General features: G+C 37.8%; 1 protein-coding gene, 43 non-coding genes and 1 pseudogene across 44 annotated transcripts; all 45 read right to left on the bottom strand.

Annotated features, from left to right (window-relative positions):
* Positions 1 to 31406: 31406 nt before the first annotated feature.
* LOC126967950 (uncharacterized) lies at positions 31407 to 72876 on the bottom strand. The gene is made up of 7 exons (XM_050812666.1): positions 72857 to 72876; positions 72202 to 72408; positions 71078 to 71220; positions 65144 to 65228; positions 41364 to 41799; positions 33200 to 33349; positions 31407 to 32269 (listed from the first exon to the last, which is right to left on the bottom strand). Exons 2-7 carry the CDS (start codon positions 72357 to 72359, stop codon positions 31742 to 31744), a joined length of 1500 nt encoding a protein of 499 aa, XP_050668623.1. The 5' UTR covers positions 72360 to 72408; positions 72857 to 72876; the 3' UTR covers positions 31407 to 31741.
* Positions 33976 to 34094, bottom strand: LOC126971236 (5S ribosomal RNA). Its single transcript, XR_007730874.1, has one exon. It is a non-coding gene; the product is annotated as a 5S ribosomal RNA (ribosomal RNA).
* LOC126971233 (5S ribosomal RNA) lies at positions 34178 to 34296 on the bottom strand. The gene has a single exon (XR_007730873.1). It is a non-coding gene; the product is annotated as a 5S ribosomal RNA (ribosomal RNA).
* Positions 34380 to 34498, bottom strand: LOC126971231 (5S ribosomal RNA). Its single transcript, XR_007730872.1, has one exon. It is a non-coding gene; the product is annotated as a 5S ribosomal RNA (ribosomal RNA).
* Positions 34582 to 34700, bottom strand: LOC126971227 (5S ribosomal RNA). Its single transcript, XR_007730871.1, has one exon. It is a non-coding gene; the product is annotated as a 5S ribosomal RNA (ribosomal RNA).
* On the bottom strand, positions 34784 to 34902 carry LOC126971221 (5S ribosomal RNA). The gene has a single exon (XR_007730870.1). It is a non-coding gene; the product is annotated as a 5S ribosomal RNA (ribosomal RNA).
* LOC126971215 (5S ribosomal RNA) lies at positions 34986 to 35104 on the bottom strand. Its single transcript, XR_007730857.1, has one exon. It is a non-coding gene; the product is annotated as a 5S ribosomal RNA (ribosomal RNA).
* Positions 35188 to 35306, bottom strand: LOC126971211 (5S ribosomal RNA). Its single transcript, XR_007730856.1, has one exon. It is a non-coding gene; the product is annotated as a 5S ribosomal RNA (ribosomal RNA).
* On the bottom strand, positions 35390 to 35508 carry LOC126971202 (5S ribosomal RNA). Its single transcript, XR_007730854.1, has one exon. It is a non-coding gene; the product is annotated as a 5S ribosomal RNA (ribosomal RNA).
* LOC126971198 (5S ribosomal RNA) lies at positions 35592 to 35710 on the bottom strand. Its single transcript, XR_007730853.1, has one exon. It is a non-coding gene; the product is annotated as a 5S ribosomal RNA (ribosomal RNA).
* Positions 36926 to 37044, bottom strand: LOC126971193 (5S ribosomal RNA). The gene has a single exon (XR_007730852.1). It is a non-coding gene; the product is annotated as a 5S ribosomal RNA (ribosomal RNA).
* Positions 37128 to 37246, bottom strand: LOC126971185 (5S ribosomal RNA). Its single transcript, XR_007730848.1, has one exon. It is a non-coding gene; the product is annotated as a 5S ribosomal RNA (ribosomal RNA).
* LOC126971178 (5S ribosomal RNA) lies at positions 37334 to 37452 on the bottom strand. The gene has a single exon (XR_007730843.1). It is a non-coding gene; the product is annotated as a 5S ribosomal RNA (ribosomal RNA).
* Positions 37536 to 37654, bottom strand: LOC126971172 (5S ribosomal RNA). The gene has a single exon (XR_007730842.1). It is a non-coding gene; the product is annotated as a 5S ribosomal RNA (ribosomal RNA).
* On the bottom strand, positions 37738 to 37856 carry LOC126971166 (5S ribosomal RNA). Its single transcript, XR_007730841.1, has one exon. It is a non-coding gene; the product is annotated as a 5S ribosomal RNA (ribosomal RNA).
* On the bottom strand, positions 37940 to 38058 carry LOC126971162 (5S ribosomal RNA). The gene has a single exon (XR_007730840.1). It is a non-coding gene; the product is annotated as a 5S ribosomal RNA (ribosomal RNA).
* On the bottom strand, positions 38142 to 38260 carry LOC126971159 (5S ribosomal RNA). Its single transcript, XR_007730839.1, has one exon. It is a non-coding gene; the product is annotated as a 5S ribosomal RNA (ribosomal RNA).
* On the bottom strand, positions 39476 to 39594 carry LOC126971155 (5S ribosomal RNA). Its single transcript, XR_007730837.1, has one exon. It is a non-coding gene; the product is annotated as a 5S ribosomal RNA (ribosomal RNA).
* On the bottom strand, positions 39678 to 39796 carry LOC126971140 (5S ribosomal RNA). The gene has a single exon (XR_007730835.1). It is a non-coding gene; the product is annotated as a 5S ribosomal RNA (ribosomal RNA).
* LOC126971133 (5S ribosomal RNA) lies at positions 39884 to 40002 on the bottom strand. Its single transcript, XR_007730824.1, has one exon. It is a non-coding gene; the product is annotated as a 5S ribosomal RNA (ribosomal RNA).
* Positions 40086 to 40204, bottom strand: LOC126971127 (5S ribosomal RNA). Its single transcript, XR_007730822.1, has one exon. It is a non-coding gene; the product is annotated as a 5S ribosomal RNA (ribosomal RNA).
* Positions 40288 to 40406, bottom strand: LOC126971121 (5S ribosomal RNA). The gene has a single exon (XR_007730821.1). It is a non-coding gene; the product is annotated as a 5S ribosomal RNA (ribosomal RNA).
* LOC126971114 (5S ribosomal RNA) lies at positions 40494 to 40612 on the bottom strand. Its single transcript, XR_007730820.1, has one exon. It is a non-coding gene; the product is annotated as a 5S ribosomal RNA (ribosomal RNA).
* On the bottom strand, positions 40696 to 40814 carry LOC126971108 (5S ribosomal RNA). Its single transcript, XR_007730819.1, has one exon. It is a non-coding gene; the product is annotated as a 5S ribosomal RNA (ribosomal RNA).
* LOC126971105 (5S ribosomal RNA) lies at positions 40898 to 41016 on the bottom strand. Its single transcript, XR_007730817.1, has one exon. It is a non-coding gene; the product is annotated as a 5S ribosomal RNA (ribosomal RNA).
* LOC126971271 (5S ribosomal RNA) lies at positions 41100 to 41218 on the bottom strand. Its single transcript, XR_007730883.1, has one exon. It is a non-coding gene; the product is annotated as a 5S ribosomal RNA (ribosomal RNA).
* Positions 62953 to 63071, bottom strand: LOC126971100 (5S ribosomal RNA). Its single transcript, XR_007730816.1, has one exon. It is a non-coding gene; the product is annotated as a 5S ribosomal RNA (ribosomal RNA).
* LOC126971098 (5S ribosomal RNA) lies at positions 63155 to 63273 on the bottom strand. The gene has a single exon (XR_007730815.1). It is a non-coding gene; the product is annotated as a 5S ribosomal RNA (ribosomal RNA).
* On the bottom strand, positions 63357 to 63475 carry LOC126971095 (5S ribosomal RNA). Its single transcript, XR_007730814.1, has one exon. It is a non-coding gene; the product is annotated as a 5S ribosomal RNA (ribosomal RNA).
* LOC126971090 (5S ribosomal RNA) lies at positions 63559 to 63677 on the bottom strand. The gene has a single exon (XR_007730812.1). It is a non-coding gene; the product is annotated as a 5S ribosomal RNA (ribosomal RNA).
* LOC126971079 (5S ribosomal RNA) lies at positions 63761 to 63879 on the bottom strand. Its single transcript, XR_007730811.1, has one exon. It is a non-coding gene; the product is annotated as a 5S ribosomal RNA (ribosomal RNA).
* On the bottom strand, positions 63963 to 64081 carry LOC126970941 (5S ribosomal RNA). Its single transcript, XR_007730744.1, has one exon. It is a non-coding gene; the product is annotated as a 5S ribosomal RNA (ribosomal RNA).
* LOC126971068 (5S ribosomal RNA) lies at positions 64169 to 64287 on the bottom strand. The gene has a single exon (XR_007730810.1). It is a non-coding gene; the product is annotated as a 5S ribosomal RNA (ribosomal RNA).
* On the bottom strand, positions 64371 to 64489 carry LOC126971060 (5S ribosomal RNA). The gene has a single exon (XR_007730809.1). It is a non-coding gene; the product is annotated as a 5S ribosomal RNA (ribosomal RNA).
* On the bottom strand, positions 70499 to 70614 carry LOC126971003 (U5 spliceosomal RNA). The gene has a single exon (XR_007730756.1). It is a non-coding gene; the product is annotated as a U5 spliceosomal RNA (small nuclear RNA).
* Positions 72877 to 75065: 2189 nt separating the features above from the next.
* On the bottom strand, positions 75066 to 75184 carry LOC126970976 (5S ribosomal RNA; annotated as a pseudogene).
* Positions 75185 to 77258: 2074 nt separating this feature from the next.
* Positions 77259 to 77377, bottom strand: LOC126971277 (5S ribosomal RNA). The gene has a single exon (XR_007730887.1). It is a non-coding gene; the product is annotated as a 5S ribosomal RNA (ribosomal RNA).
* Positions 77378 to 77464: 87 nt separating this feature from the next.
* Positions 77465 to 77583, bottom strand: LOC126971274 (5S ribosomal RNA). The gene has a single exon (XR_007730886.1). It is a non-coding gene; the product is annotated as a 5S ribosomal RNA (ribosomal RNA).
* Positions 77584 to 77670: 87 nt separating this feature from the next.
* LOC126971054 (5S ribosomal RNA) lies at positions 77671 to 77789 on the bottom strand. The gene has a single exon (XR_007730806.1). It is a non-coding gene; the product is annotated as a 5S ribosomal RNA (ribosomal RNA).
* An 83-nt stretch (positions 77790 to 77872) lies between these two features.
* Positions 77873 to 77991, bottom strand: LOC126970925 (5S ribosomal RNA). The gene has a single exon (XR_007730739.1). It is a non-coding gene; the product is annotated as a 5S ribosomal RNA (ribosomal RNA).
* An 83-nt stretch (positions 77992 to 78074) lies between these two features.
* Positions 78075 to 78193, bottom strand: LOC126971045 (5S ribosomal RNA). Its single transcript, XR_007730802.1, has one exon. It is a non-coding gene; the product is annotated as a 5S ribosomal RNA (ribosomal RNA).
* Positions 78194 to 78276: 83 nt separating this feature from the next.
* Positions 78277 to 78395, bottom strand: LOC126971036 (5S ribosomal RNA). The gene has a single exon (XR_007730788.1). It is a non-coding gene; the product is annotated as a 5S ribosomal RNA (ribosomal RNA).
* Positions 78396 to 89613: 11218 nt separating this feature from the next.
* On the bottom strand, positions 89614 to 89732 carry LOC126970892 (5S ribosomal RNA). The gene has a single exon (XR_007730714.1). It is a non-coding gene; the product is annotated as a 5S ribosomal RNA (ribosomal RNA).
* A 2066-nt stretch (positions 89733 to 91798) lies between these two features.
* On the bottom strand, positions 91799 to 91960 carry LOC126970991 (U1 spliceosomal RNA). Its single transcript, XR_007730754.1, has one exon. It is a non-coding gene; the product is annotated as a U1 spliceosomal RNA (small nuclear RNA).
* Positions 91961 to 93874: 1914 nt separating this feature from the next.
* On the bottom strand, positions 93875 to 94036 carry LOC126970996 (U1 spliceosomal RNA). The gene has a single exon (XR_007730755.1). It is a non-coding gene; the product is annotated as a U1 spliceosomal RNA (small nuclear RNA).
* Between the last annotated feature and the right edge of the window lie 31863 nt (positions 94037 to 125899).

Below are 125899 nucleotides of genomic sequence, written 5' to 3'. Positions count from 1 at the left end.
TAGTACGAAACTCAGATGGGTTATTCTTATAGCTTGTACTTTTATTATGAAAGTCCATTTATTAGGATTAGTAATCAATAACAAGGATTATAAGCATATAACTGTTTGCGCCTTACTTTTTGGCATAAGTAAGAAAGTATTTGCTCGCAAAATATGATCAGGAGTTACATTTTTCATGCCAGTCATCGTTCACATACTTCAATCAGCGTGAACCTCTCACCTTGCTGTATCAGGCCGTGGTATACTATTGATTGTTTTGGTGTAAAAAATAATTCGACTGGGCGGAAACTTAGAAATTAGTGAAGTTGTCCAGAAAACGTAAATCAGTCCTTGCCAACGATGTAAAAAGATGACTCAAGAGATGCCTGATAGCATTGAGTAAGTACATAAGTACCTATTTTTATTAACATAATATAAATAGTAATTGGCATTATGATTTAAGTAAAATGATATTAAAACCAACAACATTAAATATTTTGGCTAGCCTGTTTGTAGCCATATTGATAAAATCATGCATTTTCGTTTGATAAGAACACCAAATACCTAACAAATATTCCCGAGTCTAATGTAGGTAACTCTTATACATTGCAGCGTAGTAAGGAAAGTTTAAAAAAATACTTGAGATCTGATATTGGCATAGTTATAGGTACGTATACCTCTACTTACGCAAGTAGTATGACCATGAGTTCTAATGTTTACTATAAATATGTTTTATTTCAATGAAATAATTTTGTATTTCTAGGGATTACCAAATAACATAATCTATATTATTATGAAGCTCATTTCACAGCTTCGTAGTACGTGGAAGAAAGCTCCTTGAAAATCGCACTGTGGAGGATCGCCACACATCCAGATGGTGGGGATGATATCCTAACTTGTGGCGTGTCGTGCGAAGGTGGAATTTGGCGGCAGGAATCAGGTGAAACAGCTCTTCGGAACACTCCCCGTGATGAATGCGGTAGAAGACACACAATGAAGCGATGTTTCTACGCATCGTCAAGTGATCCGGCCGTTCTCAGACCACTAGGTCCCCGACAGTTCGAGCTGCTCTGTGTTGCACGCGGTCAAATGGATTGAGCTGATACTGTGGAGGGCCAGGCCCGAGATGACAGCAATACTCCAAATGTAGCCGGATCTACGCTTTGTACAGCGCTAGAATGTGGGCCGGCCTGAAATATTGCCGTGCTCTATCTATGACGCCCAGTTTCTTCGGAACCAATTCGGGGGCGCGGAATTGGCAATTGCTCGAGATTTCAAGACCCAGAATTCCGATACTAGGCGAGGCTGTAAGGGAAGTGTTGTCGAAGAGCAGTGATACGACAAATAGGGTTTTTTTAGTGGTAAACGTGAAAACTTGAGTAGAAGACTCAAGTTTACACGTTTACACGGCGCGGGGGTTAAATTGGACAAGGTTCAATTTACCCCATTCCGCGACCTTCTAAAGAGAGGACTCGATAGAAGACACAAGTTTCTCCCGGCACTGGTCGACGATTAGAAGGATTCAAAAATAGCATCCATATGTACAATTTGATTTATGCACGATTAATATCAAATGGTGACGCTAATACCTTTGCAAAATTTTTACATGAAAGGCCATTTATAAAGACATAACGATCGAAAAAATTGAATGCCTGAATGACCTGCTAAGGAATTAATTTATAAGACGAATTTTGAAATACTTAAATGAAAATTTTTTTTTTTAAAACCATTTGGTCGAGATGAAATTAAGGGACGGAAATGCAAAATGGAAAAGCCAATAATATACAAGAAACACTTTGTGATAAAAACAATTAAGAAGCGTATCGATTGACAATAAACGATGCTGTGTGTGTAGAAGTACAAAGTTTTGAGGAATTCTAGAAGCAATAAATTACGTAAACTATTCACAATTTTTATTAATTAAATCATTCTATATTTTTTATTACGACGCTCTTATTTATAATTTATATCTATTTAATTTAGATCGACGCTCGCATCGCCGCGGCGATTGGCGCGCCGTAGCGGACGGACGTCTTTCGCGCTCTATGCGTTAAAAGTTAAAACAAGATATGTGGTGTGTGGTCTAAGTAAAAAGAACATGGCGGGTGTTATTATTAACGAGTTTTTGACGTCTGTACAAAACAAGATAGATGTTTTAGATGAGTTAAGCATCGTTCAGATCTGTGCTACGAATTTCACGGATTCTGAAGTAGACAGTGGTAAAAGTGCACTATATAACGCATGTGGTGACGGCGTCAGAAATATTCAACGGAAAGGCAAAGATAGAAAAACATAAAAGATGTTATAAAACTTTTAAAGGAAGTTGACCCCGATGCTCAACCAACTTTTGTCGCGAGGGATCTAAGTCGCCTGCCACCAGTATCGTTCGATCATGTAGACGTAACTCGATTCCTTAAGGACATGTCCTTAATGAAAGCTGAAATGACAGATTTTAAGACAAAGTTAAGCCATGAGCTTGCGAATTTACGGATTTCTTTAGACTCGCATAAAGAGCGAGGTGTCAATACACCTCCGATAATGACGACCCCAGAAAAGGCGAAATATTTAACATCTCCGAACCCGCTACCGCTTGTGACTGCACCGCAACCTACAGGTGTACACGAAGTAATCACGCGGAGCTCGTATGCACCGACCTACCGAGACATCGTGTACAACAAGGAAGGCTCGCGCCAAGCAAAAAGTGCCCGTACGCGTAATACTAGTTCGGGCGTAATCGGCGTAGCGGCGGACTGCACGCTTGTAAGCGACGCGGCGACGAAATCTAATGAGTCACCCGCAAACGATACTTCATTTAAAATTGTTGAATACAAGAAACTTAAATCTAAAGTTGCAAATATGAGGGGAACATCTGTGGTATCTCAGTGTAAAATTCAGGTCGTAGATCCAGTATGCTGCATATATATCTCCTGCGCATTAAAAACTGTTTCCGAAACTGACATCAAGGAACACATTAACGATATGGGGGAGGAGTGTATTAGTGTTGAACGTCTTACTCAAAATAGGGAAACCTCTTTCAACCCATTTAAAGTTAAGATACATGCAAGTAAGATTAATACATTTTTGGATGCCAAGTTTTGGCCTGCGGGGCTAGTATACCGACGTTATAAGGAACGACAGTTGTATACTGCTTTAATTAATAAAAAATAATGTGCACTTGACTATTGCTAGAATTGACCTCACTGGGTTGAAGACGAAGAGGGTAGGTAGTTCCCACCCGCCGGAGTAGGTTGTCGCAGGCTTTCGCGCTGCCGCACAGGTAGGTCGCCGCAGGGGCAGGGGTTCCTCTTAGTAATAAAACTTGAGAGTTTCCTTTATTCCTTGTTCCTTGTTGTTTCTTGTTCTAATGGTACTGCGGTACTGGATGAACCCCCTCTGTGCTGTTTAGCAGCCCTGGCTTTCACAGCGAAGTAGGACGTGGGCCGTGGAGGCCGCAAAGACTACGCAACAACAGTCGCGGGGCGTCTCCTAAGGAGACTCGAACCTCAGACCCGCTGTCTGCTTGTGGGAAGGAGAGATAATGAAAATGAAGATGAAAGATGCAAAGATGAGAAGAACACACTCGCCGGCGAGTGTGGTGATGTTTAGTGTAATGTATGTAAGTGTGAATGTATGTGTTTATGATTGTATGTATGTATGTTTGTATGTATGTAAGTAGTGTAAATGTTTGTGTGCATGTATGTTTGTGTTTGTGTCTGTTTGTGGAGTGTGTTTATGATTGTGTAAGTGGTGTATGTCAGTCCGTCAGTCAGTCCGTGTGTGAGTGAGTGTAGTGAAACGATTACAGGACGAGGACTAGGGTCTCGTCGGGTATCAAAACAATGTGTGGTGTATCTAGGGTGCGGGCCGCTGGCCATCGTCAGAGTGACGAGTGCCAGTGGTTTGCGGTGGTTGACCGCGCCTACGCCTGCGAAGGCGGTGTGTGCGTGTCTGTGTCGGTGTTTGTGTGGGTGTCGCGTTCGCGATGGTGATGTCATCATCCGGGTCTACCGTGACGTGTCTGGGACGTCTTATTGGGTTGAGACTATGGTGAAGGGGGGTGTACCCGCATGCCTTCCTATCGCGAGATCTCTTTAAAGTGTTGAGCTATCGTCGGAAACTCTAGGTCGCGGTGAAGGTCTACGTTTCGGATGAACCACGGGGCTCCGATTGCCATGCGCGTGAATTTATTTTGAATTTATTTGTAAGTAGCTCGGTCGGGTGTGCGCGAAAACGACGCTTGCGTATGACAGTATGGGCCGTACGATGGTTTTGTACAGCGTCACTTTGTGTTTGAGCGGAAGTTTGCTTCGCCCACACACAAGTGGATAAAGGCGACTGAGGACAAATCGGGCTCTATTATCGGGCATACCGTATCAATATGTTTCTTGAAGTTCATATTGCTGTTGAACGTGACTCCCAAGTATTTGTAATCCTTCACCCACGGTATGGGTGTTTCATACAGTTTAATAACGTCGGTCGGTTGTTTTTTAGCGCGGATGCTATTCGCGTTACCGAAGAGTACCGCTGCACTCTTGGTGGGGTTCACTTCAATCCGCCATTTTCTGAACCAGTTGCCTAGTTCATCGACGGCGGCTTGAAGCACTTTAATGTTCTTGCTCAAGGTTGAGCGGTTGGAGCCAAAGTAGAGGGCCGTGTCGTCAGCGTACTGAGCGAGCTGGACACTCGGAAACTTGGGAATGTCGCTCGTGAAGAGCGAGAAAAGAGTGGGAGAGAGGACTGAACCCTGTGGCACGCCAGACCTGATGGGTCTGGGTGAGGATAGGGTGCCCTCCACTCGATATCGGAAGGAGCGATCTGTAAGGTAGGCTCGTATGATGCGCACGAGCCTGTCTGGCACTCCCAGTTGATACAACTTGAATACTAAGCCGTTGTGCCATACCTTGTCGAAGGCCTTCGCGACATCGAAAAACACGGCTGCCGTGGTAGCGTGAAATTGACGCCGTATGAGAATGTACTCGGTGAGTCGGTGAGCCTGCTGGGGACACGAGTGAGCGGTTCTGAATCCGAACTGTATGTCGGGTATCAGGTTAAGCTCCGCGATGAATTATTAAGACGCGCGAGAATTAATCTTTCGTAAAGTTTCCCGATCGAGTTAATTAAGCTAATAGGCCTATAGCTACTCGGTTTAGCTTTAGGTTTATTGGGTTTTGGGATACCGATAACAATGGAATCCTTCCATTGTTCGGGGAACGCTCTGTTAGACAATAGAATATTAAAAATGGTAACCAATAAAGTAATAAGAGTCGAGGGTAGGATTTAAGAACCCTATTGTTTATAGTGTCGGGCCCCGGGGCCTTCTTGGAGTGAAGCTCCTTAATAATTAGCTTCACCTCTTCATAAGAGGTGGGTTTTATTACATCGCCTGAAGGGCTCAGAGCGGAGCGACGTTCAACTTCACAATTAACTTCGTCAACGTGTGTCGGGTCGGCTGCTGCATTTGGAGAGCACTGACTCTCGAGACTATCAGCGAGGCATTCAGCCTTCTCATCGTCACCGAGCGCCGGCTGCAGTCCCGGTCTATCCAAAGGAGGCATGACAGTGGGCGGCTCCTGTTTGAACGCGCGAGGCAGCTTCCAGAAAGCCACATGTGATGGCTTAAGGTTGCCGAGCAAGCGGTCCCAACGTTCGCCGCGGAGTTCCGCGATACGTTCCCGTACCACCCGCTGTAGGTAGGTAGCGGAGGTGGCGCCTATTCTCGACCGACGGATACCTATCGTAAAGTCTAGTGGCTCTGTGCTTCTGTGTAAGTAAGTTCCTGACCTCTGGTGGCAGGTTTAGGCGATGCGGTTGCATCGTCGGAACCTGCCTGGAGCAGGCCTTTGTCCTATTCTGTATATGTGACGACACATGAGAGATAGCACTGTGAGACGTGACGACCGAGTCGATGACGTCCGGTATAAGGTCAAGGTCGTCGGACTTGATAGACTCGAGATCCTTTTCCAGCCGTTGCTGTCAGCGTCGATCACTGTTTTCGTCGGTGGTTGAAAGTTAACCGCTGGGCCTAGATTTAGGACGACGGGTCGGTGGTCTGAATCTAGTTCGTGAAAAACTTCGATTGAATTTACATTGAGCGTTACGTTTTTAAGTAACGCAACGTCTAGTATGTCGGGTAGGTGCGCGACGTTATCCGGATCACGTGTTGATTCGTCGGGATAGCAATTACTGAAAAGTTCAGCGTGTCTGTAAGCGAATCTAATAAGATTCCGTTTCTATTTGTGGCTCTACTGTTCCAGCTGGAGTGTTTGGCGTAAAGATCGCCGCCCACCATGACTGCGGCCCCGTGGCCGAGTAATGCTTCTATATCTGTGTCTAATATTTGTTTGTTAGGCGGAAGATAAGCTGAAATAACAGTGATCGGCTGGTGATTCGCCATACTGACTCGAATGGCAGAGGCCTCGATGTTAGTGAAGACCGGAGGATCTATAGGTATACAGTGTAGAGACCTTTTAAAGTAAATGAGGGTACCGCCCATACGGGTGGTGCGATCATTCCTGACTAAGTTATAATTAGCGATACGCGGATCGTGTTTACGTGGTTTTAGAAATGTTTCTTGCACAAAGAATAGGTTCTAATTGATGTTCGTGAGCGAACTCCTTCACCAAGTCTAGTTGAGGCTTAAGGCCTTGGGCGTTAAAATACGCTATACGGAGCGTATGTGGTTTAACCCGTCCGCTTACGTAATTAGGCATCGCGAATGTTTTTAAATTTTCCCCCTATATCGGAGAGGGCTCGGAATATTTTGGCGTTGTCTGCCGTAACTTGTAGGCGCGACGGCGGGTCGTCCCGGACAGTCACGAGCCTGTTGGCCAGGGCTTGATTTCGTCTATGTCGAACAGCTCTGACAGCTCAAACATGAAGGCAATGGCGCTGCCGCCTTGGTTGCCTGTTGACGCGGACGCGGGCGCCGATGGCCTCGGTCCCGGGACCGACGCCGCCGGGCGGGACGCTAGCCGTGGCCGGAGGGGCGCGGGGGCCGTGAGAGTGGCCTCTGTGGCAGCGTTGGCAGCCGGAGGAGACCTCGCCCAGGCGTTTACCTTAGGAAGCGGCGCAGGTTTGAAGGTCGGAGTGAACTCCACCTTCTCTGCTCTGGCTTGCGGCTGGCGGCGCCCTGGGTGACGCTTGTGTTTGGGTGCCTTGGGACACCTCGATAGCTCGCGGGGTGCCCTTTCTCCCCGCACAAGACGCAGGCCGGGGGCTCCGCGCATTGCGCTGGTCGAGGGCACTCCGGCGTGCCGTGTTTGCCGAGGCACTTCACACACCTCGGGGTGTGTTCACAGTTGCGTGCCGAGTGCCCGTATAACTGGCATCTGTGACACTGACCGGGCCCCCCGCGGTTGCGAGGAGCTTCGGCCCGGATGCTCTGAAGGGAGCAAACCGATTTGATATTGAAAATTTCCTTTCCCTCTTGCGTGAGGTCGAGGACGACGAGAACCATGTTAAATGGTTGTTTGTTGATGGTGCCGCGCATACGGTGCACCTCGTGTGCAGGGTAACCCTGCTCTTTGAGGTCCGACAGAATGTCGGCCTCGTCTAACTCTCTGGGGACGTTCCTAATAACGACCCTCAGACGCTTCTCCTCAAGTTCAAGTTCAAGTTTTTATTCGTAAATACTATTACACGTCATACTATAATTATATCATACTTAACATAATAATTCAATTATTAATTTATAAATTCATTATATGAGTAAAACGAGCGCTCAATGAGCCACCTTTTGAGTTTATATTTAAAAGTGTTACAATTTGACACGCTTGTGATATAGTCCGGGAGTTTATTATAAACCCGAGGGCTCATAGCATGTATTGTGCGGGAAGCTTTTTCCAGGCTATGTGGGACTGTATTTAGGCGATTTGCGTGTCGCAGCTGGTACTGGCTGGTGTCGCCTCTTTTTTTATACTGGTGTAACTGAGCTGGGGCGTATAAGCCTACCTGTAGTATCAGGAGGCTTGGTATTGTTAATATTTTTAGAGAAACGAAGAAAGGTCTTACGCATTGGTCCGACGGTATACCAGCTAGTATGCGAACGGCTCGCCTTTGCAGGCGACAAACTCGTTCAAAGTCCGCGGCGCGTCCCCAAAATTCAACTCCATATTGTACCTGTGACTGAAAGGTTGCGAAGTAACAGGTACGTAGCGCTTTCTTTGACAATGTCGAGGAAAGTCTACTTAATGCGAAACAGCTACGGGCTAATCTACCAGATAGATTTTCGATGTGGTGATCCCACGACAAAGTTTGATCTAATTGAAAACCGAGGAAGGACGCTGCTTTAACCTGTTGTAAACGAACATCATTGATATTTACAACCAGCTGCCGCCGAGTCCGACCAGAGAGATCGAAACATATAAATTGGGTCTTTGTTAGATTTAACACCAGACCGTTTCCGCGGAACCATTCAGCCAATTGATTTATTACCGAGTTGAGCTTTTGTTCGAGAGCATCTAGTCCCGGCGCAGTTATCACAGTAGCCACATCATCAGCGTACATATATACTTCGGCGTTCTCTACGATTCTCGGTAAGTCGTTCAGCAGAATAGAGAAGGCGAGATTAGACAATGAGGAACCCTGAGGTACTCCTACAGTCGTATAGAGACCGTCTGACTTTAATTCACACCCGCTACCCGTAACGTATTGAACTCTATTGCTCATGAAATCTAACATAAGTTTTAACGTTCGGTGATCAATACCGTAGTGCTGAAACTTAGTAGCTAGTACGCAATGATCGGCTACGTCAAATGCCTTAGACAGGTCACAGAAAAGCAGTGCGACCTCTAGCCCTTTCTCGCGGGCATTTAAAATGCATTCGACTACTTTACGAGTCAACATGGTGGTTGAATGACCCGCGCGATACGCATATTGCCGATCTGAGATAGCTGCCACGCTGCTAAGATAATTTGTTATTCGAGAGGTGAGACCATTTTCGAATATTTTTGCAACAGCTGGTATTATTGAAATAGGTCTATAGCAGTTGGAATCCGTCTTTTTGCCTTTACCCTTATAAAGAGGAACGACTCTTACTTTTTTGAAGTATTCCGGATATATTCCGTCTCTTATGCACCTATTAAACAATATAGCTAACGGAGTGCATAGTGGGTCAGCAATTGATCGCAGCAACTCTACCGATATTTCGTAAATGTCTTTTGTGGGTTTATTAGCGACTTTTTTCATAATAATATTGTACACCTCGTTTGGTGTGAACCAGGGTAATTTTATTGAACGGTCAGCAGATGGTGTAGTATGCTTAAGATAAAGAGTATACAATTGTGAGTTTGCAATCGGAGCGCCGCATTGATCCGCCGCCGTCACGAATTGTTTGTTTAAGCAATTAACCAATTCTTTTTTTGATGCAAAACAAGTACCATCAGGTTTTTTTATAATGTCGGTAAAATCTATGTTGGACTTGTTGCTTTTACACATTTCTGTGTTCACGATGCCCCACATCGTTTTATTAGTGTTGGGGCTACTCTCAATAATCTGCGTATAGAATGAGGTCCTCTTGTTACGCAATAATTTATTATAATAATCGGAATATTCGTCAACTTTACTCTTAATATAGATGTCATTTGGGAATTTGTCTCGAATGTCAATAAGGTCATGAAGCAATAGTTTAAAGTTAAATATTTTATCATCTATCCAATTTTTATACTTTTTCGTTTGAATTTTTTTAAGCTGGAAGCATATGTCAATTTTTTGTATGATTAAATTAATAATAGCTTTCGCAAAGTCATTTGTGTCTGGCTGATTTTCACATAACTTATTCCAATCAATACTATTAATGGCATAAATGAAGTCATAACGAGCGGCCGTTGTGTAACATCTTTTAACAACTGATACCTGACGGCTAGGTGTAGGTGATTCCCACTCAAAGTAGCCAGTGACCGCATAATGGTCGCTTATTTTAGATTAGTCTCAGGCAGGGCGTACGTGTGGAAACCCACACTCAGCTCTCTAAGAAGAGATGTCAAGGCGCGGTGGTCCGCTACCTCTTTAGTCTCTAATTTTATCAGAGATCGATACGCTCTCGCCTGGAAGGAGAGCGTCTTCGGGATTTTATTTTTTATAACCAACCAGCGGCCTCGGTCTCCTATAAAAATCGGAGGCGGGCGCTTGGTCGGAGGCGGTACGCGGGCTTTAACGGGCGCGGGCGCGGACGCGGGAGTGGAGATAGTCGTGGCCGCGGCTTTCTTGGCGGGCGTGCCATCGAGAGAAGGTGATTCGCGACCGCGCTTCTTTTTACGGCTCACGGTGGTGAAGCCGTCCGTGTCCGACGCGACACTCTCCGCTCTCGACGGTAGAGCTGTTTCCGGGCCGGTGAAGCCTGGGCCGGTGAAGCACTGGAAGCCTGAGGGGCTTCCGTGCGGTCAGGAGTGACCCCGGGGACCTTAGGGGTCGCCTGCGCGTCAAAGTAAGCCTGAAGGACAGGCGGGCAGGCTGATCGGGTGATCACTTTTCTCGATTTGACCGAGGCCACGGAACTTGCGTCGGACGCATTACCTTTCTCCATTTCGGATTCCCCGTCGGAACTCGAAACGTCAGATGACGATTTATATTTTTTGGATTTCGGTGTCTTGATATCTATTGTTTCCTTAATTAACGGAGCGATCTTCTCCGTAAATAACTTATCTAGCAGGGCGCTGAGAGGGCCCTCGTCGGCAACCATTGGTGAAGCCATGGTTGCCTGATATTAAAATGGAGTAAATGAGTAAACAACCCCCGCTGCCCGAGTCAGGCAGAGGGGGAATATAATAATTAAGTGGACAACTATAGTTAAGTTGTACACTTGTATATTAATAAAATACTATTAATAATAATGAAATATACAAAAATTAAAGAAATTAATAATAATAACTAAGCCTAAGACTTAGCTTTACTGGATGTAGACTGGCTGGGCCGGAACCCCGATGCACGTTGTGCAGGTCCCCGCGGAGAAGACACACACGGCACGAACTGCAACTCACAAACACACACGATTAACGTGCATCTTCTTGAAGGTCCTTACGCATCTTGAAACACAAACACTGGTTCTAACAAACACGATTGTAAAACCGCGTAATTAACACTGATAATAACAGCTACGGAACGTAGCAGGTGCGAGACAGATAACGCGGCACGTATGCTCGCGTTGCCTGCCTGAATCGAACTGTGGATCGGATGACTTTTCTCGGTTCTATGGCGTTTTATAGCAATCTCGAGCGTCCGGCTCTCTGATTGGCTGCCTCGCCGCGCTTCGAACGATTAACCAATCAGAGAAAGCGTCATCCCCGCATACCTCACAATGTTTTCTTGTTTACGCTATTTATCTATTTACATTTATAAACTATAATTATAATATTTATCTAATTAAACATTATTTACAGTACTTATGGTCATAACATGATTATTAGGTGTATACAACGTGAAACAGAAAGGGTATAACATCCAATGGTACGTTATTTGGGTCATATGCAATAGTATGGTGATGTTTAAGTTTTAACAAATAATTAAAAAAAAGAAAAAAACTTCCCTACGAAATTAAAAATATTATTTTTCAATTTCTTTTCTTAGACAACCCTAACTTTGTTTATAAACAGATTGAGGTCACCTACCTATGGAGTTAAACATAAACAATAATCTATGATTAAGGAGTATGCACACTACATGAAATGTGGCTTGTGTCTATATATTTATTCATTCATTTTTTACTTCCTGTTATTGCGAAAAAAATAAGCAATATAAGAAATTACATAACATTACACAGTTTCACATCTGCATTCCTGAAGGGTTAGAGGTGTATTTTTTCCACCCACGTTTCACTATGTTTAATTCCCACGTAATAGGGGGCGAGCATCTACATTTCTGAACTATGGGCTGCTAGTGAGAAATTTCCTACGAAAAACTTGCCCCATTCCATACCCAGGCCGGGTAAAAAACCCGGTCCGGGAATGGAGTTTTTGATTCAAAGCACAATTCAAAGAGTATTAACGCAGACAGGCCGATCTTTTCAACCTAACATATTTAAATAAACACAAAATGTAAAAACACAGTTACAATAACACTAGTTTTTATCTTTTAAACGTGTTTTATTTAAATGTGTAACACTCGCGGAAATCAGAGTAAATACTAACATAACATAGTTTCATAATTAGATTAGAATTAATCTTTGTTGGGTAATACATAACTACAGTAAATACAAATTTAGAACTATTTTCAATGTCAGCTAAAGCAAATGCAAATACAAAATAACATTTGTCTTCATGGCAAAATGAGAACACAAATTGCTTCACAGCTGCAATAAATAGTAGGCATTTTACTATTATCTGATATTATGTCATATCTACGTTTTTCATCTGTTTTAGGTCAAAGAGAGTTCAAAAAACAGCTGATTAGGGTTGAGGGAATCAGGTTTTTACGAAAACTTAGAACTTTAAATATTGTATTAAAATATAATGCTAATTCATTTCTGACTTCACATAGTCATTACAGATGACCTAAGGAATGTCTGGTTCAAAGCATAGTATACCCATTAAGTTTCACGTTGTATACTAATTAGTAACTGTATCGTACACGGGTATTATTATTATTTCAAGTATTCTATCATTATATTCCTAGTTTTATTATCTAATAGTGGTTTGAACCTTTATTTAACAATTATATTTACTATATTAAACACTATAAAACCTTTAGAGAACGATAAAGTAATTTCTATCGCTGTATAAAGTAAATTTAACAATTATAATTCTAATGATTATTATGCAGCAACAAGTAAGAACTGTAATTTATACAATACAAACAGGAATCTATATAAAACAATTGAAATCATAAGATTATGTCAAAATTAACAACTAATAATAATAATAATAGCTTTTTTTTTTTTTTTTTTGCGCCCAAGCAAGGGAATGGGCTACCCTCCGGGATAACGACGGGAGGGAGGTGGTGAATGCTCATGCATACCAACGCAGCCTAAGTCTGCGTTGGTTATGTGGGACTCACGTGAAACCTAGGTGCCTACCCACTAAACACCACCTGCAGTTGGCTTTGGGCAGGTGCCCTCTAAGCCTACATCGGAGGCGACCTTCTCATGGGGAGAGAGAGGCGCAAGCGGCACTCCCTATGGAGTTTCCGCTGGGATATTGCACAGAGGGTGCTATCTAATTGGGACTAGTCACATCAGAAGGATGATCACAAAATAGAGGTGAGTGCGTCTGATTGTCCCCGGATGCCAAGAGGCGTTCCAGGTCAGACGAGAGTTTGTTAGGGGGATCGGAGAGGGCGTGTCTGGGCCTCCTGACTTGATGACGTGAAGGAGGGGAGGCGGTATAATCCGCTGCCTCCTTAATCAGGGGATTTGGGTGATTGTCTGAGGACTTAAAGAAAGTTTCAGACAAGCACTTAAGGTGTTGTTGGATGGTGGGGAGCTCTAAGTCCCGGTGAAGGTCTGCGTTTCTAACACACCAGTGGGCATTGACAGCCTTACGGCAGAAAATGGATTGAACTGTTTGTAATTTGTCTATAATATTGGGTTTCGCATGAGCGAAAACTGGAGCGGCGTAAGTCAAAACCGGTCGAATGCAAACCTTGAAGAGTGTTCGCTTGTTCCTAAAAGACATTTTACTGTGCCTACCTAACATACTGTTTAGGCGGTACAGATAGAAGCGGGCGGTTCCGGTCACCTTCTTGACGTGAGGCCTGAAGGTGAGTTGGGAGTCGAGGGTCACACCCAAGTACTTGGTTGTGGACCTGAAGGGGATAGGGGAGCCTAATAGATGAATGGGTCGATCCCGGCAGAAGCGTCTGCGCTTAAAATCAAAACGGACTGCGGAGCTTTTATCCGGGTTGACCTCAATACGCCATTTCCTAAACCATTCACCTAGCTCATTAACTGAGCGTTGGAGCCTGGAGAGGACTGAAGATATCTGTTGGGACTGGACGTAGAGAGCGGTATCATCAGCGAAAAGAGAGAGTTGGACTCCATTTCTAGGGATGGGAATATCGTTGGTATACGATATGTATAGAAGTGGTGAGAGCACTGAGCCCTGTGGAACCCCAGCCGTGAGCAGGCGAGGGGAGGAGAGGACACCTTCGTGTCTGAAACGAAAGGTACGTTTGTGGAGATAAGAAGTTACTATGCGGACTAATCGGGATGGGAGGCCTAGAGCGTGGAGTTTATATATTAGGCCTTCGTGCCAGACTTTGTCAAAAGCCTTGGCGACGTCGAAGAAGACAGCGATTGTCTTCTTACGTTTGGGATAGAACCCGCTGTAGATGTACTCTACAATGCGGTGGACTTGCTGAGGACAAGAGTGTTTAGCACGAAAGCCGAAGTGTTGATTTATTATTAAGGGAGGGCCGTCCGTTGGAAAGAGATGCTTTCTCATACGGAACAGAATAACCCGTTCAAAGACTTTCCCCATAGCCTTGAGGAGGCTGATGGGGCGATGGTTGGAGGGGATATTGAGGGGTTTTCCTGGTTTAGGGATCCCTATAACTATGGCCTCTTTCCAAGCGGTTGGAAAGAAGCAGTGGTCGAGGCAGGCGTTGAAGAGGAGGACAAGAAAGAAGATCACCTGCTCGGGGAAGTGTTTGAGCGCCAGGTTGGAAATACCATCGGCTCCTGGAGCTTTGCGAGGTTTTAATCCACGGATGATGGATTTAACCTCCTCTACAGAAGTTGAAATGGGATCGTCGGTGAGAGGCATTGAGTTCAGACGGCTGACCTCATTCTCCACCGACGCTACGTGGAGGGGTTCGAAAGAAGAAGTGCTGGGTGAGCATTGTGAAGCAATGCTTTCAGCAAAACACTCCGCTTTATCCCTGTCCTCGAAAGCTGTACTGCCGTCGGGGCGTATCAAAGGCGGAGTGTGGAGTATTGCGTCAGTACGAAGGGCTTTCGCCACTTTGTAATACGCCTGGTGTGAAGGGGATATGTTCTCCATGAGTGAATCCCAATTGGAATTCCTCAATTCGGAGAGACGTAACCTAACTTGGCTCTGGAGGAAGTTAGCGCGTGACCTATAGTTGGGCGTTGGGTACTTGGCGGCTCTTCTGAGAGCTGCATTCTTGGCTCTAATGAGGTTCATGACATCAAGCGGGAGCTTATGGCTGTTAACCTTAACCACCCGCTCGTTGTCATGGAGAGCGGACTGCACTGTTTGAGTAAGTGCTTTCACCGTGATGTCAATCTTATCCGTACTATCGAAATAGTTGGACGAGATTGCATACGGTGAATTGTGGGCATCAAAAGTTGATGCAAGAGACTCCCTATAACCCTCCCAGTTGGTGAGGGTTTTAGGGTGTATGGTGGTAGGAGTGGGGGCATGGGGCCCAAGCTTGAGGGAGACTGGACGATGGTCGGAGCCCAGGTCATCGAGTGGTTCAATCGCCCTTAAATTAAGAGCGACACCCTTGACCAAGGCGATGTCTAAAATATCGGGGGAGTGTGCTACGTTATCCGGGTAGTGCGTTGGAGAGGTGGGACTTAGGACGTCTAAGTCCATAGACCTAACTAGACGGCGGAGCTTGATGCCATTCCCGTTTGTGGATAGGCACTTCCAGTCAGTGTGTTTGGAGTTGAAGTCCCCAAACAAGATGACTGAGTCACCTAGAGAGAGGAGAGTCTCAAGGTCGCTCTAGAGAGGGATCTTGAGAGTAGGGAGGTAGATTGAGGCTATGATCAGAGACGGATGACCTGACATGCCCAACTGACAGACGGTTGCTTCCATGTTGGTAAGCACTGGAGTAGCGATTTGCGAGCAATGAAGGGATCTCTTATAGTAAATGGCTGTGCCTCCGCCACGACGGTCGTCGGCTCTGCCATTGTGTATAAGAGAATAGGAAGGGATCGATAATCCCTTTGAAGCGTCGGGTTTAAGGAATGTTTCTTGGATAAGCAATAGGTCGATGTCCTTATTGCGAACAAATTCCTTAATCTCTGGGAGGTTGGTGCGCAGACCGCGCGTATTGAATGAGACAAGTGTTAAGCCCTGAGGCTTCACTCGCCCCATGTTCGGTGTTGAAGCGTTACGCGATTGGGACATTAATACATAGAGTTCACCAGGTCTTGGTGCTCTATCATTGCAATAAGGCGCTCATGTGGAGACCTAGCTGTTTTAAATTTATTGGCGAGAATGTTGAATTCTTTAATATCGAATTCTCCATTCTTCAAGAAACTCAGGGGGTTTTGCACTCCTGAGTCTGGTTGCGTAGGTGTTGCCCATCTGCGGCCACTCGGGGTGACTTGCACAGGGCGGGAATTGACATTTGATGTCTGGGAGACCGGGGCTGCTTGTCTCCAAGAAGTGGAGAGTAAAGGCCCGGTTGTCCTCTTCCTCAGTTGAGGGAAGTTCGTGCCAGTGGCCGGAGGTGGCCCTGGTTTAGAAGCCTGCTTCTTAGCAGGCTTCGATGTTGAGGGACGAGGGGCGCGGGGACATCCGCGGTAGTTCGCGGGATGTCCTTCCTGCCCGCAAAGGACGCAAGCTGGAGGAGTCTCCGCATCGCGGGTGCGTTTGCACTCCTTGGTTGTGTGTGGCTCTAGGCACTTGACGCACCTAGGCGGGGCTGAGCAGTTTGCAGCTGCGTGGCCATAAAGCTGGCAGCGATGGCACTGCCCTGGGAAGCCCCGTCTGTGTGGAGCTTCAACACGGATGTTTGAGAGCCCACATACGATGAGCTCTCTCTTGAAGATTTCCCTCGACTCGGGGACATTGGTGAGGATGACCAGAGCCAGTGGGTATTTCCTGCCGGATCGGCTGTACATTTTGTGTACAGCCTCGGCCTTGAACCCTTGTTTGGTCAGGTCCTCTAGGATGATCTCACTGGGGAGTTCATATGGGACGCCACGTAGGATGGCTTTCACTTTGCGCTCTTCCGGGAGCGCATAGGTGTGATAAGCCACACTCTTATGAGTGAGGAGGCGAGTGAGGACTCGGAAGTCCTCCGTAGTCGGGACGACTACGCGGATGGCTTCACCCGTGTTTGTGGCTCGGGTGTATTGCACCTTTTTGTCGGCGCAGAGCTGAGCAACATAAGTCCACTTTGCCTTGTCTCGTATGAAGATAGGCGGTGGGGGCTTATTAGCAGGGAGGACAGGCGTGCAGCGCGTGGCTGGCTTCATAGAAGAGGTGACAGAGACCTCGGGCAAGCTAATGTCGAGAGACATTAGAGGAACAGGGGTTACCGCGGAGAGTACGTTATCCGACGTGGTTGCTGAGCGCTTGGACTGGCGCTTCTTCCTGGATTGAACCAGTTTGAAAGGTTCTCCAGGGGGACAACGGGAGGTGTTGACAACGGAGCCAGTGACGGTTCCGTTGTCAGAGTCCTCAGAGGAGGACTGGACTGGCCGCTTTCGGCCGCAGGAGGCGGAGTCGGAGAACTCCATGTCCTCGGACGCGGGTTTGTGAGCGGAGGGCTCATCGGGGGACGCGGGAGAGTCAGCAAGGGGCTGACTTGGGGTGTTGACCACGGAGGAGAGGCTATCGGCTAGCGATTGGTCGAATTTGATATTTGCGGCTTTAAGCAAAGCCGCAATCTGGATTATAATGGCGTTGCGATCGTCCGTTGGTGGAGCCATACTGATGAAGAAGCCTCCCCGCCGAGGGCAGGGAGCAACGGGGGTTGGAAGAGGTGGCGCGGCTATCCCTAATGGTTATAGCCGCGAACCGTCACCCTTGGGAAAGCCCAAGTGCAATGGGATCGGGTCGTCCGGTTTCTCTCTGGTCAGGAGGCCTGAGAAACGCACCGGGTCAACGTTAGCTGAGTTAGTTGTCACCGTTAGGTATCCTTCAGCTCAACCGCGATGGCACGCAACTCACTTACTACAACAAAAATTGCTGTAAGCAAGCTGCGGGCCGGAACGAATTCGACGTAACCAGTCGAACTTGGCGTAGTATACGTACTCGTACCACACGTAGCGGAGCTGCGTAGCGTAGCACTGGGCGTAGCGTGGCGGCGTAGCGGAGCGTGAGCACAGGCGCGTGAAGTAGTCTGCTCGGCGCGGGGGCCGAGACAAGAATGAATAATAGCTACAATACTGAAAACGTAAGCGGACATACTACTTGGGCTCAAATACGGGTGGGTATCGCTAGTTTCCAGCCAATACGGAGCTTACTTTTCAATTACGATATGTGACGTTGACTCACGCGCTCGAAAGTAAATATGATTATTATATTGACGAGACGTTGTTCTGCACAAATAATATGGATAGTAAGGCAACCAATATAACATTAGCTACGTTTAACTGTCGTTCTGTAAAAAAATCTGCAGAACAAATAAAGAAGCTATCAGAGAACGTTGACATACTGACTTGGCTCCTCCCACATGATTTAGGATTTGTGAACGGACTCAGTCAACACTTCAGTTGTTTTGCTAAATCAGCTGTGGATACCTCTACAGGAATTCTTAAGGGCCGACCGTATGGGGGACTTGCTCTGATGTGGCGTAAGTCACTGTTTCCGAGTGTATCTATCATAGACTGTACCAGTGACAGATTGGCGGCCGTGCAAATTGATTTGGGCGGACGCCATATCCTTGTAGTGACTGTCTATCTACCATTTGATGATGGTAATGAAGATTGTCTGGCAGACTTCATAGCTTGTTTGGGAAGGATTGAAGCCGTGATCAGTGACAGTGATATTGAAGCTATTTATGTGCTGGGTGACTTCAACGCACATTGTGGTACTAGATTCGGTAACGAGCTGCTTGCTTTCTGCACAGACTATTCACTCGTGTGCGTTGACACTGAGGTTCTGGCTCCGGACACGTTTACACATATTAATGATGGCAGCGGGTCTAAGCGTTGGCTAGATCACTGCGTGGTGACGGCTGCAGCGCGTAAAACAGTAATTTCCGTTTTTGTGGATCTTGGAGTGTACTGGTCTGACCATTTTCCCCTTCTAATTAAGTGTGAAATGGATATACGGCTGCAGCGCGTGAAACAGTAATTTCCATTTTTGTGGATCTTGGAGTGTACTGGTCTGACCATTTTCCCCTTCTAATTAAGTGTGAAATGGATATACTTCCTCAAAAAATAACATTATCTATAGAAAATAAGACACTATCTGGAGTTCACTGGGGTAACAGAGACATGAACGAAACCAATAGGTATAATATCCATTGTTGTGATAACCTGAGTGATATTAATTTATCTATTCATTTTTTAAGCTGTATAGATTGTAATTTTAGTAATTTTATTTTATGTAATGCCCATTTATTTTTATTAGACCGCTATTATGACAGTATTTTTAAGGTTTTACAAGACGCTGCCAAAAAGAGTGTGTGTCACGATGCACCCGTAAGACATAAGAAAGTTTTGGGATGGAACTACCACGTTCGTCATTATTTCAAATATTCGCTATGGAGTGGTAAACCGCAAATTGGTGCGATTAACGATAAAATGGCGGACAGTCGTAAGAATTTTAAAAATAAATTTAAGAGGTGCCAAAATAACGAGGACCAGATAAAGATAAATATTCTAGCCTCGCATCAGGCAGATAAAAACTTGGCCACGAAACGTCTGAACTATAGAGCAAATTTACCTGCGAGCGTTGATAAAGAACATGAACCAAAACTCATTGCCGACTTATTTTCGCACCACTTCAAAGTGGACCCATTGTCTACTCGTAAAGCAGAATATGCCACATCGCATGGTAATGATAGTAGTACTGAATGTAAACCTCTTCGTTATTCATCGGACCATATAGCCAGTGTTACCACTAAAATGAAAAGGGGAAAGGCTCCAGGTTTTGATGGATCAAGCCTGGAACATATTCTATACGCAGGTGATAAAATTTATAGTAAATTGGCGGAGCTCTTTACCATTTGCATAAATACAGGTTACTTGCCAAAAAACTGAGAACTGTGGTGGTTCCTATCCCTAAAAAAAAACTGGCGATCTCTCCAGTCTCAAAAACTATAGGCCAATTGGCCTTAACGAAATTTCGTTAGGTACAATTATAGGTAAAATACTGGAGAGATTAATTTACCCGGATGTAAACCGTAATTTAAAGATTGATGATGCGCAGTTTGGTTTTCGTCCCGGTCTCTCAACGGATTCTGCTATATTTGCTCTCAAATCGACACTTAGCTACTACACACATAGGGACACCGCTGTATACGCGTGCTTCTTAGATCTGAGCCGAGCTTTTGATCTGGTAAACTATCAATTACTATGGCAAAAACACACCTTGTCGAATGTACCGCAAAAAACTGTAGATCTGTTGAGATACTGGTACGAAAACCAAACAAATTATGTAGAATGGGGACGCCATCTCTAATGACTTTAGATTAGAGTGCGGCGTGCGTCAAGGAGGGCTAACCTCTCCGGACCTCTTTAGCCTTTATGTCAATGGTCTGATTGTGGAACTTAGAAATGCCGGAGTTGGTTGTCACATAGGGAAAACGTGCGTGAATAACTTCAGCTACGCTGACGATATGGTGCTTCTAAGTCCTTCAATCAGAGGCCTTATGAAACTGCTGGCTATCTGTGAAAAATATGCAGGGCAGCATGACCTCAAATATAATGTAAAAAAAACACAAATGATGGTGTTTCCGGCTAAGAAGCGCCGACTCCAAAACATATCCGCAATTAATTCCTTCTAACTATGATAGCAACATAGGTTACAGTTTTGTAGACTTCTTATCAAAAAATAATCTAATGCAAATTAATCACGTTAAAAACTTTAACGATCGAATTCTTGACCTAATTCTCTGTAATTTTAAGGGGGGTAAAGTTAGTTGTCCAGAAGAAACTTTATCAAAAATTGATATACATCACCCACCTCTACTTATAAATTTTGATATAGTCTGCCACTCGAACCTAAAAGCAGTTCCTTTCGCTACCTATAGCTTCCGGAAGGCAGACTATGATTACGTAATTACTGAATTACACAAAGTAGACTGGCAAACTGACCTGGAGAATTATGATAATACCAATACGATGGTGGATAAATTCTACAAATCTATTCAGAATATTATAGAAAAGACTGTACCTAAGTCGATCCATAAGAATTATAAATTTCCCATCTGGTTATCTAAGCCCCTTATTCGTATGTTAAACGAAAAGGAAAAATTAAGAAAACGATTTAAAAAATATAAAAATCCAAGAGATCTGTTTGAATACAAAATTCTTAAAGACCGAGTTGATAAGCTAATGCCTACTTGTTAGAAACAATACATTAGGGATATTGAGAGTGGTATTCATGGTAATCCTCGTAGATTTTGGTCATTTGTCAAAAATCGTAAGAGCTCTTCATCATCGCTTCCCAGCAAAATGAGTTACAATAATATGACGGCTGACACAGGTGAAGATATAGTAAACCTATTCGCTGGTTATTTCTCCTCCCTTTATCAAGGTACCCCTATTAATGTCTCTTATGATTGTGTAAATACAGCTCACGGGCACTCCACTTTGAGTAATATATATATCAATGAACACGTGATTATTAAAACCCTTTTGTCTCTCGATCCTTCAAAGGGGGCTGGCCCTGACGGTATCCCACCAATATTCATAAAAAAATGTGCAAAACAACTAGCCCTTCCACTAAAAATTATATTTTCACATTCCTTATTAACATCTTCTTTTCCCACTAGGTGGAAATTAGCTAATGTCGTACCAATATTTAAGAAAGGAGATAAATCTGATGTTTCTAATTATCGCCCCATTTCTCTACTATCTATATTTCCGAAAGTCTTTGAAAGAATTCTACATAAATTTATGATTTGGCATTTTAAAGAACTTAATTCTAACACTCAGCATGGTTTTGTTGGTGGCAAATCTACTGTGACAAATCTTATGAGTTTTGTTAATAGGTTATTGTGACAAATCTTATGAGTTTTGTTATAGCTGAAAGCGTCGACAGTGGTATTCAAACGGATGTCATTTACACGGATCTCAGTAGTGCGTTTGATAAAGTCGACCATAACCTACTCCTGACTAAGCTTTTCAACTACGGTATCTCTAACCCCCTATTATCTTGGGTTAAGTCATACCTAAGTGGTAGGTCTCAAAGAGTCATCACGAATGGTTATACCTCCACGTGTTACACCACATTTTCTGGCGTTCCCCAAGGTTCTCTCTTAGGGCCTTAGCTGTTTGTCGTTTTTATTAATGACGTAATATCGGTTGTGAAGCATAGCAAAGCGCTACTGTATGCTGATGATTTAAAGTTGTACAGATTAATTAAGTCGCATAATGATGGAGCGTTGTTACAAGAAGATCTTTACGCTGTTAGTGACTGGGCCAGAAGTAACAAAATGATCTTCAACGCTCATAAATGTGTTCATATTAAAATCACGCGGAAGAAAAATGTAATATCCACAACATATTTTGTTAATGACCTTGCCATCAATGAAGTAAATACTGCCAGAGATCTAGGAATTTTAATTGACACTAGACTTTCATTCAAACCACATATAGATGAACTTCATCTGGGAAAGGCGACGAAAATGATTGGGTTTTTTTAAGCGTACTTCAAAAGATTTTAAACAGATTAATTCTGTCATGTGTTTATACAATGCATTTGTTCGGTCGCATTTGGAATATGCTTGTGTGATTTGGGACCCCTTTTACAAAATTCATGTTGATAGGTTGGAAAAAATACAACGGTCTTTTACTCGATTTCTGGTTTACAAAGACACAAAACATAGCGGTTCATGTTTACCATACAGCCAGAGGCTAAATATTTTTAAATTTAAATCTCTCGAAAATCGTAGTCGTATTCAAGATTTGCTATTTTTATTTAAATTATGTAATGGTATTGTTAGTGCCCCAGAAATATTACGACAAATTGATTTCAATATACCCCGCCCCGGTGCAAGGCTTATTAATCGTGAATTCTTTCATCTTGCTATTCCGAGAACTAATATTGGTCTTCACTCTCCACTGCAGCGCTCTATGAGATCATTTAATGAGCTCCTTAATAGTAATTTTGACTACATGGATATGTTTGGGATGTCGGTGCTACAATTTAAAAGACTTTGCAACAGTGTTATTTACAATAGTTTTTAATTATATATATGGTTTATTCGTTTTACTCATATTCATCATAAGAAATAATTTGTATTTTTAACATTTATTAATCTTTATATTACTTTGCGTTTTTTGTACTAACACTATCTTTAATAATACAACAGAGTACATACCTGTAAGAAAGCTATTCTGTTCATAATGTTCGTTTTATATTTTTCTAATTTTTGTTTAGTTTAGAATAGCTTGTTGGTGTGTCTATTATAAATAAATAAGAAAGGTCTAGATGAATTCCGATGGTCTTTTTAGACGGTGTATCCATAGATAGAGTGGACCGATACTTGGGACATATCCTAACTGAGAATTTGGGTGATAGCGAAGATATAGAACGCGAGCGGAGGGCTCTGGCTGTTCAATGCAATATGCTGCTGGTTTGCACAGTGCAGTCCGGAGGCGAAGCTGACACTATTTAGAGCATATTGTCAATGCTTCTACACGAGTCAGCTTTGGGTCAACTGCTTGACCTGCACGAAGCAGCATCAGAGTGCAGTATAATAATGCATACCGTATTCTGATGAGACTGCACAAATATTGCAGTGCGTCGGACATGTTTGCCGCCGCAAGAGTCCCCGATTATTTCGCAGTGATAAGATCACGAGTTGCTGCTTTTTGGTCTCGCATTCGCGAATCCGAAAACGAAATTCTCAGTGTATGCTCTGAGCACCCAGATAATCCTATACTCCATTACTGGCTTTCAGTGCATTGTGACATTAACCGGAAATAATATTATCAGTACATTACTTTTTGTACGAACCCCCCTTTGGGGCAATTTTAGTTTTAAGTTATTTAATTAGTAAGTACTGTGATGTATACCATTTTATTTTTAAGTACATTTTATTCTATTTTATTCAATTTACTGTAATGGGTTTAAAATGCCTGAAATAAATGACATATTATTATTATTACATAGCTATGTAGCAATACTTTTTTTTTTTTTGAGAGGAGGAAATACTGTTACGTACTTACGCCCCGGAACGGGGCGTAATATGTCGGACTCGAGTGTCCGCGTAAGCGGACGCCCCATACCGACTAAAACCTCCTCTGTGCTGTTAGCAGCCCTGGCTTTCACAGCCAAGTAGGACGTGGGCCGTGGAGGCCGCAAAGACTACGCAACAACAGTCGCGGGGCGTCTCCTAAGGAGACTCGAACCTCAGACCGGCTGTGTGCTTGTGGGAAGGAGAGAGAATGAAAATGAAAATGAAGATGAAATGAAGATGAAAGGATGAGAAGAACACACTCGCCGGCGAGTGTGGTGATGTTTAGTGTAATGTATGTAAGTGTGTGTGTATGTGTTTATGATTGTATGTATGTATGTTTGTATGTGTGTAAGTAGTGTTAATGTTAGTGTGCATGTATGTTTGTGTTTGTGTCTGTTTGTGGAGTGTGTTTGTGGTTGTGTAAGTGGTGTCTGTCAGTCCGTCAGTCAGTCCGTGTGTGAGTGAGTGTAGTGAAACGATTACAGGACGAGGACTAACGTCTCGTCGGGTATCAAAACAATGTGTGGTGTATCTAGGGTGCGGGCCGCTGGCCATCGTCAGAGTGACGAGTGCCAGTGGTTTGCGGTGGTTGACCGCGCCTACGCCTGCGAAGGCGGTGTGTGCGTGTCTGTGTCGGTGTTTGTGTGGGTGTCGCGTTCGCGATGGTGATGTCGTCATCCGGGTCTAACGGTAACGTAACGGTTTACGTGTCTGGGACGTCTTATTGGGTTGAGACTATGGTGAAGGGGGGTGTACCCGCATGCCTTCCTAACCAAGATGTTGGGATGGTTAGGCGCCTTGTCAAAGAAGCGTCGCGAGATCTCTTTAAAGTGTTGAGCTATCGTCGGAAGCTCTAGGTCGCGGTGAAGGTCAACGTTTCGGATGAACCACGGGGCTCCGGTTGCCATGCGCGTGAATTTATTTTGAACTACTTGCAAACGACGTAAGTAGCTCGGTCGGGTGTGCGCGAAAACAACGCTTGCGTATGACAGTATGGGCCGTACGATGGTTTTGTACAGCGTCACTTTGTGTTTGAGCGGAAGTTTGCTTCGCCCACACACAAGTGGATAAAGGCGACTGAGGACAAATCGGGCTCTATTATCGGGCATACCGTATCAATATGTTTCTTGAAGTTCATATTGCTGTTGAACGTGACTCCCAAGTATTTGTAATCCTTCACCCACGGTATGGGTGTTTCATACAATTTAATGACGTCGGTCGGTCGTTTTTTAGCGCGGATGCTATTCGCGTTACCGAAGAGTACCGCTACACTCTTGGTGGGGTTCACTTCAATCCGCCATTTTCTGAACCAGTTGCCTAGTTCATCGACGGCGGCTTGAAGTACTTTAATATTCCTGCTCAAGGTTGAGCGGTTCAATAGAGCGGAGCCAAAGTAGAGTGCCGTATCGTCAGCGTACTGAGCGAGGTGGACACTCGGAAACTTGGGAATGTCGCTCGTGAAGAGCGAAAAAGAGTGGGAGAGAGGACTGAACCCTGTGGCACGCCAGACCTGATGGGTCTGGGTGAGGATAGGGTGCCCTCTACTCGATATCGGAAGGAGCGATCAGTAAGGTAGGCTCGTATGATGCGCACGAGCCTGTCTGGCACTCCCAGTTGATACAGCTTGAATACTAAGCCGTTGTGCCATACCTTGTCGAATGCCTTCGCGACATCGAAAAACACGGCTGCCGTGGTAGCGTGAAATTGACGCCGTACAAGAATGTACTCGGTGAGTCGGTGAGCCTGCTGGGGACACGAGTGAGCGGTTCTGAATCCGAACTGTATGTCGGGTATCAGGTTGAGCTCCGCGATGTAATGATTAAGACGCGCGAGAATTAATCTTTCGTAAAGTTTCCCGATCGAGTTAATTAAGCTAATAGGCCTATAGCTACTCGGATTAGCTTTAGGTTTATTGGGTTTTGGGATACCGATAACAATGGAATCCTTCCATTGTTCGGGGAACGCGCTATTAGACAATAGAATATTAAAAATGGTAACCAATAAAGTAATAAGAGTCGAGGGTAGGATTTTAAGAACCCTATTGTTTATAGTGTCGGGCCCCGGGGCCTTCTTGGAGTGAAGCTCCTTAATGATTGACTTCACCTCTTCGTAAGAGGTGGGTTTTATTACATCGCCTGAAGGGCTCAGAGCGGAGCGACGTTCAACTTCACGATCAACTTCGTCAACGTGTGTCAGGTCGGCTGCTGCATTTGGAGAGCACTGACTCTCGAGACTATCGGCGAGGCATTCAGCCTTCTCATCGTCATCGAGCGCCGGCTGCAGTCCCGGTCTATCCAAAGGAGGCATGACAGTGGGCGGCTCCTGTTTGAACGCGCGAGGCAGCTTCCAGAAAGCCACATGTGATGGCTGAAGGTTGCCGAGCAAGCGGTCCCAACGTTCGCCGCGGAGTTCCGCGATACGTTCCCGTACCACCCGCTGTAGGTAGCGTAGGTGGCGCCTATTCTCGACCGACGGATACCTGTCGTAAAGTCTAGTGGCTCTGTGCTTCTGTGTGAGTAAGTTCCTGACCTCTGGAGGCAGGTTTAGGCGATGCGGTTGCATCGTCGGAACCTGCCTGGAGCAGGCCTTGATCCTATTCTGTATATGTGACGTCACATAAGACATAGCACTGTGAGCCGTGTCGACCGAGTCGATGACGTCCGGTATAAGGTCAAGGTCGTCGGACTTGATAGACTCGAGATCCTTTTCCAGCCGTTGCCAGTCGATCACTGTTTTCGTCGGTGGTTGAAAGTTAACCGGTGGGCCTAGATTTAGGACGACGGGCCGGTGGTCTGACTCTAATTCGTGAAAAACCTCGATTGAATTTACATTGAGCGTTACGTTCTTAAGTAACGCAACGTCTAGTATGTCGGGTCGGTGCGCGACGTTATCCGGATCACGTGTTGGTTCGTCGAGTGCTATTACTGAAAAGTTCAGCGTGTCTGTAAGCGAATCTAATAAGATTCCGTTTCTATTTGTGGCTCTACTGTTCCAGCTGGAGTGTTTGGCGTAAAGATCGCCGCCCACCATGACTGCGGCCCCGTGGCCGAGTAATGCTTCTATATCTGTGTATAATACTTTTTTGTTGGGCGGAAGATAAGCTGAAATAACAGTGATCGGCTGGTGATTCGCCATACTGACTCGGATGGCAGAGGCCTCGATGTTAGTGAGGATCGGAGGATCTACAGGTATACAGTGTAGAGACCTTTTAAAATAAATGAGGGTGCCGCCCATACGGCTGGTGCGATCATTTCTGACTAAGTTGTAATTAGCGATACGCGGATCGCGTATACGTGGTTTTAGAAATGTCTCTTGCACTAAGAATAGGTCTAATTGATGTTCGTGAGCGAACTCCTTCACCAAGTCTAGTTGAGGCTTAAGGCCTTGGGCGTTAAAATACGCTATACGGAGCGTATGTGGTTTAACCCGTCCGCTTACGTAATTAGGCATCGCGAATGTTTTTATACTTTCGCCCTATATCGGTGAGGGCACGGAATATTTTGCCGTTGTCTGCCATAACTTGCAGGAGCGACGGCGGGTCGTCCCGGACAGGCTCGAGCCTGCTGGCCAGGGCTGTGATTTCATCTATGTCGAACAACTCTGACAGTTCGAACATGAAGGCAAAGGTGCTGCCGCCTTGGTTACCTGTTGCCGTGGACGCGGGCGCCGATGGCCTCGGTCGCGGGACCGACGCCGCCGGGCGGGACGCCAGCGGTGGCCGGAGGGGCGCGGGGGCCGCGAGAGTGGCCTCTGTGGCAGCGTTGGCAGCCGGAGGAGACCTCGCCCAGGCGTTTACCTTCGGAGGCGGCGCAGATTTGAAGGTCGGAGTGAACTCCACTTTCTCTGCTCTGCCTTGCGGCTGGCGGCGCCCTGGGTGACGCATGTGTTTGGGTGCCTTGGGACACCCGCGATAGCTCGCGGGGTGCCCTTTCTCCCCGCACAAGACGCAGGCCGGGGGCTCCGCGCATTACGCTGGTCGAGGGCACTCCGGCGTGCCGTGTTTGCCGAGGCACTTCACACACCTCGGGGTGTGTTCACAGTTGCGAGTGCCCGTATAACTGGCATCTGTGACACTGACCGGGCCCCCCGCGGTTGCGAGGAGCTTCGGCCCGGATGCTCTGAAGGGAGCAAACCGATTTGATATTGAAAATTTCCTTTCCCTCTTGCGTGAGGTCGAGGACGACGAGAACCATGTTAAATGGTTGTTTGTTGGTGGTTCCGCGCATACGGTGCACCTCGTGTGCAGGGTAACCCTGCTCTTTGAGGTCCGACAGAATGTCGGCCTCGCCTAACTCTCTGGGGACGTTCCTAATAACGACCCTCAGACGCTTCTCCTCAGGCAGGGCGTACGTGTGGAAACCCACACTCAGCTCTCTAAGAAGAGATGTCAGGGCTTGGTGGTCCGCTACCTCTCTGGTCTCTAATTTGATGAGAGATTGGTACGCACTCGCCTGGAAGGAGAGCGTCTTCGGGATCCTATTTTTGATAACTAACCAGCGGCCTCGGTCTCCTATAAAAATAGGAGGCGGGCGCTTGGTCGGAGGCAGTACGCGGGCTTTAGCGGGCGCGGGCGCGGACGCGGGAGTGGAGCCAGTCGTGGCCGCGGGTTTCTTGGCGGGTGTGCCATCAAGAGAAGGCGATTCGCGACCGCGCTTCTTCTTGCGACTGACGGTGATGAAGCCGTCAGCATCCGACGCGACACTCTCCGCTCTCCACGGTAGAGCGGTTTCCGGCTGGGCCGGTGAAGCACTGGAAGCCTGAGGAGCTTCCGTGCGGTCAGGACTGACCGCGGGGACCTTAAGGGTCGCCTGGGCGTCAAAGTACGCCTGAAGGACAGGCGGACGGGCTGATCGGGTGATCATTTTCCTTGGTTTGACCGAAGCTACGGAGCTTGCGTCGGAGTCATTACCTAGTTCCATTTCGGATTCCCCGTCGGAACCCGAAACGTCAGATGACGAGTTATATTTTTTGGATTTCAATCTAAAAGCGGGATCCACTGTCTGATCTATTGTTTTTTTAATAAGCGGAGCGATCTTCTCCGAAAATAACCTATCTAAGAGAGCGCTGAAGAAGCCCTCGTCGGGAACCATTGGTGAAGCCATGGTTGTCATATTTAATAACTAGGTTGGGCGGGCAACAACCCCCGCTGCCCGAGTCAGGCAGAGGGGTAATATAATAATTAAGTGGACAACTATAGTTAAGTTGTACACTTGCACATTAATAAATAATAATAAAATATGCAAAATTAAAAGAAATTAATAATAATAATTAAGTCTAAGACTTAGCTTTGCTGGATGTAGACTGGCCGGGCCGGAACCCCGATGCACGCTGTGCAGGCCCCCGCGGAGAAGACACACACGGCACGAACTGCAACTCACAAACACACACGATTAGCGTGCAGAATCGCGAAACACAGCACAGGTGCTAACTAACACGATCGTAAAACCGGGTAATTAACACAGATAATAACTAAGCTACGTTCCGCGAAGGAACGCAACAGGTGCGAGACTCAAAGAGTCCCGAACAATAGCGCGCGATAACAATAGCTAGCCCAGGTGGCCTGAGCAGATAGTGCGATAACGCAGGTAATAAAAATATTCGAAGGAGGACAGATAACGCGGCACGTGTGCTCGCGTTGCCTGCCTGAATCGAACTCCATGTAGCAATACCTACCTGTGACAAACACTCACAAATAATTTAATATGTATAATATATAATCTGACGTAATACTTTCGTAGAACTAGAAGTCATGAATGTTAGCCGTAATAGCTTTATTCAAATTATTGATTTGCTGTTAAAAGTGCGTTGAAAAGTATTTCATAATACTGTACTCCGAGTCATGGAATCGCGCAGATAATTATTATGTTTTTATTTACTTATCTAAACATACAGAGATGTTTTCAATAATCAGTCAATTATAAACATTACAACAGAAATATATTGGATAGTGATCACAATCACGTAGTAAAGAAACGTATGGTTACTCTACGAAATTACAAGCCGTCCGTTGCGTCTGAATGAAATGAATAACATAATCATTGTAATAGCTGTACAAGGTGGAGAAGGCACGTTGTGCCACGGGCCACGGCAATGTTTTTGTGCGGTCGGCACTCGTCGGTGCTCGGCAATGAAGCAAGCTCCTCCCACTTGCTCAATGTTGCTGGCATTTATTGTCGCCTTAACCCTGCCTACTGAGCTAGAGGTCCCGGGTTCGAATCACTGTAGGTGCGTGTTGATGTTTATTTCCGAGTCATGTATATTAAATTATGTAAGTAGGTCACGGACGAGTAAAAAATTAAGGGCTCCGTGTCACCTAACATAACAGTGAGGCACCAAAACAAGCCGGTAATCGTGTAAATACATAGCCCCACGCATACACTTACACTAATACAAGCCGATCGGCCGCCATTATCAGATTTGCCATCGTCTGTGACAGATCAGTTTGCGTCGCAATAAAATATTTTAAAAATGCCGTCATGGGTGGTGAAAAAGTGTAAATCAATAATATAATAGTATTTGTGGATATAATATGATTATAGTTAGAAAAAAAATTGTGTACCTAACTGGTATACCCCATAGCCGCATACACACTAGCATAAATGTGCTTCACTTGCTAATATCACGGTGCGGAGTCCTCCTTTTTTTACTAGTTGTGAAGTAGGTATATTGTATTCAATACATCGTTGCCTTGTACTCATAGGTCAGGCTATGGCGTCTACTTTGGGGCAAGATAATTTGTGTAAGACTGTCAATATTATTATTACCTGAACACCAGTGGAAGGCTCCTTCGCACATGCTAGCTGCCGGCTAGATTATGTGTACCACAATGGCGCTTTTTTCTGCCGTGAAGCAGTAATGTGTAAAAACGTATTGTGACTAGGTCTGAAGGGCGCCGTAGCTAGTGAAATGACTGGACAAAGGAGACATCTAACTTCTCAAGGTGACAAGCGCAATTGTAGTGCCGCTCAAAATTTTCGGGTTTTTCTAGAATTCTGAGCAATACTGCATTGTAATGGGCAGGGCGTATCAATTACCATCAGCTAAACGTTCTGGTCGTCTCGTACCTTATTGTCATAAAAAAACGTTATTGGCGTACTTGGTGGGTGAAGTATGGTACGTGATCATCGCCACCAAACTCTTGCAAAAAAGATAAGACTTATACCGGTGTATAAGGTGTACAATACAGTAGAACAGGTCGCCATTCGAGTACTTTACTGCCCCAACGGTGATCCGTGTGCTATGCTAGCTATGTGTCCTGCCCAATGCCACTTTAGATTCGCAACCGCTGGACATTTCGGTGACATTTTTTTCTAAAGTAACAAAAAAATCAAAGTTACACACGTTAAAATATTGATGAAAAGTATTTTACTTGAATGTGTGAGAAAAATACAAATAAAACAAATACCATTTATAATAATGATTTACTCAAACTGCTTCGTATTAATCAAGTACAAACTATATTTCTTCTAAATTAATTCAATTTACTACAACGTTAAAATAGCAGCAGATCTAAATATTAGATAGTTTTAAAAAACACTTCAAAACCGAGGTAAAAACGATAAAATTAATAATATTAAAAACAAGTGGAAATAATTAAAAAAATATATCAATTATTCTAAAATCACAACCAATCTGGAATGTTCGGCCTCTTAATCTAAATCACATAATTCTTGCACTGTTATTTAAAACTAAAAAATTCAAAACTTAATAAACTCTTTGGATTCTTAAATGCGATCGTACACTCAACCAAATAGATTAATCTTAAGCCAGCTTAAAAAATAATTGAATCAATTTCGTCATTTAATACGGAAAGGTTCTCTTCAGAGATCTTTTCCAGGCCGCCGGTTACACAATACTTGGCAGCGGCGAGTCCCTCCTCGATCTCTCGTTCGATGATCTCGAAGTCATCATCGTCACACTTGATATTCTCGTCCGACGAAGAGTCCTGGTAACTCATCACGTTCTCGATGTTCACCTCCACTTCTCTGTCATTGGTGAGGAGTGATGGGCTACTGTTGCTCATAGCTCGGGTTTCCTGAGTGATGTTTTTAAGGAATACTTCGGATTTTGGTCTAGATTTGAGTCTGTCGCTGAGCATCCTGAGGGCCGTGACAGGGTTGTTTCGTTTGGGGCAGACGCGCTGTATTTCCTCGACGAGAGAGATGCGCTTGTATACCACCGTGTCGGTGTGTTTGTGTTTGTGTGAGCACGGGTGGTTGTGACCGTCGGTCGCGTCACGTGACTCCGTGTCGGAATCGCACCGGAAGTACAATGAGTCGCATCCGTTTTCACGCTTCACCTGTTACAAAAGTTACAAATAAATAAATCAAAAATATTTAATGTTATAAAATTAACTTGCGACTAAATGCTGGAAATTCTAAGGTTAAATTTAGATTGCAATAATTGACGAACATAATATGTTTACATTTAATTTCATACATTGAACCACTTGTGTACAAAATAATGCAAAATTGCATAAAGAAGACTAAAATCGAATACCATTGCATCAGATACCATTTTAGTATTGAGATTGAAAATTATAGAAGACCCAGATATTTTATAGTAAGTTTAATGTACTATTAGATCTAGCCGAGCAAACACATTACTTTATGAAGACGAAATTTGTTTCATTTAACGCTACAATCTCTAATTCTATTTTATTTTTTATATGTAAGCCAAATGTAGGAATAGAAATAGGCAACAGGAGCCTCTCAGGATAGCCTTAAATACTATTTTTTATAATAAACAGTTTACGCGCTGGTGTGGTTGGAACACAATATTCTACAAAGATCCTCAGTACATCAGCCACAATAGTTTGTGATACCGCTGGGTTCCCGCTATATAACCATGTTGTTCTAGCCAGTGACGTCATTAGATTTAGGACAAAATATTACATACCTAAAATATATCCCAACTGACTACAAATTCGCCTCAATGCTCCAACTATTCAACGTCGTTCATCATAAGAATTTGCATACACTTTGTTAGTGGGCGGTATAACCAAATATCCAAGAAATTAGTGGCCAGAAGCTTTTTTTTTTTTATGGAATAGGAGGACAAACGAGCGTACGGGTCACCTGGTGTTAAGTGATCACCGCCGCCCACACTCTCCTGCAACACCAGAGGAATCACAAGAGCGTTGCCGGCCTTAAAGCTAGTTAATATTTGGCTCTGTTGTCAAAGTTATTCCATATGTTTGATACGGGCGCGGTCGTATTACAGCACGCACCTTTATCAAGCAGCAATCATCTTCTTTCTCGCACAGTATTTCATGTAGAGACCCGTGCAGCGGCAGGATCTTCACTCTCCCTCCGAAGTTCTCTTGTATTTGTGTTGACAGCTCATCGTCTATGTATATGTCCTCAGTGCTTCTAGCCTCCTAAATAAATAAACTATTTTATATTTTATTGACACCAGAACTGGCCTTAAAACTTGTGCCCCCTTTTTAACCGAATGTATAAATGGGAAAGGACGGATTAGCAAAATAAAGCTGTGCAAATATATTATAGTAACATATGCTTCAGTTATGAAAGAGAATACAGATTTCACGATGAAATCTATCGGATATGACGTATAATGTTTAAAGAACTAATTTTTAAAGCGCAAGTAACATTTTGAATTTGCTTTTTGGAACAAGAGACAAACTAGCCCACGTACAGGTCACGTGGTGGTTCATTGCGGCCCACACTCTCGTGTACCATGACAGGAATCACAGGTACGTCACCGACATTATGAAACGTGCAATAAACATACGAATGAATTCGAAGACCGCATATTGGCACGTGACGGGCGAGCATCGAACCGGGCGCACCCATGTGATTCATACTAATTGCGTTACAGACGCTACTTTACCTAAATAATTCGGGGACACTGATGAATTAGAGCAATATGGTCACAAAGGTGGCTATAAAGTATGGGAGCAATAAGTCAACAAGCGTGGGAGAGATTTTTTATGTTGTTGTCACCAATAATAACAAAATTTAACTTGACCAAGGTAAAACAAAAAGCCAACATCACGCGGTGTTCCCAAGCGGTCACCCATCTAAGTACTGACCGCGCCCGACGTTGCTTAACTTCGGTGATCGGACGAGAACCGGTGTATTCAACGTGGTATGGACGTTGGCGATAGATCGTTCGAACATTATCAACCAATAATATTAACACCAATTAACTAAACCAAAATAAAATAAGAGTTAACTGAACAAAAAGCCAACATCACGCGGTGTTCCCAAGCGGTCACCCATCTAAGTACTGACCGCGCCCGACGTTGCTTAACTTCGGTGATCGGACGAGAACCGGTGTATTCAACGTGGTATGGACGTTGGCGATAGATCGTTCGAACATTATCAACCAATAATATTAACACCAATTAACTAAACCAAAATAAAATAAGAGTTAAATGAACAAAAAGCCAACATCACGCGGTGTTCCCAAGCGGTCACCCATCTAAGTACTGACCGCGCCCGACGTTGCTTAACTTCGGTGATCGGACGAGAACCGGTGTATTCAACGTGGTATGGACGTTGGCGATAGACCGTTCGAACATTATCAACCAATAATATTAACACCAATTAACTAAACCAAAATAAAATAAGAGTTAAATGAACAAAAAGCCAACATCACGCGGTGTTCCCAAGCGGTCACCCATCTAAGTACTGACCGCGCCCGACGTTGCTTAACTTCGGTGATCGGACGAGAACCGGTGTATTCAACGTGGTATGGACGTTGGCGATAGACCGTTCGAACATTATCAACCAATAATATTAACACCAATTAACTAAACCAAAATAAAATAAGAGTTAAATGAACAAAAAGCCAACATCACGCGGTGTTCCCAAGCGGTCACCCATCTAAGTACTGACCGCGCCCGACGTTGCTTAACTTCGGTGATCGGACGAGAACCGGTGTATTCAACGTGGTATGGACGTTGGCGATAGATCGTTCGAACATTATCAACCAATAATATTAACACCAATTAACTAAACCAAAATAAAATAAGAGTTAACTGAACAAAAAGCCAACATCACGCGGTGTTCCCAAGCGGTCACCCATCTAAGTACTGACCGCGCCCGACGTTGCTTAACTTCGGTGATCGGACGAGAACCGGTGTATTCAACGTGGTATGGACGTTGGCGATAGATCGTTCGAACATTATCAACCAATAATATTAACACCAATTAACTAAACCAAAATAAAATAAGAGTTAACTGAACAAAAAGCCAACATCACGCGGTGTTCCCAAGCGGTCACCCATCTAAGTACTGACCGCGCCCGACGTTGCTTAACTTCGGTGATCGGACGAGAACCGGTGTATTCAACGTGGTATGGACGTTGGCGATAGATCGTTCGAACATTATCAACCAATAATATTAACACCAATTAACTAAACCAAAATAAAATAAGAGTTAACTGAACAAAAAGCCAACATCACGCGGTGTTCCCAAGCGGTCACCCATCTAAGTACTGACCGCGCCCGACGTTGCTTAACTTCGGTGATCGGACGAGAACCGGTGTATTCAACGTGGTATGGACGTTGGCGATAGATCGTTCGAACATTATCAACCAATAATATTAACACCAATTAACTAAACCAAAATAAAATAAGAGTTAACTGAACAAAAAGCCAACATCACGCGGTGTTCCCAAGCGGTCACCCATCTAAGTACTGACCGCGCCCGACGTTGCTTAACTTCGGTGATCGGACGAGAACCGGTGTATTCAACGTGGTATGGACGTTGGCGATAGATCGTTCGAACATTATCAACCAATAATATTAACACCAATTAACTAAACCAAAATAAAATAAGAGTTAACTGAACAAAAAGCCAACATCACGCGGTGTTCCCAAGTAGAGGTGACGTTAATCGTTAATATTGCTTAACTTGTTAAAATGCTTATACGAAAAAAAATAACATGTTACGCAAAACGCTAATTATTATAACACTGTTAAAAATTACAATTCACAAGTAACTATACAGCGTTATGTTTTTCTGCTTAGTTAAATTTCACCATTTGTTAATTTAACATTAGTACAACATTTTATTTATGTTAGCAGTTAGTTACTATTAATTAGAATATTAAACAATCTGCATTTTTTTTGGTATTTATGAATCAGTTAGTTACTGGGTGTTAGACAGGTCACTAAACTAGGTACGACGTGTTAAATTTAAAAAGGTCACATCAATCAATGAATTTTCCTCCATACTTAAAACAGGCTTAGGACTGATAGATTGAATGACAAACTCTTGCTGCACAAGTTGCAAACAGCACTTTTGTTCTAACTCCTCAAAAAATAGTCCCATATAGCAGCAGTACGTCGTCGTTCCACCATAATAATAAATAAGTTTTTCTTACACTAAACCTAGACCTAAATATTATATTTAGAGTTATTTTAATATTTTAAATTTTTTGTACACTGAACACTAATAACTAATACTAATCAACTACTTTGGTATAAGAAAAATAGAGAATTAATTTAATTACCGAAATGAAACTAAAAACCAAAAATATTGTTCGACACAATAATGTTCGACACGGCCCCGCTATACAAAATTATGACTAATTGAGTAACACTGAAGTTGAACAGAGAAAAAAACATTCGTTATAATTTCAAATTATTAATGTACTTATATGTTTTACCTAATTCATTGAAGACTTGGAAAATTAAATGCTAATTTATCGTGCAAGTGAATAGCTACTGCTTAAGTCATAAATAGCAAATTTGATCAATATTTCTCAGGTTTAATAATATAAATGCTAATTTTTCTCATTTAAATAAACATAGACTTTATGATATTATAAATAAGGCAACAATTTGCATCGTATTTTTCTGTCGGCCACCTAGCGTCACTTATGAAAATTAGTTTATTTTGCAATAATAAAAGTTGCGATAATAACCAATAATATTAACACCAATTAACTAAACCAAAATAAAATAAGAGTTAAATGAACAAAAAGCCAACATCACGCGGTGTTCCCAAGCGGTCACCCATCTAAGTACTGACCGCGCCCGACGTTGCTTAACTTCGGTGATCGGACGAGAACCGGTGTATTCAACGTGGTATGGACGTTGGCGATAGACCGTTCGAACATTATCAACCAATAATATTAACACCAATTAACTAAACCAAAATAAAATAAGAGTTAAATGAACAAAAAGCCAACATCACGCGGTGTTCCCAAGCGGTCACCCATCTAAGTACTGACCGCGCCCGACGTTGCTTAACTTCGGTGATCGGACGAGAACCGGTGTATTCAACGTGGTATGGACGTTGGCGATAGACCGTTCGAACATTATCAACCAATAATATTAACACCAATTAATTAACTAAACCAAAATAAAATAAGAGTTAAATGAACAAAAAGCCAACATCACGCGGTGTTCCCAAGCGGTCACCCATCTAAGTACTGACCGCGCCCGACGTTGCTTAACTTCGGTGATCGGACGAGAACCGGTGTATTCAACGTGGTATGGACGTTGGCGATAGACCGTTCGAACATTATCAACCAATACTATTAACACCAATTAACTAAACCAAAATAAAATAAGAGTTAAATGAACAAAAAGCCAACATCACGCGGTGTTCCCAAGCGGTCACCCATCTAAGTACTGACCGCGCCCGACGTTGCTTAACTTCGGTGATCGGACGAGAACCGGTGTATTCAACGTGGTATGGACGTTGGCGATAGACCGTTCGAACATTATCAACCAATAATATTAACACCAATTAACTAAACCAAAATAAAATAAGAGTTAAATGAACAAAAAGCCAACATCACGCGGTGTTCCCAAGCGGTCACCCATCTAAGTACTGACCGCGCCCGACGTTGCTTAACTTCGGTGATCGGACGAGAACCGGTGTATTCAACGTGGTATGGACGTTGGCGATAGATCGTTCGAACATTATCAACCAATAATATTAACACCAATTAACTAAACCAAAATAAAATAAGAGTTAACTGAACAAAAAGCCAACATCACGCGGTGTTCCCAAGCGGTCACCCATCTAAGTACTGACCGCGCCCGACGTTGCTTAACTTCGGTGATCGGACGAGAACCGGTGTATTCAACGTGGTATGGACGTTGGCGATAGATCGTTCGAACATTATCAACCAATAATATTAACACCAATTAACTAAACCAAAATAAAATAAGAGTTAACTGAACAAAAAGCCAACATCACGCGGTGTTCCCAAGCGGTCACCCATCTAAGTACTGACCGCGCCCGACGTTGCTTAACTTCGGTGATCGGACGAGAACCGGTGTATTCAACGTGGTATGGACGTTGGCGATAGATCGTTCGAACATTATCAACCAATAATATTAACACCAATTAACTAAACCAAAATAAAATAAGAGTTAACTGAACAAAAAGCCAACATCACGCGGTGTTCCCAAGTAGAGGTGACGTTAATCGTTAATATTGCTTAACTTGTTAAAATGCTTATACGAAAAAAAATAACATGTTACGCAAAACGCTAATTATTATAACACTGTTAAAAATTACAATTCACAAGTAACTATACAGCGTTATGTTTTTCTGCTTAGTTAAATTTCACCATTTGTTAATTTAACATTAGTACAACATTTTATTTATGTTAGCAGTTAGTTACTATTAATTAGAATATTAAACAATCTGCATTTTTTTTGGTATTTATGAATCAGTTAGTTACTGGGTGTTAGACAGGTCACTAAACTAGGTACGACGTGTTAAATTTAAAAAGGTCACATCAATCAATGAATTTTCCTCCATACTTAAAACAGGCTTAGGACTGATAGATTGAATGACAAACTCTTGCTGCACAAGTTGCAAACAGCACTTTTGTTCTAACTCCTCAAAAAATAGTCCCATATAGCAGCAGTACGTCGTCGTTCCACCATAATAATAAATAAGTTTTTCTTACACTAAACCTAGACCTAAATATTATATTTAGAGTTATTTTAATATTTTAAATTTTTTGTACACTGAACACTAATAACTAATACTAATCAACTACTTTGGTATAAGAAAAATAGAGAATTAATTTAATTACCGAAATGAAACTAAAAACCAAAAATATTGTTCGACACAATAATGTTCGACACGGCCCCGCTATACAAAATTATGACTAATTGAGTAACACTGAAGTTGAACAGAGAAAAAAACATTCGTTATAATTTCAAATTATTAATGTACTTATATGTTTTACCTAATTCATTGAAGACTTGGAAAATTAAATGCTAATTTATCGTGCAAGTGAATAGCTACTGCTTAAGTCATAAATAGCAAATTTGATCAATATTTCTCAGGTTTAATAATATAAATGCTAATTTTTCTCATTTAAATAAACATAGACTTTATGATATTATAAATAAGGCAACAATTTGCATCGTATTTTTCTGTCGGCCACCTAGCGTCACTTATGAAAATTAGTTTATTTTGCAATAATAAAAGTTGCGATAATAACCAATAATATTAACACCAATTAACTAAACCAAAATAAAATAAGAGTTAAATGAACAAAAAGCCAACATCACGCGGTGTTCCCAAGCGGTCACCCATCTAAGTACTGACCGCGCCCGACGTTGCTTAACTTCGGTGATCGGACGAGAACCGGTGTATTCAACGTGGTATGGACGTTGGCGATAGACCGTTCGAACATTATCAACCAATAATATTAACACCAATTAACTAAACCAAAATAAAATAAGAGTTAAATGAACAAAAAGCCAACATCACGCGGTGTTCCCAAGCGGTCACCCATCTAAGTACTGACCGCGCCCGACGTTGCTTAACTTCGGTGATCGGACGAGAACCGGTGTATTCAACGTGGTATGGACGTTGGCGATAGACCGTTCGAACATTATCAACCAATAATATTAACACCAATTAATTAACTAAACCAAAATAAAATAAGAGTTAAATGAACAAAAAGCCAACATCACGCGGTGTTCCCAAGCGGTCACCCATCTAAGTACTGACCGCGCCCGACGTTGCTTAACTTCGGTGATCGGACGAGAACCGGTGTATTCAACGTGGTATGGACGTTGGCGATAGACCGTTCGAACATTATCAACCAATACTATTAACACCAATTAACTAAACCAAAATAAAATAAGAGTTAAATGAACAAAAAGCCAACATCACGCGGTGTTCCCAAGCGGTCACCCATCTAAGTACTGACCGCGCCCGACGTTGCTTAACTTCGGTGATCGGACGAGAACCGGTGTATTCAACGTGGTATGGACGTTGGCGATAGACCGTTCGAACATTATCAACCAATAATATTAACACCAATTAACTAAACCAAAATAAAATAAGAGTTAAATGAACAAAAAGCCAACATCACGCGGTGTTCCCAAGCGGTCACCCATCTAAGTACTGACCGCGCCCGACGTTGCTTAACTTCGGTGATCGGACGAGAACCGGTGTATTCAACGTGGTATGGACGTTGGCGATAGACCGTTCGAACATTATCAACCAATAATATTAACACCAATTAATTAACTAAACCAAAATAAAATAAGAGTTAAATGAACAAAAAGCCAACATCACGCGGTGTTCCCAAGCGGTCACCCATCTAAGTACTGACCGCGCCCGACGTTGCTTAACTTCGGTGATCGGACGAGAACCGGTGTATTCAACGTGGTATGGACGTTGGCGATAGACCGTTCGAACATTATCAACCAATAATATTAACACCAATTAACTAAACCAAAATAAAATAAGAGTTAAATGAACAAAAAGCCAACATCACGCGGTGTTCCCAAGCGGTCACCCATCTAAGTACTGACCGCGCCCGACGTTGCTTAACTTCGGTGATCGGACGAGAACCGGTGTATTCAACGTGGTATGGACGTTGGCGATAGACCGTTCGAACATTATCAACCAATAATATTAACACCAATTAACTAAACCAAAATAAAATAAGAGTTAATTGAACAAAAAGCCAACATCACGCGGTGTTCCCAAGCGGTCACCCATCTAAGTACTGACCGCGCCCGACGTTGCTTAACTTCGGTGATCGGACGAGAACCGGTGTATTCAACGTGGTATGGACGTTGGCGATAGACCGTTCGAACATTATCAACCAATAATATTAACACCAATTAACTAAACCAAAATAAAATAAGAGTTGATTGAACAAAAAGCCAACATCACGCGGTGTTCCCAAGCGGTCACCCATCTAAGTACTGACCGCGCCCGACGTTGCTTAACTTCGGTGATCGGACGAGAACCGGTGTATGCAACGTGGTATGGACGTTGGCGATAGAGCATACTGAAAAAACTCTACAATTAGTTTTGTAAGGAGTCGTTATGTTTCTATGCAGAGTTTAAAAAAAAGGAGTTGTTTTTTTTTTTTCAAATTTCATCTCAAATGTACATTGTCCAGTAAATATATACTGTGATTACCTGAATAGCATTGAAAGCTTGGCATCTCTTCAGAGCATGAACATGACCCTCCTCGGAGACCGTATCGTCCAAAGACACACTTATCTTGTCCTTGCCGCTATCACATACCGTCACGTTGACACAGTTATCCAGAACTTGTAAAGTATTTTCACCGGAGCGACTGAACGTAATCTGCACCAACGGCTTATTGTTACCGTTGATCTTCACTTTCGAGAAACATTTTACTGGCGTTTTTTCTCCATTACTTTCTAGAACGTTCACGACTTTGTGTGTCAGTTCATCGGTTCTTCTCGAAGCTTCTGACGCCGTCTCAGAGAAGTCCTGGGCTATGGACTGTAGTTCTTTCTGAATCAAGTGTCGGATGAACTCCTCAATGCTGCGCGTGTCTGTAGCCTGATTTACTGTTTGTTTGTGGATCATGTCATCCGTTATTGTTCTGAAAATTAAATTAAATAATTAACTCAGTATATGTACCTACTAATATTGTAGATCGATAACAAACCAATAGTAATGCACCCATGTGACATAGTAAAACCATAAAGATATTATTTATAATTTCACATTGATTAAATTATGGAGAAACATGTTTATACTTATAACTACCACTTTTCAATTGCCACTACATTATCCGGGTTTTAATCCAACCAACATAATTGTTCTCAAATTAACTATCTATCTCTACTCTGTGCTTAAGTTAAAAAACACGTAACTATTTAAAATTTTCCAATGATGGTGACAACAGTCAAATAAATTATATTGGGGAAAATTTAAATGGAAGAATAGTAAAGAAAGTAAGAAAGTATAGTAACTATGTTATTACGAATACTAGTAACGCCAGTTGTCCAAATAAGACACAACCTTTTCCTTAACCCCTTACACCTTTATCCTAGCATCTTAGCCGGTACAAGTTAAGAATAAACGGCAAGCCGCGACATCTATGGTCGTATGGCGTAACAGATATTCCATCAAGTAGCACGCGAAAGTTGAGCAGCCGCAACATTTTAATTACACATCCAGGATCCTCCTATCCTAGTATTCCTGTAGATTTGCCGCCGTGAGATCATAGTGATTTCTTCGTTAAGTGTCCCGCGAAATTTAAATTGAGGTTTGCCAGTACGCTGAGGCGAATCTCGAAGTACCCAGGATCTTGCAGAAGATGTGAGTACCGGCTATTACCTTTACTCCAATGATTCCTGTTCCAACGGATTGTCATGCACTATTATAAAACAAAGGAATGTCGCAAATATCACCTGAGAAGGTTGGTAATTCTATAGGCGCTAACTTAGGTCTAGACTTATGTATAACGTTCACATTATCATAAGAACCCGACACGACGCTCGATTGCACTGCGTATTGATGGATTGTATCGTTTGCGTATCTTTTTACGCGACTATACATATAAAGATTCTAATGCTACTAGACTATTATAGTCAGGCTTTGCGGAAGGCGTTAATATAATAAGCGGGTGTTATATTTCTTTTTCTACATCCATGCTTTAAATCCTCTATTAAAGATTCAGAAACAGTTAGCTTATTGCCAACATTAAAACACCAAATGTCCTAATAACCATTACATCATCCAAATGAGTGTTGTAATATTATCCTATATATAATATTAGGTAGGGAGGGGGAATAGCGCTTACTGGGTAATGGCGCTCACCTCTGTAACTCTGTTAAATTGCAACGTAGCAACATGGCACGTCCCGTGAAGCACGAGGGAAGAGGGTCTCTAACAGACAGCGGTGCAAACGGACAACCAACTCGCGTCATGCTACCGTGAAGTGCGTTTCTGCATTTGCGGCCTTGCTGATCTAAATTTTGGTTCGGTGTTTTTTGTAAGTCAAAAAGTTTAATGCTTTATTAATTATTAATTTTACCTTTCTGACATAAAACTATTCTATTTTGTGATAATGCAATCAATTTTAAACTATTGGGTGCCTATTTTTTTTAATTTTAAATTAATTACAAAACGACCATTTAGGGTTATACCGGTCACCTGAGCGCAATTATTAACTTATTTTTTTTATCGTTGTAGATATGATATGATGTTACAGGTCTTTTCTATAAAGTATACGTACTAGTTGCGAATATAAGTAAAGTAGAATCTGGATTTAGAGCCTCGGGAATTTACTCATTGAATTTTATGGCAGCGTCGCTGATAGCCCAAGAAACGGATCAAATCGCTGAAGACCAAGAGTCAAATGTTCAAAAGGCGCATCTTTTCTGATGGTATGGCCATAATTTATGGACCATCAAAGAAGGATCAATGCTCTGAATCTGTTTCGGCTATAGCTTGTGCCCAAGAACTTGATGATGAGTAAAGAACTCCGGTATCGTTTTCTACTATAGCAGCAATACCAACTGTTACACCATCTTCTTAGCCAGGTCAAATAAGTCTTTCCTTGCACCAACCAATGCTACCATATTAACTGCGACTCCTATGAAATTATTTTAGAGGATAACACAAAGAAAAAAAAACAAAACTCAATAAGACCAGAAAGGATGATAAATTAATACCAAAAATAGTTGTCAAAGCAAAGAAGAACAAACATATTAAACAAAAGTCTTAAAAGAGAAAATTTTCACAAGATAGTTCTTCAAAAAGTAAAGTTGAAGAGCACCTTTGAGACGATGACAGTAATGACGAAATTATGGTCAATGATGAAAATTATAACAAATTTATTATTAGCTAAGAATTTGGAAAACAAATAACGTATAAAATAAAACGTATCTCTGTACCACCATTTACGGGCTTTGGTGTCATGCTATATATTATTCAGAGTGGGATTCGCCAGAGGGATATCTCTGTCATTGATGTGTCCAAAAATAAAATTTTTCTATTTCTAATTTGAACTACCTCTAACAATAATTATTATTATATTATATTATAATAATTGAAGTTAATTTGATATCGAAGACTTTGGTGATACAGATTTCTTTATTGTAAAAGCTTGATCTCATAAATATTTCTTAAATTAAAATCTTTCTTATAAAAGTCGATAAAACATGTTTGAGCGTTATTACCCCGTACCCTGAGCGGCATTACCCACAGTCAGGGGGAATGCCGCTCAAACATTTTTTTTTAAATGTTTTTCTACTGCTAATAGGTTAAAGATATATGCTTTTGTTGTTAGATTGGTGATAACTCGATAGCTAAAGATTTTGTTACTTTGCTTAATTTTGATTTATAACAATTAATTTGAAAAATAAACCATGTTTTCCTTAAGTGAACGCCATTCCCTACCGTACTGAATTTCATAACAACAAATTCCTTTGTTTTTTCGATCCCTTCATGCGCTAAGTTTCAACAGACAGCCACATTCTAATTGCTCGATGCGTGGTATCTGTATGAATTAAAAAAAAAAAACATTTTCAATTACGCGCGTTCCACATTACCGAAACGTCGCGAGCCGAAAAAAAAATGTAGGTTATTCGAATTCCCGCCATTTTTATTGTTTTGTTTACAAAAATGAGGGTTTCACGTTTTGTACACCGCCGGGTATTTTAAACGCTCCAATGTAAATTACTACTAAAATAAATAATTATTTCATTAACACTTAGTTTATTTGTATATAATCAGTAATGAATGATATTAGGTTAATACTAGGATTGGCTGTTTTATTGTTAGCAGTAAGCTAACTGTTTCAGAATCTTTTAGAGGATTCATATTATGGGTGTAGATAAAGTCGTCAAGTTAATAATTAGGTATTAAAACACTCATGTGATACTATTATAACACTCGGCTTCGTCTCGTGTGATAAACCCACATTCGTGTTTGAATACCCCTTATTACACAACAGTTGCATATATAACTATTAATGTTTCTCTAAACTCATTACGAAGTTCGTCAATATTCGCGGATTCATCTAGGAACCTTTTCTTAGCGACGATATCAATATTAATACTTTTCTGTGATAAATCGAATATATTTTGTACTATTTGAAAGCTAACTTCGCGTTCAGCTTGTAGTATGACCAATTCCGAATCTATCTCGCCTTTAGAATCCAAAGATTTACTTTCTTAGGTAGCATTGTTTATAATCGTAAGAAAATAATACAAACAAACTTGAAGGTAACTAATAAAGAGAATGCGACGAAATTAAGTATGTTCCTTTTAATCTTTATTACTTACTAGCTGACCCGGCAAACGTTGTTTTGCCATATAAAGTATAATTCACGCGATAGTTTTATAAGTAATAAAATATTGCCTATATTATAGCCTGTACATCATTTTGTTCTATTGTCAATAGTTTTTGCAGCGCACGCAAAAATAGGTTTTCGATTTTACACCTTGTGTTACAAAATAGCAATTTTATTACGGATCCCTAATTTTGAAAAAAAAAAACATAGCCTTCCTCGATAAATGGACTACCCAACACTGAAAGAATCATTCAAATCGAACCAGTAGTACCAGAGATTAGCGCGTTCAAACAAACAAACACTGCAGCTTTATAATATTAGTATAGATTATACATGAAACTTCAAATGCAAATTGCAATAAGTTATTATTTAATATCAATTTATGTAATTACTATTTTATTAGATTAACTATAAACTATATAAGTAATATTTTGCTGGGATACGTGCTACAATTAACACGGCGGGAAGTGTAATATATAGTATTGCAAATACTTATGCACGCAGTTGTAACTTTAACAGAAAACTATAATAAATCAAATAAACTTATTTAATTCACAAATTGAGACCTAATCAAGGTACCCTATTATAGGGCGGTTATAATGTTTTATACGGAATAATTGCTGCTAACTGGCTGTAACGCGGTATGATTTAATGCGGTAGGTACATAACCTAAACTATAAAATTCTAAAAGCCTCAAATCGGGCTCGATGAACCACAAATATGGTTGCACCAGGTAATTTAAAGTGGGCTGAACAGAACAGGAATCATTGGAGTAAAGGGAATAGCTGGTACTCCCCGAGTGGGTCCTTTTATAAATACAGTCCACTTTAAACTCAATGGGCACCCAAATATAATTATTATAAAACGTATGTAAAAATGTCGACATTGAATAATAACCGTAAGACCATAATATAATTACAGTGTAATAACAATAATAGTGGTTAACGTTTAAGTATGAAATTTCCGTTTTATTGTAATAGGTACTTCGAACACGGCAGAAACAGCTCGCAATATCAATGTCAATACTAGAAATAGAGATAGGGTTGCTGTTCATGTAAGTCGACTTCAAAAAGTCACAAATTCATTCAGAGGTCTGTGTATACGTTTTTATAATAAGGTCCCTATTGACATTCAGAACTTACCATAAATGAATATAAATCAGTGCTAAAGAAAAAGTTGTATACTATAAAATATCTGGATCTAAAGAACCCTTGACTTGGACTGAGCTGCTGGTCTGTTACATGTCTGTCTTAGTTTGATAAATGTCATTATAGTTATATAATTTAAATATTAATATTGTTTCTGTTTTTTAATCAATTTTAATAAGAATAATAATTATAATTATGAGTTATGTAAATTGAAACAAAATTGTAAGTAAAGGCATTTAGTAAGTATTGCATAATATGTAGATGAACATTGTTTTGTTATTCGGTAGATTTCTCGTGACAGGCATCGTCATGCTCGCTTTAATGCCTCTGCTTGTGGTGGCGACGTAGGGCGGTTGTTCCCTTCCCTAAAATATGGTCGAGGGAGGCGATGGCTGGTCCATGCGTCATGCTCGTGAACGGGTGCTACTCGTGGTGGCCGGATGATCTTGTTACCGGGAGGTCTGCTTGATGTGTTTTTTTTAAATATTATTTCCTTTAAAGTTACAGTTATTATTTATTTTATGAAATGCTCACATAATGCCTCTATTTATTTACGATATAGATGGATTGATGCATCTTCTATAGTCAATAACTCTTGTGTTTATAAGTATTAATTTACTTTTTTTTTCCTTTTTTTACTTACTCGTGTAAGCCTTTCTGTTTTTGACATTTGAGTATTTTTGTTGCGTCACTTTGCATATACAGTAGAGCCTTGATAATCCGAACTAGCAAAAACTAACCCCTGTTCGGACTCACGAAGCGTTCGGATTATAGTATGTAAGGAGAAAAAAAAACATTTTTATTCTTAAAATAGTGTTTAATTATATACATAGTTTAAGAGGTACAGTAAGCAACGAGCTGGGCTTTACATATTGACCTTGGGAACGCTCTTATTACAAGCAGCGTAAGGACTACAGTCGTAATGCAAATAAAAAGCCCGGCTCGTTGCTTACCGTACATTTACATAATAATTAGGTACCATAAAATACGTAAGGTGTAAATTGTCTATTTAGTCATAAATTGATCTATTTTAGTTTGGCGAGTCCTGTTGATGGACCAGAAAAAAGCTTTGTCCCTCAAGTTACGTAGCATCATCTTTTCCGATAAGGATAGGTCATTTTCTTCAGCCCACTCCAAGCAAGTGTTCAAAGATGATATGGCTTGTAAATGAGTAATTTTCTTGACATTTGAAGCAAAATAATCTTCAGCTAAAGACTCGTCATTCTCTTGCGTTATTTGGGTTATGATCTCATCATCAGTTATAGGATCTGTGCAATTCTCCTCTTCACTCATGGACAAGAAAGTGGAAATGGTTTCTTCTGTATAACCACGATTACGTAAAAGACTGAGCGGGAGATCGTCTTCTACGTCGAAGTCATCATTTTCTTCTGATCTATCTTCTGTTGAATTTATTTTTTCAGGCCAAAGAGGCTTCCAAGATTTTTCGATAAGAGACGATGATACATGATCCCAACATTGCGCTAGCGAAAAAATGGCGTCTTTAATTGTGACGCTTTTTATAACATCATGCAAGGTTAAAGCCTCATCGGCTTCTTGCTGCACGAACATTTGAATCAGGAGTTTCTTTTTGTAATTTATCTTGACATTTTGGATTACGTTTTGATCCATAGGTTGGATCAAAGGCGTACAATTTGGAGGCATGTACAGTACAGAGAAGTTGCCGTCTTCTGTTGTCAAATCTTCAGCATTTGGATGTCCAGGGGCATTGTCTAAGAGTAGCAATGCTTTTTGTGGCAGTCCCATTTTTTTTAAATGGCGTTTGACTTCAGGAACAAAATGGCCTCTAAACCACTCGAGAAAAATATCTCTGGTTACCCAAGCACGCCTCTGCCCTTCATAATGCACTGGTAATTTTACAGATCCAAAAGATCTTGGCTTTTTTGCCTTCCCCACAACTAGCAATGGTAATTTGTGATTCCCTGTAGAGTTTGCGCAAGGCATAAAAGTTATTCGCTCTTTAGACACTTTCGACCCAGGAGCGCTAGTTTCAGCAGAAGAGGCTAAAGTTTTGTCCGGCAGAACCTTCCAAAACAATCCTGATTCGTCGGCATTGTAAATTTGTTCAGGGCAAAGGTTCTTTTCTTTTATCTCGTTTAGGAATTTTTCTTGGAATGGTTGAACAGCTTCCGTATTGCTAGAGACTTTCTCACCTGACACTTTCAGCTGACGTATGCCATGACGTTTTTTAAAATTATCAAGCCATCCTCTACTTGCAGAAAAATCCGAACCTGTTAGTTTTTTATGGAAGAATCTCGCTTTTTCCATTACGACCTCACCAGACAATGGAATGTGGCGTCGTCTTTGTTCTAAAAACACAGTGCTTCTTCTAGCACTGGATTCTCTGGTAATTTTAGAGTTTTTCTGAACCCTGGTCCTTTCTCAGTTTTAGCTATAAAAGATCTCAATTTTTGCTCATTTTTCTTGAGGTCTGTAATTGTTGATTTTCCAACGCCATACTTACAAGCAAGAGAAGTTGCCGACACTCCGTCCTTTAAACTGTCTAGTATGGTGCACTTTTCGGCTATAGTCAAAGTTTTATGTTTGCGTTTTGGTGTTGGAACCATCTTTATAACCTCAAAAAACACGCCGCGCACGAGTACAGAGCAGAAAAACGTGGAATGGACGCGCAACGTGGCAGTCGTAACTGCAGACTAATTAATAAACAACATAGCAGCGAGGCGAAGGCGAGGAAGTGGGGTGGGGTATGCAGTTCGGATTATAGCGACATTCGGATTAGCCTGAGTACGGATTATCGAGGCTCTACTGTATTGTAATTGAAATGATTTGTAAAACAATTAAAATGTAAATCTTGACTTAAAAGAGTGGCAATGAGTTTCTTGCTACTTCTTCTCATTAGCTTCAACCCTTTACGAAGTAGCGGTAAATTCAATAAGAATTTTTTTTTTATAATTTTTTACATAAGTGAGTAGTAGGGATTCGCCGGTTCTGGCTCACAGTAGTAGGGATTCGCCGGTTCTGGCTCCTCGATTCTGGCTCACTTGCTCGTGATGCCTACTAAAAAAAAAAAAAAGAAGTTTGGTGTCAAACTAGTGGTTTTGATGTATTTCCGAGCGATTGCGCTGATCCGTTTTTCGATATCTCTTATAGTTTCAAAGTTAGCATTTTAAATTAAACAGATCCATAATCATTAATAATCACTGGTCATTTAGCTAATGATTGGTGAGCGACTCAATGTCTAAATTTCCATGAACATGATACAGGTAATTTACTAATTACCTCTATCACATTCGTTACTACGATTAAAAAGACAGTTTCTGTATTTATTATTTATTTTTAAAACATGATTTAAATAAAGTATATAATAAAACATCATTGCAGATTGTATCATTTTCAAAATATTTGATGAAATCATTCAAACTCTTCTTATTAAACTTAAAGTATAGATACATTATGCAGTACTCGCCACACACTGCGGTATATTCATTCTGTACTCTTGCAGTATTGTAGTTATACATTCTGCAATTCCTTTGTAAAAACATCAGCTGGAATCCCTGAGGTGGACGACCATATGAATCGAAGTATTGTCCAATACCCTGCTCATCAATGTGTATTGCAACCCAGTGAGTGCCTGGCTTATTATCACTATCTAAATTGCTGACAATATAACAGGGCGTTACAACATATATCGGCAATCGGTTTGCCGCGTAAACATTATTTTTAATACTGGGATCGATTTTGTTCAAATAATTCTGTATCTCGATTGTATTCATATTAGTTGAGAACAGGGTCTTGTCAGTTGCGAGGATTGAATAGTTATGTGGATCATAATAACATAAGCACTCAATAAATAAGGCTTTAATGTATCTTATTCATGTATTTAAAACTTATATGGTTACAATAAAACAAAATATCATTACAAGCGATTCAAATATAAATCTATGAACATTTGATGAAATTATATTTTCATCAATTTTATTATAATATAAAAGCTGATTGAAAACGAACTTTGTACCTACATACTTACGTAGTCATTAGTACAATCTGGAAATGGTGACTCCATTAAACTATCAATAATTGAACTTATCATTTAAGTGCCATTATGTTTCACCACAATATTTAAAAACCAGTACTAATCATAAACAAATTTACTTTTACGATATTTTAGTATAAAATGCTAGAACTGTTCAGAAAAATAATCATTGAAGTGGCGTATTCAGTCAAATTATTATATATTTTGTGTGTTGTGTAATTGTTGAGTGATTTGCTGCAATGGAGGTAAGTTTTATCTATTATTCACTTTGAAATTAAAAAGTAATATCATTTGTTATATTAAGATATGTATGTATAATACTATTCTAAAGCAGTCTTATTGTTGTTGTAGAATGCATTCAACCCAACAATGGAAGAAACTACATATAAAACATTTTACTATCCATTATCTGAAGATAGTCAGGATTCATTAAAAGTTCCTCAACTTAAATCCTTGAAGAGGGCCAGCTCAAATGAAAATATAGATGCATTATTCGAAGTGAAAAAAACAAAACAAAAGAAAATATCATCATCAATATCCAGAGCACATGAGAATGGAAGTATTTACATTACAACTAATGCAGATGACGGAAGAAATGCATCACATTTGGTTAAAATAGAAATCTATGATCTCAATAAAATAAAAAACACGCCTGCACAAGAACAATGGAAATACGCTGATTATAGATTAAAATATTATACAATCGACAATAATGAAAGTTATAAGGACATAAAAAAGATTTTATACAATGTTACGAAGAAAATTTTAGAAACAGAAAATTATAAGAAATATAATTTTAACAATAAGTAGGTAGCTATGAAGAAATACATAAATATTAGTTCAGTTTAGTTATTAGTTTATTTATTCTCTTATACAAATAATATTATTATATTTTCATCATTTGGAAAATTAAACATAACGATATGGAACTCTGCTTTGTATGTAATGAGGTTGAAAAAATGATCAAGTGAGTTATTTTCTTTGTAAATTATTTAGTATTATATTATTGATGAAATGTGGCTAATATCATTCACTTATGTTGTAGTCAACCTGTTCTACAAAGTGGAGGAGGTTTTAAGAGAAGAAGTGTAGTATTACAAGGCAGTGAAGACAATGATACAAGTACAAAGAGAGGAAGACAAGGGGAACCATCCACATCATCGGGGCTCACCAGTGTGAACGATGAAATGGTGAACTGTTCTTTATGTCAAATCTTAATACGGAAAAGATATTATGCAAATCATCTTAGAAGTAACCTCCATAAGAATAACGTAATGCAATTACATAGTACTTTAAAAAATGTCACAGTACACGAATCGGCTTTTGGTAATAGAATTATCTCATATAAAATAAAGAGTAAATCCAACCAATTACAAACATTCGAAACACCAGAAATGTTTTTGAATTCTATTAAAAATGAAATTATTTCACTATTTGAGGAATCTGTTCGATTGCTTACAATTTTTAAAGTTAATTTTATTCTGCACGCTAATTTTGTTCAAGAAACAAAAAATATTTCTAATGAATTTGAATTTCAAACATGTAGTTATACTATAATGCAGGGTGAGGATTTAAATTTTTTCTTTTCGTCCTTATGTGATATGTTGATGACTAAAATTAGCACATTTGAGAAAAAAGATAGTGGTTGGAGTCTTAAGAAAATAAATGCATTAGACATGAATATAAACAAATTCAATCCATTACGTGGAAAATCATATATTGAATTACCTAAAGAAATCAAATTAAAAAAAAGTGTTATAAATGTACAAAACTCGGATGATTTATGCTTTAAATGGGCTTTGCTTTCTGCATTATATCCAGTTACTAAGAACTCTCAGAGAGTTTCATCTTACAGTAAATATTCAAATAAATTAAATTTTGACGGAGTTACGTTTCCTGTTAAAATGACAGATATACAGAAAGTAGAAAGGTTAAATAATTTAAGTGTAAATGTTTTTGGTCTTGAATACAATTGTAAAAAGAAAGTACATGAATTAGTTGGTCCATTGTATTTAACAAAATCACGGAAAATTGTTCATATCAATTTATTATTTATTTCGCACGGAACAATTAATCATTTTTGCTACATTAAAAACCTATCGCGTTTAGTAAGTGGTCAAATTTCAAACCATGAACATGCAATCTACATCTGTGACGGTTGTCTTTTACACTTCTCAACAAATGATAAGTTATCAGCTCATCAATTGAATGATTGTTGTCATATTAAAGTGGAATTGCCTAATACAGAAAAAACTTTTAAAGATTGGTTTGAACAACCAATTTCAAACAATGTCTTAAAATTTGATAAATTTAATAAGATGTTACAAATACCCTTTGTTATATACGCGGATTTTGAAGCTTTCCTTAATCCAATTCAGACATGCTTTAACGATCCATCAAAACCTTATACAACTAATGTTCACAAACACGAAGTTTATAGTTTTGGGTACTATATTAAATGTTCATATGATGATAGTTTATCAAAATATGAAACATATAGTGGTCCTCATTGTACTCATGTCTTTATGAATCAGTTGTATAAAGATTTAGAAGTGATTTGCACAAAAAATTATTTTGTCATAAGTCCAAAACCTTTGACTTCCAATGATAATGAAATTATTTCACAATGTAAAGACTGCTTTATATGTCAATCTAATTTAAATGGTGAATGTGCATTATACTTTGACTCGCATACAGGAAATTTTAGAGGAGTTGCACACGAAGTATGTAAGACAAAGTTTAGAATCCCCTATCACATTCCAGTTTTTTTACACAATCTTAGTCAATATGACTCTCATTTTATTGTTCATGCATTAAATTCTATAGAAGGGGAAATTGATATTATTCCACAAACGAAAGAAAAGTACATTTCTTTCACAAAAACGATAAAATTAAATAATCATAAAATTCAATTGAGATTCGTTGATTCGTTTAAATTTTTACCTTGTAGTTTAGACAAACTTGTTCAAAATTTGAAGGAAGAACAATTTCAAACATTAAAATATAATTTTCCAAATAATAATGATTTTTTACGTCTTAGAAAAAAAGGAATTTATCCATATGAATTTATGTCGTCACATGATTCCTTAAAACTTTCAGCACTCCCTAGTCGCGATAAATTTTACAATACATTAACCGACACACATATTTCCGATGAAGATTATGAACATGCCAAGGATGTTTGGCAACACTTTCATTGTCAAAATATGTCAGATTATTCTGATTTATATCTTAAAACCGATGTTTTACTTTTAACAGATGTGTTTGAAAATTTCCGAGCCTTATGTTTGCAAACATATGGTCTAGATCCAGCTCATTATTATACAGCACCTGGGTTAAGTTGGGATGCTATGTTAAAATGCACAAAAATTAAATTAGAATTACTTCAAGACTTTGAACAAATAGCTTTTATTAGATCGGGCATTCGAGGAGGTGTATCTCAATGTAGCAATCGTTATGCCAAAGCTAATAACAAATATATGCGAGAATATGATAAAGACACACCAAACTCATTTTTAACTTATCTTGATGCTAATAACCTTTACGGATGGGCCATGTCTCAATTCCTTCCTACAGGAGGTTTTGAGTGGGTAGATGTCACAACTAATTTTGATGTCCCTGATGATTATGAATATGGTTTTATTTTGGAAGTAGATCTAGAATATCCTATTGAACTGCATGATTTACATTCTGACCTACCCTTATGTCCCGAGAATATATGTATTGGTAATACAAAAGACATAAAATTAGTTCCAAACCTTCGTAATAAAATTAAATATGTGATTCACTACAGAAATTTAAAGCAATGTCTGACAATGGGTTTAAAATTACAAAAAATTCATAGAATTTTAAAATTCAAACAATGCGCATGGTTACAATATTATATAGATTTAAATACAAGCATGCGTAAACTAGCCACATCTGATTTCGAAAAAGATTTTTATAAATTAATGAATAACTCAGTGTTTGGAAAAACAATGGAAAATATCGAAAAAAGAGTAAATGTAAAATTATTGAGTCATTGGGAAAATCAGGGTAAAATTCTAGGCGCACAAGATTTAATTGCTAAGCCAGAATTCCATAGTTTATCTATTTTTAATGAAAATTTGGTTGCAGTTCAATTACGAAAGACGAAATTGTTCCATAATAAACCTATTTATTTGGGATTTTGTATATTGGATATTTCTAAAACTCTAATGTACGACTTTCACTATAACTATATGTTTAAAAAGTTTCAAAACAAATTAAAATTATTGTACACAGATACTGATAGTTTAATATATCAAATTTTTACAGATGATTTTTACAGAGATATAAAACCTGATTTACATTTGCGTTTCGATACCTCTGACTATACAGAAAAAAATATATTTGGCTATCCAAAACTCAATAAAAAGAAGTTAGGCTACTTTAAAGATGAAAACAATGGTAACATATTTAATGAATTTGTAGGACTTAGATCTAAAATGTATGCATTAGATGTTGAGGGAAAATTCACAGCTAAAGCTAAGGGGGTTAATAAAAGTGTTACTAAGAATATGAAAATGGAAAATTATAAGACTTGCTTATTTGAAAATAAGAACGAATATTGTTCAATGCTTAGATTTAAGTCAATAAAGCATAATATTTTTACTCAAAGAATAAATAAATCTAGTCTGTCATTTAATGATACCAAACGGTACATTTTACCAAATAATATTGATACCTTAGCATGGGGTCATCATAAAATAGAATAAATATTATATTAAATTTTAAGAATAAATTATTATAGTTTTAAAAAACCAAATGAGAGATTATTGTATTTAGATGTATAAGTTGCGGAGTAAAACATGATGTACTGTATATTGTTTCAATTATAGATTTTTCTGTTTAAATAAATGGTGGTTTAATAACAGATTGTTTCATTACTATACTAAACCTTAACACACATAGACGTAGTAGATAATGCATCATTTCAATCATCCATTCACTGCAATAGTTGCTGGTCCAAGTGGATGTGGAAAATCAGTTTTCGTAAATAATTTTATAAAATTTTTGAATGATATCTGTGATGCAAATTTTACTCAAATCACCTGGTGCTTTGATGAAATGCAGCCTTTATATAATCTCAACCACATTAATTATCTTCAAGGTTTACCTGATTTATCTATGTTTGACGGAAAAAATCCTCAACTTGTAATAATTGATGACCTGATGAGGGAATCAGATGGTCGTATTGTTGATATATTCACGAAAGGAAGTCATCATAGAAACTTAAGTGTGTTTTATTTATCTCAAAATTTGTTTCATCAAGGTAAAGGACAAAGAGATATATCACTCAACTCAAGTTATATAATATATTTCAAAAATCCTCGAGATAAAACCCAAATTCGATACTTATCTCGTCAAGTATTCCCTGAAAATCCGAAATATTTGGAAGATTCTTACAGAGATGCTACCAATGAAGCTCATGGTTATTTAATGATTGATTTGAAACAAGAAACAAATGAATTGTGTCGCGTTAAGACAAAGATATTTCCATCCGATGGATATTGCACTGTTTATGTACCCACAAAAGGGTTTAAATATGGTAAGAATCAAGAAATTTCGATCATTTATAAATGATGCATAGACGTTTAAAGACGCATAAAGATTTGTTAATTGCTCTACATAAACTGAAGCCAAAATATCAAAAAGCTTTATTAAAATCATGTAACAAAACAGAAATAAATTACATTTGTGAATGTATTCATAACGTACTGCGGGGTAACGTTGAATTGGCCGAGAAAGAAAAATCTAAATTAAAGAAATATAAAAATATTCTTCGAAAATTGGTAAGAAAAGGTACGAATAAAATTAGAAAAAATATAATTGTACAAAAAGGAGGTTCATTTCTACCGATAATATTGGGTTCTATTCTAAGTGGGTTGATTAATTCATTTATTTAAGAAAATGGACAATGCTAAAAAAATGTTACTTATTGAACCATCATTATTGGAGAAGTTAAAACAACACAAAGAAAATGATACGCCAAGATCTCGATTAGATACTGATATGCAAAATATCTTAAGCAGTGACATAGAAGATCGAAAGAAATGTATTTTATATTTGCAAACCCTTCAAAGATATCTAAACTTCGTCAAAGAGGATCGACAACCATACCACATACCACTTATAAATGATAATGATTCATATATTGGTTTTAATCAAGGTCATAATGAAATCGATACTGATTATATAAATCATGATGTGAATAAAATAAATGTAGTTCCTTCTCAAACATCAGTGGAGGTTAACAAAAATATTGGGGAAATATACACGAGCTCTGAAATACTGAAACTAATACCGAAAACATATGCTAAAAAAGGTGAACTTTTACTAAATTTGATTTCCTTGAATAAAAATAAAATAAGCTGGGATGAATCTGGTACCGTGATTATAGATAATGAAAAAATACCTGGGAGTAATATTGTGGACTTGGTGAGTGATACCTTGAGAGCTCTTCAGAAAAGTGAACCTATAGGTTGGGAAAAATTCGCAACAACTTTAAAGGAAATAAAAGTACCACTCACTTATATCGGGAACCCAAAGCGAGTGGATTTTATAAACCATTTGCAATTAAAAGAGGTTGAATCTAAATCAGTACCTGACGAAGAATTTTCTACACCAACAAGTAATAAGTACACAGGGAAACTAAAAAAAAGATTGGACTGGGAAAAATGGACCCCATATTAGAAATAAATAAAATTTATTATGATGCATCACATCCTGCTGGCTACAGCACTATTGATAAATTGTCAAAAGCAATGAAGGGTAAAATGGACAGAAATAGTGTCTTAAAGTGGTTACAATCACAAGAAACATATACATTACATAAACCTGTTCAAAGAAAATTTTCTCGTAACAGATATATTTTGTCTAATATTAATGAGTTATGGCAGGCCGATTTAAGTGATATGAGATCTTATTCTGAATATAATGATGGTTTCAAATACATACTTTGTGTTATTGATGTCTTTAGTAAATATGCGTATGTTCGAGCAATGAAAAAGAAAAACTCTGAAACAGTTAAGGAATGCTTTGAAAGTATTTTTGCTGAAGCTAATACTACACCTACACATATACAGTCTGACAAAGGAACTGAATTTGTTTCCAAATATGTACAAAAATATTTTAAATTAAAAAACATAAATTATTATACAACCAATAATCCAGATATTAAAGCAAGTATTGTCGAAAGATTTCAGAGAACTCTTAAAACGAAAATGTGGCGCTATTTTACACACAAAAATACTCATAAATACATTGATGTTTTACAAGATCTAGTGCATTCATATAATCATAGTTTTCATTCTAGTATAAAAATGTGTCCATGTGATGTTAATAATACAAATATAATGAGTGTATGGCAAAATTTATATGATAGAGAAAGTAAGATAAAAACATCAATTAGTATGGTGAATCCAAGAATTCACGTTGGAGATTATGTTAGAATAACAAAACATAAACATATTTTCCAAAAAGGATATGAATCAAATTGGAGTGACGAAATATTCATCGTATCTACCATAATACACCGATCTCCGTTTGTAGTATTTACTTTAAAGGATTTAGAAGGCGAAGAGATAGTTGGTACTTTTTATGAAAAAGAGTTACAAAAAATCATATTCGACCCCACTACTAAATACAAAATAGATAAAATAATACGCTCTCGATATACCGGTAACAGAAAAGAATTGTTGGTGAAGTGGAGAGGTTATCCAAATAAATTTAATAGCTGGATATTAGCTTCTACTTTGAAAAAAATATGAATAAAGATAGTTTTTATTTAACTTTACTAAGCAATAGTTCTATGGATTATTTTCCTGATAATACAACAACATTATTTTCTACGAAACTGCCAAAACCAACAATACTAGAAGGTGAATGGAGGGTTGGAGTAGTAGAATTTCAGTACCCATGCACTATGTTCACCGTTCAAGAACATGAAAACATTATTTATATAACAAAGTTGATGCAAGTACCCAATGAAAGTAAACCGTCATATGTTTATTACAAGACACATATTCCAGCCACAAATTACGATAACATAAATCATATTTTGATAGCACTGAATAACACTCGAGAAAAAATTAAATTTAAGTGCGATGAGGTTTCAAGGATTGTAGTTGCTACGATAACGGATGAATCCATAAAATCTGTAACTCTATCACCTAAATTATGTCTTCAACTAGGGTTCGAACCAAACAGAAATCTCGTTGAAAAAAATTTTGGAAAGTGTCCAGCTAATTTGCATTTGGGTTTACCCTCTCAATTATTTGTTTATTGTGACATAGTGGAGCCTCAAATCGTTGGAGATGTTATGACACCCCTTTTACGAATAATACCATTGGATCCCTCAAAATACATATATGGAGCGTACAAAATGCACGTTTTCTCTCCTCCCCATTACCTACCTGTGATGCGTAGAGAATTTGATACAATTGAAATAGATATAAGAACAAGCACCGGTCAAAAGATACCATTCCAATTTGGAACAGTGTGCATTAAACTCCACTTTCAAAAATTATAATGTACGACAAACGTGATAACATTTCATGTCCATATGAACACTATTATACTCACCAGGCCGGATCGGGTATCGGAGTTATTTATAAAGGAGCACCGTATCAAAGAGGTCATGGAATCGGAAGTTTTCTTGGTGGGCTGTTTAGATCTATTTTACCACTACTGTCTAGTGGTGTTCGAACTATTGGTAAAGAAGCATTAAGTACCGGTGTAGGTATATTATCAGATATGGTTAATGCACGCCCCATGGAAGATTCAATAAAAACTCGTCTAAAAGAAGTCAGCTCAAATTTGAAACGAAAAGCTGATGCTAAAATAGATAATATCAACATGTTTGGATCTGGGTATATAACAAAACGAAAACGTCGTTCTGCGATCATTCCATCATTGACCGCGAAAGCGAAAGCTATTAAGAAATTAAAATTGAATCAAAAACAAATCAAAGATATATTTACTGATTAAATATGTCATTTTTACATAGTCAGTCTTGTGAATGCATTAAGTCCGAATTGGATTTATTTGCATTACCATCAACTCAAACTAGCATTGAAAGTGGACTATGGATTCATTATAAGCCCATTTCATCACTTGCTGATGATGGGCCAATAGAATTTCAAGTACCTGGGGCAGGTGATGACTATGTGGATTTATCCCATACTTTACTCCATATAAAAGCTAAAGTTTTGAATCAAGATTATACAAAACTGACAGTACCGACAGTTGTGGCCCCAGTTAATAATTGGTTACATACACTTTTCAGTCAACTTGATGTATATTTAAATCAAAAACTTGTATCGCCACCGAATAATACATATGCATATCGAGCTTATATTGAAACTCTATTGAATTATGCACCTGCTGCAAAAGAATCTCATCTCACTTGTGGTCTATGGTATGAAGATACAGCTGGAAAAATGGATGCAACTGATGAACAAAATAAAGGATTTATTAAAAGACAAGAATTGGCTAGTGAAAGCAAAGAAATAGAAATGATAGGACATTTACATGGAGATTTATTCAACCAAGAAAAATTTTTGATTAATGGCGTTGACATGTGCGTAAAGTTAGTTCGTTCTAGAGAAAATTTCAATCTCATGGCTTCATCAACTGACCATAAATTTAAAGTGTCTATTACAGATGCAACTCTTATTATTCGAAGAGCACGAATCAACCCAACTGTGCTACTTGCACATCAAAAAGTTTTATCATCTACCACAGCAAAATATCCAATCACGCGAGCAGAAGTCAAAGTTTTAACTATACCATCAGGCATTCAGGGGAAAACCCTTGATAACATATTCCTTGGTCAAATACCCAAAAGGTGTATAGTCGGTTTTGTGAATAATGCATCCTTTAATGGTAGTCTCACAAAAAACCCATTCAATTTCGAAAATTATGATATTAATACATTTTGTTTATACATAGATGGACAACAGATACCTTCAAAAGCATTACAGCCATCGTTTGACAGTAATATTTTTACTACGGTCTATCATACGTTATTCTCAGGAACAGGTATACATTTCCTAAATGAAGGCAATGGAGTATCAAGAGAGCAATATGCCAAAGGGTTTTGCTTGCTAGCCTTCGACTTAACACCCGATTTATCAGCAAATTCTTCAAGTCATTGGAATCTTATAAAACATGGTAGTGTAAGATTAGAAGTTCGTTTTGAATCAGCTCTTACACAAACAATTAACTGTATTGTTTATGCGGAATTCGATAATGTTATTGAAATTGATAAAAATCGTAATATTTCTGTAGATTACAGCAGTTAGAATATAATAATTAATGTTTGAATCGTTTGTATCCTTGTGTATTTTTTATGTTGATTAAATACTAGATTACCTTATAAATTTATATAATAAAAATATGTATATAAACTGATATTTTGTTTTATTATGGTGAAACATAATGGCACTTAAATGATAAGTTCAATTATTGATAGTTTAATGGAGTCACCATTTCCAGATTGTACTAATGACTACGTAAGTATGTAGGTACAAAGTTCGTTTTCAATCAGCTTTTATATTATAATAAAATTGATGAAAATATAATTTCATCAAATGTTCATAGATTTATATTTGAATCGCTTGTAATGATATTTTGTTTTATTGTAACCATATAAGTTTTAAATACATGAATAAGATACATTAAAGCCTTATTTATTGAGTGCTTATGTTATTATGATCCACATAACTATTCAATCCTCGCAACTGACAAGACCCTGTTCTCAACTAATATGAATACAATCGAGATACAGAATTATTTGAACAAAATCGATCCCAGTATTAAAAATAATGTTTACGCGGCAAACCGATTGCCGATATATGTTGTAACGCCCTGTTATATTGTCAGCAATTTAGATAGTGATAATAAGCCAGGCACTCACTGGGTTGCAATACACATTGATGAGCAGGGTATTGGACAATACTTCGATTCATATGGTCGTCCACCTCAGGGATTCCAGCTGATGTTTTTACAAAGGAATTGCAGAATGTATAACTACAATACTGCAAGAGTACAGAATGAATATACCGCAGTGTGTGGCGAGTACTGCATAATGTATCTATACTTTAAGTTTAATAAGAAGAGTTTGAATGATTTCATCAAATATTTTGAAAATGATACAATCTGCAATGATGTTTTATTATATACTTTATTTAAATCATGTTTTAAAAATAAATAATAAATACAGAAACTGTCTTTTTAATCGTAGTAACGAATGTGATAGAGGTAATTAGTAAATTACCTGTATCATGTTCATGGAAATTTAGACATTGAGTCGCTCACCAATCATTAGCTAAATGACCAGTGATTATTAATGATTATGGATCTGTTTAATTTAAAATGCTAACTTTGAAACTATAAGAGATATCGAAAAACGGATCAGCGCAATCGCTCGGAAATACATCAAAACCACCAGTTTGACACCAAACTTCTTTTTTTTTTTTTTAGTAGGCATCACGAGCAAGTGAGCCAGAATCGAGGAGCCAGAACCGGCGAATCCCTACTACTGTGAGCCAGAACCGGCGAATCCCTACTACTTAAGTGTCATTTCCGTGACCTACATGAATAAAGTGTTTTTGAATTTGAATTGAATTTGAATGTTGCGCTTTGAGAGGGCACTGCTAATGAATGCACCGTGCGATTTTTTACTACTCATGAATTAGCGGCATGGTTTAACGTTGCCTTACCAAAAATATTGACTCAATTGCGTCAAATCAATAAAATAAAAAAAATATGAAAAATGGGTGCCTCTAGATTTAACTGATCTGCAGAAAGAAGCGCGTGTTGAAACTTATATTGCCTTGTTGAATCGATGCGTTGAAAAGTGGATTCCGAACCGTAAGCGAAAAATGCAATGGCTGACCCCAGGTCAAACGCCGCAACAATGTTGCGGCGTTTTCTTTCTTTCTATCTTTTCTATTAGACTGCAGCAACGTATAGAAAATAATGATAATTATTTGGTTATATAAATATTATGTTAAATAAAAAAAAGAATTCCTTCTTTTCAGTACAAATCGGCAATTTCATACTTTAAGCCGTAATACATGCACATTGTATTCTTGTTACAAATTAAATGTACGTAGTATTTATAAGCTAAAAACAACAAAAAATATCACGCGCTCTTCCAAATACCTGTCACCCATCTAAGTACGATAGACCGTTCGAACATTATCAACCAATAATATTAACACCAATTAATTAAACCAAAATAAAATAAGAGTTAAATGAACAAAAAGCCAACATCACGCGGTGTTCCCAAGCGGTCACCCATCTAAGTACTGACCGCGCCCGACGTTGCTTAACTTCGGTGATCGGACGAGAACCGGTGTATTCAACGTGGTATGGACGTTGGCGATAGACCGTTCGAACATTATCAACCAATAATATTAACACCAATTAACTAAACCAAAATAAAATAAGAGTTAAATGAACAAAAAGCCAACATCACGCGGTGTTCCCAAGCGGTCACCCATCTAAGTACTGACCGCGCCCGACGTTGCTTAACTTCGGTGATCGGACGAGAACCGGTGTATTCAACGTGGTATGGACGTTGGCGATAGACCGTTCGGACATTATCAACCAATAATATTAACACCAATTAACTAAACCAAAATAAAATAAGAGTTAAATGAACAAAAAGCCAACATCACGCGGTGTTCCCAAGCGGTCACCCATCTAAGTACTGACCGCGCCCGACGTTGCTTAACTTCGGTGATCGGACGAGAACCGGTGTATTCAACGTGGTATGGACGTTGGCGATAGACCGTTCGGACATTATCAACCAATAATATTAACACCAATTAACTAAACCAAAATAAAATAAGAGTTAAATGACCAAAAAGCCAACATCACGCGGTGTTCCCAAGCGGTCACCCATCTAAGTACTGACCGCGCCCGACGTTGCTTAACTTCGGTGATCGGACGAGAACCGGTGTATTCAACGTGGTATGGACGTTGGCGATAGACCGTTCGAACATTATCAACCAATAATATTAACACCAATTAACTAAACCAAAATAAAATAAGAGTTAAATGAACAAAAAGCCAACATCACGCGGTGTTCCCAAGCGGTCACCCATCTAAGTACTGACCGCGCCCGACGTTGCTTAACTTCGGTGATCGGACGAGAACCGGTGTATTCAACGTGGTATGGACGTTGGCGATAGACCGTTCGAACATTATCAACCAATAATATTAACACCAATTAACTAAACCAAAATAAAATAAGAGTTAAATGAACAAAAAGCCAACATCACGCGGTGTTCCCAAGCGGTCACCCATCTAAGTACTGACAGCGCCCGACGTTGCTTAACTTCGGTGATCGGACGAGAACCGGTGTATTCAACGTGGTATGGACGTTGGCGATAGACCGTTCGAACATTATCAACCAATAATATTAACACCAATTAATTAACTAAACCAAAATAAAATAAGAGTTAAATGAACAAAAAGCCAACATCACGCGGTGTTCCCAAGCGGTCACCCATCTAAGTACTGACCGCGCCCGACGTTGCTTAACTTCGGTGATCGGACGAGAACCGGTGTATTCAACGTGGTATGGACGTTGGCGATAGACCGTTCGAACATTATCAACCAATAATATTAACACCAATTAACTAAACCAAAATAAAATAAGAGTTAAATGAACAAAAAGCCAACATCACGCGGTGTTCCCAAGCGGTCACCCATCTAAGTACTGACCGCGCCCGACGTTGCTTAACTTCGGTGATCGGACGAGAACCGGTGTATTCAACGTGGTATGGACGTTGGCGATAGACCGTTCGAACATTATCAACCAATAATATTAACACCAATTAACTAAACCAAAATAAAATAAGAGTTAAATGAACAAAAAGCCAACATCACGCGGTGTCCCCAAGCGGTCACCCATCTAAGTAATTTAAAAATAAACTTAAAATATATTTAGTGCATAAATTATATTATAAGATCAGTGAATAATTAATAGAAAATGACTTTGAAGTAACATTGACAAATATGTATTTAGTATCTACGTATTTTAAACATGTATTTTTAATTTAACTGTGACATTTATAATAATTTTTCTTAATAATGATATGTTCACTCTTATTTTTAACTTCACGATGCGATTAATTTAATTTTATTTTATTTAATGATGAAATCAATTTTGTTTTATGATAATTATTATGATTTGATTATAATTTCTATATGTCAGACATGGAGAGCTAAAATGTATTTAAATCATCTATAACTTCCCTTGTCAACAAATAAACTCTTACTTACTAACCGCGTCCGACGCGGTTGCTTTAATTCGGTGATCGGACGAGAGCATGTGATTCAAAATTGTTGAATCATAAATATGACAGCAAGGCCACACTGAATCAGTGTTTTGAGAGGTTCCCAAGAGCTGGCTGGAGCTTTAAAGTTAATCCTAAAATGAACTTACGATTTGTCTGTTTCGCCCCTTTGTGATCCTCGCTCGAGATCATGTAGAGTCAACGTCTTTGAGAATATCTCATCCCATGGACTTCCTGTAAAATTACATAAAATATTTGGGCATTTTCACTTTAGCTGTAATAATAATAGTCTATATTAAAAGGTATAAACAGAATACAACGTATACATTTAAATAAAAAAAAAATAATAATAATTTAAAATTGCCGATGTCAATAATGTTATCATAATTCATATATTGTCGTCACTCATCATGCTCAGTCAAATTGGTCGTACTTCTTGTAACGGGGCTATTTTTTGTTGGCTCCCGGTGCAGTGAGTGCCAGTGTTTGAACATGGAACCGTTCTGAACTGCGTCCCGCCAATGTACTGAGAATCTCGTTACTAGAGGTACGGAGACGATTCCATAAAGAATGATCGCGAACAAGTCCGGTATTCCGGTCTTAGCGAACATTGCAGTACCGTGGCAACTTCATCATGATACGATACGCGTCATTGTATTGCACCCTGATGATGTTGATGGCACGGCTGGTCTGGTGAACTTGACCCAAAGTTGACATTATATTAAACATAAACATAATATGCTCTGAACAATGTTACCTTTACTTCATCACTGCACTTATTATTATCAGTATAGATAAACACGAACAATGCTATGGTTCTTATATATTATTTACGTTGGTTAGCGATATACTAAATTATTAATTGTTTTTTCAGCTGACCCGGCAGACTTCGTACTGCCTCAATCGATAAATAAAATACCTTAACTTTTGTATAAAATAAACTTAAAACAAACAAAAGGAATCCTTTTTTATAAAAACAAATAAAAAAAATGCTCGGTACGAATGAAATTTTATTATTATTTTCGATTAATTAGGTACACACGATATTCCTTACTTACGAAACAGAGTTTTCCTGAAATATAAGGTTTCAATTTGATATTGATAGACCACATACAGTTTTGATATAGTCTGGTAACCAATTCAAAGCTTTCTGATAAACTTTTTGTTTTGTTGGTTCGGTTAGTTCATATATTTTATTTTTGGACAAAACATAAGATTTATCAATATGCATAAAAATAATCTGATATATTGTTAATCTACCTACCTCACTTCAAAGTTGGTACTTTGTATAATATACCAAAAAAATATAAGCAACTTGTTGGAAATACTGTATCTCTTCTCATTGTTTTTCATTTTGTTTATGGAAGAGAGGACAAACGAGCGTCCGGGTCACCTGATGTTAAGTGATCACCGCCGCCCACATTCTCCTGTAACACCAGAGAGACCACAAGAGCGTTGCCGGCCCGTTCAAAAAGTGTACGCGCTTTTTTTAAGATACCCATGTCGGGTCGTCCATGTCGTATCTCACATCACAAGAAAGCTTATTCCACAGCTCGTCGTACGTAGAAGAAAGTTCCTTGAAAACCGCACTGTGGACGAACGTTCTGGATAAATGATGGGGATGATATCCTTATTAGTAGCATGTTGTGTGAAGGTGGAATTCAGCAGCAGTAATCAAATCAAACAGCTCTTCGGACTACTACCCGTGATAATACGGTAGAAGACACACCATGAAGAAGAATGAACACACGTCCCTATGCAACGTCAAGTTATCTAGCCGTTTACAGAGCACTTGGTCTCCGACAATTCCCTGCGGTGCACACGGTCCAATGGTTACTGTTTACACAACTTTGCTCGGATAGTAGTCTCTTGGAACTATAAAAAATAAACTACGTTTAAAAAAACCGACTTCAAAAACTGAAAAGTATCTAATAACTAAAAATTCAATTTAATACACGTCTCTTATGCAAACGTTTACCTTTAATATATATAAAATACTATTATTAATATGTGCTACCTATTGATAGGTTTTAAGTCAATGCCAAGCCCTAAACAAAATAAAACTTAATATATAAACAGCTTACTTGCTGTACTGTCTGTTTGCTTAGGTTGTTTTGTTCTAGACGAAGCTATCCCGTTCAAATTCACGAGTGGCGAGTGTTTTATTACATTTGGCTTGGCACCGACTTTAAACCTATCAATATGTAGCACATACAAATAATAGTATTTCTTTAATATTAAAGGTAAAGGTTTTTATAAGAGGTGTATTAAATTAAATTATTAGTTATCTGATACTTTTCAGTTTTTGAAGTGGGTTTTTTACACGTAGTTTATTTTTTAATTTTTACGTTTTAATGTCAGTTAATAATTATATAAATATTCATAAAATGAAAACTACTGGGCCAAATTTTTATGGGACCAAATGGCATCTATTTCGCATCAAACAAAAGAAGAATTATGTAAATCGGATCATAAATCTCAGAGAAATCGGTGTACATACATAAAAAAAAATACCGATCGAATTGATAACCTCCTCCTTATTGAAGTCGGTTAAAAACACTTTACTCTAGTAAAATTATCGAAGTATTTTTGCACACAGGCACCAGAAAATACTTATATATAAATAAAGTTTTCGCTTTGGTCAATTATTATAGAAATCAGAAAATGTATATAAATATAATACGTTTCATCAGAATTATTAAAAATTAGTTTATACAAGATAATTGCTGACCCGGTGAATACCCCGCGCCAGCTCATTATATGAATATTGTAATGAAATGTCATTGACTGAATTATTTATATTGCCTATTTATACGTAGGTATTTCGAAGACAAAACAATATATGTTTCGGATAAGTAATGATCAACATATATACTAATACATTCTCCGAAACACGCTGCATTTAATGTAAAAGTAGATATTATTGTGCACTACTTTTCGCAGTATAACCGAAGGGAAAATCCGCCATACATTTATTAGTACAATATAGATGCTTGATATAGACTCTGACGTTACAGAAACACCGCGTAAAATGGCGCGTTTGAATAGCCGAAAAATATTTTGGGAATACAATATTTATTTTTTAATTCAATAAGATTGGTTTTTTACGATATTAATAATCAAATTTAAGTATTTTTAAAAACCATGCATATTATTAAATGGAAGCGCAACTAGACTAATACTAACTGTATATCATTCATCGGTTCAAAACATGTACGGTTATTCAATGGCTGTTTAGTAATTATGTATAAAATATGATACTTACACAATCAAACTTCACGAAAGACCTATTAAATTAATTGTTCATTAGTTTGAGAATGATATTATGAAAGAAAGTGACGAGGCATCACTCTCACCACGACATTACAACTCTAAGCCCAGCTAGCCACCAACTAGCTACGGCCCTGACAAACCGCTTACACATTAGGTACTTCTTGATAGCAGAAAACGGCACTCCTCTTGTATCACTTATCTGGTATCCTGTTCTAAGAAACTTCCCACTGGTAAAAAAACTCGGACACAAAATATGTAGTTGCAGTATTTATATACGTAACATGTCATGCAAGTTAAAAGCTGATTGTCCCGGGCTCTCTGATGTTAAGCCTTGGCACTTGACCTGAGTGGTAGTTATATGAGCCGGAGCATACAGCAGGGTGGCCGTCACCTGACAGTTAGAGATGGAGCCTATTATGTGCCTGTTACTCCAGAATACCGTGATTGTTGTTGATGTAACAACGTGTTATAATACGAAGCACGCCGGCGACAGGCATCAACAAGTAGGACCCATAGTCACGTGCGTACGGGAGGGCCGACGACCGGCCTAACATGTGGGTTAATGTAAGTACCTAAAAATATTTCAATTAACGAGAGCATATAAATTTTAATTAATCAAAAAAAAATATATATTTTCATTTTTTTAAGTGAAAACTTCATTAACAGCGTTGAGCACTTTCCTTGGGATATATATAAAATATTAAACTCGCGTCAGAATTACACGTGTCCTGATCGAAAATACGTAAGACAAGTCGTTGAAATTATGGATGAAAGTTGATTTTTCTGAAGAGATAAACATTTAAATGTATAATAACTATAATAGTTTTAAAGTGTTAATTTTTTTATGTAATTAATATAAATTGTCATTTTTGTGTACGATAAATGAATATCGTATTTAACTATAAAAACAGGGGTACGCGTACAGGGGTGACCCGATGATAGTGATAGCCGTGGCAACTGAAACAATATTAGTAACATGGCGAGCGAGGATCGAGCCGGCCATCGTAACAGTTCCACGTTCACCACTACTACCACCACCACTAATCACTGATACATATATATAAAAAATAGCGTACTGCCCCTGAATAAATCACACACCCACTGAGACATACCTTTACCTAACTATACACACGAAAATAGGCATGAAATTTGATATTGAAATTTTCATAGATCCATGCATGCGAAGACAAACCGTAACTTTGATATATTAATATTAGTATTCAAGCGAAATAGAAATATAAAAAATATATTCTCTTAGATCATTTATTCGTCTAGATAGACTATGATAGTTGTTAAAACGTCGAAAAAAATTGAGTTGACAGTTAATCTCTATTTGGAGCAATTCACACACACGAAAGTTCTTAACCTGACATGTTTTTATCGTTTGTCTAATTCGTCTAGATTCTAGACGAATAAATGATTATCAATAATCTAGTTAAAATAAAACCAATTAATGAATCAATACATTATTTATTTTCAATTTTTTATTAGTTAGACCCTCCACCTTGTACATTGATACATGCAAAACAAACCAATAAATACAATATTAGTTATTTACAAAATGACTGCACACTATAATGGGTGGGATATTTAATTGCGACTAAAATATACTGACAGATTCCAAGATAATTGATGACTTTAATGACATATGCTTCATCACAAGGTTAGGTACACCAAAACCTATGTTTAAATGATTAAGTTATCAAATACCAATATCTTAAATTATTAGTCATTTATTTTTGCATCATGACAACTTATATTTGGCAGGCTGTTAACTGTTTCTCATTTTTAATAGTTAGTTGTACTACTGATAACCCAGAAGAAAAGTCGAATACATTATTGAAGACAACGTTTATTTATAGAGTTCTAAATTGTTGAAATACCATTTCTTGAGATTGAGACTATATTTACTAATTGATAATTTAATGATTCCAACATCACGCAGCTGTATGAATAAACATGGTAGTAGCCTAGTCGAGTAGTAAGTTTAGTAACACAAAATAATATTATATAGTTACTCTTACTACATATCACAAAAAAGAATGGCCGATGATGGCAAGTTATTAAAGTATTATCTAATGAAAATACTATTTAAGTAAAGCGATCTTCGTGACGCTATTGGCACTTGGCAGAGCGGTCAGCGGGCCGCGTGGCAGCTGTGACTTGTATAAGTATAACAGTACAATCTACTATTAACTCACAAGTACTCCATAACTTTTATACTTTAATAAATCTCACCGAAGTGAGACTGTAAAAAATATATGAAGACTCATTTGAGTGTTCCCCTCCACGGAAATCTTTAGTAAAAGGCGAAAGATTTATTCGTTTTGAAGGGAAACCAGAGTGATGATTGGGTCTTGTTTTGAAATCATAGACTCTCAGCCAATAAATACTGTTAGCGCGTTTAGTAAGAATGCGATATCGAAAGAGCGACATCTAGTTATGCGGTTCGATATCACTTGTAAAACCTGGGCATGCTAGCGTTTATTACTATGAAAACAAATAAAGTTTTGTGCTATCTGACAATTGAGTAAGTTTTGCTTACTTAAAAAATTAAATATAAGAGAAGAACACCAGGCCCCTATTTTAACCAAATAATTATTACTTCCGTAGTATAGGTATCAGGTTTGATGCAATTGAGTAAAAAAAATATAAGCTATATGTAACTCTTTAAAATATCGTCTGCAGTGCAAATGGAAAATATTAATAACAAAGTACCGATTTACTGGCGAATTGTGCTGCGCAATTACCAATTTTAAGTACTGTTAGTAACAACAATTCATGTAAATGAATAAAATGTTATAATTTACCATTTTTCGTGGAGCCGCTGGCTGGTGAGACAGACGGGCCCCGGTACGGGTCGGCGGCGCCAGCCTGGAAGTATAGCTGCGGCAGAGACCTTTGGAAGTCCACACAGTGTGACGCCGGCTTTACTGCAATGCCTACCTTACGCCTGTTTAACAATGATGAATATATAAGATTCAATGAAATATAATAATTAAACGACTCAAAAAAAGCCAACATAACGCGGTGTTCACAAGCGGTTACCCATCTAAGTACTGACTGATTGCCCTCGTACAATAAAAAAAATCCAAATTACAACTGGAACCAACTTGGGAAGAAACCTATTTTAAACTAACACTTCTATTTCTTCCGATGTCTACAGGCCGAGGCCGTATTCGAGTAAACAACAGACATAGATTAAAAATATAATACGCAACGACTAAAAAATAACTCTAGTTTAATAAAATGAAAGTCAATTAAACTTTATTCAATTAGGCTTAAACTAAGCGCTTTCGAATCGTCACTATAAATATTTGTTGTAAATTATTGAACTTACCATATGCTCGTAAAAAGTTGAGCTCGTGAGAAGAACATACAGGAAACTCAACGGCCACTCTTATTGGTTCAATTCATTTAAAAGTGTTATTGTGTTTTATTAGACTTTTGAGCTCCAAGAGCTCAAAACAACATATATTATATTTTTGAGCTCAAAATCGTCACTGGAATTAGTGAGAAGTTACAGGGATGGCCTTGAGGGTCAACCGTTTTCCTATTTTTATTATAGTATGTATTATTATTAGTTACTCTACAGTCTACACCTGAGCCTTTAAAATATTGATCAATATTGAGCCCCTATAAGACGTAGAAAGTAAACCACCGTTGTTTTACAAATTAGAGTGAATTTTGTTCCGAGAAAAATAAAAGTAGCTGCAGACTGGGAGGGTCTTGCAATTGACTCCCTTTATGGTGTTGTAGTTTATGAAATAGTTTATATTTAAATTCAAAATCCCTTTATTCATGTAGGTCACGAAAATGACACTTATGAATGGCAAAAAATTTTTCTACTGCCATGAGCGACGCATAATATTTGTGCGACATTAAAATAGATTAGGTTGTTTAAGCGAGAATTGCCAAGTAGAAGGGAACTCACGATTTGCTCTCGGGCAATGACTTGGACCTCTCAGTCTTCATGTTGGCCTCCTGGATCCAGCGCTCGTGGATGGCCACCAGGGGCTTCACATTGACCCCGGCCAGCAGCTCGTCATCCACCTTGCACTTGGTGATGCCCGAGCGCATCGACCACGTCATCTGGCGACTCTCTGTCTCCGGGGAGAAGTCGGGCGGAGGGTCGCTTATTCTGCAACAAATATGTAAACCATTATTTTACACAATTAATTTAGCGTTTGAAGAAGGATGTTTTGCCAGAGTAACTTAAAAAGTTGGAAGATAAACTTTTATTTAAGATGATAAATACGATGTAAATAATTACAGGCACTATCACACTCATCCCAATATTTTCAAAAACAATAGAGAAAGCGATAAATAGTCGAATCATATCTTTCTTCAAATAAAACTATATATTACGACAAGAACAATGTCGCTTTCATAAAAATAGTTTCACAATGTTAACTTCATTTGACCTTATTAAAGGAGGTATCTCCGAAATCTTAAATAATGGAATACCCGTAACAACGATCTTTCTAGATATCTCGAAGGCCTATGATTTGGTATTACATGAAAATGTATTGTATAAGCTCGAAAAATACAATATAAGAGGCAATGCGAATAACTTGATATAAAATTACCTGCAAAATAGTTTTGTGCCAAATTAGGTTCACACAAATAGTTTACACTTTAGAATTTAGACAAAATATGAGATGCGCCATTCCACAAGGGAGCATTGTGGGTCCTTTGTTATTTATATTATATATCAATGACCGCTCAGACTCTCTACAATTAATCAATGTGTACTATTTGCCGATGATACCACATTAATTATTAAATAAAAAGACACAACTACATTAAAAAATACATTTATAAATTTACTTAATGACATTTCCATATGGTTTAATAACTTAAACTAAGATAATCAATTTTAATACTAACAGAAACTTAAATAATAATTTTAACATAAAATATAATTGTACAATAATTGACAACATAAGTAGGTTATATAACATTTCTTGGATTAATAATTGATAAAAATCTTAAATGGAAAGAACATACTGAAGACATTTGTAATAAATTGGATCGGTTTATTTTTGCCATAAGGAGAATAAGACAGACAGTATCAGAACAAGCCGCATGGTGTGCATACCACGGATATGTGTCATCCGTACTGTGCATTACTAATCATTTGGAGAAATTCTTCGGACGCAATTCGTGCTTTTATGGTTAAAAACAAAAATGTATCCGAGTAACATGCAATGCACACTGGATGGATAGCCGCAAGCCACATTTTATCTAAAAGAAAATATTTTTATATTCGGGATATGTGTGTGTGTACATAAACACCTGGAATATTTCACTAAAATGAAAGATCACTCTTCTATGAACACTCGATACCCAAACAAATTACTTGTACCCAAATGTCAATAGACACTCTGCCAGAAAATGTTCATTACATGGCGATAAAAATATATAATAAGTTACCCGACTATTTAAAAGACATGACAAGTAATGAACATAAAACTAAATGAACGACATAGTTAATAAATAATTGTTTTTATTCACTATATGACTATTTAAATTTAAGGAAAATTTACATATGAATTTGACATGAATTATTATTACTGTTTTATTAGAATTTTTTATAAAGTTTGTATTGCTTAGAAGTTTTTGTATAAAATAAAATGGTATACTAGATATATATTTGCCTGCTTTGTAGATAGAATAAGAGACTAAGATTAATAAAAATAAGACGGATTGTAAAACTGACCTTATTTAAATGCAAATAAAGATTATTTTTATTAAAACATTTACTTCTGCATAGTCAGTCTATGACATTCTCTTACAAAATTAATAGAATTATATCAGTGGCGTAGCGTGCTTGGCGGGCGGCCCCGCATAAAAATTTGCTTGGCCTTTAAGAAGGGTAAAGATTTCTCAAAATTAAAGAAAATATTTATTGATCATAAATATTTATCTGTCAATTTTTCCAGAATTATTACAAACACTTCAAATTAAATATAAATTCTCCTTTCCCTTTTTTTTTTTGGAAATTTTTATAAATTTTTGCATACGCGCGTCTGGGCTTCCCGTGGCCCTGGGGCTCCGTAGCGGAAGGCAGGCATATCGATAAGCAAAATATATAACCGTACCCTAGGCTTTATATTGAGGCAATCAAACGGTTTTACTAACCACAATGCTCTGCGTGCCCTGTTATTAAATACATATTAACTTTTCAAATTGAAGAACCTACTTCAAGTCATTGTCAGCCTTTAACATATTTCAAAGATCTGGCATAATGTGCCCACATATTTGTATGTATATCGACATGAGCCGGCTGTCATATCTATTGGAGGGCACTTTCCGAGGTGTAGCGAGAGAGGTACGGCATAAATCTAACATATTTAATTACCGGCTGCTGTTTTCCCGAACCGATACGACTTAGGGACCTTCAAGAAAAGAGTATACAGGCCGGCAACGCATCTTGACACCTGTTTTTGGCCATGTCCATGGGCGGCTGCCATAGTTTTTTTGGTGAGGAGGATGCATTGAAGAACCCGGGGCCCATATGTGTTAGCCAGACCTCACCTCTCCCCGCTACGTGAGCCTATTGCCCGTTTGCCCCTATATAAAATAGATTACCTTCTTAAGCCTGTATAGCTGTCACGGTCTGTATCACCGCTATCGGATGTGCCACGTGCTTTCTCATCAATAAACTCATTTGTAGAACATTCATTGTCAGTCTCGCTGCTCACGACGTCCTTCTCAGTCCAAGTCTTCTTAACAGCTGGAGGATTATCTGGATGATAGATGGAATAGTTTAAGAATACAAATACATCAAAATGAAGCAGACATCACGCGGTGTTCCCGAGCGGTCAACCATCTAGGTACTGACCTCGCCCGACGTTGATTACCTTCGGTGATCGGATGAGGCCCGGTGTATTCAACGTGGTATGGACTCGCGATTTGTATGTCTCTATGTATTAGTGTGCGTGCATTGCTCAAAATGTAGGTTAACTGTCAACCTCAATTTCTTTTACGTTTTACCTACAAATAAATTGAAGCTATTGAAATTCTTTACTTTCCCTAATCGGGATTTCTAATTTCAGGGATTTAAGCCATTTGATAATTTAAATACAGATTGAAGTTAGAATTATTAGAGACTGAAACGAGTGAGTTGAAGTCATGATGTCAGATCTGGCTGAATTGTAAGTGGGCCAAGCTGTCACTGTGTTTGAAGAGGGTTGAGATAATATGTGTTATGTACAAAGTGATCTAGATAATGAGAGAATGATCATGAAGGTGTGCTCATGATCAAGGAATAGAATGAGAGATAATACACGTTTGTAAGATAACCAATTGTTTTGAGAAAAAGGTACAATTTCAAAAATAAAAAAAAATGTTTACTTATAATTTTATTTTAAATGAAGGTAATGAAAAAATAATAATCTCTACTACATTTTTAAGCTTATGTCAAGTTATACATTTGAATAATGTCATTCAATACTTAAGTACATAATGTACCTGCCAAATGTAATGTCAATACAAAATATACATATTGTTATCATATACTATTAGCACCATTGTAAAATATATTACTTAAATTAATATTATTTTTACCTTTTTAAAAGCTATTTTTATGTATATACATATTTGAAGTCAGTAGTTAGTTAGTCAATTCTGTATAGCGTGTGCTCTAGTAACTCGTTTGATGTGCGTTACAAATATAATTAATAATATTATAATATGTGAACAATACAATAAAAGTTACGCCCACATTATTATATTAACAAGTATTCACATTACCTTTCTCTGTATTTTCTGACGCAAACATGCTTCTTATATCTATTTTCTTAACTGTTTTCTCACTCACGGTTAACTCTCCCGACAGCCATGCATTTTTCCTTAACTTGTTACTTCGAGCTATCGGAGTGTTCGGCAAACTATAGTTCTTAATATCGAAGCTATATGACGGACGTTCACTTTGACTTTGATCCTTAATAACATCTCGAATAGAGTCAAAATTGCATTGCGGCACTGCTATATGCAGTGGTTTGTATGACTGAGGCGTGAAGCTTCTGCTCAGTTTGGCCACAGGCCTCTCGCTACTTTGGTCCTTATCGCTCGTGCCATTAGAATCAAAATTGCGTCGATCAGGGCTCAGAAAGCTACAGTACTCCGTGGAGTCGCTTCTATGTAAAACGCCTGGTGTTGTATTTTTAATTCTTTCGCGGAACTTTGCTATCGGAGTTGAACAGGCGCTATTATCTAGGTATATTTTGCTGGAGTTTTCAATAACCTCTTCGTCAGAACCGAAATGTATTTGGTTTGCCTGATCACTCTGTGAGGGTTTTCTTTTACGTATAGTTTCGTAGATCGGACTGCTAGATTTAGATCCTGAACTTCGATTATGAAAGACAGCCTTATGGTTGATAATTGGGCTGGTGGAATCAGAATCTGTGAGTGAAGTCTCCCAGGCTTGAGAGCCGATGTCAAACCATTGCTTCGTAATACGAGACGGCAGTATTATATCTTCCATCTTGTCGAGGATGTTCTGTAATACAAAATACGAAATATGGACAACAAATCACTACACACAATAAAAGCTTAAACACAGTATCGGATGTGGTACAGCCGAACCATCGGACGCGGTCCTGTAGCAAACCTTATCCATGGTTGGTGTCATTGTCCATCGCACAAAATAATTACGACAACGGACCAATTGGTACGAGGCTCCCACCGCACCGTCCGATGGTAAATTTTAAATTTCAATAAATACTTGAAGGCATAATAGTACAAATAATTAACTACTATATTATTTCGCAATTCATCTGCAAGTTTATTTAAAAGATAGAAAAACTTAATGATATGTATTTTGTAAATGAACACAAAGGAATAAATGATTTGAGTGTCAAGTGTCAATGTGTCAAGAGTTTTTCGCCGCCTCCGCAGTTCCACCGCGACCACGATTCATGTAATTGGATCGTTATGTCGGCGTCAGAAGTTATTGTAAAATCTTCAATAAAAAAGGAAACAAAAAGCCAACATCACGCGGTGTTCCCAAGCGGTCACCCATCTAAGTACTGACCGCGCCCGACGTTGCTTAACTTTGGTGATCGGACGAGAACCGGTGTATTCAACGTGGTATGGACGTTGGCGATAGACTGTTCGGACATTATCAACCAATAATATTAACACCAATTAATTAACTAAACCAAAATAAAATAAGAGTTAAATGAACAAAAAGCCAACATCACGCGGTGTTCCCAAGCGGTCACCCATCTAAGTACTGACCGCGCCCGACGTTGCTTAACTTTGGTGATCGGACGAGAACCGGTGTATTCAACGTGGTATGGACGTTGGCGATAGACTGTTCGGACATTATCAACCAATAATATTAACACCAATTAATTAACTAAACCAAAATAAAATAAGAGTTAAATGAACAAAAAGCCAACATCACGCGGTGTTCCCAAGCGGTCACCCATCTAAGTACTGACCGCGCCCGACGTTGCTTAACTTCGGTGATCGGACGAGAACCGGTGTATTCAACGTGGTATGGACGTTGGCGATAGACCGTTCGGACATTATCAACCAATAATATTAACACCAATTAACTAAACCAAAATAAAATAAGAGTTAAATGAACAAAAAGCCAACATCACGCGGTGTTCCCAAGCGGTCACCCATCTAAGTACTGACCGCGACCGACGTTGCTTAACTTCGGTGATCGGACGAGAACCGGTGTATTCAACGTGGTATGGACGTTGGCGATAGACCGTTCGAACATTATCAACCAATAATATTAACACCAATTAACTAAACCAAAATAAAATAAGAGTTAAATGAACAAAAAGCCAACATCACGCGGTGTTCCCAAGCGGTCACCCATCTAAGTACTGACCGCGCCCGACGTTGCTTAACTTCGGTGATCGGACGAGAACCGGTGTATTCAACGTGGTATGGACGTTGGCGATAGACCGTTCGAACATTATCAACCAATAATATTAACACCAATTAACTAAACCAAAATAAAATAAGAGTTAAATGAACAAAAAGCCAACATCACGCGGTGTTCCCAAGCGGTCACCCATCTAAGTACTGACCGCGCCCGACGTTGCTTAACTTCGGTGATCGGACGAGAACCGGTGTATTCAACGTGGTATGGACGTTGGCGATTGACAATATAAATTTTAAAGACATATCACATAAGTAACATATATGTTATAGTTATAATAGTTTCCAATTAATAGCATCATTACAATAATCATACGTGCTCTAATCACAGTTTGAACCAGAGTATGGGCATGTAAAGAGTAACATATATTTAACTGATAAATGAATAATTAATTGAATACTACAATATGCTACAGACATTAAACAGATGTCAGATGGTGCTTCCAGATATCAATTAAGAATAATGAAACAAATATTTACTGAATTTATTAATTTTTTACATATTCCGTATCGTCTTTAAGATATTTATTTATTCTTTCTTTATTTTATTTATTATTATAATAATATAATTTTTTTATTATTATATGATTAGAGTCTTTCTGACAAATTGTTTTTTGGCTAGAACTACAACTCTAGTAGGTAAATGTATGGCAAGAAGTCCAGGGCGTCGCAAAAATATGGCAACGTCCCAAGGGCGCCACAGTTAAATAAGTTTGGGCAGCCCTGATATAGAGGCTCTGATAATGATGCATTGTTCTGGTCTGGATGGGCTGGAGTTAACAACTGATGTAGCTTCACGACGCGGACAGTTACCAAGTGTTGTTGTAATATGTTATGTTATTGTCACCTCCTATAGCAAATAAACATATTTCTATATTAGTCTAGTCCATAGTTTTTAAGGTAATATATAGCTCAAGTGACAAATATATCACCCACTTGAAGACGCTAAGCGTCACCTAATTGTGATACTGTAATCTGGGTCACACACTACTCTATATCATTCACTGTCCGAGGTGACTTTCACACTTGTTTTATGGAAAGAGAGGACAAACGAGCGTACGAGTCACCTGATGTTAAGTGATCACCGCCTCCCAAGTAGTCTTGTAAATAGAGGAATCACAGGGTCGTTGCCGGCCTTTAAGGAAGGTGTATATGGGCGCAAATCGCCACCTACCGGCAATAGTTAGCAACTATTGATATTTATATTTTAGCTTATCATTAAAATGAATATAATTGTTATAGATATATGTGAAATATATATGATTTAATTACAAATAGCTATTTGAAAACATAAAACCGTTATTTATTAAGGTCTGATATTTAATAGACACTGTTTTGACTGTTTTGTTTGATCGTTTTGAAGATGTTTGATGTTTCATTTATTGTTAATATACTTAATTTACTGTGTAAATGTTTCAATTAATTTGTATTACAATTAATTTCATTATTCTGTGTCAAACTTTATTATTTTATGCAATTAGTCTTTCTTAATTACATTTCGAAACTTGCTGCATCGCCATCTTGTTACTTAGTAATGTTTATTCAAATTTATGAAATAATTTAATGAACAAAACATATAATATAAATAATAAGCTGTATTTAGTAATTATTTTACAGTACCTAATTTTAGTTGTTTGTTTTAATATAAGTTGTATCTACTTTTATCTATTGTAAGGTAAGCAATAAAAGCGGTTGTTTAATGTAAAGACTGTTCAGGTCACGTTCAGTTCTATACAAGCAATTTTGAGTGAATAAACTTACTGTGTGTATATTTCAGCGTAATGGACCCTGATCGAGAAAACCCTTGCTGAACACCGACATGTACGTGCTCTTTTTCCAATGTCGTATCGTCCCGGAAACACCGCACAAGGAAGCTCATTCCACAACTTTGTTGTACGTGTGAACGCCACACCTCCACATATGGTGGGGATGATTTACTAATTTGTGGCGTGTCGAGCGAATCTGGAATTCGGCGGTAAGAATCAGGTGAATTAGCTCTTCAGAATACTCCCCGTGATAAATGCGAAGACACACAATGAAGCGACGTCTTTACGCAACGCCAAGTGAACTATCCATTTACAGAGCACTGGGTCCCCGACAATTCGAACTTAATTATGTAATAGTTGCAGCCCGGCAGATAAGGTTTGGTGGATAAATAATAAATTAATAATATAATAATGAATAAATGAATTCTGCTGCATCTCCATATAAAGTAAGTACCTTAACATTAAGCAAAGTGTTCTGCAGAGTTGATATATCAGGGCGCCGCTCTCTGGCCACAGACAACCCGTCCTCCAGCAAGGCTAGTAGACATCCGGGGTAGGTCCCATCGCGGACCAATGGCAGCCCCTGGTTCCGCACTATGTATGTTTCTTTGAGCTCTTCATACGATACTCCATTCCATGGAATTGAAGCTGTAATATATATTATTGTAAGTATAAATTATTTTAAATAATAATTCACATAATGTGACCATTATTTAGGCATCACTAGTTCTAGAAAAATGATGTACCTCTTGCGATAAATACTGAAGCAAAGAAAAAAAAATCTATTGCAAATAACATTTATAACTTTTACAGTTACTTTAAAACATAAATATAAAACAATTTAAAATGTACAAAGCTTATTCGAAATGGTCTCCATTGGCTGCAATACAGTCCTTTAAACGTTGAGGCCAGTTATCAATAGAAGCAATGCACTCTTTCCATGGGAAAATTCTTCACTGCCAATCGTACGGATTGTTAAAGAGACTCCAAACTATCATGGCGTTTAGAGCAAGCCGTACTCTCTAAAACTGACCATAAATCATAATCCAGCGGATTAAGATCGGGACTACGATGACGGCCAGCCTTCAGATCTGATGAAGTCCGAAGAGTTCGTTTCCAACAAAGGCTGCGGAGACAGAGCTTTATGAGCCGGCGCCGAGTCTTGCTGGAAGGACCATTCTTAGTTATTGAACATGGTGTTGTTAAGGGGCTTCACTACCTTCTCAAGAATGGTATCTTGATACACTTGTGCCGATGTTTTGATACATTTTTCACAAAAGTATGGCTCAGTCACTCCTTCATAGCTAATATCCCACCAAACCATCACTGAAGTCGTATAGTGCCCACTTCGCACTCTGTCAACTAATTGGGAAGCATCCTTAGAGCATAAATACGGACATTTTGTTTGTTATATTTTGTAACACCAGAGGAATCACAGGGCCGTTGCCGGCCTCGGTGTACGTGCTTTTTTTCCAATTTCGTACCGATCCCGTAACACGCACAAGTTAAAATTTTGTTAAAATGTCGCTCAATTGTAAAAATATTCTCTTATAGGCTGCAAATCCTAAGTCATGTTTTAAATTTAAAAGAGATAAAATATTTTAGTTTCGGACAGGATTTCTTCGAATTCCTTCCCTTACTGCTTTGACCACATTATAGAGGTCTTATTGTACCTATTAATAGCCCGGCACACAAACATTATACTGATACCAAGCCTATGTAGAGTTTTAAAAATTGCATTTGGCTCAAAACTGACTTGTCCTCATATCAACAATCTAGTTGGAAGTTTTTATCCGCTCTTGAAAAACTATTGATGAAGTATTACTTATATACTTCATACTGTGTCATATTTACTATACGCTTCGCACTCTTGTAAATATGACACAGAGAATTCGGGGAAATGTTAGTAATTAATTTAATTTTAATTAAATTATATGCAACTAGAAGTCCTATAAGGCCAGCTACTGCAGCGATGATTGGTGGTTGAATAAAGCGGCTTCAGGCGGATGTTGTTATTCATACGTCAGCTGGAAGTTGTAGGTCAGCAGTCTAATAAATAATAATAATAGGTAATAATAAAACTTTTATTTGGAACAATTTAACAAAGCTAATACAAACAAGTAAAAACGATGATAGCTGCAAAAGTATCAACTGCAGCGCAGCTAACAACGACCTTCTCCGAATACAATAAGGAATGATGTTTCATGCACAAAGATCTAAATAGTAAAGACATTAAAAAATAGTACAGGACATGTGATTTGAAATGTATACATTATTATTATAATATGTGTTTAGTTTTGGCTGAAGTGTGTGGGTGAATGTTAGAGATATGTATATAGTGATTGTGAAGTAAGTTATATGTGTGCTGTGTGTGGTTTTCTTAGGTGTGTGAGGAAGTGATGAATATTTTACACATCCACAAGTTTCTCTGTATCTTCATAATCTAGTGTTTTGAACCAGGAGTCAAGTTTCGCTTTACATTTCCTCTTGGTCAGTGGGTAGATGTTTAAGCTTTTGTTGATTTGCTACGTGAATCAATGTTACATACCCTATTTGAGCGGCGTGTGGTACAGCATTTAGGGTCAAAGGTAATTTCGGAGTGTTTGCGAAGAGCAGTTTGAAATATAAGTCTATCTCTAAATTGGGTAGAAAATTATCATATAAACGATATCCTAGCTAAAGCAAATTGGCAACTTGAAAGGTACCTTCAGAAAGTTTTACTTGAACAAATCAATAATTCTAATAGGGTTATTAATAACGACAGAAAAATCTCTGTTTCAATATTTTCAGACTGTTCAATAGCATTTCTCCACAGTCCACACCTCAGTCAAGGTATATTTAAGTTTACATTATACTTATTACTATGTTCAATCGCATTGTTGCGTTTTATTTAATAAATATATACTAAATTACCAAAAATACAAGCCACCAAGAGATAACAAACAATCTCTCATAATGGACTTCGGACGTCAAACGGAACTCATAATATATTAATTTTACCTTCAAATAAAATTTGTATTATGCTTCCATAGACGTTCGAAGTACCAGAAATTGCTTCCTGATGCTGAGCCATTATGAGCCGAACAGTGAGGAACATAGCGGCTTGTATTGAGTAGGACGTTTAGTTGAGGGCGCTGTAGGCGCGAATATGGCGACATCTACCCACAAGGCGAGGAAACGGATGCGATGTACGCTCATAATGGACTTCGGACGTATAGGTATGGAAACACAATACAAATTTTATTTGAAGGTAAAATTTATATATTATTTATTCAATTTTAAATGGTCGTATAGGTCGTCGGCTGACCTGTCCCAAGCTCTTCCGCCTGTGTGTCAACCGACTGATCGATGAGCTCCGCAGCCCCGGCGTCGGGTGTCATATTGTTGGAGTGTGCGTGAACAATATCAGCTACGCAGACGATATATGGCTGCTCAGCCCATCGATTGGTGCTTTACGAAGGTTACTGACAATTTGAAACGCGAAAAAGAGTGAAATAATGATTTTCTGGCCGGATAAAAAGCGATACACATTCGTTTTCTGACATTCAGCTTATGTGGTACAGCTCTAAATAAAGTAAAGCAAGTGAAGTATTTGGATAACTGGGTTACCGAGGACCTCAATGACCATATGGATATTGAAAGAGAGTGCAGAGCGCTGTCCGTCCGATGCAACATGTTGGCCCGCAGGATTTCACGATGCACGGAGACTGTTAAAGTTGCGCTTTTTAAATCGTACTGTCAGTCATTTTACACCTGCAGCCTATGGGTTAACTATAAACTGCGGAGATACAGCGATCTGCGTGTTCAATACAATAACGTGTTCCGGGTGCTGATGGGACTGCCGCGCCATGTCCGCTGCGGCCATCATGCGCAAGCGGTGCGCTTCTACCACACGCCGCATGCGCGACAACTGTCGGTCCCAGCAGCATACTGCGCACGGTGTCTCCCGATGCTGCTCGTTGGACACGGCTGCACGCAGTCGTACAGTAATTGACCGTCATCATCGGGAGGACCAGCCTGATATTTTATTTTATTTATTTTCTAAATAGTTGATTCAATAAGTTATTACTAACACTATTTTGTATGTTTGCAAATTGTACTAACAAATATGGATGTAATCTCGTGAATGAATCCGAAATAAATGATTATTATTATTATATTCATTACATAATATTTGAATATTTACATTTTGTGTAAATGATGTAAATTGGTGTAAAATACAGAGTCTGGCATGTGTTTTGACTTTTGATACTTAACAGTGACATAGTACAGATAATATTTAGTTTTTCAAGGTTTGCACATAATTCATTTACTCTAACATCGTAAAAAAATTAAAACATTAGTTTTTGGTTACGATAAACGATAAGGTATTCAAACATTTGTTAGAATAGAGTTGTGATATATTCGGTGTATTCTCGTGTCGTTCCGAATGTATCATTGTCGATTTTGCGAGTAGACCTCCTGTCTTATAACGATTTCATGCGGCCGGAGAGAGATGTCAAACATGACCGCTTACTGGCGCGACCGACCGGAATCTTGCACGATACTGGCAAAACAAAGATTTCAGGGCACCCAAAAACTCTTACACAAAATATTTTGCCCCACAATAGCCAAAGCCATATATGGATGCAAGACAACGATATTTATTGCAATATAAATACTTAAACATACATAATATTTTAACCATTCATGACTTGTTTGAGCATACCGGGATTCGAACCCTCTGGCTCGGTACGGTCACTAACCACTGAGCTATATGGGTCCTATATATATATATATCCTTGTCGGATCAGTCGGCCAAAAGGCCAAAACAAAAATGTAACAAAAAAACTGGCAGTTGTAGAGACAATAGGAGTCATTAATTCCAAAACTCTTTATTAATAAATGATAATACAACAGAAATTTACAGCGATTTTCGTTTGAACATTAAACATGAAAATGGCTACACAACTTTGAGGCTACGAAAAAAGGAACGCCTATTAAAGTTTTAACAAACATAACAACATAAATCTAGGAGTGAAAACTTAGAACTCTTAGTATAATGTTTAAAAACAATTAAATTATTAATTTCAATATATTTTAAAACTTATATTTAATAATAATATTAATCAAACAAAGACACTATTTCAACAATGCACAATATAACTATTTAATCTGGCCATAAATACTGTTACAATTAAAAATAAACAAAATATTACATTTGAATTTGGAATCTGTCATTTTTATGTGATTGTTCATTGTGTTTCTCATTTTTGAATTAATTTAATATTTTGCGATATTAAAATGGAGGGGGGTGATAAAGAGACCAAAACGCTGTGATTGCATTACACAAAGTAGGTATGGAGCCAAATGCAATTTTTAAAACTCTCCATACGCTTGGTATTGGTACAATATTTGTATACCGAGCTATTAATAGGTACGATGAGACCTCCTCTGTTTGTGACAGAAAAAGATCTGGCCGTCCACGTAGTTTTCGTACGAAAAAGGTGGTCAAAGCTGTAAGTAGTTATTTTTTTCATTGTTTCAGTATTTATGGCAAGAGTAGGTATTCATTGAACTTTTCACTAAATCCATTCAATTTCACTTATAAGATATACACAACACTAATGTTTCACAATACGTCAGCTGTATAGCTACAGATATACTGCTTTAAGCATTTCAGTGACGCAAACTCACGAGATTTAACCCTTTCAAAAAGTCTCTTACTATTTAAATTTATATTCATTTTTTAATTAATTATTTATCGCATGCGCCGGTCATGAGCATGTCGTTGACGCGAACCCATAAGATTTTACCCTACCAAAACTTGCCCAAGGCGGCTAAAGAAGTTTTCACTTCAATAGTTTAATGTAGGATCTACAAAATTGATATAGCACAGAATTACTTACCATTGCACAACTCCCACAGAATGAGACAGAGCGAGTACACATCGGTCCGCGAGCACGCGTGCACCAGGCCCTTATCATCTGGCTCAAACAGTTCCGGGGCCTGCCACATGTACTGCTGTGACTCTCTGTACACAGCGTACTCCTTATGGACACACTGTTTTAAGTATTCCTCTGATCTTGATGACAGTAATGGTTCCAGGTCTGGAGCCTTTGGTATAAAAGCTTCTGAAATTTTTTTTAGCGAATATTATTAAAACAATATAAACCCGACCATGATTACATGTGGTAAATTTAAAAATATTTATTGAGCTGTGAGCGATCTTGCGGCAATTTATTAAAAATATGTTAGATACAACTAAAATTTTAATCCTATCCTATTAGTAATATTATAAATGCGAAAGTTTGTGAGTGTGTGTGTGTATGTTGATTACTTCTTCACGCAAAAACTGTGGAATGAATTTTCACCAAATCTTATAATAATACTGCTTACACATCAGAATAACACATAGGCGATATTAAATTCAAGTTCACGTAATTTGGTAATACTTGATTTTCCGATTGTTGGATGTTATTTTTGAAGTTAGTTTTAAGATCTAAAAGAGTTTCATAACTAGTGTGTACAAAGCCGTGTGATGGCAAAAACTATTTTTCGCCATCCTCATTACGTGCAAATTAAATTAAGTTTGAATTTATACGAAATTAATTTTTGTGAAAATAAGTTCACGCTACCGAACTTGAAAAATTAAACTTTAATATTGAATTTACGACTTAACTTTTATGTTAGTAAATAATAAGATACCGTGTCCAATGAATGTTGAGCACTTATTTGTAGCAGCACCTCTGAGAATTAAATTATTATTATATATATTATTGAGCGATGGAAATAGAGATGTTCAGTTGTCATACGAAGAAGAATTACGACAAACTATGTTTTCTTCAATAGACAGAGTAGGGCTGAGGTTTTAGAAAGATTCCAGCAGTTGCAGAATCTAGCACGAAAATATGATGTACATACATACTCTATATCTAAGGTTTGCGAATATAGTTGGAGTCGACGAACTTAAGCTCGAGCGAGCTCCTCAATATGTAAATATAGAAGAATTCAATTAAGCGTGCACGTTTACGTAAGTCGGTGCAGCAGACCACGATTGTAAAAGATCATTAGTCTGGATCACTAGACTTTTATGATAGGAATATTATTGAGTATTAAGTTGAAGTAGGGTTATCTAACATTACAGCTACTATTAGTTATGACAGTTGTGAAAGGACCTTCTTTGGGTTAAAGCTTAGAAAAAAAGTTAGGAAAACGGTTGACAATAATGACCATCCCTGTCACTTCCCGCTAAATTTTTTGTTTTTGATATCTCTTTAATAAATTTATCGATTTTACCAAGCTGGCAACGATCGACGCAGGTTTTTATATTATACAAAAGAAAAGAGAACGTTCATTTGATCAGATATTACATTTCGGAGTATTTTGAAACAGTTCATTCTGAACATCATGTCTGATATAAAGTTTAATAAAACACTACTTTTTGAATTTTCAAACGGCAATACATTTTGAATGAATGACCCTCGAATGATCATCACGCGGTTCGGTGGACGCAGTTTTTTAAGCCTCATAAAGAATTTTTGAGTTTCAATTGATCGAATGCGGAATTTCGAAGTAATTCTAAAAAAACACTTTTTTCGGATTTCTTTCGTCAACGATAACTCACGAACTAATCAAGCGATTATGACGGGCTTGGTGGCGATCGTCGTGTTTGTTTGATATTAAGAGCTGATTAGTTTTTGGAATCGATCGGTAAAGCCTTTTTTTATTTTATGAAGGGACGATATAATATTGAAAAACCCAAAAGTTCTGAGCGGCACTACAATTGCGCTCGTCACCTTGGGACATAAGATGTTACGTTTCATTTGCCCAGTAATTTAATTAGCTACGGCGCCCTTCAGACCGAAACACAATAATGTTTTTACTCATTACTGCTTGTGGTACCCATAATCAAGCCGGCATCTCGGAGCCTCCCACTGGTTGTATTATAAGTAATATAAGTAAATATATATTAAGTTAATTGAGAATTACACCAACAAAATATTTGGTTTATATTTTTAATATTTCCTTTAAGAATACTTATATTTTAATTTTAAAAGTTATTCCAAAAAAACATGAAAAAAAAAGCCGGGGTACCTCAGGGCAGTGTACTTGGACCATTATTATTTCTACCATATATCAACGACCTACCAAATATAACAGAAAATAAGTGTGTGTGATGATATTACAATAATTATCCCTGACACAAACTCAAAAAGACCATACGACTCGGTCATAAATGATGAAATCATTAAAATCGGCAAAAGTAACAATTTAAATATTAATATAATATAAAAACAAAACTTATATTTGATAATACATAATATAACAATTTAAAAATTATAATACCAATAATCAACCCCTTAGAAACATAACATACAATGAAATTGAAATTGATGAGGTTGAAAATACTAAATTCTTAGGCATAATAATGGATAATAATTGTAATTGGAAAGCTCACGTTGAATCATTATGCAAACTTCTTAATAAGTTTGTTTTTGCAATAAGGAGAATAAAAAAAACTATATCGGAAAAAGCGGCTTTAACGGCTTACCACGCTTACATGGAGTCTATAATTAGGTATGGTATCATAATATGGAGTAACTCAACAGTAATAAATACAGTCTTAATAGCGCTTAAAAAGATTTTTGAGGGCTGCAGCGGGAAAAGGACCCCTTGAAAGCTGCAGACCCGTATTTAAAAAATATAACCTATTAACAATTGTTGAATTATACATATTTGAGTGCTGTATGTTTTTCGAAAAAAATTTAGCGAATTCAGTAAACATGAAAACACTTCTCTTTTCCGATCCAGGGACCCCACCAAACCACACGTACCTTGCTGTAGAACTACATTATTTCAGAGAAACTGTTTTTGTATGTGCATAAAAATAAATAAATCATTTATAAATCATTCATTTCGCACCATTCATGTACAAATTAACATTTTATACTGACCCCCACACACTAGGCGTTGCCTGTCTCGTGGGGGAAATATTAGAATTAACAGAAAATAACGATATACAAGCGGCTAGTGACAACAAGCTGATTACTAAAATTTAACTAATCATATAAAGAAATAAACTAAAGGTAATAACTATACAAGTATTAATTGTGTGTATATGTAGGTGAAAGTGTGTGTATTGTGTATATGTGTATGCATGTATTTTTTAGGATTGTACCTTAAGAAGATTTTCAGTTTCCATATAGGATAGTTGTATTAAACATTTTGATAGAAGCTCTTTAGCCTTGAAGATGGAGTGTTCTTTAAATTTACATAGCTGGACCAGTTTATTATAAATCCGGGGGTACAAAAAGGTTGGAAAGCGACATGCAAATGCAGTTTTGACAGTAGTAACAGGCAATTTGTAAACTCGGTTTTTAAGCAATGTATTGTACTCTTTTGAGTTCCGAGCTGTTTTGTGGACATGCATCGCCACTCTTATCAGGTAAAGCTTTCTATCAAATCTATAATCACATCCCAAAGATAATAAGAGAGGTATCGTCAAATAGGAATTTCTCATCTAAATTGAAAGAATACCTTATTAAAAACTGATTATATTCATTAGACGAATATTTTCAAATAAAAACTTTGATTTTAAGTTTGACTTTGAAGGAGGTAGGAAGTAGAACGAATCTTAAAAAGAATGACAAAACAACCAAAGCAAAAAAAAAGTGTTAAAAGAAACAAAAAGCCAACATCACGCGGTGTTCCCAAGCGGTCACCCATCTAAGTACTGACCGCGCCCAACGTTGCTTAACTTCGGTGATCGGACGAGAACCGGTGTATTCAACGTGGTATGGACGTTGGCGATGGACCGTTCGAACATTATCAACCAATAATATTTACACCAATTAACTAAACCAAAATAAAATAAGAGTTAAATGAACAAAAAAGCCAACATCAAGCGGTCACCCATCTAAATACTGACTGCGCCCGCACTGCTGAACTTTGGTAATCGAACAGGCTTCGGTAATCGCTGAATTAGAATGGTAACAGTTGCTGTGGATATTGGTATCAATATCAGTTAAATTTTTATTTTATAAAGTTATTGAAGCTATATTTCTTTTGGCGCGATGGAGAAAAATGATGAGAGTGAATTTTTACGATGCGCGCGCACACCGACATCTGAATTCTACATTGTAAAGTTAGTTGTAGGTGGCATGAAAGAAAAACGTAACAGGGTGAAGTTGGTTCTTAAAATTTTTTGACATTTGCGTCATTCGTTATCATGTAAAAGTTCAGTTATGCGGCAAAAGCAGAATGAAAGTTCAATCATGTTTAGACAGTAAAGTATGAAACATTATTTCAGGAACATATCATACTAGCCGATACCCCGCGACGTCGTTCGCGGACGTTTTTTTACACCTCGGGTTACATTACTTGACTTTTAGTAAGGATTCCTAATTTTTTGAAAATGTAATATAGCCTATAACACTCGGGGATAATGTGGCTTCCCAACAGTGAAAGAATGATTCAAATCGGTTCAGTAGTTGCGGAGCCTATTCAGTGCAAACAAACAAACAATCAAAGGAAGGAAGAGGAAAGCTCTTTATACACTACACTTTTGCTACACTACAATTTTGCTATCTGCGATTTTGTGATCAACAGTTTGGATTGTTGGGAACATACTTAAGAAAGTAGGGCAGGAAGCTAACCAGCTGTTCGCCGGATGTGACCCGATACGAGTCATGAACAATAAACTCACCGTCAATATTTTCGTAGTGCGGCTCGGCGCCGGACACGTCGTAGTTGTGTCTCGTGCGGGGCCAGTCCCGCGGCAGCCGGGCGCACGGGCTCAGGTCGGCCAACTTGGCGGTGCGGGGTGACGTCATCACCAGGCCGGCGCTGCTCAGGCCGGAGTGCACGCAGCCCAGCATGCGGAGGTGGACCAGGGCCGAGGCCACGTCCAGAGCCACCTGCAGCGCCCCCTGCACGCTGACCACGCGCCGCTGGGGGGGCTCACTAAGATATAGTGTTTGCTCCGCAAAAGAGAGCTGTTCGTGCTATATATCAGCTTGGTCATAGACAGTCTCTCAAAGAAAAATTTAAACAAATAAATATTATGACTGTTCATTGTTAGTATAACATTTATGAAAATTTAATATACGTTAACAAAAATCGTCACCTTTTTGCTCTTAATAGTGATTCTCGTTATTATAACACTAGAAATAAGGGATTGCTTGGAACTATTCTAGTAGGTTTCATAAGATACATAATAGCTTTAAGAGTAGATGTATACTTTTAAATTAAGGTATTACAAAATAGCTCTGTCGTAAATCCTCCTACTCCACAGCTGAATATCTAAGTGATCCGACAGCCCGGGACTAGATTATGATTCTTTTTATCACTCACAGCGCCATTTGTTTCCGAAGAGGCAGTAGTGTCTAGTATATTAGAAATGACATCAAAAAGAATTCTAAGGGAATCAATTTGGAGAAAATAAATGCCTTGTATGCCTTTTTATATGTTTTGAGTATATATATTACATTTGAAGACAAAACAATAATTTATATTACATATTTTGAGTTATTATGACCATAAATATTTTAATATATATATATATATATATCAATTATAATTATGAATTCAAATTAAGCTATTATGAAGGTCATCATTTGTGGTTCGCGTTACTTTTTTTTTAAAGCGATGAGAAAAGCGTTCATCTCATGGTAAGTATGATTATGAATTTGTATAAACTCATAACTTACAAAACAGCTTCAATCTACAGGTACGACAATGCCGTTTTCTTTAAGATTATCATGGTATAAATAAAAAGAACAAACACAATAAATGATTAGCCTGAATATTATCGGTACACGCCACACGATGATTAAATAGATTACCATTTAGAATTTATATTTTTTTATGATCATGGGGGGACGGCGCGTACGCAGTCCCCACTAACAAAAATTACGCGTCCGAGTTATCCGCATTAGGGATAATCGCAGAGGTCAACCCGACCGCAGTGCAATGGAAGAGCCTCGCTCTGGGGGAACCGCCTTCTTGATCACGGTGTCCCCTACGCCAGGTAAGTATGCTTACACACAGTTCAAGCGGAGTAGTCGACAATACTGAATAAATTTTGATAGCGCGTCGTGGAAAAGATTGTTACAGAGTATACCGCCATCTATCGGACATGCAGTGATATATTGTAACAATGATGCAATATTCGTGATGGGCACCATCTGTACAAACTTGCAAGTACCTATTTATGTTATGAAATCTTGGTAAAGCTTTCAATGGATACTTACGTATTCTTAAAGATGTATTATTGGATGGTAAAATAAACTTATAAATATTTTTAATATATTATTAATTATGCTGCCCATGTTTAACCACGTTACTGACATTAGTATTTGAATTCATTAGAATATTTTGATAATAACAAGAGAAAATTTTAAAGGTAATGAAAAACACTGATCTTTAATAAATATTAACATGGAACTGTAATTGTAAGTAAGTAAACCCTGATTTTTACTTACTTACAATTACAAACAGTTATTGGAGAAAATGTAAGGTATTTTGAAATGTAGAGAGTTCACATATTTACACAGCTAACATGGGTGGTAATGTTAGGATAGGTTATAACAGAGACAAACACGCCACATTATCTCTGCATCTCGTTGGAACGTGAATCATCTCCCGTTCCCCTTTCACCCCCTCGCGCTCGTCCTGTTGAGTCACCGAGAACCCAGATACTTTCATTGATTTTTCATCATTATAATAATAATAATCGACAACACAACATTTTTACATCAATTTATATTACTGAAAAAATAAAACATTGTTTATTTATTAATAATAATATCCTAGTGATTCTTGTTTTGCATACCTTAAAGCGCCGATGTGACATCATCGACGTCAGTTCCATAGAAAATGTAACCGATTAGTACAAATATAATTTTATACGGTACCACACGCCACGCTTTATACATCTCGTTTTATACAATTAATAAGCGCCATCTGCACAATACTCGAACATGTATCATTATTAATTAGTCACTGTTTTTTCTTCTTTATAAGAGCGCAGGTGGTTCAAACTTCAAAGGCTAGTTGTGTCGAGGCCCTGGTTTGATCCCCACCCATTTCTTCTTTTGAACAGTGTCGTATTGTTTTTAATTATAAATATAGTCAGGAATTTGATACTTAGTTTTCAATATACGATAAGTGTTTAGTTCTGTGGCAGGTGTGGACCTTGGACAACGGCAATCCGATCATTAAATCTCATTTTATTAAAAACTGGAATGGAGAAGGACGGGCTGCATTGCATCATATTAGCTGTTATAGTTAAGGTTTTATTCAAATTTAACGTTATAGTTAATTGATGCCTATATATACGATATCCAATGCATGTATAAAACAGCATTCATAAGTGGATATATACTTGGAAGCAGAAAATAAATTTTGTTTAATTACAAAAAGATATCGGGAAAAAGTGGTCATTTCAAAATTTCATCGTTAGTAATTATAATTTTTATTTCTAATATAAATATGAAATCACATTTCTCTGTGGAGCCAATGCATAATTCCACGCAGGCTAGTTGCTATGGGCAAAATTTGTAGTTCTACAAATTAGAATGCCAATTTATTTTTTACTCTTTCACGTCCGTTTCACTCGTATCGTACTCGGATCGTAAACAATAACTAATATTATGGTAATATAGCTCCTGACAATTTCAAACCCTCGCCATTGGTTCGGGCTTAAATGGCACCTCGTTAGCAATACCCTACCCTCCACCATTGTATCAGAATGTACCTACTTTTTATTTATTAAATTTTGAATACAGTTGTCAAACATGGCGTACTTTCAAAGGCTATAATTATGATTCGAAATTTAATCTTTTTCAGAGGCATCTTTCTTTTACACGGCCGTGACTTTCTTTTTCAGTTATAATTTCCTTTCAGTTATAAAGCTCCGATTTTTTTTCTTAACAAAATTTTATGATTATGGGGGGACGGCGCGTACGCAGTCCCCACTACCAAAAATTACGCGTCCGAGTTATCCGCATTAGGGATAATCGCAGAGGTCAACCCGACCGCAGTGCAATGGAAGGGCCTCGCTCTGGGGGAACCGCCTTCTTGATCACGGTGTCCCCTACGCCATCAACGATTATAATATTAAGCCTTAGAAACTATTTGCTTATATTGCTACCAACAGAGTAATCAGACTCGACATTTAAAATGTACCTTTATTTATTTACATTCGTTACAGTTTGTGCAAGTTTATTCCATTTTGAGGACCTTCAATTTGTTTTTTGTCCTACACCTGAATAAATAACTTTGAGTTTAAGAGCCCTGAAGGTACCTGCACATGTAGTATTCCATAGATAGTGTCGATGCATCTCTCGCAGACGATGTGCACGTTGCCCTGGACGTCGGGGTACACCCCCATCAGCAGGATTACGTTTGGGTGGCGGCATTTCCTGGAGCAGATAAGTGGGCTTAAATTAAAGACTATCGCTAAAATGGAAGAAGACTACAAAATATCATTTATCTCTTTTAAAAACTTCATCACTACAAGGGTAATAATATAAAATACAACTATATTTTATAAGTACCGTAACAAGGAGTTCATATCTGTACATAAAAACTAAATGTTATGTGGTTGACCGTAGCCATTAAAAATATAATTTAAAAGAGATCCAAGTGAAGCGAAGAAGAATATAATCGAATAGGATAGAGAATGAAGTAAAGTAAGAACGGTCGCCCAATATTTAATAGAAAGGGAAGGAATGTATAAATAAGAATATATTATATATATTCAAAAGAAGAAGATTGTTTTATTCTGCAACGATCCCGCGTGTGAGGGAAGACTCACGCGATACAGTACTAACTCACATTTACAATATATTATTTAAAATTAAAGTGGGTGTAAAGGACTCTGGTAAATTTGCTCTGACTGATCAAGTTTACCCAATCGAGCGTTACATGGCCAAGCGTGGCAGCTCAGTACAATTCAACACCAACAAAATAAAGTTCTCAGACTATTTAAACAAGTTTTCACTTCAAAAATCTCGTATATGTTAAGGAAGACTGTGTCTGTCACCGCAATCAAATGATACCGCTATCGCTTCTTTAATAAAGTTACTTTTCAAAATAAGTATTTTGTAACGTTATTGTACTGCCATCGCTTCGGTAAGAGGGAGAACGGATCTGCCATCATTTTGGCTCCAATCGTCATCGTAACCTGCTCGCGCGGTACACTTACGAGAGTCTATCTGCGGCCTGCGGCTCTAGGGCTAGGTAACGTGGACCCTTTGCTAGGTAACGAATGCTTCAGCAACCTTGGAGCTAAAATATCACCAGAACAGTCTGGTGCAGAAGGCAACAGTAGACCACAGCAATTATCTTGCCTCAGTGTCTTGTATAATCTTTGTAATCGGTAGTAAATCAATCTGCAAAAGAGATGTGTAATAAGGAGGCACGTTACGTTCAACTACTTATATATTTATTTTGTATGATACTCCCAAAGGAGTACCGCTTGCGGCTCTCTCTCTCCAAGAGAGGTCGCCTCCGATGAAGGCTTAGCGGGCACCTGGCCAAGGCCAACCTCAGGTGAAGTAGGAACGTAGGTTCTTGTGAGTCCCACAAAAACAACGCAACCGGCTGCTACTAACTAACTTTATTAAATTAACTGCATGAGTATTCATCACCTCCCTCCCATCGTTATCCAGGAGGGTGGCCCCTTCTCCTCTATCTCTAATCTATCCAAAAAACACTAGACGCTCACAAAGTATATACCTCAGTATATTGATCTCCATATTACGTTTCTTCTTCAGATCCTCCACAGTGACTCCCTGTAGCCTCTTCATCTGCACCGGCACCACACCCCATCTTCCCAGCGTCCAGCATTTGTTCTTGTCAATTTGAACGTCCAAGTTGCTCGAGCTCGCGATTGGTAGACCGAACAGGCTCGCATCGCTCTAAACATATCATTGTAATCAGGTGTGCTTTTTACTGCCACTTCATCTACATTCTACATAAAGAATCAATAATGAATCTATCGCACATGACGTTTTATCCATCAAACAGTAGTGTAGGATAAAAATAAAACTACTGTGGTTCTGAAACTTATTGATCTTGCACATCCGGGTTATTGATAAATATATGCTAAAAGTCAGTGAACGCATAATATATAACATGGAACCATTTCTGACACTTTAAAATAGCAAAACTAAATCTATACCGTTAGTGGACAGGGCTTAGGCTTCAAACTGTACTCACTGGTTAGGCGAGTTAGACGATCGGATCCAGGTCGGACGGAACTTTGAAAACAGACAAAACAAGGATTTAATATATATTCATGTGTTATAAAGTGGTGCAGAAATTAGAGGGATCGTCCTCCCAATGGGAATTAAATCACTTTTCACGTGTAAGTAGACCAATTATGTATAAATACAATAAAATGTATTTTATTTGAGGGATAGCATTATGCATACTGTTGTAGGTAGTAGCACATTTTACTAACTTTATATTACAGAACTAAAATATTTATATAGTTACTAACAGATACGGTTTTAATTTTGCCTTGAAAAAATGAAAAGCGCATTTATTTGTTGCGCGGCTGTTACAATTGTAGTTTTGAAAGGTTTTTTTTTGACTCCTTACGTAAACGCTCATCTTGTAATTTTTTATCATGATGTAATTCGCTATTAAATATTTCTGCGGATCTTTCTATTAATGTTAAAACGTATTTCTGTGTATCAATCGAAAAGTCTTAAGATCGTCCACGGCACTTTCCACGTAATAGGCGTTCCAGTTTACTGTGGACTACGAGGCACTAAAATGAAGTATCCCAATTAATTTATGGAACATGCTTACACTTTCAAAATACTGATAGGTACTATCAAAAGAACATGAAGCAATCCATCAATGGCAAATAGTATGTACGTACTTAGATGATTTCGCAAACCACTCTAGATCTAGTAGAATTGTTATTTATTTGAATTGTCAAACAAATAACAATTCGTGGACCATTGTTGTTCACAGACAATGACTTTTACACCACCGCGGTAGTACGAACACCACGCGGTGGTGTTTTCTACACCAAAATACTCGTATGCTCAACTGACAATTCGACTCCGACGTACTCGTATTTGATGATGGTCGTGACGGAACCCGGCAGATGTGAAACATCTTAGTGAATAAGTACCTATACATATTTCTGATTAACCTTTATAATTCTAGTGTTTTGATCATAATATATTTTGAACAATCCTTCAAACCTGGAATGTAGTAAATAGACATAAGTTCCATTTTCAGTTTTAATCCTAATCTCATGTTGAAGGCCATATGCGCTTGGATTACACGCGAAGGTTTTACAAGTTTTAACAAACGAATCCTCTCGGTAGGGGGGTACCACAAGGGTCTATTCTTGGACCCTAATTTATATATTTTTTCCTCTTCCTAATTTATATTAATGATCTACCAAATCTTGTAAAAAAAAACACAAGATGGTATTGTTTGCGGACTTCACTTATATTCAAAGTGAAACGAAGCCAAGTTTTATATGACGAAGTAAACAATGCTCTATCTAACATCGTGTACTGGTTTAGCGCCAATAACTTATTGTTAAACAGTCATAAAACCAAATATATTAAATTCACCGCGCCAAATGTCAAAAAAGTAGATGCGGATAATTTATTGAATGGAGAGGTTGTAAAACCAGTGGAATCCGCTGTATTTCTTGGCATTACTCTTTATTTCAAATTGCAGTGGGGCCCCCATTGGCGGATAGATAGATATATATAGATAGAGATTGGCGAATAGGCTTAGTTCTGCAGCATATGCGGTTAAGAAAATTAGACGGTTTACTGACATAGATACGGCGAGATTAGTATACTTTAGTTATTTTCATAGTATTATGTCCTATGGTATTTTGTTATGGGGCAGTGCGGCCGATATTAATACCATCTTTGTGCTGCAGAAGAGGGCTATTCGCGCGATTTATAACCTAGGTCCTAGAGAATCATTAAGAGAAAAATTTAAAGAAATAAACATTTTGACTGTTGCTTCTCAGTATATTTTTGATAATGTTCTGTATTTTCATAAGCACATTGAGGAATTCTCTAGAAACTGTGACATTCATAATGTTAACACGAGGAACAAACATAAACTTGTTATGCCTACTACTCGGTTGGGTCGAGTTAGTAAGTCATTTTTTGGGCGATGTATATGCTTCTACATGATCCCAGAAAATTTACAAAACAAATGTGTTACGAAATTTAAAAGCATTTTTAAAAAACGTTTGTGTGGGAAAGGTTATTATAGCATAAACGATTTTCTTAATGACACCACGGACTGGGAATAAAGCGAACACCCTCATGCTCTTTAATTATAAATGTTTATTGTACGATATCACATTGTAATCCATATTTTATATAAAAAAAAAGCCCGCTGAGTTTCTTGCGCCCATTCTTCTCAGGTCTGAGGCAGTCTCTTTCGAATGGGTGGTAGTTTTTGACGTTCAATAAGTGATTTTAAATCCTATTCTGAATAATTTTTTTTTTTTTATTTGAATCAGTAAGTTGCTTTTTAACTGATTTCAAAAAAGGACGAGGTTCTCAATTCGGCGCTGTTTTTGTTTGTTACCTCAGAACTTTCCAACGATTTTGATAATTATTTTTTTATTTGAAAGCTATAAAAAGACGAGGGTATAAAAGAGCGGTTTCCGGCTCATTTGATTCAGTCTCGTGCCAGATTTTGGCGAGTCAACACGTCCTGAGGATGCCTCGTGTAGAGGCGAAACACGTGTCGAATTGTTTTAAAACTAATATTGGCGGAATTAACACTAAAGAAAGCTCAAATCATTTGGATAATTATGGATTTTTATAAATTTTCTTATTGCTGCATTGCAAAATTTAGAAGATCTACACATATTTAGACAAATTATTGGTTAGTGTACTTCAGATTCACTAAAAACCGAAAAAAAATATTTTTTATAATACATAATATATAATATGTAACTACTAAACATTATTAAATAATTGCGTATTTTTATACAATGTAATTTAATAATATAAACCTAGTAACGATTATTGTTATTTAGGTTTTTATTTCATTCTATACTCGTAGGTACCATAAAAAATTAAGAATTGCACATTCCCGCCTTAGGTTGGTTACATAAATAATAATAGGCTACCTAACTAACAATAACAGACTAACCTTAGCATCTTCCGTTCCAGCACTAGTTGTAGAAGTACTCTGCAGCTGCTCATCAGCCCACTTGTCTAAGTTCTTCAGCTCCGTCATAACTTCCCAATATTTATCTCTATTGCTTTTCTTACTCTCATGGTCAGATATGTCTACAGGATTGCTAGCACCATCAACTACTTCCACGTCACTTTTTGTGTCCAGAAAATTCGACACGTCAAACGGGAGTGAATTATTTTTGTAGATGAAGGGTGGCGAAGAAGCTTGTTCATCGTCGAATTCGATTTGTTTATGGATTAGGAAATCAGGCGACCTGCACATATGGCGCGAACTTCTTCTAGGTTCTGAATGGGCGTTTCTTCTGCATACATTCCCTGGCATGAATACTTGGTTTTGGAAAAGAAATTGAATATTTGGAACTCCACCACAAGCACGTTCTTCAGACTGCGTACTTCTAACACGGTTGTATTTCTTCTTATATTTAATGGCAGACGTTTTCTCGTAATTGAATGTCGCGTCAGGATCCCTCGTACAATCGGTGCACGAGACGGGCAACGAATGTCTTCCACATCTCTTCTTGTTGGGGGTGACCTGTTCTCTGCATCCAGACGATCTCCTAGCTTGGAATTCTGCCAAGTCTCTCTTGTAGTCTTCAGTGCGGATGGTACCCACATGGGCTTGGACGTTTTCTTCTGAAACCGTTGGGTTGATTTGACTAGTCGTGATAGTAACTCTCTCCCTGGAAAATATTTAAAAAGACATTGTAGATCAAAATACAAGTTTAATGCTAATAGGTACCTGATGCTAAGCTGCATCTGCCTTTCACACTGACAAAATGATCACAATTATAACGCCTAATATAACAAAACAACCGAAGCCTCCATCACACGGTACAGCACCGACACTTGGATGAAGGGACACCAGACCTTCAAATCGGAACCAAGCATTACAAGTGCTTGTACTGTCTACTGTATAACGTGAATGTTTTTTATTTAATATTACATTTTTGCAAAGGCCGGGAAGTAGGCAATTGCAGGTCGTGTATGAGTTTCTTTACTAAATACGAGTCAGGCAAGTGCCATTTCCCGCCGAGGCATATATAGTGCTTTTCTCAAAAGAATGCAGGGAAATAAAACACACTTTTTATATATAATATAAATTCAAAGTAGTTCAATTCCCATATTTTTTTAAGTTTATGCCGTTTTTAACATGAATTGTACATTTCAGCATGGAATAATTTGCCCATAATGTTTTTGGCTTTTTGATGGCTTTTTAGTTTTAGAAATCTCATTAAAATACGCCAAAAATACTGTTTCGGAGAAAATGTCCACTTTTTCTCGTTTTTCGAACTCATAAAATTTTCATATACGTTATTATTTATTTTCTTTTGACATCGCTGGAATCAGGCTTTCCATTGCCAATTTGGCTTCTGATCGCAAATCTGGTGGAGTACAATCAATCTCCATTTCACTCTCTGAACCGTTGAAATTCATTGAAATTATTATTAAATTTATATTTATTAAGTATGTATGTAACTAACAAATAAAGATGAATTTTCAGCTTTGCCGCCAATTTTTTTTATCATCTGTGCCGACAGGCAAACACAACGAGACTAAGGTATGCCAAGAATGACAAAAGAGATCCGATCAAAGAGTATTTAATAACCCCAGCACGCCGTTTCATACAACATTGCAGGAGCGTTGTAATGTTCCAAATTTAAAAAACGCTCCTGCAATGGATTTGATTTTCTTTGTCCGAAAATACTTCGCGTGTTCTTTTTTCGAAAATAATGACAATATTTCCATGCATGTTTGAGAAAACAAATATTATACATTCCAATACTCCGGAATTCGTGGATAAAATGGAGTATACCCAGCGGGATCGAACCAAGAACCGATTGCTTGATAGGCATAAATACGTACGTTGAATTCCAAATGAAAATAACTATGTTGTTCTTCGTTTTGTTTGTAGTCAGTGTCACCGACCGACATAGTTAGTGATGCTACGTTAATTGTACCGGTAACGGAAATTACTTTTAAATTAAAACTCAACAAACCTACTGAGGCAAATGACACTTTTACATTTACCAACACTTTGGAAAAGGTTGAGCTATAATGAGAAGAAGTGGCAATTTCATCGTTTTACAAATAATTTCAATTCAAAGTCAAAGTCAAAAAATCTTTATTCACTGTAAATTTATTATAAGTTATTTAGTGCAAGTCAGGATGAAGTACAAAAGTTATAATAGCATTCAAATGAGTATAACAATATTTAGAACATTAATTCCAACTATCTTTATCATTCAAATAATCTTTCACATTATAATAGGCCTTAGATGATAATTTATTTTTTACGATACATTTTAATTACAATATTATGTAAAGTCAATAGTTCCGATTAGCCCTGTGCTGCCCCGGGGCGTAAAAAGAATAGGGTAGTCCCAGGTCCAAGGGTGTCGTAAGAGGCGACTACGGGCTTTTTGAAAGTGGGAGAGTCACGCTGCTGTCTTATGACGTCAGCACATTCGGGCCAGACTCGTCCGGGTTACTTACCACACTCGCACAGAATACCGGCGTGAAGTAGCGGCCTAGTGCCGCTATGTTTCGCATAGGTTAGTGTCGAGGACCGGAGGCCATTCCCCCCCGTCCAAACCAAGCTCTGTAGTACCGATTGGTGGCAGATCACAGCCCTGGTTCGATGCGTCACTTAAAGCAGCATCTGACTGCAAAAAACAGGCGTATCGAACTTGGGTTGCGGCGCTGGGCTCAAAGGATCCGAACTGCAAAGTTCTGAAGAGGAAATATAACCGTGCCTCCAGATTTTTTAAGCGGCAAATCGCCCGTGCGAAATCGAAGCACGTCGTCAAAATTAGCGAGCAGCTTTCCAGTTACCCGACCGGAACACGCAAGTTCTGGTCGTTGTCGAAAGCTGCTCTTGGTAACTTCAACCAGCCGTCCATGCCGCCGTTGCACATGAGGAATGACACCCTGGCCCATACGGCAAAAGAGAAAGCCGATCTCTTGTGCACTCTTTTTGCCTCCAACTCGACTCTTGACGACAACGGAAAAACACCGCCGACCATCCCGCGGTGTCAGAGCTCCATGCCTGAAGTACAGTTCCGACAGAAAACTGTTAGGCGAGCTCTGTTTTCGTTGGACGTCAGGAAGTCGAGCGGGCCGGATGGCATTTCTCCAATCGTGCTTAGAACGTGTGCGCCTGAGTTGACGCCGGTGCTAACGCGTTTATTCCGGCACTCTTATTCAAAAGGCGTAGTCCCTGATTCATGGAAGTCAGCCCTTGTCCATCCGATCCCAAAAAAAGGAGACAGTTCGGATCCGGAAAACTACAGGCCTATTGCTATTACCTCCCTACTCTCCAAAATTATGGAGAGCATAATTAACCGCCAGCTCTTGGTATACCTTGAGGGTCACCAGTTGATCAACGACCGGCAGTACGGCTTTCGCCATGGTCGGTCGACTGGCGATCTTCTGGTATACCTAACACATAGATGGGCGGCGGCTATTGAAAGCAAGGGGGAAGGCCTGGCAGTTGGTCTGGATATAGCGAAGGCCTTTGATCGTGTATGGCACAAGGCGCTCCTCGCAAAACTTCCATCATTTGGGCTTCCCGAGAGCTTATGCAAGTGGACCTCCAGCTTCCTCACTGGGCGCAGCATACAGGTCGTTATCGACGGTTATTGCTCGAATCCCAAGCCCGTGAACGCTGGAGTGCCCCAAGGCTGTGTGCTATCTCCCACGCTGTTTCTTCTGCATATCAATGATATGTTGGACACCGCCAACATGCATTGCTATGCAGACGACAGCACTGGTGATGCCGTATACACGGGCCATGCAGGTCTCTCTCGGGAAAACGTCGACCAGTGCCGGGAGAAACTTGTGTCTTCTATCGAGTCCTCTCTCGAGAAGGTCGCGGAATGGGGTAAGTTGAACCTTGTCCAATTTAACCCCCAGAAGACTCAAGTTTGCGCGTTTACCACTAAAAAAACCCCATTTGCCGTGTCACCGCTCGTCGAGAACACTTCCCTTAAAGCCTCGCCTAGTATCGGAATACTGGGTCTCGAAATCTCGAGCAATTGCCAATTCCGTGGCCATCTGGAGGGCAAAGCCAAACTGGCTTCAAAGAAACTGGGCGTCATAAATAGAGCACGGCAATACTTCAAGCCGGCCCACATTCTAGCGCTCTACAAAGCGCAGGTCCGGCCTCACATGGAGTATTGCTGTCATCTCTGGTCTGGCGCACCCCAGTATCAGCTCGATCCATTTGACCGCGTGCAACGCAGAGCAGCGCGAATTGTCGGGGACCCAGTACTCTGTGAACGTCTGGATCACTTGGCGTTGCGTAGAGACGTCGCTTCATTGTGTGTCTTCTACCGCATTTATCACGGGGAGTGTTCCGAAGAGCTGTTCAACCTGATTCCTGCGGCCGAATTTCTTCTTCGCACGACACGCCACAAGTTACGATATCATCCCCACCATCTGGATGTGTGGCGGTCCTCCACAGTGCGGTTTTCAAGGAGCTTTCTTCCTCGTACCACGAAGCTGTGGAATGAGCTTCCTTGTGCGGTGTTTCCGGGACGATACGACATGGGTACCTTCAAGAAAAGCGCGTACACCTTCCTTAAAGGCCGGCAACGCTCTTGTGATTCCTCTGGTGTTGCAGGAGAGTGTGGGCGGCGGTGATCACTTAACACCAGGTGACCCGTACGCTCGTTTGACCTTCATTCCATAAAAAAAAAAAAAAAAAGCTAAAAGTGCAAAACTTTTAGTGTGCCCCATGTACAGTTAGGAAATTAGCTTAAAAAAAGAATGGGTTATTAAAAAAAAATATTTTTTGCTTTTCATAATATCACTGCTTTTAATAGAATTGCAAATACATTTTTCTTATCTCACGCATTATTTTATCTTATATTATAAGCACATCGTCCAGTAATTTAATCTTAGATTAAGCTTTAAGGCTGCAAAGTACTCGGTCTAGATTGGAAGCCGAGGTTATGGTCCTTTGGGTTAGAAAAATCGTAGGTGTTCATTTTAAAAACTTACTCGTCTGTTAAATAGCAATAACAGAGAAAAACAAATTGAAAACACACACGCAAATACGTTGAAGTTGATTTGTAAGTTGTCATTTTACAATGACATAGATGTTGCCAAATAATAGATAAAGAAATCTAATGAATTAATATCGGTTTTAATTGATCTATTTCATTCCTTTTTAAAACATTTATTATTAACACTGCATGTAACATGTACCTTTATACCTAACAATTGAACTGTCAAACAATATATTTGCTACAACATCCAATGAATATGTATATTATGGCCGTATGAATACACCCCTAGTCATTATAAAACAAAAAGCTATTCACATTAACATGTATGATGACAACAAAAATACCATATTATATTATACCGAATACATACATTCAAAATAGATTAAACAAACTAAATCGCTTCAGTAAGCGCTTTATTATTTGGCAGCACTGCTTCGTAACATTCAAATATGTCGTCTTATTGTGAAATATCGTTACGTTACTCATTTTATTAAGTTTTTTTTAGATAAAAGCAAATGACTGGGCGTTTGAAATCCTAAAATGGGCATTCCCCTTTGTCGTGTTCATTGTTGCGTACTCCGTGTCCTAGACATTAAGTGTAAGTGTACCTATTAAAATGTATTCCGTAGACGTCCGTCATGAACTAAGCGCGGACGTCAACTAAATTGAAGCGGAGCGATTACACATTTCCTAAGTCATTTCGATTTAGGGAAAAGTGCGGTGGGAGCCTACCAACATGACTAAATTGGAGCCAAAGTGTTCTAATTCCCGTTACGTCTTTCGCTTTCTAAGTAAATTTTCTGCAGATTGAATAATGTAATAAGTTCTTTACGCGCTTGAACTCGCACTCTGTCGGTTTTTGAGGTCGCATCAAAGGAGCTTCAGGCTTCTGTCGTTCGCTCGCGCGCAGTTGGGAACTTTTTTAGTTTTGGCTCGCGCGGCGAATACGTAAAAATGGACAATTGACAATGAAGTTGACTGTTTTGATACTCTAAATATGTATTGCATTCTGGTATAGAAGACTGCAGGTGCCAGAACTTCTAAAGTTATTGCAAATTTAGTTTACAATAATGACCTGGTTTGTCTAGTTGCCGCGGGCTGTTCAAGCAGGATCGCGCGCGGCAATCGGGTTCTACTAAATTTATATCAACATACTGGCTCGTGCGGCAAATGAAGGTTAATTCGGGTCGAACATGGGCTCGCGATGCTGCCGCGCCTAATTTGTACACTTTTTCAGACTCATGAGGTATTAGGAAATCTGTGAAGCAATAAGAAACTGGACCTCGTTTCCGAGCCATTGGCAAACTAAGTCGCACGCATGATAAACAATGTTTAAAGATGGGCGAGAGACAATTATAAAGTAAGAACTTTATCCTGCAATGTATCAAATAGAAAGGAACAGGAGGAGACGAATGTAGACCGCAGTGCTCTCTTACAACACCACAAGAATTGCGGCCTTTCAGGTACTTGTACCTCAAGAACGTGTGTTCCAAGCGTAGCATAGGAAAACCCTCTCGCTCACATAAACATCGCACGTAATGAATTTACGCCCCCTAATGGCAGCTTCATTATTTATGGAACTACTACCAAATCACGGCGATTTTTCCGGCTGTTACCTTTAGAATGGTAGAGACGACTAGCAAGTGCAGAACTTAAGAGTCAAACAAAGCGCAAATCTGAAGGCCAAGGCTACTGCGGGAAGTAAAAATGCGAAATCACGTGAAACATAATCTAATTAATTTGAAACATCCATTACAAGTGAGTGACAAGCCCACTTCGACCACATCAATAAACCGAATGTATTATTCGACCTCCACGTCATACCGAGCCTTTTTATTGTAATAAAAGCAATAGGCGATGTCGCATACCAGGCTTTGTGCAAAGTATCAACGAATACCTGGAATACTGGCTGTAAGTGTGTATGTGGTTATGCTCATAGTAGATGGATTTCATTTAGGAATATAGTGTTAAAGATACCTTGTTAAAAATATACATATATCATAGATATTATGTATTTTAGAAGCATCGGCACACAAACCAGAAGCACTACAACGCCATAGAAGTCCCAACAACAATCTAAAGCCATTATTGTAACACTTTATGATTCGTGCAAAAACGACATCCACAAGGGGATCGAATAGAAAAGACCGACAGAAACTTTTTGTTTAACAACAGATCAAAAACATATCCACTCCCACTCAACATCTCAGGGAGGAGGGGATGGATGAAGACAGTACTGCATGGAAACAGGATCCCATGTCAGGTGAAGCTGAGCCTTGTCCTTTTGCCTATTTGTGTTATCGCCTAGCCTAATTTTTTATTGTATTTTTTGTAATGTTCTGTATGGCAATAAAGAATTTATTTATTTGACAAAAAAGGGAAAATGATATATTACGTAGTCAAAAATAGGGTATTGTTAAAAATACTCGTAACACGGTATTATACCGTTGTTGACGTGTATAATATAAGTTATCGGTTATAATTAGTGGGGCCAGCCTTGCGTGGAATATTACGTAAGCCGCCACCACACTGCACATGACAACTTTTAATACTGTTTTTGTTAATATTCATTATCAAGAAAGGTTGCCCGTACGCTATTTATTTTTTATTAGAACACAGAGTCATGCATACCTAATATAGAAACATACAGTCAATTTTATGTACTAAAATTGTGTAAACAAAAACGGTAGGTTCATGAATATTGATCATCATATTATTATATTGTGGTATGTGTTTGATTCTCTTATTGCCAGTTGCAGAAAGCATCCTTAAAGTTAATGTTTCGTTAAATATAATACTGTCACTTTCATTTCATATTGACAGTCAAAGATAGATGTGAAAAGTATAATGTAACATTAACTTTAAAATATATGCTTTCTGAAACTGGCGGTTAATTAGGTAAATAGCGTGCCTTGCATACAAAAAAATATTGTGGTCAGATAGGATAGCATGAAGTTATAAAGTAAAAAATATGCATCAGGTGTCACTCAATTCAGTAAGACATGTTGTTAATTTATAAATTATATTCCGCTCCGGTAAAATGTATATTTAAGCAATTTACTAAAAAAAGAGGGTTGTTTGATGTTTATTGTTATAAAACTAAATGTATACTTTGCAAATATATCAAAAATTTAAAGGGATTTTTAGAACTATAAGACAATATACATATTTCATTTTATATAATTCATTCATTTGATTGAATGAAAGACATAAGAATATCATTTTCCCTGAGGTGTGCAAATTAGATGGATTATGGGAGCTCTTGACATGTTAATGAAATTTATTTTTACATATTATCATCATATAATAATTAGATATGGAATAAGGAAATAAAATAATTGATTGCGTATTTATTTGATATGGCGCTCGGGTTCGATACTATCTCAATTAAAGATTGGTGAAGATAGCATTGTGCCTCCCAATGCCGCTCGTAAACTTGCAATAGAATGTTTTCCATTAACTTTCGCTTCGTTGTGCATACTCCACACTCCGCACTCCGCAGGTGACAGATATTGTCAGCTGAAGAAGCAATCATATTACTATTACCTCTGTGTTATACTTAATTACTGTTGGGACGTGAGCTAATTTCGCATTGTAATCTCGTTCGGTGAATAGTTTATTGGAATGTGAATACTGTTATGCTTTTATTAAAAACTATAGTTTTATATAAATTGTCCCCGCAGTTTCACTTGAGAATAATCATTTTTGAAATAAAAACTTCTTTAGGCGTACAGAGAACTGTATCTTGTGGGTTTTCAAACAGACTATCAAGCTTTCAAAGTGAAACTTTATATTCACATGACAGCTCGAATAAAGTAAAGAATTAATGTACCTTACAACGTTGGATTGTTTGACTTTCGTTATAACCTCGCTTTCACGAATATTAGTAAGAAAATAAAATCACCAAAAGGACCACGGGTTGCGGGGTTGTAAAGTTGCGCCATCAGTCCAATATCCCAGCGGATACTCCCGAGGGAGAGCCGCTGGCGCCTCAGAGCCTAGCGGGCGCATGCCCAAAGCTAACCTCAGGTGGTATTTTGTGGGTAGGCACGTAGTTATGAGTGTGTCCCACATCACCAACACAGTCGGCTGCGTTGGTATGTCCCTCCCGTTTTCCCAGAGGGTAGCCCTTTCTTTTAAAAAGCACGTGACTACATTTTGAAACCTCCATATTCACCAGAACATGCCCTCATCATCTACCATATCATCCGCAATTTGGATAATTGGAAAAAAAATCACAAGAAGCAATACAAAATGCCTTCACAGAGTTTGTTCCCACAATTCTACCACAAATAACTTTCCCTGAGATGGCAGAACTATACATAAAGGGTATCGGACTACGGGAGGTTTTAGTCGGTAGTGGATTTAAATTAGAGTCCGAAATAATATGGAACCTGCTCGTTAACCGATGTGTCTAAGTATGCAAATATATTTTACTCCACTTAGAAAATACGAAGGTAAATACTTTGTATAGTAAAAAGATATTTAATCTCACATAAAAAATATATGATTTTTTCAGTACAAAACGGCAATTTCATTCTTTAACCCCTAATAATTAAGAATAGAAGTGCAGTATATTGATAGAAAGCCTAAACTACTCCTTGTGAATACAGAATATCATATTCATAAAAGTTATTCAAATCCGATATTATAGATCCCGAGATGAATCATGAGATATCCTGATGTGTGGTATTCCGTATATAACGGCGTGTTGTCAGTGTGACGATTCAAGAAATATGATTTCTCCCACTTGAAAGTTGAAACATTCAGGAGCTGTAACTAGTGATATGTATTTAAAAAAACATTAAAACTTAATATTTAAACAAGCATTAGAGTACCCTAGAGCGTACCGTCACAATAAGAGTTCGGGGTTCAATTACTTATATTTTTATTTAAATGTATACAAAATTTAAAATTTAATCATAACAAAAAGATGAAGACTCAATGTAACAGGTCAAGTCAAATCGTGATCAATAGCGCGCCATTAATGTCACTTCCGATTTGTAATCCATTGTTTTTCAACAAATCTCACTTTCACCAAACTTATTTGCCGACAAGGTAAGAATTTAATATAATCCCAACAGCTCAAATTGATGCTTGGACATTTTCGGCTTATTAGAGATTATCTATGACGTCCAAATAGGATGCTTTCTATCTTGCATAATGTAATGTATTTCTGTTTCAAATAGCTGCGGTTATCTGAAGGCTTAATTCTAATCTTATCTCTTAATTGCGTCCACGTGATGTGAGAATATCCTATTGAAAGTTTTGCTACCGAACCATTTTTGCTGAGAGTTATATTTTATGTCTGGTTATAATAAAGTTATTGGCCCAAAGAAGTTTCGGAAAATTATATTAGGTAAATATCCATTTTATGGTCTACTATTACTAAACGTCCAGGTACTCGAAGACTAGCTTTTTTATGGAAAAGGAGGATAAATGAGTGTAGCCCACATTCTCCTGCAATACCAGCGGAACCACAGCAGTGTAGCTGGTCGTTTCATAAAATTATTAATTGACTTTCACGTGTTCGTGGCAGAAAGTTCCTTGAATACCACAGTGCGGTGGAACATACATACACAGAGGAACGCCATACATCCGGATGGTGATGATGATATCAAGTATAGTGTGGCGTGTCAATCTGACAATTCCAGGTGCTCTGCGTAACACGTGGTCATATGGTTTGAGATTATAATGATTGTGGTGCAATAAACCGGACCAATACTCCTGATCTTCGCTTTGTAGAGCACCACAATGTGCTCCGACAGCCAGTATTCCGATACTACAGGCGGGGCATTACAGGGAGCGAAGATAAAACTAATAACATTTTAGTGGTTAGCCTTACAATGCATCATTTTATATTTTCGTCTCAAAAAATAATATGTGCATCTACGTAGGGTCTAAATTCTAGAGTCTAGACAGATAAAATTATTATAAATACATTTCAATTCTGTTCCATATGTGGTATGCAATTTCACTAGTATTTGGGTCTTAATTAGGAACAATTAACAAAATCAATTCAATTAAAAATATTTATTTTCCAATAAAATACCTCTACTTAGTGATGAAATTTGTAAAAACATTTGTTGTTGTACAAACAAGCCTGCAAAATTGCAATTGTATATTGACCTCAAAATACCACAGAATACCACAGTTTTCTCACAACCGACCCATAATGGTTATAATGAATCGTACTAATATATACATTTGACGCACTCACAGAGACATTCATCGGAAAAACAAAACGGAATAATCAGATGGAAAGTATAAATAGTGTAACAGACTTTCGATGGATTCCGATCGAGCGGTCGTGACTATTTAGTCATGGATCGATCATGATTTACGCGTAATCTAATAGCATTCACTACTTGTAACTAACTGCCTACACAATTATATAATAAACAGATTCTGTGTGAATCGTTTCCATGTACATTATAAAGGATTTCATTTTTAAATTGCCTGTTCTATTAAAATGAATCGCTTGGTGATCCTGTTAACATTGGTTCGTTGTGACTTCTGAATTCGTAAACCATACTAATATTTAATGTTATCATTAATACAAAAGTAACTCTGTCTGTTTGTATTTACTTTTTCACGCTTAAGTCGTTGAATCGATTAAAATGAAGTTCGGTATAGAGTTAGGATATAGGCTATAGTTATCCATTTAGATAGGATACAGAAATTTATAAAGAATATTTTTGCACTTCTGATCAATAAGTTAAATATTTGCATGCTAGAAATAGAGCTAGCAAAACATATAAGCACATTATTATAATATTTTAACACCATTGTATGTAAATTATACGCGGTGTAAAAAAACAGACAAAATTCTATTTACTGAGGGGCGATACGAAATTATACGAAAATCGCGAGTACGATTATAACTAGAGGGGATCGAACCCCGACTAGTTGAAGAGACACGAAGACATATCAATAGGTATGACTAATACGACATAATATAATATTAATGAAGGTACAGCGACATACGGGGTGTAAGAGTCTTCTGATGGTACGTACCGAAGCATCACCGGCCTATAACGTGTACACGCTTTTTTAAGGTATTTGTGATCAATTTTAGGACCTGGACATAAGATAATTCTACAGTTTTATTGTACGTGAAAGAAAGACCCTTGAAAAGTTCACTGTGGACGAACGCTATACATCCATGTGGTGATCAATATGTTGTTGTATGTTGTGCGATGTTTGAATTCGGTGGCAGAAATTAGCCCGACTAGTTCTTCGGAACACTACATACACGCTACACGTATTATAATTTTATAATTCTGGTAGAATACATAAAAGCAAGTGACGTAAATAATGGAGCCGTTCAGAGTTACCGATTCACAAAACAGCTGTCCTCTTCTTTATTTTTTAAAGTGTGAAATTAAAAATATTTTAAAAATGCCGTCGTGCGTTGTGAAAGTGTAAACCGATACTATATAAGTATATGTATATGTGATTATTTAAGGGAGAAAAAATTGTGTAACTAGTATCCATCGTAACCGCACACACACTATCATAACGGTACTTCACTTGCTAATATCACGGCGCGGAGTCCTTTTTTTACTCGTCCGTGTATAATTATGATTTGTTGTCAAACAATATTGTTTGCGTTCAGAAATTTATTTTGTGACAAAACTTAAGATTTATCAATCTACATAGAAATAATCTGATAGATAGTTAACAACAGTACCTACTGTAGTTACCTAAAATTAAGTTTGTTTTTATCTCCTGAGATAGTTAGAATGATATAAAAATTCGAATTACTTATTCATTTTAAACTATTATTTTAATTTGATTTCTGAACGACGGGGGACACATCATAGGAAAATCAAAATCATTGTTTTTATCTAATTCCGAGCATTTTCATATTTATTCACCTTTTAAACCTTCTCTGGGTTTCCACAAATAATTCAAGATCAAAATTAGCCAAATCGGTACAGCCGTTCTCGAGTTTTTAGCGAGACTGACGAACAGCAATTAATTTATATACAACGTGAATCAAAAAGGGTATAACATCCCTTCAATGCTAAGTTATATAAGTCATATGCAATAGTATTGTGATGTTTAAATTTGAATAAATAAAATAAATAAGAATAAAAAAAGCCCCTTCAAAATAAAAATATTATTTTTCAATTTCTTTTCTAAGACAACCCTAACTTTTAAAGAGACCGCCGTTTAATATGGGCGGAGCCGTTGTTTGTAAACAAAATTAGGTAACCTACCTACGGACTTAAACATTAGGTATTCGATAATAATAGTACATACCAATCTTGCTGCGCAGCTTTTTAACACTACTTGAGTTTCACAATAAATACACAGAAAACACCAATCACGTCATGTTTATTATGTTTTAGGTAGTTAGGTACCTAAGTAGATACCTAGTTATTTCATCACTAGTACATTCAAAACAGCCCAGGTACATCACACATGATACAGTTATAAGGAGGTACGTAGGTTTTGCAGCAACACCACTAAAGGAAAGGTTCCTTCCTTCCCTTTCAATACATAATTCGGCCCGGCGAACTACTAATCCTGCGAGCTGCGACCAGATTGTTATTTGTCACCGCACCAACACACAATATCATGTCGTAATATTCATTGTTCCCATAATCTGCCATGATTATCATACGAAAATACTGCAATCCAAAAGTCCAACGCGACGATCTAACAAATATGAATGTCGGAACATAACTAAAGTATAAAAATTATTAAATAAAATGTCCATTGAATATGGTATTATGAATTATGATTAAAGGGTATGCACACTCGCCGAAAGAACACGTGGCTTGTATTTTTTATGGTAAGGGAAGACAAACGAACGTACGGGTCACCTGTTGTTAAGTGATCACCGCCGCTCACATTCTCTTGCAACACCAGAGGAATCACAGGAGCGTTGCCGGCCTTTAATTAAGGTGTATGCGTTTTTATGAAGGTACCCATGTCGTATCATCCCGGAAACACCGCACAAGGAAGTTCATTCATAAGAAAGCTCTTTGAAAACTGCACTGTACAGGACCGAATTCGGCGGCAGAAATCAGGTGGAACAGCTCTTCGGAACACTCCCCATGATAAATGCGGTAGAAGACACACAATGAGGCGATGTCTCTACGCAACGCCAAGTGATCCAGTCGTTCACAGAGCACTGGGTCCCCGACAATTCGAGCTGCTCTGCGTTGCGCGCGGTCAAATTGATCGAGCTTATACTGGGGTGCGCCAGACCAGAGATGACAGCCTATTTGGCTTTGGTCTCCAGATGGCCTCGAAATTGACAACCACTCAAGATTTCGAGACCCAGTACTCCGATACTAGGCGAGGATGTAAAGGAAGTGTTGTCAAAGAGCGGTGAACGACAAATGGGGTTTTATTTGTGGTATACGCGCAAACTTGAGTTTTCTGGGAGTTAAATTGGACAAGGTTCATATTTACCCACATAATAGGGGCAAGCCTCCACATTTCTATACTCTGGGCTGCTACTCAGAAATATCTTACTAAAAACCCAACGCTTTGCAAATGCCCGGCCCGGGAATGAAATACCTACCTATCTATTATTAAAACATTTTTGACAAGTTATCCGTGAAGAACAATTTCTTAATAGGAGCCTATTAGAATAATCTTTATCGGATAATACATTTTTTGTGTTAAGGAGGGACAAGACGAGCTGCACATTCAGCGAATGGTAATTGATACGCAATGCCCATTACAATGCAGTGCCGATTAAGAAATAAGAAAAACCCAAAAACGCGTGCGGAACTACAATTGCGCTCGTCACCTTGAGACATCAATCATTCAAAAAAATCCTACATTACAGTGCTTAGGTAATAACTTATCAAAAATGAGAACTCATTTAATTTCCAACACATCAAAAGAATCTTGAATTAAAAATGGTCCGGTTTGTAGGTTCCTTTACAATCGGCAATCCCTTTGATTTTACACATAAACATTCTCCAATCACAGAGCAGTAAATATTTGAATCATGATATTCACATTCACACAATTCAAAGAGTAAAAATGCCGATAGGCCGAACTTTTTAACCTAAAAATATGCATTACAGAGTTTCATAATTGCATTAGAATTACCTATCTTTATTGGTAATTAAAGTAAATACAAATTTAGAATGATTTTCAATGTCAGCTAAAGAAAATGCACATACAAAATAACTTCGTCTTCATGGCAAAATGAGAATATAATTTTCCTCACAGGTGCAATGAGCAGTAGGCATTTTACTATTATCTGATATTATGTCACATCTACGTTATTCATCTGTTTTAGGTCAAATAGAGTTCAGAAAAACAGCTGATAAGGGTTGCGGGATGCAAAGTTTTTGCGAAAACTGTGGACTTTAAATATTGTATTCAAATATAACGCTAATTCATTTCTGACTTCACATAGTCATTAGAGATGACCTAAGGAATGTCGGGTTCAAAGCATAGTATACCCTTTTAGATTCACGTTGTATAGATAATGTAAAGGAACCCGCAATTCAAACGACTAGAGCGAAGTTTAGTACTGTATATATATTAGTCGGTAAGACGGATCAATGAAAGTTACTTCATTCCAAGTCTAAATTAAGATCCATAATCTGTACCCGTATCGGTCTATAAATTATGTTCCATTGTCTTTCCTTTATATTCATTGAAGACATCTTGATTGTCTGAGACAGCTCTGACAAGATGCTTTCATCATTTCATGTTACTTATATTATAATATTATTATCTTACTACTCTGACCAAAAATACTGTTAAACGATTTTTTTTTCTGTATTCAAATTTGGAATGATTTATTAAACACTTTGATCTTTTCCCACTGTTTCTCTTTTTCAGATTATATAAGTGCTTTTTTTGGAGGTACCCATGTCGTATCGTCCCGGAAACACCGCACAAGTAATCTCATTCCACAGCTTTGTTGTACGTGGAAGAAAGTTGCTTGAAAACCGCACTGTGGAGGAACGACATACATCCAGATGGTGGGGATGATTTAGTAATTTGTAGCATATCGTGTGATTGCCGTCATTGCCTGACAATTTTCTGGTACCTATATCTATAGGGGCAGCAGTTAAACTTGGCCGTAATCTTCGCGAAGGCCCTTTATCTAGGCATCCGGTTACGATGAAAAACACATGATCACTGATTATTTATTCAGATAAATTCAAATATTTTTATTCATATTTGGATATGATATCACTTGATTGATACTAACACTACCACCCATTCGAAAAGGTATGCCTCAGACCTGAGAAGATCGGGCTCGAGAAACTCAGGGGGTTTATTGTTTTCCATAAAAATATGGTTACAATGTAATACCGTACAATAAAAATTATTATTTAATAGCCTGAGGATTGTCGCTCAGTTATTAAGGAAAGTCATTTATGTTATAGTAACCTTTACCACACAAACATTTTTTTGAATTTCGTAATACATTTGTTTTGAACATTATCCGGGATCTTATTTGTGAACCTCAGTCATAGTGACGAGCACAGTGGTATGGTCGACTCCAATCACACCGTCGCAGTCATGATAATTGTTAAAAGCAGGCGTGCCAACAGCTCGTTTAGTCACTTAAACAAAAAGTTCATGTAATGTTGATGATGTCGCTAAAGTGAGTACACAATACCGTTATTGAAACATAAGTACGTAAGGTCATTCAAGTGTAACAAATGAATCAATAATTTATTACTTTGGACAAGCTACTCTGGTCAGGAAACTGTCGGGAAACTTTTAACTATGACTGAATGAATGAATGATTTATTTATTCAACGGTCGTCCATCTACCTTCTGTATCGCATAAACCGGAATTTATAGTTAAACAGCTGAGATTGTGACAGAGTGTGTAATACTAATGCCGCTATTACAACGATTACCAGTCAAGTGGGAGTCGGACCCACACAAAAGGCACTAACTATATGCTTCTGTTAAAGTGAAACTTCTTTAGGCGTGCTGACCACTTCATAGTGTGATGTAAAAAAAATTCTAGTGGATTTAATTCCGGGGATCGTGGGAGCCACAAAATTGGAACTGTCTTAAGGAACAAGTGTACTTCGAGACTGTAACAACTTTGGAGGAATTACGCAGACGTGTTCAGGAAGCTGCTTCAATAATAATTGAACGGCACTACGCACGACTTGTTAAAAGAGCATTTTGTTAGAAGATGTCGAGCTTGTATCCGAGTCGGTGGCGGACAATTTGAACATCTGTTATAAAATAATATATAATTTATGCACAACTTGAATTTACTATTTTTACATCTTAATAGCAATTTTAAATTTATGAGAAGAAAAATGATGTGTTATACCATTTTTAACAGACTTCGAAAAGGAGGAGGTTCTCAATTCGATTGGTATTTTTTATGTATGTACACCTTTGAGGCCTTGGTCCAGCAGTGGACGTCTTCCAGCTGAAATGATGATGATGATGTACACCGATTCCGCTCAGATTTATAATCTGATTTTCGTGATTATTCTTTAGTTTGATGCAGATTGTTTGCCATTTGATCCCATAATAATTTGACACAGTTATCATTTTATAAACATTTTTTATGAATATTTTTGTTTAGGTGGTTGATGTTATTAAAGTTTGTGTACTGCTTCTTTAGAAATTTTCATTTAGTTTGGTTATATATTATTAAATTATTAACCCGTTTGCCGAAAAGTGATTCTTAGATAACAAACGTTTTTCACGATATTTCTGTGTTTCAATTATTTTATATATATAAAAATAAAAGCAATGAAATCCTATAGTTTACCTGATCTTTTTCGTGTTATTAACACGAAAAAGTAAAAAAAAAATAACAAAAAAACAACCGACTTCCAAAACACTATTCCAACACTATACACATAATATAATAAGCACTAAAAATTATAAAAATAATTGTGTATTTTTATACAATCTAATAAATTTATCGAATTCTAGTTACGATTGTTGTAATTTTTGGAATCGGTGTCCCCCCGCGCCGTGGCCCGCTGAGGAACGAGCTCCTCACGACTCGAGCACATCTAACCTATTATAGCTATGTATGAAGTTACAAACTTATCTTTGCTGACTCTGACTCCAAAAATTACAATAATCGTAACTAGAATTCGATTAATTAATTAGATTGTATAAAAAACACAATTATTTTTATACTATTTAATTCATATTATCTATCTGTTGTTTTGGAATAGTGTTTGTTTACCAAGTCGGTTGTTTTTTTGTGATTGAAATTTGTCTAAATATGTGTAGATCTACTAACTTTTGCAGTGCAGCACAATGAACGTAAGCACTTTGCAATTTGATTAAAGACAGTTAGAAATTTTGCCAACGATCGCACCCTTACTGTGAGTCACATAGATCATCATATTCGACTACGACAAGTACTTGACCATTAACAACATTGGTTGTTAATGGTCAAGTCATTGGACCATTGACGTTATGGTAGATGACTTAAATATCGTACTAGCATTTGAGAGTTCCATTACTTTGTCATAGATCCCGTAATTAGAACCCAACCAAACTCTCACCAAACTATCTTTGAAGTATATTTTTTTCAATAAAAAAAAATCATCGAAATCGGTTGGCGCGATATTGAGTTATTAGTAAATTTGTCATCCACATACGTATAGAAAATTGAAGACTTTTATGGTTTTCTCATGGATGACATTGTCAGATCTGGACCAAATTGCAATGGGACCACACGGGAAGCACCAGCTTTCAAATAAAAAAAGAATAATCAAAATCGGTTCACCCAGTCGAAAGTATTGAGGTAACAAACATAAAAAAAAAACTTACCAACGAATTGAGAACCTCCTGCTTTTTTAAAGTCGGTTAAAAATAAAAAATAAACTACGTTTAAAAGAAACCGACTTCAAAAACTCAAAAGTATAAGACCAGACCACAGGACACCAGGAGACCAGAGATGTATTGCCAGTCTTTATATTGCCTTATGCTCTAATTTTGAAGGTCCCTAAAAAACTACAACAGGTAAATGATTCCACAAAGTGGCTGTGCGTGGCTAGAAGTTTCAAGTTAAACGCGTGATTCTAGAATGGCAGGCGTCACTTTTGTCGGGATTTCACCATTTAGATCTAATGTCCGGTTGTGGAATTCGGCTGATGGTAAAACGCAACCCCAAAGAATGAAGCCTATCATATATTACGTCTTGATCTACGATGATTCGAGCCGCTTTGCGGTCAAATGGAAGAAGCTGTTACTGCGGAGCGAGAGGTGAGAACAGTAGGTACTCGATGTGAGGCCGAATTTACGCCTTATACCTATATATAGGCGGTGGTTGGTGGTGAAGTACTGTCTCCCCTTAGAGTACACTAAGCTTTTTAGAGGCCAGTTGGATCATCTCTTCACTCATCATTAATTACTTTATAATATACCATGCCTACTCAATAGAGAAAAGAATCTTAAGTCAGTCGTCAGGTATCAAAAAACTATCTAAGGCGTGGTGAAAAATATCACAATTGGTTATGAAGGAGACTAAGGCGTATAGATATTTTCTTATATCGGTAATGCAAATACATTGTAAATATATGTTGGTACCATATAACTTATTTTAAGTGTACCTATATCAATTTAATTTGAAGTCAACTTGATAACTTCGTGCCATTTTTAATTTCTGGGAAGGAAGTCAGGAAAGACAGACAGATCGTATTACGGTTCAATGTTTTACTAGGGAAGTACGGAATACTAAAAATTTAGATCGGCTAGTAATAATATTTCACAGATTCATATACACTTTTAGCTATGAAACAAATTATAAAAGTAATAATAAATGTATTCTCATAGCCTGCGGGTAGATCCATTATCAAATACCTACGTATGTGATCACTGTAGATGATATTCATAAAATAATAATTATTTATCCTAACTATGTAACGCAAAAACGACAACATTCAAAAATGCTGCTGATAATCGCCAGTGCTTAATCTGTTCTTTGTCCTCGTCTTAAATTGTAATACCTACGTAAGTAATATTTTTGTTCTAAAACTAAAACTATGCCGGTATATAAAGCTTAAGAAGTACATAATTATTAATACAATAAATCTAAAATTAAAAACATAACTACGTACTACATACAATCGCTTCAATAAAAATAATTTGAATTAGTTACGAATAAATATTTATTGAAGCGATGGTAGGTAATTACCTATTGCAATTCCAGACAACTTACCGGCGCAACCATTTGAAGACACCCATATTCCTCGCAGTTTCCAAACTTTCTTTCCCAATGAGTTCCAATGTACACTAAATTATCATAAAACTAGACAACAATGGAACTACAATTTCACTTTGATAAATAACCAAAACATTTTTGAATGAAGAACGAGAACATTACCGGCGCATTAGCGTACAATATTTCAACTACTAAAATCTAAATACGAATGAGAAAAAACGTCTAGCAACCTGCATTAGTCCACAGCTAGGTATATAATGTGCGGTCAGACAAAACACGATTCACGAAGCAATAGGTTGAATTTAGTTTTTTGTACAAATTACTTTTCGTCGCGCTCTGGTGAACCACTTCATCCGCGCTTCGCATGGACCGTACCGCGCACGAACTCAAAGTTGTAAGTAACCTACCGGCCGCGGCGTAGACTGTACCGCTCGCGAGTCGAGACTCGCGAGCCACACAAGTCAATACAATGTTTTATCAACCTTTCTATTTCTCCCACGGTTTCAAATGGCTATGGTTACAAAGGGTAGAATATGAAAATTATTGTGATTACCGTTTTTCGTCAATTTCATTGATTGATTTACTGCTTTTCAACACTTTGTATTCTTGCAAGAATTTCTTCATATTATTTTTAATCTTATTTGGAAGCAATTAGTAATCTTTCTACTTATCCTTTGTTAGAATTACTATGACTAGGTATTTATACAACACTGACAAACGTTTACATTACCATTAATATATATGATAAACTTGAAATAAATATTTCATATTATTGTTTTGACTTTTATATTTAAATTCAAAATAAATTAATAAACAAGTTGACTCATGACTGTCACGTGCCAATGTGGAATCAGGAATGCCATTTGCCAACGGCTAAATAGAAATAGGTAATCACAATAATTGCCATCATCTAACACTGTGATCTAACATGTTAATTGAATTAAAAAAAAATGGAATGATGATAGATCATGTTCTATCATCATTAAAAATCATACCTATAATAATTATTACTACTAAACTAGTCGCCTTAGATAATTTATACGTCTAGATAGTCTCTTGCTGTTAGGCAACCGATAAAAACAGGCCAGGAATATTAGTTTAATGTGCGTGACATGCTACGTCTTACACTCGCGATTTTGACACTTAGTTTGACACTTGTGTTAGTGTGAGTGAATTGCTCAAAATAGAGGTGAGTTCTAAACTTAATTTTTCTCGTCGTTTTCATAGCTGTCATAGTCTAGACATTGATCTAGACGCATAAAATGATCTAAGCTAGATGCTCAATGATATTTAAAAGTATAGATAGGTTACCTAGGTTACCCAACATTCGGTGTTTATAAATGATACACTAACGCACACATGAATAATTTAACATTGCAATAGCACACTACATTACGATTACACGTCAAAGAAGGATAGTAAATCCAATTATCGCAAGCGAAAAAGAGATAAATCTAATATGCTAATTGCTTCGTATTTGAATAGATAAATACAGAATCATCCATCAGATATGATTTTTAACCGTACACCATGATTTATGCCTAAAATACGATTCATTCATGAGTTTATGTAGTAAAAGTTTTAAAGTAGTAAAACTGCATTGAAATTAGATAAACAAAGTGTCATTGATTTTATAAAAAAAAAATAATATTAATTATTATAGCCACATTGATGATATCAATTATTTGTACATAAAATAACGAAAAACATACAGTCATAACAAAACAAAACCGAAATTTATTTACAGTAAGGGTCCCATTTGTATAATTTTACTAACGACGGCTCCCAAAAAGTTTCAAGTTTACAATAATTATTATTTTATGTATCTTATATTAATAATGAATGTCTTTTTGTTGAGGGTTTATTACGATAAGATAATAGGAGAAGAATAAAATGATCCATTGATTCCTCTGCAGTAAGCAAGGGATATACCGAAAGGGACAGTGTTACTGAAAAAAACTCCTACGTAAGCAAAAAGCACTCACTGTCTATGGCCGCTAGCTACCCTAAAACTTGTTTTTGTAGTTTGATAGTTCACTAGTATACGCCCTTGTTTATTATTACATTCACTAGAACAACGCTTTTTTTACAACATTTCCTAAAATATACTATCTCGATCATCCCGAAACAGACAGCATCAATATTTCGCCATTTCTGTACGTTAATCTATGTCCGCACTCGAGACTCGAGTCACGTAACACGTTGCGGCATTCGGCTTGACTCGGCTTGGCGGCGATCGGCGATGTCATGGCATCATATTTATTTTGTTAGAAAATTAATAAAATCAAATAAAATGTTATAATTCACGATTTCTTAACTGTGGTATGCAAATCTATGATTTATTTTTACTTTCGTAATTACTGCATCTTCCCATAACACAAGACGGCATTTTAATGTTGTACCTATATCAAATTGTAAGCAATTCTGTCAACAACAAATGCGTGCGTACCGTTATCTTATCGAGAGAGCGACTGCAACCAAATGAACCAATTGACTCCATTTAGGCGATTGATTTTCGGCGGAGTGACATATCTACCTCTTTTTAATACTATAATATCATTGAAGACGCATGGAGAATGCGTTGTGATTTTGTTCGGAAAGGGACGGGGTACCTACCCTTTATAAAAGTTTGGATTCCTCAATTTTGTTTTGGATTATTGTCTATTATTTGTTTTTATACTGGCAAAAGTAACAACCTTTCATTCAAATTTAAATTCATAAAAGCTAATTTAAACGTGAATAATATTTATGTGCCTTCCCATATATTTTCTACCAAGCACAGAACACTTTTACTCTAACGAGTCGTAAGGCATCAAACTCATGTAGGTACATACACATAGAATATTTTGATGTTGGTGAAAATATTTGAGACCTGCCATATATTTCAAATGATCCATTCCAACTTCAAAGATACATAATTATAATATTATTTTGTAGTTTACAGTTATTATCTACTATACGCATGACTACAAAAACGGTACCCGAAGGAGTGATATTTGGCGATCATAAAGGTATGACAAAACATGATATCGAAAGTAAATATTATTTGACTACTTAGAAACATAACGAAAAACACGAAAATACTTAACGAAAATTAAGTAAGTCAATAATTTATCTAATCAAGATGGCATCGACAAGGCGGACACTCAAAGGGCTCTAGCATACAGCAGACAGCAGTGATGAATTCACACTTCATTTATTTGTAGACATTTGTTTAAAATTTAAGTACATACCTAATTTTATTACATAAATTCAACAAGAATTAAATACCAAAGACTCTCCTTAATTATCGTTATTGTCTATTGTTGTGTAATTAACATTACCATATATAGTAAATACCTTTAATGAAAATTTAATTTTATAAGCAGTGTCTTGTTTTCACGTATATTTATGCCCATATATCTGACGTTTTAAGGCCATTTTATAGAACCTTTAAAATAGTAATCAATAATATAGTATGAAATATTTGATCGAAGCTTCAGACAAATTGAACCGTTTCTTCTCTCGCAGCGGACAATTTGTTTCCGAGGTCTTTAATCGACATCAGAAATAATTCAAGAGGAATCAATTTTGAGAAAGTGAACGCCTTTTAAGCCTTTATAATATTTCGCATTAGTATTTAAACTTGCCTTGTGTTGTTCTCTCGGATGTATGTATGATTGTACCTACGGTTTGCATTTCCGTGACAGTTACCTTAAACTATTTTAGCATTCAATCGATTAATTTTTTTTTAATTGTGCTCAATTAACGTCGCTACTGTAGTTCATTTCTCCTACATATATCACTTTAAACGTTAGTGGTGCGATAGGTAGATATTGATTGAATCTCACTACCAGTTCTCCCAATACCCTACCTACCAATTACCATCAGTACGGAGTAAATAAGGATCATAGTTGTCGTTTTCGCTTACAGAGCTTAGACCTCTAGAATTAATAGCAAGAAATTCAAAACCTTCATTATAATAGTTTCACTGTGAATAAATATTCTTTGATCTTTCCTATACCTAATAATGTTGATACAAAAAGAATACAAAAATACAGGCGTCTAATCAAAAACGCTACTAAAAGTACTTCAACTATAATTCCCGACTCTAACAAACATCCTGTACATACTTAAATCTTAGAATCAATTCAAAATGCAGTATTTTGAGAATCAAATCAAAATCAAGCAGAATCGGGAGGCCCGGAGGAGATGTGAGGTGAAATTCTAGCAAAGTGCACAGACAATTTACAAGTTATATTTATAGGAATTATCTTGCAATTACACTGTAATTGATAAAGATAATTCTTAACTTTGCACCAACCTTAGAATACTGTAATGAATATTTTTTTTTAATTTTTGATTACCTTGTGCTAAAATGTATGTTTGTTTGATGTCTCTATTGTTTAACGTATTTTATTTAAGTGTCAAAAATTTAATATTTGTATGGGGCCCAAACTCCATACTGTATTGGTCATTCTGCTTTTAAAATAATACTAGGTAAGTATGTATTTTAAATTTTTTCTCAAATAAAAAAGTGTTCAATAAATTAATCTATAAAATTATCTGTTTTTAATTTCTAAAGTAAATATTATTCAATGAAGTTCGTCAATGAGGCACATTAATTCTAATAGCTTAAACAGATGGTCGGATGTGGTTCAGCTGTACCATCGTACGGTCTGGTCAGCACCTCCAAAGAATATATTATTATCTAATCTACCGAGAGCGCCTTGCACCACACTGGCCGACCGTACAACAAACGTACGTCTAGTATATAGTGTATTATCTATGCAACAAACCGTCAAGAGCGAGCCGCAATCACGAGGGATTCGCTTCATCGTTCAAGATATTTATTTATATAAAGAAACTTACAGCTATTTATATTACATAAAGGTAGGATACATAATAAATATTGCACGATACTTATTACATAGTGAAGTTTAAAGACTTTTTAAAAGTCACAAAAAGTATTAATAAAGAAAATAACATAAGTTAAAGAGCCAATTAACTTACCGATACAAATATAACCATAAGGTACCGTTAAATTTTTCAACAAAAGATACAAAATCGTATATATTATAAGATCGTATATCATCGAAATATGTCTATTTGGTTATAGAGTCTGGCCATCGAGTCGTGACAGTCCAATTTTTATGAATTCTGAATCGCACAACACTATTTTTATTTTAAAATTCTAACATCGCAACTGTATGTTTTATTTATTTCTCGCGTAGTGTTTAAATTCTCTTTCATGATTTTTTTTTATATTTTCACAATGACAAATAACAACTATTTTGCACAACATGAAAAATGGCAGATTATCATGACGTCATGAATAGAAGTAATTTCATGGTTACATGAAAAACTGATACACAATCTGAATAAATCCAGTGTCATTGGATAATGCCTGTTATCCAATGATATTTAAAAGTATAGATAGGTTACGTAGACAACATTCGGTGTGTGAAAATGATACACTAACGCACACATGAATAATTTAACATTGCAATAGCACACTATATTACAATTACACGTCAATGAAGGATAGTAAATGCAATTATCGCAAGCGAAAACGAGATAACTCATTGCATTGAAATTAGGTAGATAGTGATTGATTATATAAAAAAATAATTTAATATTGATTATAATATATAGCCACATGGATAATATTAATTATTTATATATAAAATAATAAAAAAACATACAGACACCAAAACAAAACCGAAAGGTATCTACAGTAAGGATCCCATTTTTACAATTTGACTAACAACGGCTCCCAAAAAGTTTTAAGTTTACAATTATTATCTTTTGTATCTTATATTATTTATGAATGTCTTTTTGTTAAGGGTTTATTACAATATTGTAATGGGAGAAGAAGAAAATGACCCATTGATTCTTCTGCAGTTAGCAAGGGATATACTGAAAAAACTCCTACGTAAACAAATAGCACTCACTGTCTACATCCGCTACCTACCCTTAAACTTGAATTAGTAGTTTGATAGTATAGCTGCCTATATACGCACTTGTTTATTAAAAATTATTACATTTACTGCAACAATGACTTTTTTACATCTTTATTATACATAAAATTCTCGTGTCACAATGTTCGTTCCCGTACTCCTCCGAAACGGCTCATGAAATTTTTGAGCATATTGAGTAGGTCTGAGAATCGGCCAACATCTATTTTTCATACCCCTAAATGTTAAGGGTGGTCCACACGATTTTTTTTTATTTTTTTGACAGTTTTTTTTTAATTATGAGTCAGCATTAAAAAATACATACAACTTCAAATTTTCACCCATCTATGATCAACAGTTACTTTTGTATCGCGATTTTAATATCGGCAATACAACGTTTGCTGGGTCAGCTAGTCGTTTCCTAAAATATTCTACCTCGATTATCCCGCAACAGACAGCATCAATATTTTGTCATTTCTGTACGTTAATCTATGTTCGGTTTGGCGGCGATCGGCGTTGTCATGGCAACATATTTATTTTGTTAGATAAATAATGAAATCAAATAAAATGTTATAATTCATGATTCCTTAACTGTGGTATGTAATTCAATTATTTTTTTTTACTTTCGTTATTAGTGCATCTTTCCATAACACAAGACGGCA

The sequence above is a fragment of the Leptidea sinapis genome, chromosome 1 (genome assembly GCF_905404315.1).
Source record: "Leptidea sinapis chromosome 1, ilLepSina1.1, whole genome shotgun sequence".
Classification (NCBI taxonomy): domain Eukaryota; kingdom Metazoa; phylum Arthropoda; class Insecta; order Lepidoptera; family Pieridae; genus Leptidea; species Leptidea sinapis.
The sequence above is the reverse complement of the archived record's forward strand: the minus strand, read 5'-3'. Positions and strand labels throughout refer to the sequence as shown.

Excerpts from the sequence above, each read along its gene's own strand:
- LOC126967950 (XM_050812666.1), bottom strand. The coding sequence starts at position 72,359 with ATGACGTGGTCGATGCGCTCGGGCATCACCAAGTGCAAGGTGGATGAC. Across the intron at positions 41,800-65,143 it reads AGGGGCGAAACAGACAAATC|AACAATAACGGATGACATGA; the intron begins GTAAGTTCATTT and ends TTTAATTTTCAG. Across the intron at positions 33,350-41,363 it reads AAGCTTTCAATGCTATTCAG|GAGGCTAGAAGCACTGAGGA; the intron begins GTAATCACAGTA and ends TTATTTATTTAG.